Here is a 144,179-nt window from a genome sequence, read left to right on the forward strand (position 1 = left end):
CACCCACCAGACACACCAGTGGACGGCCTGAGTGGAATAGGGTCGCCCACGTGGGGGGTTGGTTAAGGGGAGGTCAGGAGTGTCAGAAGTCAGTCAGAGAAAGGGAGAGTGAGGCGTAGGAAGTGAAGGAGAGAGGAGGTCATGAGCCGGGCTCCTTGGAAAGCAACTAGGTGACAGACGGCGGTCTGAGCCTAGTAGGAGCTGGACCCCCGATCACAGGGGATCGTGGCAAGGGGCACGGAACTGTCGAGGAGGACAGCCGGCGGCCTTGCACCATCACCGGGCTGAGACCAGGGCACGACGGGGTACGTGGACCTCTGGTCAGGAAGTAGCTTCAGGCAACCTGACAATTTACTCGACGAGAACGGAGCATTCAAGATCCGCTCTCCACCCGCTGCAAAATCAGGTTACTAGCGAAACGAGGGGGATAGGACTTTCCACAAAAACGGTCCAGAAAATCCCAAGCGTGAACCCTGAGAGCAAGCTCCCACAGTTAGCCCTACTGGGGATCAGGACCCGACTAGTTTCAATCTATATGGGCCAACCACAAAGAGAACTAAGTGCCAGGGAAAAGGTCACAGATCATCAGGCAACACCATCGGGGATGGGACCCTATCCAGCTCCCCTCAGAGGCAGCAATGTCCAGAACTTTGGTTTACCAAGTTGTCGGTGTCAGCTTTTTGGACTGAGTGAATACGCAATTGACCCTTTCACCCCCAACGGTACTTCCCAACTCCACCACCGTGTTCCGGGGCATCCCCCCTACCCGTGGAGGGTCGCAGCACCTGGCTGCCCCTGTCATCACCCCGGGTACTCCCCAACAGCAGCAGTGGTACTCCACCTTACCACACACCACGGGTGGAATCAGGAAACTGTAAATACACAATCCCCTGTAAATACCCCCCTTTATTTGAGTGGCCGCATGAACCCCGGGTCCGGACGCCCCTCGGATCCGAGCAGCCCGGCTGCTGACGTGGAGGCGGCACATATATATATATCTATATATATAATTGCCTTATTCTGTCTGTCTGTCTGTCTGTCTTGCTCCAAAATTGTGTCACCGTGACAGTGTCACCGTGACAGTGTCGTTAGCGTGACAACTGTCGGATTGGCCGCTGGGCTCGGCCTGGCCCCGCCCCCCCACGGATTGGCCGCTCGCCTCAGCCTGGCTCCGCCCCCCTGCATGGATTAGCCGCTCGCCCCGGCCCTCCGCACGCATCGCCCGCTCCAGCGTACACCGGCTGGGGGGTGCGCAGCATGGGGGATGGAGCACGATGGGGAGTGCGCAGCATGGGGGATGGAGCATGATGGGGAGTGCGCAGCATGGGGGATGGAGCACGATGGGGAGTGCGCAGCATGGGGGATGGAGCATGATGGGAGTGCGCAGCATGGGGGATGGAGCACGATGGGGGGTGCGCAGCATGGGGGATGGAGCACGATGGGGGGTGCGCAACATGGGGGATGGAGCACGATGGGGGGTGCGCAGCATGGGGGATGGAGCACGATGGGAGTGCGCAGCATGGGGGATGGAGCACGATGGGAGTGCGCAGCATGGGGGATGGAACACGGGGGGTGCACAGCATGGGGGATGGAGCACGATGGGGGGTGCGCAGCATGGGGGATGGAGTACGATGGGGGTGCACAGCATGGGGGATGGAGCACGATGGGGGTGCGCAGCATGGGGGATGGAGCACGAAGGGGGGTGCGCAACATGGGGGATGGAGCACGATGGGGGGTGCGCAGCATGGGGGATGGAGCACGATGGGGGTGCACACCTCCCCCCAAAACACACACACATCACATCATTGAATGTTTAAGCCCTGTTGAAATACTTAAAAAATGCTTTATAAAAATACAAATAAAACTTTCAAGTACAAAAGTAAAAAATTCAAAAATGTTAAATATACTAACATAATTGGTATTACCGTGTCCATTATGAGTAGATCTCTTTTTGGTCCAGCTAAGCGATTGTTCAAAATTTTCTTTATTATTTTGTTTTGTTTCTTATTTCAGTATTATTTTTGATAGTTTGGTAATTGGACCAGAAATAAGGTGTGTCCTTTATGAATGAATTAGATAAATGAGATCACTATACCATTTGTGTGTTGTATGTTTGGTCTAAGGAATGGCATGTGTAGGCTAATAATATATTGTTTATATGCTAATAATATGTGTGTGCTAACATAGTGAGTGACTGGAACAGTTTTAACTTAACCAAATTAATGTTACTATTGGTAATTTTTGCTGGTTTCTTTAATGTTTGATACTTTATGGTGATTGTTTCTTTTTTTAATTATTATTATTATTATTATTATTATTATTATTATTATTATTATTATTATTATTATAGTGCTGTTTATGTTTTTCCAAATGTTATAATTTCTACAGTTTTATAACATTTATGCATTTTTACAAGTGTGCAATAAATAAAAAATAAATAAAAAAGTGTGATAAATCTGATAAAAGTTGGGAACAGCAGCCTCAATCAATTGTACATCACAGGAAGTTTCCAATAGAAGTAGAGTAGAGTAACAAGATTTGTGTTATTGGGCTCCAGTGCCCAGTCCATAAATAGGTAGGTGGAAATATTATTATTTTGGTGCATCACAATCAATATAGGCAACCAAGAGAAGGGCTTCCCAACACAGAAACTGTATAAATCTTTAGAATTAAATATTGAGGAGTTTGCCAGCAAGTTATGTAAAGTGCCAGCAACTTTTGATGTTCATGCCAATCATCTATGTCTGATCATGTTTTTGGTACTAATGAGAATGTTGTAACACTCCCTTAAAGCTGGAGCTACATGGTGACTTTGGCCGTAAGATAGGTCGCTTGCTACATCACTACATAATGCGAATAAATCATGATCCACAAGGTCTTATGACCGCAGCAAGCAAGTCGCAGTGTAACCTCAGCCTCAACATTGCACATTCCCTTCTGACTCTGTAGCCGTAACCCTCAAGCTTGTTGCTTCTTCTTGAGTAAAGTTACCACCAGTAAAGATACCACCAGTCACCAAGGGCCATTGCATCCTACAGTACAAAACGGTTACTATTATCCTAAAACAACTTACTTGCTGCCCGTTGCAGAGATAACTAGCATACATATCAGTGCTAGATATAAATTTAGGAATGATATAATCCTAATATATGGTGAAAGAAGTCAGGAGAAAAAGGACAACAACCACCACAGCGCTGCTGATGATCCAAAATTCTTATCACTCCAGACAAGGGGAGTGGATGACATGCGGTTTTTTTTGAGTCTACCCATTTCAAAACCCTCTGGTTTTGTCCTGATAAAAAAAAAACAAAGGGTTTTGAACCACATAGACTCAAATAACCAGCATGTCATCCACTCCTTGCCTGTTATGATACTAATTTTTGATCATCAGCAGCGCGGAACATGTTTTTTTTCTTGACATCTTTTGACTTACAATACATGACCCGCAGCAGCCGTTTTGATGCTTGCAAAGAAGTTGTGCCTACACAACCCTTCAAGGTGAGTGTATCTGTTCTTTTTCTTTCCTATATCCACATACAAAAAATTACAATAGAGTCTTTTCTATTTCCAGCTTTTCATATATATCATTAATCCTAATATAAACTGAATCTATTAATTATATTATTGATTAGGTGTCACAATGTGGTGGTAGGTTAGTGAGGGACAGGGGGCTCCTATACTGTCCTTCATGCTAGGAGACCCTAGGCTATCCCTAGCTTCCAGACTACCCCTGATTGTGGAGATGCCAGAGTCCCGTACCTGGCTATTCTCCTGACCAGAACTAAACTGTCATCCCCCCATACTAGGGAAGGAAGGAGCAGGAGTGTGATGGCAATACAGATAGGAAAAAAAACTCAGACACACTGTATACTTACAGGTACAAACAGTAAGAAGCTAAGGAGAAAAGAAAGAGAAGTAAGGTAGCAACAAAAAGACAAGGGTTAACACCAGAACCGCTCACAGCAACAAAGTACTACAACCAATAGTAAGTATGAATCACAATACTTCATCAGACTAGTATAGAGAAGCTATAGCTGGCATTAAAGGAAGCGTAGAAAAAGTGACTTGCTCCCACATTGCATGTGATCAAAGGAGAATAATAAGCCCAGCAGGGATTAACTCTTGCTAGCCTGCCTATGAGCTACAAGTCCGTGGGTAGATGCCTGAGTTTACTTGCGCTGATCACAAACATCAGAGATGTTAGCAGGCAGAGTGGCAGAATCTTAGATGAAGAAGATTGGAGTAATTACACATATGTATGATACAAAAAAGCTTTATTGGTACAAAATAACACACGTAAATCACCCAATTGTAGTTAAAAAAAACACCTAAAAGACGGAGTATTACAGCGTACGATGCACACAGATGGGGGAAAAGACACCAGGGGTTAAACCTCAACTTTGGTCTGAATTATATAAAATAAGGTGCAATGGTTGTCATGTCATAAGTAGAGAATGCCTTGAGATCAATAGATCAGTTCAACTAATATAATAAGGTCAGGCTAGTTTACTATACCCATGTTGGTATGTGGCAGGTGTCTCCTCCTATGCCCCTTTTGGGTATGGTAAACTATCCTGACCTTATTATATCAGTTGAACTGAGCTATTGATCTCAAGGCATTGTCTATATGTGTGTTGCACTTGATTGTCCAGGAGCATCTTTATACACTGCTTTAAATTTAGCATTTGAAAATCGACACAATTTGTGTCACTTTATTCTTGCCTGCTATATTGTTAATTAGAGATGAGCGAACCGGTCGCGGTTCGGCTCGAGGTCGGTTCGCCGAACGGGGGTCCTGTTCGAGTTCGGTTCGTCGAACGTTCGACGAACCGAACTCGAACCAATAGGCTATAATGGGAGGCAATCACAAACACATAAAAATGCATTATAAATGTACACAAACAGTTAATAAACATTGCCATAACACTTACCGGTCCTCGCGATCCCTTCTGCACTCTGTCTCCTGCCGCTATTCCATCCGATGATCGCTGAATCCTCCCGGTGACGGCACTGCCAGCAGAGATGCAGGACCTATCGTGACGTCAAAATAGCCATGTGACCAGTCACGTGGCTATTATCTCATTGGCTACAGACTGGTCACATGACTATGACGCGTCATGTAGGACCTGCGAGTGCATCTCTCCGGTACACGGTGCACATATGTGTATCGCCGTGTACCGGCGACATGCTCTAGCACACGGTCGACTCCTCATTCCGTTAGGGACCGGCTGACACAGCCGGTCATTAACGGAGATCACCGTTGCCATAGCAACGCAGTTAGCGGTGACGTCACCGCTAACCGCGGCTCCGAGAGCACCGTTGCTATGGTAACACGTCTGTCAGCAATACCGCTGTTACCGCTGACAGCCAGCACTGATCACTCACGGAGTGAAGGCTGCACGCTGCTTCCCGATTGTAGTGAGGATTGTAGTGAGGATGAGGTTCCCCAGCCCCAAGTGATGAGCTGGTGAACCTCATCCTTCCTCACTACAATCGTCACTACTACTACACTAGAAAGAAAGAAGACAGAAGAGCAGGATCGTGGAGGGCTGACAGGGGGTAATAAAGATGGAGTCTCTAATGTGTCTGTGTATTTATTTCTATTAAAGTATTTTTTCTCTGTGTGGTGTTTTTTTTAACCCTTTATTGGAGATTCTTAATGGCCGGGTCAAACGTGCCTGACATTAAGAATCTCTGGCTTAATACTGGCTAGTAAAACAAAGCCAGTATTAACTCATGATTACCCAACAAGCCACCCGGCTCCAGGGCTGTTGGAAGAGTTGGATACAGCGCCAGATGATGGCGCTTCTATGAGAGCGCCATTTTCTGGGACGGCTGCGGACTGAAATCTGCAGCAGAGGCGCCCAGAAACCTCGGGCTAACCTGTGCTGCGGATTCCAATCCCCAGCTGCCTAGTTGTACCCGGCTGGACACAAAAATGGGGCGAAGCCCACGTCATTTGTTTTTTAATTATTTCATGAAATAAGGGAAATAATTAAAAAAAACGGGCTTCCCTATATTTTTGGTTCCCAGCCGGGTACAAATAGGCAACTGGGGGTTGGAGGCAGCCCGTGGCTGCCTGCTGTACCTGGCTAGCATACAAAAATATGGCGAAGCCCATGTCATTTTTTTGGTGGGCAAAAAAATTCTGCATACAGTCCTGGATGGAGTATGCTGAGCCTTGTAGTTCTGCAGCTGCTGTCTGCTCTTCTCCATACAGACAAACAGCAGCTGCAGAACTACAAGGCTCAGCATACTCCATCCAGGACTGTATGCAGAAGTTTTTTGCCCCCTGAAAAAATGATGTGGGCTTCGCCATATTTTTGTATGCTAGCCAGGTACAGCAGGCAGGTACGGCTGCCCCCAACCCCCAGTTGCCTATTTGTACCCGGCTGGGAACCAAAAATAAAGGGAAGCCCTTTTTTTATTATTTCATGAATTTCATGAAATAATTAGAAAACAAATGATGTAGGCTTCGCCCCATTTTTGTGTCCAGCCAGGTACAACTAGGCAGCTGGGGATTGGAATCCGCAGCACAGGTTGGCCTGAGCTTTCTGGGCCCCACTGCTGCGAATTGCAGTCTGCAGCCGCCTCAGAAAATGGCATTTTCATAGAAGCGCCATCTTCTGGCGCTGTATCCAACTCTTCCAGCACCTGCCTGCTATACCTGGCTAGCATACAAAAATATGGCGAAGCTCACATCCTTTTTTTGTAGCTTTTTGGCAAAAAAAATAAAAAATGCTTCCCTGGATTTTCCATTGCCAGTGAAGGTAACACTAAGCAGTGGGGGTTAGCAGCCAGTAGCTGCTTGGATTACCCTTAGCTAGCAATACAAAAAATGCAGCGGGAGCCCACATAACAAAATGGGCTTCCCTGTATTTTGATTGCTGGACATCACAGTGCTGTAAAAATAAATCTTTAAAAAAATGACGTAGCGCTCCACGGTATTTTTGATTCTCAGCGCAGATAAAGCAGACAGCTATGGGTTGCCACCCCCATCTGCCTGCCGTTACCTTGGTTGGCAATCAAAATACAGGGAAGCCCATTAATTTTTTCTATTTAAAAAATAGTTAAAAAAAAAATGACGTTGGGTCCCCCCATTTTTGATAGCCAGCTAGGGTAAAGCAGACGGCTGTAGCCTGAAAACCACAGCTGGCAGCTTTACCGTGGTTGGGGATCCAATGTGGAGGTCCCCTCAGGCTCTTTTTTATAATTATTTTATAAATATTAATAATTACACAATAAAAGTAGGGTCCCCCCCAAATTGGATCACCAGCCAAGGTAAAGCGGACAGCTGTGGTCTGGTATTCTCAGGGTGGGAAGGTCCATAGTTATTGGGCCTTCACAGCCTAAAAATAGCAGGCCGCAGGCACCCCAGACGTGGCGCATCCACTAGATGCGCCAATCCTGGCGCTTCACCCCAGCTCATCCCGTGCCCTGGTGCAGTGGCAAACGGGGTAATAAATCGGGTTGATACTAGCTGTAAAGTAACCTGAGATCAAGCCCAGCAGTTTGTGATGTCATGGCGTCTATTAGATACTCAACATCATAAACTGTCAGTACTAACAAAAAAAAAAAATCGACAAAATAAATTTATTTGAAAAAACAGTCCCCAAAACATTTCCTCTTTCACCAATTTATTGTAAGAAAAAAAATAAAGGGGTCCCACGACGACTCTGGACCGTCTAGAATATGGGGGGGAGACACTCAGGGAACGTATCCCCCATTTTCTAGGAGTGCGGACCCTTCATGTGAGGAGTGTGGGTGCAATGAATCTGCACTCACTCTTCTCGGGTCCACAGCAGCAGAGTCCATGTCGTAATGGTTGCTACCAAAGCTGCAATGCCCTGCTCATGAGGTAAGGGCATGCCTAATCAGGAGATCTACTGTAGAGGAAGCTCTGCTCACTGGTATATAGGTGCTCAGAGGTAATAATAGATAAAATTAGTGAGTAACCTCGGCACTCTAAATCTCCCAGACTAAGTCAGTAAGTCACAACGGATAGTAATGCAAAATCACTCTTTATTGGTCCGTATTAAGAAAAAAAAAAGTTTCATAAGCATATATGTTTTTGTCCAAAACAAGTTACAAATGACGTTTCGGCCTGAGCCTTCGTCAGATTGGACTTATCTGCATGTAATCATGAAAAATGACAATAATCAGTATCACATAAGAGTGAGAGAACAATAACATAAACTCGAACAATGTAGAGGTACAATTGGGATGCAGCAAAAAAATTGCAACACAGCAAGAAATGAAACACATGATACAAATGTCATAATACAGTACAAGGACAATATAGTAATGACAAATATGGGGTCAGAGTAGACTTAGACAGCTCTGGTACGAAAGAGATGTCAATCATAAAGTAACATGTGCAGTAGGTGTAGAGCTACAGTATGCATGGCAGAGCTAATGGGTAGACCGACCATAGAAAAAGAATGGAGAAAAAGTGGAGAAAAAGTGGAGAAAAAATGGAGAAAGAAATGGAGAAAAAGTGGAGAAAAAGTGGAGAAAAAGTGGAGAATAAGTGGAGAAAAAGTGGAGAAAAAGTGGAGAAAAAGTGGAGAAAAAGTGGAGAAAAGGTGGAGAAAAAATGGAGAAAAAATGGAGAAAAAGTGGAGAAAAAGTGGAGAAAAAGTGGAGAAAAAAGTGGAGAAAAAATGGAGAAAAAGTGGAGAAAAAGTGAAGAAAAAGTGGAGAAAAAATGGAGAAAAAGTGGAGAAAAAGTGGAGAAAAAGTGGAGAAAAAGTGGAGAAAAAATGGAGAAAAAGTGGAGAAAAAGTGGAGAAAAAATGGAGAAAAAGTGGAGAAAAAGTGGAGAAAAAGTGGAGAAAAAGTGGAGAAAAAATGGAGAAAAAGTGGAGAAAAAGTGGAGAAAAAGTGGATAAAAAATGGAGAAAAAGTGGAGAAAAAGTGGAGAAAAAGTGGAGAAAAAATGGAGAAAAAGTGGAGAAAAAGTGGAGAAATAGTGGAGAAAAAGTGGAGAAAAAATGGAGAAAAAGTGGAGAAAAAGTGGAGAAAAAGTGGAGAAAAAGTGGAGAAAAAGTGGAGAAAAAGTGGAGAAAAAATGGAGAAAAAGTGGAGAAAAAGTGGAGAAATAGTGGAGAAAAAGTGGAGAAAAAATGGAGAAAAAGTGGAGAAAAAAATGGAGAAAAAGTGGAGAAAAAGTGGAGAAAAAGTGGAGAAAAAGTGGAGAAAAAAATGGAGAAAAAATGGAGAAAAAGATGGAGAAAAAGTGGAGAAAAAGTGGAGAAAAAGTGGAGAAAAAAATGGAGAAAAAGTGGAGAAAAAGTGGAGAAAAAGTGGAGAAAAAATGGAGAAAAAAATGGAGAAAAAATGGAGAAAAAAATGGAGAAAAAGTGGAGAAAAAGTGGAGAAAAAGTGGAGAAAAAAATGGAGAAAAAGTGGAGAAAAAATGGAGAAAAAGTGTAGAAAAAAAATGGAGAAAAAGTGGAGAAAAAGTGGAGAAAAAGTGGAGAAACAAATGGAGAAAAAGTGGAGAAAAAGTGGAGAAAAAGTGGAGAAAAAAATGGAGAAAAAGTGGAGCACCCTTTGGTGCCTTTCATGTGGCACTAAGGGGTGCTTAGCTTTGTATTTAGCCAAAAAAATGAAAAAAAAAATGACGTAGGGTTCCCCCTAGTTTTGTAGCCAGCTAGGGTAAAGCAGACGGCTGCAGCCTGCAGACCACAGCTGGCAACCTCACCTTGGCTGGTAATCCAAAACTGAGGGCACCCCACGCTGTTATTTTAAATGAAATAAATAATTAAAAAAAAAAAACACGTAGGGTGTTACGAACCGGCGGCGACATAGCCGCAAGCAGCCTGCTGCGGTTCCTGTTGCGCCGAGGCGCCAGCTGCCGTTCTTGGCCGTGCCTCGGGTCGTCCAGTTGGCTGTTCCTTCCACCACGTCTAAGTGTGGAGAGGCGGCTAGTGCGCATGCGTGCGCCGATTTACCCCAGCCAGAGTCTAAGCCCGGTGTTTTGCCTAGTGAGCATGCTCAGCCTGTTTGTGTTATGTCTGAGACTAAGTCCTCAGTTCAGGCTACTGAGCATGCTCCCACAATTAACCCTAACAGCCTCTTTGCACAGGTACTTGGACTTCGTGCTGTGTCTAAGTTCTGGGATGTGCCTACTGAGCATGCTCAAACTGATAGTCTGCTTTCTAAGCCTGTGGCTCAGGCTACTGAGCATGCTCAGGCACTTAGTGCATCAGAGGCTAGGTCTGGTAAGGACATCACTGAGCATGTCCGTGAGGTGGCAGGTCCTGATAGGGAAGAGGGTGTCAGGTGTCCTGATGACGTGGCAACTCCGGACTGGCTCGCAGAGGCCCGCCCCTATGATCTGGCACCTCAGTATTGGTCGTCAGACGATGACTGGTGAAGTGTTTGGGGCGTGGCTGCCATGAGGTCATCAATGACGTGGCGGTTCCGGATAGGTCGCATGTGACGTCACTGATGGCATGGCACTCTGCTATTGGACCTTGGTGGTTCCACCCTGGGTTTGAGGCGGGCCCAGGTTATAAAAGGGGCTGGAGACAACATGGAGGTACGCAGTCTTCACTTTTGCTCAGTCAGAGCACACCTCCATGTTAGAGCCTCATTGCGGCATAAGCCTATGTTGGGAAGCGGTAGGTAGGGTTAGGCGAACGGTGCCTGTCACGCCAAGATTCGTGGCTCGGCACATCAGGGTCAGGCGCCGTGCTTCCCTCCTGCCGTTCCAGTCTTGCTATAGCAGCCCAGTGGCGTTAACTGGGCTGCAGCTGCTGTGCTTCCTGTCCGATTGTGCCCCTTACGCACACGGACAACGCACCTGCTGCGCCACCTGTCTGATTGTGCCCCCTACGCACACGGACAAAGCACCTGCTGCGCCACCTGTCCGATTGTGCCCCTTATGCACACAGACAACGCACCTGCTGCGCCACCTGTCCGGTTGTGCCCCCTACGCGCACGGACAGCGTACTCCAGGACCCCTGTGGAGTTAACAGGGTGTTCCTTATTTTCCTCGGCTTCCCGGTCAACGCTACTGGTGTACCCATCTGGCCTGACGTGTCCTACACACACGTGGCCAGTCGAGAGGTGGCCAGAAACGCTAATCGGAGGACCGCTCGGCCTGACGTGTCCTACACACGTGGCAGACAGGGCGCTTTCGTGGCGGTCTTCCGGTCAACGCTACCTGGTTACCACCCGGCCTGACGTGTTTCCTGCACACGTGGTTGGTGTAGCGCTAGGTGCACCAAAACGCTAATCGGGTTGTCGTCCGGTCTGACGTGTCCCAACACACGTGACCGGTTCCCAGAGTTCCTGGGTTATCTCAGAGCCATCCAGCTCTATAGTCTCCGCCTAACCCTCAGGTGCCAGCAGCTCCATTGTCATCTGGAGCACGGTGGGCCCCGACTGGCGATTAGGATATATACCCCCTGGTCCTAATCTGCCGGTCCCCCCGTAACATAGGGGTCCCCCAAAATTGGATCACCAGCCAAGGTAAAGCAGACAGCTGGGGCCTGATATTCTCAGACTAGGGAGGTCCATGGTTATTGGACTCTCCCCAGCCTAAAAATAGCAGGCCGCAGCTGCCCCAGAAGTGGCGCATCCATTAGATGCGCCAATCCTGGTGCTTCGCCCCAGCTCATCCCGCGCCCTGGTGCGGTGGCAAACGGGGTAATATATGGGGTTAATACCAGATGTGTAATGTCACCTGGCATCAAGCCCTGGGGTTGGTGAGGTCAGGCGTCTATCAGATACCCGACATCACCAACCCAGTCAGTAATAAAAAAAAAATAGACGACAACCACATTTTTATTTGAAAAAACACTCCCCAATACATTCCCTCTTTAACCAATTTATTAGAATGAAAAACAAATCCAGGTCTGGTGTAATCCAAGGGGTTGCCATGACGATCCACACTGTCCCAGTCAATGAAGAGCAGGATGTTCCCCATTGGCTGGGAGAGCTGTGCAGTGACCTGAGCTAACATCAATGGGTCAGCCCAGGTCACTGCAGGGCATGACAAGTGCTGCTGTCAGCGAGGTACATTACCTGCGCTGATCTCCAGCACACTGACAGCCCCTGTCACTGAGTTCAATGACCGGCGCCTTCACACCAAGTATCGCGAGAGGCCCGGGCCGTGACGTCACCGCTAGTCAGTCTCCGGTCGGAAGCGAGAGGTGATGTGACAAGCGGCGGCCATGGAGGACAGTGACAGCGCTGAGGTCGGGATGGCGGGACTTCATCACCGCAGGTAAGCCGAGCGGGGCCATGTGTGCAGAGTGTGTGTGTGTGTGTGTACGTGTGTACAATACATGCCGCGGGCAGGAGGGGGTGGAGCGAGCTGAGCGGGGAAGTGTGGGCTTCCTGCACGTAACTAGGATAAACATCGGGTTACTAACCAAAGCGCTTTGGTTGGATACCCGATGTTTATCTTGGTTACCAGCTTCTGGCAGGCTGCCAGCGATGGCTCCTGCACACTGTAGCTGTAAAAAGCCCTGCTTTTTGCTGCTAGAACCGTTCTCGAACGTATCTAGAACTATCGAGCTTTTGCAAAAAGCTCGAGTTCTAGTTCGATCTCGAACAGCCCCCAAAATCACTCGAGCCTAGAACTGGAGAACCTCGAACCTAGAACCGCGCTCAACTCTATTGTTAATTGAATCACTGCTACATTGTTTACTGAGTTACTGCATTATGCCACTCTGTTTCAACATAGTTCATCTAGCCTCTTAATGCTTGTATACGATGTATAATTATTCAGCACGATTGAAACTGGAGTGTGCCACTTTCACACACTAATCCTGTTAGAATTGTAATTCAGTTACATTTAACAATTCCAAACGAGTGCTGTAGGTGATTTCCACCTGAATGAATATATAGATTGGACTCGGCACTGCCTTAGCATTTAACGTGTACTGACAGCTCACACGCATGCCAATATGTACAAATGAATTAATATTATATATACTTAAAGGCATCGCTAGTGTGTGATTTCATTCCTGATCACAGATCAATTCCCTCTTATATTAAGATTTATGACATGACAACCATTGCACCTTATTTTATATAATTCAGGCCAAAGTAGAGGTTTAACCCCTGGTGTCTTTTCCCCCATCTGTGTGCATCGTACGCTGTAATACTCCATCTTTTAGGTGTTTTTTAACTACACTTGGGTGATTTACGTGTGTTATTTTGTACCAATAAAGCTTTTTTTGTATCATACATATGTGTAATTACTCCAATCTTCTTCATCTAAGGTCTTCAATGGAGTTAGCATAAATATATATATATATATATATATATATATATATATTTATATATAAAAAAAATGAAAAACTGGATTTTTCTATGTTAGAGTGGCAGAATCTGTAGTCTCCACAGATCCTGATGCCGCCATGACAGTCAGCGATGTTTGTATAAATTTTCTTGCGATGTTAGGTGGGATTAATACTTCACAATAAGCCTCACGCAGCAGAAAAGGATAGGTAATCCTCAGTAATGAGTTAAAGCTTTGCTCTTTCTTGACTTCTGTTCTTGGCTGTACTATCATGATTTCTCATGCTTTTCTTTTAGTCATAGTTGTTTACAACACACCTTTCTACAAGTGTTAGCAACTTTCTGTTCCAAGATAGAGGCATCATGCCATGTAGCTGTGGTTATGTTCCCAGAACTTTCCTCATGTGCCCTTCGCTATGGGACAATTAGCGGCCCTTTCAAGCTTTTGGATTAATGGGCCACTTGTTAAGGTAATTAATTTCATTGGAGGATTATTCATAAAGCAAACAAGAGAAAAATCAATGTAGCTGCCCTGTAGGGCAGAAGTAAGGAGCAGTCACAGGCAGCTTGCAAGACGTTCAAGGCATAGCAGCATCAAGACGAGACTGGCACTGCAGGTGGGTAACTGGCATTGTGGGTTGTTTAATGTGGAGTTAGACGATAGATTCTTTAGATGACCTGGCGATTATATTATTTTAGTAAGTCTCTTTGTTAACGAAACGTATAAAGTGTGACTAGGAAGAAGAATAAATCTTTAAGTTTATATACATTATCAAATATCGTGATGTTTAAAAATCTAGATCACAAAGTAAAAATAAGATAAACAGAAAGGTGAGAAATGGCTGAACCTGTAGAAATGGTGCATACACTTATGATTTATGCAAGAATTTAGTTTAAAATGTTTATATTACCAGATTTATGCCTCATTTAGATGTCTGAATCACATACATGATGTCTGGTTATTATCACAGATAGAACACATACCTATATAAAATATACAATGCTATTCACATGTCCAGATTTTTACTTTGTGAAATGAGTCCGCAAAAAAACCCCACAGTGTTATGTCCGGTTTTGATGATGGATTAAAACCACCCATACATATTTATATAGGTTTAAAAAAAAAAAGATATAGGTCCATCTAGTTCCACCTTCCTCCACCAATTATACACTTTTTCACTAAATTATCTATAACCCACAATGTTGTGTGTAGTGAGGAAATCATCCAGCCCTTTTATAAAAGCTGTTAGAGTATCTGCAATTACTACCACTTGCGATAGGGTATTTCACAGTCTGACTGCTATAACTGTAAAGAACCTTTTCCTATTAAGCTGGCGGACAATTCTATGGAGTCATGAAAATCACAGCAAGCACTCAGATGGAATTCGTATGTTATGTGATTAATATTATAATTGATAGAAGTAGCTGTGCAGTTTATTTCATACTTGAAAAATCACTGATACAACACTGATTGTAAAAACTGACATTGGCCAAACACTGATGACATTCGGATCCAACACACTGTCTGTGTTTTTACATACAATAAAAATCATGGCTGTCCCAACGAGATCTAAACAGCCATTTAAAAAAAAAAAAAAAGATAGTTTTTGATTTTATTAGAAAAAAGTGGCAAAAACTAAAGCAAATTATCTAAATAAACCCAATTAGAAGTAGCTGTCAGATATGATCACACGTTCTCCCATACATATATTTTATCATGTATTACCCACATGCTATAAAATAACAAACATAACACGTGAACCCACAAACTGTTTCCAGTATGCTAGACTCACATACATAATGTGCTTTCTTGGAAAAGAACATACATTATATTTTGTAAAGGTTTTATTCCTTGAAGCAAAAAGTTACAAGTTGTGTTTTTTTATCTTTAATAGTTTGTCTTATTGACTTTTCTACATAGAAAATATGGCTGATCAGTAGTTAGGATTTATATCATTTTTGGTTTCACCATGTTTGCAAACCGACCAGGAAACTAGATGAAGACTACAATACAAATCCGATAATCTCTGATTTCTCATGCAGAATGCTCTGGCTTCCATCTTTTCAAATATCATGTGATATCTGAGTGGCTAAAAATCCGAAATATGCTCTAAAGTCTGTACTACATTTTTTTGTTGTTTTTTTTTACCATAGTGAATAGGGGTTTATAAATGCATGTTGCTGATATTTTCCTTTAGTAGCATATGATGGTTCATAGAATGAAATTAGTGGAGTATATTTTTCTGTTGGTGGTCCTATGCAGCTGAATGAGCCCTAATAAGGGATATTTATCGTACAAGACAATTTTTTGTTGTAGGTGATGTATTTCGATGAACGTGTGTTGCAGGGGCGAATATATCATTGTTGCAACCTATGCAACCGTACAAGGGCCCAATAGGTAAGGGGCCCCAGACCACCTCCAAAGCAGGTGGAATTGTGCATTATGATGAGATATTGCACTACAAAAGGCCCATATATTGTTCTTGTACACAAGCCCTCTTTTGTCTGTGTTTGCTAGTGGCGTGTTGGTATAAATTCCAAAGTCAAATAGCTTTGTTCACATCACAGTTTTTCACAATTTTATAGCTTTGTACCAATTGTTTTTTGCAAAATGTGTGAGGTGAGAGCACATCTTAACTGTCTGGGAAGTGGATGGTTACCACTGCTTTTAGAGGCAATCTGTAAGTAGGCTCAACCTTCCTAAGCCAGCTATATGGGCAAGTAGATCATAGTTAAATAACAGTGATACATTGATATCTGCAATCTGACGTCTTATCCCAGAGAAATGCACATTCTTATTAATATATAAATGAGCTTTTAAGATCTATGGGCTAGATACAGATCTCCCTGAGAATCTGCTGCCAGAGCTTATTTTAAATGAAAGATAGCATTACCTGTGTGACACGTCATCACTGACAGTTTGCTCTTCTGATATCACAATTATTCAGCTTCCATTTCTTTTAAATTTCATCTAACAGACAATCAGTGTGGAAGGATAGCACAGCAGAGCTGAACTTTGTCTCATTACAAACACATATGTGTTGTGAATACATTTTACAGTTTGGGGCTGCCTCTTGTGGTCAGTGCTGGCGGTGCAGTTGACTTGTGGAATGACAGCCACACACCTGTGGAGGACTGGCAATCAGGCCTTTCAGATTGGGACTATATAACTGAGTAGTTTTCTCCTGATAAGTTAGTCTTTGTACCTCTGCTTATTGTTTCCACTTTCTTGTTGTTTTTTCTGTTTTGATACTATTGCTTGATTCCCATTTTGCCTGTGTGGAGTTCCTGGTGGAATTGGATCATCTCCATGATTCTGCAATATATTGTGCTTTGTTATGCTTGGTATTAAATTCAGTCCTTCATCTATATTAGTGTTTTTGGATCCCAGTAACATCAGAGTACTGATAGAGTGGGGGGGAATCTGTGTGGGCTCAGAGTTTTTCCATATCAGGCGTGCTCAAATTTTTTAGGGTTTTTACGGCTGCAGAGAGTGCTCCTTCCTATCCTTTCCTATATAGATAGTTTGGGCCTCATCTTTGCTGAATCTGCTTTCTAGCTTTGTATTGTGTTTTCCTATATCACCGTAGTCTTTACAAGTGGGGGGCTATCTATATCTTTGGGGATTGCTCCGAGGCAGATTAACTTTTCTTATATTTTTATCTGTAAGAATATTTAGTTCTCCGGCTATGTCGAGACGAATAGGTCATCGTAGGTTCGTCCCACGGCTACTTCTAGTTGTGTCAGGATTAGGTCTGCAATCTATTAAGGATCCAGCCACTCTGGTTACTTTTTGGGTTTCCGCATTTAGTGCCTGGTTGTAAATTTCCTAAGGGACGGCTTTTCAATTTATCTGTACCTGAACATGTTGCTATGCGGAATTATATTAAGGAGTCTTTGGAGAAGGGTCACTTCAGACCATCATCTTCATCTTTGGGCGCCAGTTTTTTCTTTGTGGCCAAGAAGGATGGCTCATTGCAGCCTTGTATTGACTATCGTCTCCTTAATAAAATCACGGTTAAATATCAGTATCCATTGCCTCTGATTTCCAACCTGTTTTGTAGAGTGAAGGGTGAATAGAAGATGGCGTTTAATACTCCTGAGGGGCATTTTGAGTATTTAGTGATGCCCTTTGGGTTCACTAATGCCCCTTCCGTCTTTCAATCTTTCATAAATGATATTTTCCAGGACTTTGTTGACAAAATTTTGATTGTCTATTTGAATGACATTTTGATTTTTTCTGACGACTGGGATTCTCATGTTGAACAGGTTCGGACAGTGTTTCAGGTTCTCAGGGACAATGCGATATATGTCAAGGAATCGAAATGTGTTTGGCGTACAAAAGATCTGTTTTCTGGGGTTTATTTTGTTCCCATTTTCTATTGATATGGATCCGGTCAAGGTCCAGGCCATTCATGATTGGGTTCAGCGCACTTTTTTGAAAGGCCTTCAGAAGTTTTTGGGTTTTGCTAATTCTATCGTAAATTTATAGGCAATTTTTCCAGTATTGTCAAGCCATAGACTGATTTGACCAAGAAGGGAGCTGATGTTGTAAATTGGTCTTCTGAGGGAGTCTTGGCTTTTCAGGAGCTTAAAAGGAGTTTTACTTCTGCTCCAGTCTTGCGGCAGCCTGATGTGTCTATTCTTTTTTAGGTGGAGATCGATGCCTCGGAGATCAGAGCTGGGGCTGCCTTGTCTGAAAGAGACCCTGTGACTTCTAAACTTATGTGACGCCCTGGACTAGCCAGGTAGTCACAGGTAGGCCCTTGCATAACACCCTTCCCCCTAAAAAGGTAACAGCAGCCAACCATTTTAAAACCCTAGTCAACTCCCTCAGAGCGTGATGGTCACACCAGGGGGCGGAGCCAGGCAGTTGGCCACGCCCACCGAGGAGTCCAGAGGGCCTGAGGCAGGAAACTGTAGTTCAGTTGTTAGTTGTCAGTGAAGTGAAGTGGAGTAGAGAGGAGTGTGCAGCAGGCCTTTGGTGACAGGTCTGTAGCAAAAACTGACAGGTGCCAGGGTCGTAGCCCTGGTACCTTGGCTATGAGGCAGGCGGTGGCCTGGCCTGCAGGAGCCGGGAAGATGGCCAGGTGGAACTGTAAGGGACCGGAACAGGGTAGTGGCCCGCCGGTACCGAACCGGGGAACCGACTGGAAACCGGAGCACAAGGTGGTACTCAGACCCAGAACGAGGCCCAGAAGCCACTGGACTATGTCGAATTCACTGATTGAGGTCTGGACCTTAGGTCCTTTCCCATCCCAAGACCCGAAAGAAGGCAACAGCCCACCGAGGGGAATAGAAAGCCACCGCACAGGCAGAGAGATCCCACGGGCCAGCACCTGCGGCCAAACGGACTCCACCAGTGCATACACAGCCGGGTAGCGGACTCCCGCTGCTAAGGCACAGGCAGTTTACACAAACATAACAAGGTGCAGGAAGAAGGCCAGGACCACCAACCCGGGTGGGGGACAAGACGCAGCCGGCTGCGGGCACCGACCACCATCAACTTTGTTCATCAGAGACTTGTGTGTGTCAGTAATCGTGAGTACAACAGTGCCATCCGGCTGCGCACCACCATGCACCGCCCAATTGCCAATCTCCCCAAGCGGGTCCCGAGGCCACCATCCCTGCCCACGGAGGGGTTAACATCTTGATGCACTACCATCTCCCCCGGGTGCCCCGTAACTGCAGTGGTGGTGTCTACACTTTCACCACGTCCCGTGGGTGGCATCACGAACTCAAACACGGCTCCGGCCGTACACCTACCTAACCACCCCCATCGAGATCGCCAGCATCCCCTTGCAGAGCGACGTGACCCCTGGGCCCGGAGGCGCTTGAGCCACCCACCAAACGAGCCCAGACCCAAGCGACTTGGCTGCAGCCGAGCGCGGGGTGGTACACTTAGACCCTGTGCTTTCTTTTCCCGGAAATTTTCACCACCGGAGCGAAATTATGATATGGGGAATCAGGAATAATTGGCTATGAAGTGGGCTTTTGAAGAATGGCGGCATTGGCTGGAGGGGGCAAGACATCAAACTGTTGTACTCACCTTTCATAAGAATTTGATCTATCTTGAATCTGCCAGGAGGTTGAGCAAGGATGAGCACAATTCTAGTGGGCACAAGGATGAGCACAATACTACTGGGCACAAGGATAAAGAGAAACCAAGGAAAAAATTGTGAAAACATACCCTGCTGTAACTAAATAAAAGCATAGTGCATATAAACATAGGGTACTTAGTAAACACTGTTTTTGATCAAAAAAAGCATAAAGCTATCCCACCAAACGTCAAGGTGTACCCAGTTGGGATAGTACCTACACTCTCTAATATTAAAACCTTACCATGGGTCTAAAATAGGCCTCAATGTGGCTAAGGGCTGAGAGCGACCGGGTCCCAACAGGACACACACAGTCAGGGGGATTCACAGAATGAAATGTCCAGCTCGCTGAGAAGGGGGCCACTCCCTGTTTGTACTGAATACAAAAAAACTACATAAAAACAAAAAAGTGAGCCGGAGTATGAGATGGTATACATGGAACTTGTGAGACCATGTTCACACTGGCCATGAGACAGAGAGAAACCAAGGAAAAAATTGTGAAAACATACCCTGCTGTAACTAAATAAAAGCATAGTGCATATAAACATAGGGTACTTAGTAAACACTGTTTTTGATCAAAAAAAGCATAAAGCTATCCCACCAAACGTCAAGGTGTACCCAGTTGGGATCGTACCTACACTCTCTAATATTAAAACCTTACCATGGGTCTAAAATAGGCCTCAATGTGGCTAAGGGCTGAGAGCGACCGGGTCCCAACAGGACACACACAGTCAGGGGGATTCACAGAATGAAATGTCCAGCTCGCTGAGAAGGGGGCCACTCCCTGTTTGTACTGAATACAAAAAAACTACATAAAAACAAAAAAGTGAGCCGGAGTATGAGATGGTATACATGGAACTTGTGAGACCATGTTCACACTGGCCATGAGACATAGAGAAACCAAGGAAAAAATTGTGAAAACATACCCTGCTGTAACTAAATAAAAGCATAGTGCATATAAACATAGGGTACTTAGTAAACACTGTTTTTGATCAAAAAAAGCATAAAGCTATCCCACCAAACGTCAAGGTGTACCCAGTTGGGATAGTACCTACACTCTCTAATATTAAAACCTTACCATGGGTCTAAAATAGGCCTCAATGTGGCTAAGGGCTGAGAGCGACCGGGTCCCAACAGGACACACACAGTCAGGGGGATTCACAGAATGAAATGTCCAGCTCGCTGAGAAGGGGGCCACTCCCTGTTTGTACTGAATACAAAAAAACTACATAAAAACAAAAAAGTGAGCCGGAGTATGAGATGGTATACTTGGAACTTGTGAGACCATGTTCACACTGGCCATGAGACAAAGAGAAACCAAGGAAAAAATTGTGAAAACATACCCTGCTGTAACTAAATAAAAGCATAGTGCATATAAACATAGGGTACTTAGTAAACACTGTTTTTGATCAAAAAAAGCATAAAGCTATCCCACCAAACGTCAAGGTGTACCCAGTTGGGATAGTACCTACACTCTCTAATATTAAAACCTTACCATGGGTCTAAAATAGGCCTCAATGTGGCTAAGGGCTGAGAGCGACCGGGTCCCAACAGGACACACACAGTCAGGGGGATTCACAGAATGAAATGTCCAGCTCGCTGAGAAGGGGGCCACTCCCTGTTTGTACTGAATACAAAAAAAACTACATAAAAACAAAAAAGTGAGCCGGGGCACAAGGATAAGCACAGTACTACTTGGCACAAGGATGACTACAATACTACTGGGCACAAAAATGAGCACAATACTATAGGGCACAAGGATGAGCACAATACTACTGGGCACAAGGATGGGCACAATTCCCCATGGATGAGCACAATACTACAGGGCACAAGGATTAGCACAATACTACAGGGCACAAGTATGAGCACAATACTATAGGGCACAAGGATGAGCACAATACTACTGGGCACAAGGATAAGCACAGTACTACGTGGCACAAGGATGACTACAATACTACTGGGAACAAGGATGAGCACAATACTATAGGGCACAAGGATGAGCACAATACTACTGGGCACAAGGATGGGCACAATTCCCCATGGATGAGCACAATACTACAGGGCACAAGGATTAGCACAATACTACAGGGCACAAGTATGAGCACAATACTATAGGGCACAAGGATGAGCACAATACTACTGGGCACAAGGATAAGCACAGTACTACGTGGCACAAGGATGACTACAATACTACTGGGAACAAGGATGAGCACAATACTATAGGGCACAAGGATGAGCACAATACTACTGGGCACAAGGATGGGCACAATTCCCCATGGATGAGCACAATACTACAGGGCACAAGGATTAGCACAATACTACTGGGCACAAAAATGAGCACAATACTATAGGGCACAAGGATGAGCACAATACTACTGGGCACAAGGATGGGCACAATTCCCCATGGATGAGCACAATACTACAGGGCACAAGGATTAGCACAATACTACTGGGCACAAAAATGAGCACAATACTACTGGGCACAAGGATGGGCACAATTCCCCATGGATGAGCACAATACTACAGGGCACAAGGATGAGCACAATACTACAGGGCACAAGTATGAGCACAATACTACTGGGCACAAGGATGAGCACAATACTACTGGGCACAAGGATAAGCACAGTACTACTTGGCACAAGGATGACTACAATACTACTGGGCACAAAAATGAGCACAATACTATAGGGCACAAGGATGAGCACAATACTACTGGGCACAAGGATGGGCACAATTCCCCATGGATGAGCACAATACTACAGGGCACAAGGATTAGCACAATACTACAGGGCACAAGTATGAGCACAATACTATAGGGCACAAGGATGAGCACAATACTACTGGGCACAAGGATAAGCACAGTACTACGTGGCACAAGGATGACTACAATACTACTGGGAACAAGGATGAGCACAATACTATAGGGCACAAGGATGAGCACAATACTACTGGGCACAAGGATGACTACAATACTATAGGGCACAAGGATGAGCACAATACTATAGGGCACAAGGATGAGCACAATACTACTGGGCACAATTCCCCATGGATGAGCACAATACTACAGGGCACAAGGATTAGCACAATACTACAAGGATGAGCATATTACGACAGGGTAAACTGATGGGGACATTACTGCAGCATGGGGACATTACTACAAGATGTTAGCTAAGATTACTATATGATGCTGCTAATTGTACAACAATATTACATAAAGGTGATAAAATGTAAAAAAAAATCGAAATAAAGCATGAACTTCTTTGTCATTAAAATGCTTTTTTTATATATAAACTTAACTAAATTATTATAAATAAATTATTAGAAATGTCACTTTGTCCTGCAAGGAATGCGTCCCCTCTCAATTATTTTTTTCTATGTGCGGCCCATACACCCAGCTGAGTTTGAGACCCCTGCCTTACAATAAGCTCTGGGAACAGATTCTCTGGAAATAGATCTGCATTTGGCTCATAGATCATAACAAGTCATTTAAATATTAAGAAAATGCAGATTTCTCTGGAATAAGATATCGAATCACAGATATCAAAGTATAATTTTATTCAAATTTCTAGGACCTGCATACCTATATAGACAGCTTAGAAGGGTTGTACACTCTTGCACTATTTTTTAATTATTTTGCTGGTGGATTGCTCTTAGGCCCCTGTCACACGCACGTGTTTCCGGTACGTGTTAGGTCCGTTCCTGCACGTACCGGCGACACGGGCACACGTAGACCCATTAAAATGAATGGGTCTGCTCACACGTGCGTGTTTTGCCATGCAACGTGTGTATGTGTGGAGCATATGCGTGTCCGTGTGTTCCACACGTAGACATGTCCACGTTTTCTCCGGCATCACGGGTGTCACACGGCCCGCATACGGACCACACATATGTAGTGTGGATGCGGTCCCGTGTGACACGCGGCAGAGAAAACTCACGTGTCAGAGAAAAAAATAACAAACCTTTACTCACCTTCTCCAGCCCTCCTGTCTCTGCCGCTGCTGTCACTTGCTTCCAACCGCAGCTCATTATGCTCATTTAATATTCACTTCACTGCGGCCGGAAGCAGCAGCAGCGGGGAGTCGGCAGGGCTGGAGACCGAAGTTCAGCACCACGGACAGCGACGCCAGGGACAGGTGAGCAGAAACATCCCGTTCTCCGTGTGTTATCACGGATAACACACGGAGAACACACGTAGTGCCATAAACACGGCTCACGGAGGGGAAAACGCAAGTTTGACACGTTCGTGAATCACGTGCGTGATTTTCACGAACGTGTGAAGGGGACCTTACACTGTGTGCCGACTGTGTGTTTTTACAGAATTTTTGATGCTGCTTAATTTTGCTGTTTCAAAAATACAGCAACTTTCATTTCCAGCAACGTGGATGGGATTTATAGAAATCTCATGTCCATTGTGCTTCTTTGTTACTCAGCATAAACTGACTGTGGTGTGTGTTTCTGATCAGGAACATGTCAATTTATCTTGTGGGTACGTTGAATTTTGTGGGAAGAATTTTCTCAATGACTTGCATTAAATACGGAAAATCCAAAGGTAAAAAAACACATGTTTTTTTAGTGAGTCTCCACTGCGGAAATGCATAAAAAACGCATTTAATCTATACATAAGTATTCTAATAAAGTTCTGTCAAAGCCAAATACAAGGAAGTGTCAAAAAATGAAAAACAAACAGCTTTGTTTAAAAATATGGACAATATGGATATATCAACAAGAGACAAAAAACAGCATCAAAAACACGATAAAATGCAAGTAAAAAAATACACACAAACACATAATGAAAAAAAACACAAGTAATCTAATTTACATATTCTGCAACAACAAAAACTCACCAAAAGCTCATCATAGGAAAGTAGCCGTAAAGGCCCCGTCACACACAGAGATACTGTAAATCTGTGGTAGATCTGTGGTTGCAGTGAAATTGTGGACAATCAGTGCCAGGTTTGTGGCTGTGTACAAATGGAACAATATGTCCATGATTTCACTGCAACCACAGATCTGCCAAAGATGTATCTCTGTGTGTGACGGGGCCTTTAGGTTTACGTTCTCACAATCAATATTTGGGCCTTGTTGATTCTGCATATTTTGGACACAAAAAGGTTTCATCAAAGTGAGAGGTTTATATAGAGATTTCATGGACACCTTTATTTCTACATTGTGGAAACTGAACTGTGGTGCAATTTTGAAATCTGCCACGTCACTTTCTCTTGTAATAAACTTTTGCATTATTTGAAGATTTTCAACCACTTATTGCAGGGACTGTACTCGCACCCAGACACAGAACCGGGCTAGTTCTCGCTCCAGCCAGGCAGTGGTCCCTGGTACAGGACGGCTCGATTCCTGCTCTGTTGGCGTAGACATTTTGCCTCTCGGTGTCCAGGAACATTATGGCAGAGTCCTGGCGTCCCTGCTTCTCTTTCACTGTTACATGCCGTCACGCCCCCTCGGTTTTTGCTCAGCACTCTCTTCGATGCTGTGGCCCCCTGATAATTTCCGGTTCCGGACTGAGTTTGCAGAGGCAGGGCTTCTGTTTTCGCGCTTTTGTGGAGAAGACAGCGTTTTGGCGCCAAAAGATGGCGGAAATGGGAAACGGGATTTTTGACTTGCGGTTTCAACTTCTAAGGCGCACATCACCCAGGTAAGTGGGTCCTGCTCGAATCCTGTTCGTGACGCCAGGAATTTGAGGTGTGCCGCCCCCGTGCCAGCAGCCGAGCTACTCGGATCCGGGTTCTCAGTGGCTCGAGGGTGTCCGGAACCAGGGGTCATGCGGCCACTCAAATGAAGGGGGTTATTTACAAGGGCTTTTATAGAGTTTGTGACGTCACCTGTGGTATGTGGTAATTAGGACTACCACCACTGCAGTTGGGAGTACTCGGGGGGGATGGAATGGGGCAGCCAGATGTTAGAACCCTTCATGGGTAGGGGGGATTGGAAGGCAGGGAACTCACAGTTGGTAGTCGTGGTGCTGGATGAGGTTGGTGCTGTTTTGGAATGCCATTACACACACAGACTGTAGTTAAACCAAAAGTCCTGGAGTACCGCTGCCGCTCAGGAGGGGAGCCCGTCCAGGTGTCCGCTCCCAATGATATTGCTTTGCTGTGTTCCAGTCTAGTCCGACCTTCCGGGAGCTTCTACTCCTCAGCCCCTCACACAATGAGGGCTGCTGCTTCGCTGTCCTGGGAGCTCCAACTCCCCAGCTTTCTCTCCCCGTGAGAGCTACTACTTCACTCCACTCTCCTTGCTCCCCTGAAGCCGACTGCCCTGTCAGCTCCCACCAGTCTGCCTGACTCTTAGGTGGGCGGACCTTTCTCCACTAGACTTACCCAATGGTGTGTGTGTGACTGGGATTTGCATGCTGATGTTAGCAATATCATTAGGTGGCACCTGGAACCAAGGAGGGTGGGTTCTGCACTATAAGGACAGAAGTGCATTTCCCTATGACACCCTGACTAGTGCAGGGGCATCACATTCCCCCTTGGTTAAACGTAGCTCATCCCCAAGCTACAGGACATATCAGGTTTTATTTAAAATGGCTCCTGTAAGGAGGAAAAAGAGATAACATGTTGTAAACAGTTTTCCATCCCTCACAGGGGAGGCACATTTCTTAAACGTTGCAAAAGAAGAAAAAACTCACAGTCCACATCCCATTGTCCCGGATCCCTTTAACCCGCCACCCAAACAAACCTGACCCGCTGCATACCTACTTGGGTTCGTGACAGGGTTAAAGTCCCGACCTTAAAGGGGGACTCTAGCAGATAACACTTAGCAATCGCTGCCGTGGCAGCCTCCTCCTGCAGGTTTCCTTCCCACAACCCGCCAACCCAACCACCCGGATCCCCAGTGCCACCTTCACTGACGGTGCTGCAATGTCCAGAGTTCCCTGTGGTCGTCTATGGCAACGGGTGCAGCTGCCTTCACTCTTTCAGACTCTAACAGGGTAACCTTGTAACCGTTACCTACTGCACCATCCTCCACCAAGAGTCTCGGGTACCACCTCCTTGTGGCACACCGCTCCGGACCCTGATGGCCTTTTCATCTTTAACAGGCAGGGTGAAGAGGTTCAACAAGAATGGCGCTTCTTTAACTTTAACGTTCCTGCCACCCTCCCCCTGGGATCCAGATGGCCTCCTCCATGGAACACGAGGACGTTCAACAAGGGTGACAGTCCAAGCAGTCATTCATTTTTTTTCTTCAAACCTTTAACTAACTTGCGGGTAGCTATCCATGTTCAGCTACCACTGCTGCATAGGGTCTTGAGGCTCACTCAGCCCTTTAGGGCCAGCATTCCAGGAACAACTGCAGCACATGCCGGGAGTCGGGCTCACAAGAGGGAATGGAGGCGGTGTGGTCGGCGGTGCCGCAGCTTCAGGGAGCCAGGCTGGCTGGTGCTCCACAATCAGATTGAAGATGGGTTCCGGCTCCGAGCAGGTCAGTGAGGTTAAAGGGGTCTGCGTTCCCATCTCCCGAAGCTGCTCTGCGTGTACGGCCTGGTTCTCATGGGCCCACACCATTGCCACCATTTTCCGTACCTCCGCTTTCCAGTCCACCACTTCTTGCATGTACTATACTCGCAACCGGACACAGAACCGGGCTAGTTCTCGCTCCAGCCAGGCAGCGGTCCCTGGTAAAGGACGGCTCGATTCCTGCTCTGCTGGTGCAGACATTTTGCCTCTCGGTGTCCAAGAACATTATGGCAGAGTCCTGGCGTCCCTGCTTCTCTTCTGCTGCTACATGCCGTCACGCCCCCTCGGTTTTCGCTCAGCACTCTCTTCGATGCTGTGGCCCTCTGGGAATTTCCGGTTCCGGGCTGACTCTCAGGACGAGGGGCGGGGCTTCTGCTTCGTGCGCTTTTGTGGAGAAGACGGCGTTTTGGCGCCAAAAGATGGTGGAAATGGCGGGAAACGGGATTTTTGACTCGCGGTTTCAACTACTAAGGCGCACGTCACCCAGGTAAGTGGGTCCTGCCCGAATCCTGTTCGTGACGCCAGGAATTTGAGGTGTGCTGCCCCTGTGCCAGCAGCTGAGCTGCTCGGATCCGGGTTCTCAGTGGCTCGAGGGTCTCCGGACCCAGGGGTCGTGCAGCCACTCAAATGAAGGGGGTTATTTACAAGGGCTTTTATAGAGTTCATAACACCACCCATGCTATGTGGTAATTAGGAGTACCACCACTGCAGTTGGGAGTACCCAGGGGGATGGAATGGGGCAACCAGATGTTAGAACCCTTCACGGGTAGGGGGGAATGCCCCAGGACTCAGTGTGGGGTATGCCGTGGGATGTAGGTTTGGGAGGTTGGAAGGCAGGGAACAGGGAACTCACGGTTGGTAGTCGTGGTGAGGGATGAGGTTGGTGCTGTTTTGGAAGGCCATTACACACACAGACTGTAGTTAAACCAAAAGTCCTGGAGTACCGCTACCGCTCAGGAGGGGAGCCTGTCCAGGTGTCCGCTCCCAATGATATTGCTTTGCTGTGTTCCAGTCTAGTCCGACCTTCCGGGAGCTTCTACTCCTCAGCCCCTCACATAATGAGGGCTGCTGCTTCACTGTCCTGGGAGCTCCAACTCCCCAGCTTTCTCTCCCCCTGAGATTAGTCTGTGAGGTGTGATGTACCAGACTGTCTCTGGTGAAAGTTGTATTTAGCGGTGCTTTTTGGTTGGTGCGATTGTGGTGTGTACCTCTGTTGTTTTGTACTTCCTTCCTGCTCTTTTTTTCCTCCTAAATCTCTTATTGTCTTATCGTGTGTGTGTGTGTGTGTGTGTGTGTGTGTGTGTGTGTGCTGTGTGACAGTTTTGTTTTTTCCCTTGTCTGTCTTTTCCTGTGGTTTCAACACACTCCTGTCCCATACCTCCCTAGGGAGGGGGAATTAGATCAGGACTGGTCATAAGCAAGGCCAGGAAGGAGACTCAGGCATCTCCACTATTAGGAGTATCCCAGTTGCCCGCTATCCCAAAGTCATCATGACAATATCAAAAAAATACAAAAAATGCAGCTGAAAAAAACATGATAAAAACATGGAAAAAGAAACACACTCAAAAACACAATGGAAAAAATACAAGTAACTAAATTTAACAAATAGTAACAGAAATTCTGCAGAAAATCTTATATCAAAAACTCTACAAATATTAATTGTGCTAACTTAGCCTCAAAGATGAATGCTGCACCCAACCATATTTCATTGGCTCTATGTCAGATTGTCTAAGATATCAGAATGGGCAGACACTTGGCAAATGAGATTTAATGTGGATAAATGTAAAGTAATGCACCTAGGACGGAGTAATCCTATAGCTGCATATACATTCAATGGAAGTAAACTCAGGACTACAGAACAGGAGAAGGACTTGGGTATTCTCATTACAAATAAGCTGAGCAGCTTCACTCAATGTCAGGCAGCAGCTGTTAAAGCAAACAAGATTCTAGGGTGTATAAAAAGAGAGATTAGATCCTGTGATCCCAACGTATTGTTACCCCTCTATAAATCACTTGTGAGGCCACATCTGGAATATGGGATCCACTTTTGGGCTCCACATTTTAAAAAGGACATTGAGAAGTTAGAGTCAGTTCAAAGGCGGGCAACTAGACTACTATAAGGAATGGAAGGCCTCCCATATGATCACCGGTTGAAAAAGGTGAATCTGTTTAGCTTAGAAAAAAGACGTCTCAGAGGAGATCTCATTTATATGTATAAATACATGTGTTCTCAATATAAAGGACTGGCACATGACTTATTCCTTCCAAAGACAATACAAAGGTCCAGTGGGTATACACTGCGAGTGGAAGAAAAGTGATTCCGGTAGCTAAATAGGAAAGGGTTCTTTACAGTTAGAGCGGTCAGACTGTGGAATACCCTACTACAAGAAGTAGTAATGGCAGATACTATAACAGCCTTTGAAAAAGGAGATGGATGATTTCCTCAGTACACACAACATTGTTGGTTATAAGTAACTTAGGGACAAAATATATAATTGGAGGAAGGTTGAACTAGATGGACCTAGGTGTTTTTTCAGCCTATGTAACTATGTCCTTAGGATGGTCTGTCATGGACATTTTCAGGGAATCAGTATGAAAGTCAATTTCCATGTAGCATTGTCTAGGTGGCTACAAAACAGAGGTTTAATTTCAGACTTTCTACTCAAAATAAATGTGGCAGCCACACATGAGCAATTAGATGGGAGTCCTCGCTTTACCCGACTTTCTTACTTTATGACTATGAATGTGTGTTAATAAAAAGTGTTGTTAACATTCATAATCTCACGCAAGCATGATTGCAATTGAATCAAGACAGTAATTACAGGTAATCATGCAAAAATACAGACACAATGGTATAATATATAATTGTAGCGGGCTGATAAGTACATGGTCTATGCTTTTTATGAGTATTAGTAATAACGTGCCTAATAACATACTTAACAAAACGTCATGCCCATGCTGTATATTTATACACACCATATATTTAAGGGTCTATGAAGAAGTGGAATTACAGATGATAGGGGAGGTTTACCAAGAGTGGAGCATTGCTATATGGTATGTACCTAAATCTTTCAGGATACCTTATACTGTATCCTTATCATTATTATTACCCTAGATGACAAAGAAAGAACTTTCATGCAAGTGAATGGAGAGAGCCATGGATGCCTGGCCACCTCTCCGGTCACATAAGTCCTGGCACCGGTGGGACTCGGGGATCGGGAGATAAAGTCAACTAGAAAAAAAGTCAGCACACCGCCCTCTAGGATCAGGAGACACTTATTCCGGAGAGAGGTGTGGGACCTGCCTCTATCTGAAATTTATGGGATATCCTGAGGATATGTTATAAAATTCTGTCATGAGACATCTTAATTAAGATGCAAGTAACTATAGGTTTCTTTTGAAACATAAATCTAATAATGACTAAAAAATAAGATCTACACTAACGCATTTCAGCATAGCTTCATCAGCTCTTGGGCATGACTTTGGGGAAGATAAAATGTGTGTCTTTAGTCAATGAAATGCTAAATGTGAATAAAGCCTAATGCTAAGCCAAGATTATATTTGATATTCATATTGACCTTAACATTTGTCATTGAGGATACATTTGCATGTGTTTGGGTATGTGTTTTCTGCAATTGCTTACTACTAATTGCATCAATTGTCAAAGTCATGGCAATTAGCCATAAACCACGTATGGTGTTCCCTCAATGGCTAGAGGCAAGAAACACAGCAGCGAGGGCACAATTAAATTTTAACAAATTGCCTTTATCCTCTGCCTTGTAAAATTCTGCAATAAATCTGCCATGTATAGAGTGTTCTGTGGGCTTGAAATTCTCAGTGAAGAAAAAACAAAAAAGCTAGCACTAAATGTGCACTACAGCACTAAAAATTACAACTGTACTTATTATAAATATGAGATTTTTGGCAAAAAATTGCAATTTCTTGAGCCACCCCGCCACTTCACGGCAAATCTCTGTTGGGGCAGTCCTAACACTAAAATATTTTTATAAAATGTGCCAAACGGCCTCACATATGAATAGTAGAACTGCTCTTAGCAGCACTCACCTGGTCTATTTCAAACCCGTACCCATGACTGAGTCATGGCTGTGGGCGGGACAGGTCCAAGCAAATGCTGCATAAAGTAAATAGCCTGTGGACAAAGCCTGATGACTGAATGTGAACAGTCACCAATCGCCAAAATCTAGACAGGTGGAATACATCCCAGCACTCACCTGGTCTATTTCAATCCCGTACCCATGACTGAATCATGCCAAAAATCTCAAAATTTTTAGAATAAGTACAGTTTGGAATTTTTAGTGCTGAAGTGCACATGTAGTGCTGGCTTTTTGTTTTTTCTTCATTACAATTCTCAGTGTTTGTGTGAACGAAGTATCAGATACAAACAGACTTAAGTTTTGAGACAGACAAAAATTTTGGCTTTCACAAAGTTTGCTTCTCCAGTGTTTTTTGATCTTTTAGTCAGATGTTTCTATGGTTACTGAAGGAAAATTATAAGCATTTCATACTTTCATTGACAAATATATCAAGTTTATGCAAAGACTCAATAATTACAGTCTGGGCCCTTATTATTCAAGACTTCTGCAATTCTCCCTGGCATGCTGTATATCAGCTTCTGGACCAAATCCTGACTGATGGCAACACATTCTTGACTAATCAGTGCTTGGAGTTTATCACAAGGTCTGTATTTTTGTTTGTCCACCTGCTTTTGTAGGATTGTTCACGAGTTTTAAAAGGAATTGAGAACCATGCAGTTTCTAGCCATGGACCCTATGTCATTATACTGTTCACAGAGCCACAGTTATAATTTGTTCCTTGTGATGTACCGCCCCGTGTCAGTGGCCGAGCCGCTCGGATCCGGAACCGCAGTGGCTCGGGGGGTGTCCGGACCCGGAGGGGGGGTCGTGCGAACACTCGAATTAAAAGGGGGGATATGTACAGGGGGTTTGAAGTTTGTGACGCCACCCACGGTCCGTGGTACGATGGAGTACCACCGCTGCTGTTGGGAGCGCCCGGTGGCGGTGGTATGGCAGCAAGGTGTTTAACCCCTCCGTGGGTAGGGAGTTGGCCCTGGGGCCCGGTGATGGTAGTGAAGGGGGTGCCGTTGGGGAGGAAAGGGTTTTTCTGCGTACTCACTTAGTCCAAGAATACTGACACCGACAACTTGTAAACCAGAATTCTGAGCACCGCTGCAGCAGGGAGGGAGCATGCGTGGATCCGTGCCCCTTGATGTTGCTTGTTAGCCTGTGACCTTTTCCGTGGCACTTTCTTCACTATTTGAACTCTGTAGTGTGGAACTAGTTGGGTCCCGCTCACCCATATGGCTAACGGAGTGAGCTTGCTCTCAGGGTTCATGCTTGGGATTTTATGGACTATGTATTGGGAAAGTCCTATCCCCTCGTTGCGCTAGTACCCCGATTTTGGAGCGGGTGGAGGATGAATCTTGAAGACTTCACCCTTGTCGGGTAAATTACCAGGATGCGTGAAGCTACTTCCCGGCCTAGGGTCCACGTACCCCGTCGTGTCCTGGCCCCTGCCCGGAGATGGCTCAAGTCTGCCGGCTGCCCTCCTTGGCAGATCCGTGCCCCTTGACACGATCCCCTGAGACCGGGGTTCCAGCTCCTACCAGGCCCAGACCAACGTCTGCCACCTAGTTGCGGTCCTGCTTGTTATGTCTGCCGGTCCACAGCCACAAATCCAGAGGACCACCAGACATAACAAGCTGGACTACACCCCACATATCTGATACCTTTTGAATCACTTCCAGTGCAATCCTGCACTCATATCTTAGCTGGCTATTTTTCAAACAGTCAAGTGACCACACTAAAGAGACTTAACAGATCTCCACATGATCCTGTTATGCATTATTACATGCAAATTAGCGCTTAATTGTGACCAAGGTCCAGGAGGACCGAAATGTCAAAAAAGAATCTCAGTTATCGCTGCTGTAAATAAACTATTTGTTAATCTTGCATGAAAAAAATACTGTCTTTTGCAACTTTTTGCTAAATAGGGAGTGTGCAGTGTTATACTTATATATTTATATTCCAGGGATTCTCATGTCCCTATGGCGCCCCTGACTTGGTCAGGTGCCACTGAGTACTGCACCCATGCTAAGTCAGTACAACACAGGTAATCCCAGAGGCTGACTAGGGTGTGGACACACGGAACACTAGTAACCAGAGCACACACACAGCTAGAGGGGACCCCTGAGCAGACTCAGGGAGGGGGTGTAGCCTTCGCCTCCCAGCTAGTGGTGGGTGGTGTCACTGGAAACAAGGGAGTTGTGCAGAGGCAGCCGAAGGAGCAGGAGGTGTAGTCTCGTGTCTGGAGCAGGGCCCTGCCAGACACTGCACCGTTTGTGGATGCTGGCGGGGGAGAAGGGCTACTGTTCAGTGCTGCATGAAATCCACCTGACGCAGAGGTGGCTGAGTAAGGGGACTGTCAGTAAACCCAGCCCGCATGGGGAAACAGGTCCCCAGAGCAGGGGCCCATTCAGTTGGCCTGCCAAACCTGCTGGTGAGGGCACTTTATGCGCCTCACCAACCTGCACCGAGTCCGCAGCTACAGCAGCAACGAGAGGCCCATAAGTGACAGAAGGCAAGCAGCCAGAATTACTTGGTCCACGATGCCCGCAAATGGGCCAGAAAGGAGAGAACGGTGTATGCGACTTCCCTGTGTGATCCAGCAAAACTTCAGGTCGGGGTCACCTCAAAACAAGAAGGGCTAGGAAGGCGAGTCAGCAGTCACCCCTACATCAGCCGAAGGGATATCTGGTTCCACCTGGTCCACCATATCATCGCCCGGGTTAACTCACCCCTGCCACCTGAAAGTGAGTAAAAACCGTGAAAGACATTGCTGTTTTGTGTGTGAGTTCTTCTGCGACCTGTGGTACTACACACTTACACCGGGCCCTGGGGCCAGCCTCACTCTCGGGCGGCTACAACATCTGACTGCATCTAACATCAGCCCCAGATGTTCCCCTAAACTGCAGTGGCGGTCACCCCCTGACCGCAAATACCGAGAGTGGCGTCACGAATTCCCCATTGAAGTTAACCTACCTGTGACCAGAAGATTTCCAAGTCCGTGGAGACCCTGCGGCGACCTGCACCTGAAGGTAATGCGGGGCTCCACATCCCCACACTAGCACCTCTAAAAAAACATACAAAATTAGAGTGAGTGCACAACTATATGTATATTCTGATCATTTACCTAGTATTTACAGGGAGCCCTGCTCCTGACCTCCTCTCTCCTGCTCCTCACACCTCTCACTCTCCCCTACCAACCCCGCAAGTGGGTGGCCCTATTCCCTTCAGGCCCCCCCAATGGTGTGTCTGGTGGGTGTGGCGCTGAGTGAAATGAGCCGCACACATGAATGGTCTCAGGATGCTTTGCTGTTAGCATGAACACAGGACTTATATTACCAAACACATTTTCTTCTACGTACAATGATTCTACCACATGTTACAAATTTTTCGAAGGGGGCTTAATCAGAAAAAATTATTTTACCCCAGTCCAATCCCCTATACATTCCTGCAGAATGTCAATCTGTCCTTGAAGTTTTGTGTTGTGACTTTATAATCTACAGTTGAAACTTTACATACACTTTCTAAAAAGACACATCTGCATGGTTTTCTCACTATCTGACATGAAATCAAAATAAACATTTTCCGTTTTAGGACAATTAGTTTTACCAAAATTATTTAGATTTGCCAAATGCCAAATAATGAGAGAGTGAGAATTTCTTTGAAAGCATTTTTATTACTTTCTGCAAAGTCAAAAGTTTACATACACTAAGGGGTACTTTGCACGCTGCGACATCGCTAGCTGATTGTAGCGATGCCGAGCGCGATAGTCCCCGCCCCCGTCGCAGGTGCGATATCTTGTCATAGCTGCCGTAGCGAACATTATCGCTATGGCAGCTTCACACGCACTTACCTGCCCTGCGATATCGCTCTGGCCGGCGACCCGCCTCCTTCCTAAGGGGGCGGGTCGTGCGGCGTTATAGCGACATCACACAGCAGGCAGCCAATAGAAGCGGCGGGGCAGAGATAAGCTGGACGTAAACATCCCACCCACCTTCTTCCTTCCGCATTGCAGGCGGGACACAGGTAAGGAGATGTTCCTCGCTCCTGCGGCTTCATACACAGCGATGTGTGCTGCCGCAGGAACGAGGAACAACATCGTACCTGTCGCTGCAGCGAAATTATGGATATGACCGACACTACACAGATCACCGATTTTCGACGCTTTTGCGATTGTTTATTGGTGCTTCTAGGCTTTACATGTTGCGACGTCATTACCGGCGCCGGATGTGCGTCACTTTCCATTTGACCCCGACGAGATCGCAGTAGCGATGTCGCAACGTGCAAAGTACCCCTAAGAGTACTATGCCTTTAAACAATATGGGACAGACCATATGATGATGTCATGTCTTTGGAAGCTTCAAATAGGTTTATTGGCAACACCTGAGTTAATTAGAGACACACCTGTGGATGTATTTTAATGCTCACCTGAAACACACTGGTTCTTTGTGTAGCATCATGGGAAAGTCAAAAGAAATCAGCTAAGATCTCAGGAAGAGAATTGTGGACTTGCACAAGTCTGCTTCATCCTTGGGTGTAATTTACAGATAACTAAAGGTGCCTCGATCATCTGTACAAACAATTATACGCAAGTACAAACAAGATTATAATGTCTAGCCATCATACCGCTCAGGAAGTACCTGAGATAAACGTGCTTTGGTCAGACATGTGCATATCAACCCAAGAAGAAAAGCAAAAGACCTTGTGAAGATGCTGGTGGAAGCTTGTAAGGTTTTGTCATTATCCACAATGAAACGAGTACTGTATCAACAAGGGCTGAAAGTCCACTGTGCCAGGAAGAAGTCATTACTTAAAATAAACATAAAAAAGCCAGATCAATGGTTGCAAAAGCACACAGGAACAAAGACCTTAATTTTTGGAGACATGTCGTGTGGTCCGATGAAACAAAAATGTAACTGTTTGGTCATAATGAGCATCGTTACATTTGGAGGAAAAAGGGAGAAGCTTTGTAGACTAAGAACATAATCCCAACTGTGAAACACGGGGGTGGCAGCATCATGTTGTGGGGTTGTTTTGCTGCAGGAGGGACTGATGCACTTCACAAAATAGATGACAACATGAGAAAAGAAGATTATGTGGCAATACTGAGGTAACATTTCAAGACATCAGCCAGGATCTTAAAGCTTGGGCGGAAATGGCTTTGCGCATGATCCGGAGTCCTCAGCACGTCCGGTCATGAGCACTGTACCTCACTGAAGCCGGGAAGATTACACCCAGTATCAGTTTAGTGTGCATGATCAGAAGTCCCAGGTACTGAGGATCATGCGCAGAGCGCATCTATCATCCGCCGGCCACCATGAAAAGTGAGGTATATGCGCATCGCTAAGCATTCATTAGCATGTTAGTACGCCCACAGGTGCATGTTAGCATGCTATGGGGGCCAACTAGCTAAGGGAAAAACACCCTTGAGACTAGTCCCCTCACTCATTAGCATACGGTAAAAGATCTTTAGAAATACTTTTTGTAAATATCTCTTTATCTATGCTAGTATATACAGGGACGGTTAGGCAGGGATTAGCAATATGCACCCAGAACTGTTCGTGGTTCTGGGTGCATATTGCACCTGACAGATTCCCTTTCAGAGCAATGGTACCAAATACTAATGAAATGTATGTAAATATTTTACTTTGCCAAAAGTATTAAAAAACATTCTCTCTCATTATTCTGGCATTAGGCAACTATAAATAATTTTGGTTCCTAATTGACCTAGAAGGGAAAGGTTTATTCTAAGTTCATGTCAGATAGTGAGAAAAACATGCATATGTGTCTTTTTAGATAGTGTATGTAAACTTCTGGTTTCAACTGTATATTTCACATCAATCTAGGAGTAGATTCTGTATAAGTTCTTATGCAGCGTGTGAATGATTACACACTGAAAATCAGACACAAAATCTGCATCAAGTCTCTGAGCAGTGTCAAATACAAGTGCATCTCTATAAATTAGAATATCTTCAAAAAGTTAATTTATTTCGGTAATTCAATACAAAAAGGAAACATATATTATATAGTCATTACAAACAGAGTGATCTATTTCAAGTGTTTATTTCTGTTAATGTTGATGATTATGGCTAACAGCCAATAAAAACCCAAAAGACAATATCTCAAAAAATTAGAATAATTACAACAAAACATCTGCAAAGGCTTCCTAAGCATTGGAAATGGTCTGGTTTAGTAGGCTATTCAGTCTTGGGGAAGACTGCAGACTTGACAAATGTACAGAAAACAGTCACTGACACACTTCACAAGGAGGGTAAGCCACAAAAGGTCATTGCTAAAGAAGCTAACTGTTCACAGAGTGCTGTATTCAATCACAGAAAGTTGAGTGGAAGGAAAAAGTGTGGTAGCAAAAGGTGCACAATCAACTGGGACAACCGCTGTCTTTGATAGGATTGGTAAGAAAAGACCATTCAAAAATTTGGGGACAGATTCTCAAGAAGTGGAGTTGTGGCACCCTGGACTAGCCAGGTCGTCACAGGTAAGACACACACACACCCCCACCCCCCAGACAGTAACATTAGTCACACAAAAATCCTTGTTGCCTCCCTCCAGGGTCTGATGTCCACACCAGGTGGGGCGGAGCCTGTCGGTTGGCCCCGCCCACTGAGGAGTTCACAGGCCTGGAGGCGGGAAAGGCAGGCAGATGAGTTTAGGAGGTTGAAGTGGAGAGAACTGCAAGTGTCTGGGTGTGTGGCCCAGGCACTGACAGCAAGGTTGGCAGACGGTGGTGGCCATCTGCAGGAGTGGTGGATCAACGCGGAACCGTAGGACCGGGGTCGGGCGGTGGCCCGCCGGTACCGAACCGGGGAGCGAAGTGAAGCCAGCACACTCAGGCAGGGCCTTCGGACCCTGACCAGGCTTGGAGCCGCCGACAAAGGTCAAATCCAATAGTGACCGGAACCCTAGGGGTTTCCTAACAACCAAAGACCCGTTAGAAGGCAACCGTCCGCACCGTGAGGATATACAGCTACTGCCACAAGCTAGAGATCCAAGGGCCAGCGCCTGCGGGCAAAACGGGCTCCTCCGGCATCCATACACCGGGGAGCAGGCTACTGTTGGGAAGCCATCAGAGTCAACACGGTACACATAGGTGCAGGGAAAGACAGCCACCATCAGCTGTCCGGGGAGAGACACTGCAGCCAGCTGCGGGACCCGTCCATCCAGCCGTTTGGTTTACCGGAGACTTTGTGACTTTCTGTCTGAGTACCACCGTGCCATCCGGCGCCGCGCTGTCCCTGCAACCCTGCACCTCACTAACCTTGCCTCCCCGTTACACCACCGGGCCCCGGGACAACCAACCCCTTCCCACGGAGGGGTAAAACAACATCCCAGCTGCTCCCTACCATCGCTCCCGGGATCCCCGTTACCAGCAGCGTTGGTGCCCATCTTCACCACAACCCGTGGGTGGCGTCACTGACTAAATCCCCAAACAAACCACCCCCTTTTCACTCACGGGCGAGGAGCGCCGCTCGAGTCCCCGGATCCGGCCCACCGCTCGAGCCACCGAGCAGCAGTAGCAGCGCCGGACCCGAGCGTTAGCGAGCGCAGCGCCCCGCCGCCCGCGACAGAGTCAGTGCTTCAAGAGCCACCACACACAGACGTATCCAGGATATGGGCTACAGCTGTCGCATTCCACTGTCAAGTGTCAAGCCACTCATGACCAATAGACAATGCCAGAAGCATCTTACCTGGGCCAAGGAGAAAAAGAACTGGACTGTTGCTCAGTGGTCCAAGGTGTTGTTTTAAGATGAAAGTAAATTTTGCATTTCATTTGTAAATCAAGGTCCAGAGTCTGTAGGAAGAATGGAGAGGCCACAATCCAAGCTGATTCAGGTCTACTGTGAAGTTTCCACAATCAGTGATAGTTTGGGGAGCCATGTCATCTGCTGGTGTAGGTACACTGTGTCTTATCAAGACCAAAGTCAGTGTAGCCATCAACCAGTAAATTTTAGAGCACTTCATGTTTCCCTCTAGCGACAAGCTTTTTCAAGATGGAAATTTTGTTTTCCAGCAGGACTTGGCACCTGTCCACACTGCCAGAGTACCAATACCTGGTTTAATAACCACAGTATCACTGTGCTTGATTGGCCAGCAAACTCGCCAAACCTAAACCCCATAGAGAATCTATAAATTGTCAAGAGGAAGATGAGAGACACCAGACCCAACAATGCAGATGAGCTGAAGACTGCTATCAAAGCAACCTGGGCTTCCATAACACCTCAGCAGTGCCACAGGCTGATCACCTCCATGCCACACCGCATTGATGCAGTAATTCATATCAAAAGGAGCCCCGACCAAGTATTGAGTGCATTTACTGTACAGACTTTTTCAGGAGGCCACATTTCTGAGTTTAAAATCATGTTTTAGGTTGGTCTTATATAATATTTTAATTTTCTGAGATAATTACTTTTGGGTTTTCATTGGCTGTAAGCCATAATCCTCACCATTAACAGAAATAAACACTTGAAATAGATCACTCTTTTTGTAATGACTCTACAGTATGTAATATATGTGTTTCCCTTTTTGTATTGAATTACTGAAGTAAATTAACTTTTAGATGATATTCTAATGTATTGAGATGCACTTGTAGGTTTAGGCATTCCTTCTGGAAACCAGGATTAAACCTCCCCAATGTGATCTTGTGATATGCATCTATAAATATCAGCGCATCATTTTACTTCATCTCTCCTATAAGCAGTACCCTGTACTTTAATATCTTTCTATGATTTAATTAGTTTAGGGTGAGTCAGGACAAGCCCTAATACATATTTTGGCTGCCAAGGTGTATTAACAAGACAAGCAGAAACCGCCTTTCATTATTGAGCAATTCATCTTTTCTTAAGCACTCGATACACTTTTCCTTTAGCTAACACCAGCCAAAAATATACAATTCATCATAGATTTACTTCTTTGTTGGTTTACTTGTGGAGCAAGCTTATATTTTGATGAGTTATTTAGAAAATCCGGCTTTCTGAATACCACAGCGCTGACCCAATTGACCTCATCGGTGAGTAGCGAACAAAGAAAACAAATGATGAAATTCCATTTCTGACACTTTTGGTTATCTTGTATTTTTCTGCCACGATCATGGGGAAAATTCTGTATTGCGGCAGCACAATTAATGAGTTTTCATGAAATATCACTCACACGTTGAGTAGAATATTTGCTGTGTAAATTGTAAATTCTACAAAAGTAACAATGGATTTCATATTTTTGCAAAAAGTGAAAACTGTTCAAAGTGATGCAGCATTTCTGCAACAAAATCTGGAGTGTTTTTCATTCAGATTTTCTTCTACAGAAATCACATAGCAGATAAAGCACATGGGGGACTGACCCAAAACCTTATTCACACTCAATTAATTTGTATTTTTCCTCTTTTTTTTATCCAAAATTAGTAGTGAAAGCAAAAAAAAGTGAAGAACATCTGATTCTATTTTGTGTGTCAAAAAGATGGTTTTAACTGATCAAAAGCTAGATTTAAAGGAATTGTCCATCTAGAGGAAAAAAAGAACTCTAGATATGTTAAAAGGAAATCTATCTTTTATTAAATTTATTCATAAATCAGATTCATGCTGCCCAAATCACGGACAGAAGGAATCAGAGCCTGGCTACATAATGGCAGCCAGGTATAGTTTTCTCTGGAACCCTTCATGTGTCATAAATAACATAGTTTGAAGATCCGACCCGGTACTATAGAGAGAAAATGGACTAGTCAGATGCTGCCCTCACCCGTCTTCTCCCCGCACTGTTCTATTGATTAGCAGTAGTGATGAGCGAGCACTACCATGCTCGGATGCTTAGTACTCATAAGGAACAGTCGGATGCTCGGATGGGTGCGACTTGTGTACCTAGTATAATAGAAGTCAATGGGGAACTTGAGCATTTTCTGGAAGATCTTTCCATTGACTTCCATTATACTTTGTACACGGGTCAAGCCTGTCTGAGCATCCAACTGCTCGTTACGAGTACCGTGCACCCGAGCAAGGTAGTTCTTGCTCATCACTAATTACTAGGTTTCTTCCCTGTGTGTACATTGATAGAAAGCTTCCAAATCAACTAGAATAGCGAGGAGAGAAGGTAACTGGTGCTAGCACTGGACTAGTCCTGTGTATTCCAATGGTTCCTGGACGACTCTTCAAACTATGTTGTGCCTGAAATGCTGGAATGGTTCAGAGAAAAATATACCTGGCTGCAATGGTGTTGTATAATTCAAGCTGCCCGTGGTTTCGGCAGCATGAATCTAATGAGAGGATCCCTATTAAATTGGATTATACAGTTTACTAATATACTCCAATGATCAAAGCTCCACCAGAGCCAATTCGAGGTCCTGAAGCTCCAGCTTCACATTTGCTTTAACACAGCAGAGAGCTTCCTCCCTCTCATTATTTTAACGATCTATATAAAGGGGTTGACTGACTTTACTAGTGAATAGAGTTCTGACTTGCTTACTAGCAATGATATGATATGCAGATGCTTGATGTATGTTGTATAATGGATTTTAAATTTTCATGGTTATTAATCTTTTTTTAGACATGGAACTTAAAGAATCAAGCCAGCATACCACCAATGAAGGATTCACTATAAACTATGAGCATTCGTGGCTCCACCGACATTGTGTATCTATACCAATTCATCATCAGCGAGCACGATTATCTGGGCGACTTTTCTCCGGACTCCTGGCTATGAACGTGATATTCCTGGGTGCTGCACTGATCAGTAGTATGATTATCAGCTCAATGCCTCCTCAGAACTCTTACATCTTTCTGTCAGTCCTTATGCTCTCCAGCTCAGCCTGGGAAATCTACTATATATTGTGGACACGCAGACAAATACATGCAACAGTTCTTCAAGACCACCATGCTGGTGCACTATGGCTGAGAGGTCAGTAAAAGTGGATGCATAGAATTGGCTGATATCTATACTGGTGTTTTGTAAGCCACCTAGGTGCAGTTTTGTCAAGTCTACCAATTAGCTTATAGTAAATTCAATTTGCAACATTCATACCTATGTATTTATAGTCAGTATCAGGTCCATTAAACATCTTTTGGCCAAAGTGATGATCTATTTCCTCACAACACTGTAATGGAGAAACTCAATTGTTCTCTTATAGACAATTTTCTGTCGGGCTGTGGAACATGTCCCCTGGTGGGATGTAATCTGTCTCTAGTTGGTAGTCACAATGTGCTGCTCATACTGCTGTTTTAATATGGAAGACGGTGTATGATCTGTGCCTTGGGGTACTTTTATGTAATTGATATCAGTAGAAGAGTTGAGAAACACTATTCTAGACCAGAGCTGAATCCAGTGTGGCCATCACTACATGACTGGTCATGCTCACAACTTTGTCATCTTGACCAAAGTGAGCTTGACAAAGAGGACAACAAGCGAGCCTTTAGGACCAAAATGTCTGGTCATATACAACTGCATAACTATCTCCAAAAATGTTCCATTTTTTTCCCTCACTCTATGTAGATTTAGGGCACAAACAAACAACTGAAAAACTTGTCAAGCTCAAATTAGTACCAGTTGTGCCGTTGGCTTCCAACCATGTATGAGACATACTGCTGCTTGCCTGCAACTTGTGCCATCAACTGGTCACAGATTACATTTCCTTATGCCATCATAACAGCCAGGTAAAAATTAGACCAACCAAGAACACCTATGGAACAGTATTTGGAAGATATAACTTTTCTTTGTGGACTTTTTAGTGTAATGATTTTAAGAAAATGGGTGTTAAAATGACTCTTTATGAAGGAGTATTGCCCTTAAAGGGAATATTTCAATAGAACATGTTATTATTAACAACTATTTAATTCAAAATTTTATGTAAGCATATTTTAAAAAAAAAAATTGACTTTATTTTTAATTTCTTATGTCCTTATCAATATATTCAAAATTAATCTTGAACATAGCAGTTTTTACTGAGTCTCTTAATGGACTGACACTTCCTGTACAGATCAGTTTTCATCACTGATCACGTTATTATCACAGGCAAGCTTACCATGAAATGTTACACCTAGAAAATAGATAACCAAAGATCCAAAATCGATAATAGAAAATAGACATAATTCATCTACCTCCACCCTCTACTTCCCTCCACAAACACCTCTGCACAGGTCATAACAACTCTTTCTAATACAAGTCAATGGAAATTTCCGGAATACAGTTTTCTGAATTTGTGAATGCTACATTGCATATTTTATTGTGATTAACAGACCACAACAATGATGTCTACTGAATGGTGTATTTGGTTTAAATCATATTTCTAGTATTGTTTTCAAAGGTACGTCCTGGCAATCATGGGGACACAGGAGCTGTGCCCAGCACGATCGCCACTGGGGACTCGGCTTTCTTAACAGTCACTGCATTGTCCCTGGCTGTTTAACCCCTTAAATTCTGAGATCAATATCAATAGCAGTATTAGGGGATTGGGAGAGGGCTCACATTCCCTCTCCCTGCTGGTCGATGACTATGTGATGTAATCGTGAAGGCCCGTTCGTTGCCATGGTGCCCTCCGGGTCACCCAGCTATGAGAAGCCTCAGGGATCACACCAGGAGCATGATCCCTGATGCTTCTGACAGTGCAACTCTGACAGCTACACTGTATTGCAGTGATCGTGCATTGCAATAAAGTGTGGCTGTGATCCCAGCAGTGAAAGGTAATGTCCAATTTAGGGACTAAGCAATAAAGTTTAAAAAAAGTATAAAAAAATATAGAAAAAAAACCCACAAAATAAAGAACAAAAAAATAAAAGAAATTCCAATAAATAGTCATATTTATGTAAAAAATAAATAAATAAATAATACATATCTGGTATCACTGCATCCGTAACAACCTGATGAATAAAACTGCCCCTTTGGTGAACACCATAAAAAAAAATCCTGAATTGCAGCTTCTTCTTGATTCTGCCTCAGAAAAAGTGGACTAGAGAGCGATCAAAAAATATTATGTGGTCCAAAATGGTATATAAATCCATCTCACAGAAAACAAGCCCTGACATGACTTTGTCAGCTGAAAAATAAAAACACTATAGCCTTCAAAATTGAATGATGCAAAAAAAAGCATTTTGTAAAAAGTATTTTTTAGTGTGATAGTAGCCAAACCTAAAAAACCTATGTAAATCTGGTATCGCTGTAATCGTACTAATCAGAGAAACAAAGTCAACTAATCACTTAAATTGCAAGGTGAATGGCATAAAAAATAAATTAAAAAAGCCAATTCTTCAACTGCTGTTGCTTTGCTTATTCTGCCTCCCCAAGATCACAGTACAGAGTGGCTCATATGTATCCTGCGCTTTATGCTGAGCGCTTACACTGGGGACTGTTACATCTCGTGGCTCTCCTGAGGCAAAGACTGAGGCAGTCTCCCATTCCTTGCCTGCCACGAGCACTCCTGCTCAGCAGCGCCGAAGGTCTGCCAGACTGCGCAGTGTGCAGGAGATACCTGCTCAGAGAGGCAGCAGAAGGGTGACACCTAGTGGTTCTCCTGTTACAAGGAGTGAAGCGGTCTCCCATTCCTGGCCTGCCGCAGACTCTCCTGCTCAGCGGCCCCGAAGGTCTGCGAGGCTGCGCAATGTGCAGAGGTTTACTGCTCAGGGAAGCAGTGAGATTCCCGTTATCTCTCCACATTGTGAGACCGAGGATCCCGCCTCTATTTCCCAGAGGCAGGAGGGTGAGCATGTGCAATGCGTGGTGGGTCCTGATTCGCTCACTGACGTCACACGGCTTGATGACAAGGCTGGTGACGTGGTGAATCCTGACTGGCCAGGCTGGGACGTCGTGGACCCTGATTGGGTCAAGTCCGTCATCTCCGCCTCGCGCCCGCCCTCGGGTGGAGCTGCACCTCCTTAAAAGCTCCTCCTGCCATCATGGCGGCGCGCGACCGTCCTTCTATGTTTGGATGTCTGGCAGCGTGCTGCCACGCCACTGCTCAGGCATTACTGTCTCTTGTGGGCTTGGCCCTTGCTGCTCCGGCAGTACCTCGTTTGCAGGCCGTGTTCCTGCCTTGCTGCTCCGGCAGTACCCCCGTCAACAGGCCGTGTTCCTGTCCCAGGTGAGCTCCTCAAGTCTCCATTGGACTCACCTGGTTATTGAAAGCACACGTGCGTGGGCACCTCTGTGCTACCCTCGTGCCATATTCTCGTGACTTCCACAGGCACACGTGCGTGGGCACCTCTCTGCTTCCCCGTGCAACAGGTACACCGAGCCGTGAGATCTGTGCCATACAACCCTCACGGGTTAGGGCAGATCGGTGTACATAGATCGTCTGTGACATTCCAGACGATCGCTAGCAGCAACCCGCTCACTCTTCACCCACCATAGCGGCGGTCCCTTACACCGCACAGTGGACCTTGACCGGCGGAAGCAGTCCATTTCCCATCTTGGCACGCTTCCCCGGGTCCCCCTCGTAACAGGGGACCACATATAAAATTCTGAAAAACATGATTCAGACAAAATTCCAAATAGAAGATTTACTGTAATGAGGCAGAGAGAGTCACTTTGAACTCCTGTCTGGCCTGTGGCCCAGCTGTGTCTATCTTTTTATGCGTCTTTTTAGGTGTGCAAAAAAGTGTGATCATCAACAGTTTTGCTCACGGAGTTATTTGCAATTGTTGATTCTACAACATTCATTGATTCATTGCTTTTGACTACATGGGTGTTTCTCAAAGGCTAAATTGTCACTACACCCATAGCTGAATTCCCAATGTGGTCACTTGAGGGTTTTTTTGCTGTTCTGCCACTTAGCGGCTCTGCAAAAGGAGTCCGCAAACTGTTCTAGGAATATCTGTGCTCCAAAAGTTAAATGGCGCTCCTTCCTTCCAGAGCCCTGCCAGGTGGCCAAACAGTACTATGCAGTCACATGTGGGGTATTGCCACATTCAGGAGAAAATGTGTAGCATATTGTGGGGCCTTTTTTTTTACCCATTACCTTTGTGAAAATTGGAGATCTGGGGTTAAAACAACATTTTAGTGGTAAAAATATCATTATTTTTTCTTTGCCTCCAAATGTTATATAATTTTGTAATACACCTGTAGTGTTAATATGCTCACTGCACCCGTGGATGAAATCATTAGGCGTGTAGTTTGTAAAATGTTGTCACTTGTGGGGGGTTTCTGCTGTTCTGGTACCTCAGAGGCTCTGCCAATGTGACACGGCACCCGCAAACCATTCCAACTAAATCTGAACTCAAATATACTTCTTCACTTTATGTTGTGCCTCAAAAGTAGTTTTCGACCAGATATGGGGTATTGGCATACTCAGGAGGAATTGTATAACAAACTGTATGTCCATTAACTCCTGTTACTCTAGTGAATTTGAAAAATTTGAGGTTAAAGTAACATTTTTGTTGTTAAAATGGGGGGTTCAAAGTGCTCACCAAATATCTAGATAAATTCCTTGAGGGGTCTATTTTCCCAAGTGGGGTCACTTGTGGGGGAGCTCCACTGTTTAGGCACATCAGGGAGTCTCCAAACGCAACATGGCGCCCGCTAACGATTCCAGTCAATTTTGCATTCAAAAAGTTAAATAGCGCTCCTTCCATTCCAAGCCCTGCCGTGCTCCAAAACTGTAGGTTTCCACCACATATGGGGTATCGGCGTACTCAAGATAAATTTGCACAGCAAATTATATGGTGCACTTTTTTCTTATTATCCTTGTGAAAATTAAAAATTTGAGGCTAAAATAACATTTTTGTGGGGAAAAAGTAACATTTTCATTTTTTCCTTCCACATTGCTTTAGTTCCTGTGAAGCACCTAAAGGGTTAATAAACTTCTTGGATTTGATTTTGAGCAGTTTGAGGTCTGCAGTTTTTACAATGGTGTTACTTTAAGTTTTTTTGTGTCACCTAAGCTTCTCAAAGTCACTTCAAATGTGATGTGATTCCTAAAAAATGGTTTTGTGAATTTTGTTGGAAAAATTAGGAATTGTTGATGAACTTTGAACCATTCTAACTTTCTAACAAAAAAATTATGCTTCAAAAATTAGACATGTGGGAAATGTTATTTAGTAACTATTTAGTTTGACATAACTCTCTGGTTTAAGGGCATAAAAATTGAAAGTTTAAAAATTGCGAACTGTTCACCAAACTTCTGATAGCTTCACAAATAAACCAAATAAACACAAAAATATCTTCTTAAATTTATAACTATCATGAATTACAATATGTCTTGAAAAAACATTCTCAGAATCACCCAGATCCGATGAAGCGTTACAGAGCTATTACCAGTGACACTGGTCAGAATTGAAAAAATTGGCTTGGTCATGAAGATGAAAACAGGCTAGAGGAGAAGGGGTTAATATTGAAATAAAATAATTATAACTAATATGTTAATATTCATATTTAACAAAATTAATTTCAGCATATTGGTTTGGCCCTCCACACCAGTCACAGTATCTCATGTGACCCCTTAGGAAAATGAATTGCCCACCCCTATTTTAGGGTATAGCTTGAACTCGATGGATTATGTCTACCTTCAACCTAAAAAAACCTGTTAAACTTAATATCCAGCACTTTCCTAAAACCATTAATCTAATAATTCTAGACCATGAAAATGTTTAGATAGAAGTGTTATCCCATTGCTTTACAGTTATTATGTTTCTAGATAATTATTTCATTACGCATGAATGATCATAAATTTGTTTTCATTATTTTTTATTTACTAATCACCCACAACCCAATTAAAGTCTCTTCTTCATACTAAAACGACTTTTCCTTCCTTTTAGCCTCTCTTGTACTGTTTGGATTCTGCAGCCTTCTCGTGGCCATTTTTAAAATTGGCTATGATTCAAGTCTTTACACATGTAGGCAGCCGATTAGTATTGTCTTTTCCGCCATTGAAATCATCTTTATAATCATACAGGTAACACATTATCGGTTTATGCTATACTTTGCTCATGCATTAGATTTAATAATGTGTGCTTTTTGGTTTGTTTATTAGGCTTTTTTACATTTCATAAGTTGTAGTTTTGCAAAAAAGATAAGAAAAACTTTGTTCACTGACTTTGCTGATTGCTTCAGGAGAGGATACCAGATTAACCATGTACAGGGCCGGCCCTGGGCAAAAGAGTTCCAGTGGGTACCTTTAACACATACCACAATTCATGATTATAATATAGAGGTTGTATATATATATATATATATATATATATATATATATATATTATATGAATAATACAATCCACATAAATAAATTCCCCCCTCATGCGCTCTCTTCCCGTGCGCTCTCTCTTTTCCCCTTATGCACTCTCTCACCTCTGCTCTCTTCACCCCCTCTTCGATATCTCCTCTATGCGCCCTCTCTCTTTTCCCCGTGTGGTCTCTCCCCTGTGCTCTCACTTCTTTCCCTGTGCAGTCTCTTCCCTTGTGCAATCTCTTTCCAGTGCTCTCTATTCTTCCACTTTGCAGTCTCTCTCCTGTGCTCTCTCCCCTGTGCTCTCTCTTCTCCCCCTATGCAGTCTCTCCCCTGTGCTCTCTATTCTTCAACATTGCAGTCTCACCCTTGTGCTCTTTCTTCTCTCCCTGTGCAGCCTCTATCCCATGCTCTCTTTGCTCCCCCTGTACAGTCTATCTCCCATGCTTTCTCTTCTTCCCCTGTGCAGTCTCTCCCTCATGCTCTCTCTTTTCCTCCCTGCACTGTGTGATGAGCACAGCATCCTTACTGCTGAGTGGTGTCCCAGTGATGCAGGAGATCAATGCTGCTGACCGCAGGTGTCAGGTGACATCACTGGTCTCTGCTTCCAGCCTATTACCATTCATAAGCCAGTAGCAGTCAGGGTGCTGCACTTCCACTGTTTGTCCAGGGCCCCGGCACTTGCCCAAGTGCAAAGGGTTGGGGCGCCAGCCCTTACCATATACCTATTAATAAAATTAGATACCATGTTTTGATTCCATTACAAAACATTTACGCTGCATGTAGTTATGTATGATCTTGAATCAACTTTACATTTGTAGATATATGGCCAAGATATTAAGGCCATTTAAAGAGCTAAATAAATTATCACCTATCCACTGGATTCAAAGTTTACGTCTACATGCACTAACTAAGGTAGTGAGCATTTGGCAATCTTGATATCTTCATATACAGTAGTGACATAGTGACGTATACTTTGAATTGCGACAAACTGCACCACATAATTCTTACAGCCAGTTGAGAACCAGTGTAAAATGAGAATAGATAGCGATGTGATCCACTCCTAAATAGCAATTGATAAGAGAGCAATTGTAGGAAAATGTTAATATTTCTGTTAGTCGAAGGTCATCAAATACAAGTGTTGGTAACTATTTCAGCTCCTGATTTATAGACATACTGTATGGCCAACTTTACATGTTACATGGTGATCTTCAATCAATTATTTGTTTCACCATTGTATTCCCCTTTATGGCATGAAATTAGAAGATAATAATGTTTTTCTTTTGCAGACCTCTTTTCTGTGGATTTCATGCAGGGACTGCATCCAGGTGCAACACAATATAAGTAGGTGGGTATAGAAAAATAAAGTATTATTACATATATACATATATGAGCTGGATATTTAGAATAAAAACTGATATATTGTGGAATAAAATTAAAAAGATTACCCTGGACTTATAGGAAACCAACCAGCAGGTTTTTCAGATATAAAGTATAGGCACTGCCATACTGGCGCTAGGGTGCTCATTGAAATCATACCTTTAGTTTAGAGATTTGATACTTGATTGCTGAAAAATCCTTTATCAAACCTTCAGAAATGACATAATTGATGCACTGTCTTGAGCATCGGGGCGGGACTTTGTGGGTCGGGTTCTCAAGAATGCTTTCTCCTCCTGGCTTGCCTAATCTTCTTTATTTAAATTTTGCGCTGAGACCACCCTTGCCACTGCTGGGGCCGTGTGTTTTCTGAGCAGGCGCAAGTTTTTGCCCAGCTACGTGGATGACTCAGGAGGGCAGCGATCAGCGTCGAAAGTAAGAACAGGAGCTCTAACTGAGGACGCCCATCAGATTGGTCCCAAGGATTTACAGGGGGAGTCAGGGGATAATATGCATCTTTGTAGAATGCAGCACAGGCGCTGCTTAAGGTGCTAGTTTTGGTTTAGATTTAAAAAATCTGGAAACTGTAAGTAGGATCAACCCTCCCGAGCCATCTATATGGGAACACAGGTAATAGAAAGTTGAACAAAATGATACCTTAATATCTGTGATCCAATGTCTTATTCCAGAAAAATCCACATTCTTCTTAAAGGGAACCTGTCAGCAGAAATTTTGCAATAAACCTAAAAGATTCCCCTTCTGCAGCTCCTGGGCTGCATTCTAGCAAGTTTCCTGTTGTTATTGTGCCCCCTTTGAGACCAAAATAAATACTTTATAAAGTCTTACCTTTTTGTATGCTAATCTTTTTTTATGTACACGGGGGCGGGCTGTCTTGTGTACGTTAGTCGCCCTCCTGCCGCTTTACGCCGTCCCCCATCGCTCATTTCCATAACTGAGGATGCCGCCCAGTGCTCCAGAGGTCCCCACGCATGCCCAGTGCCACTCTTGCGGTAGTGAGCACTGTGCAGTGTGACCGCTGGTGACGTGATTGCGCAGGCGTGAGATTATGGCCGGCGCTGTGATTGTCATCAGCAAGTACCCGCCCATAATCTCGTGCCCGCGCTTTTCACTCTGCCTCCACCGTTATGCTGCTCCACTTCTCCCATCTATTTCCTGCTCCAGGGAAAGATGGGTAAGAGGTGAGGTGGGTTCATCTGGCCAGTGCTTGCACAGAACAGTGGAGGCAGAGGGGAAAGTGTGGGAACGAGGGGTACTTGCTGATGACAATCACAGCACTGCCCATAATCTCACGCCTGCGCAATCACGTCACCAGCGGTCACACTGTGCACAGTGCTCAGTCCCGTGAGAGTGGAACAGCGCATGCGCGAAACCTCAGGAGTACTGGGCGGCGTCCTCAGTTATGGAAATGAGAGATGGGGGACGGCGTAAAGCGGCAGGAGGCCGACTAACGGATGCAAGAGAGCCCGTCCCTGTGTACATACAGTCATATGAAAAAGTTTGGGCACCCCTATTAATGTTAACCTTTTTTCTTTAAAACAATTTGGGTTTTTGCAACAGCTATTTCAGTTTCATATATCTAATAACTGATGGACTGAGTAATATTTCTAGATTGAAATGAGGTTTATTGTACAGAAAATGTGCAATCCCCATTTAAACAAACTTTGACCAGTGCAAAAGTATGGGCACCTCAACATAAAAGTGACATTAATATTTTGTAGATCCTCCTTTTGCAAAAATCACAGCCTCTAGTCGCTTCCTGTAGCTTTTAATGAGTTCCTGGATCCTGGATGAAGGTATATTTGACCATTCCTGTTTACAAAACAATTCCAGTTCAGTTAAGTTTGATGGTCGCTGAGCATGGACAGCACGCTTCAAATCATCCCACAGATGTTCAATGATATTCAGGTCTGGGGACTGGGATGGCCATTCCAGAACATTGTAATTGTTCCTCTGCATGAATGCCTGAATAGATTTGGAGCGGTGTTTTGGATCATTGTCTTGCTGAAATATCCATCCCCTGCGTAACTTCAACTTCGTCACTGATTCTTGCACATTATTATCAAGAATCTGCTGATACTGAGTTGAATCCATGCGACCCTTAACTTTAACAAGGTTCCCGGTGCCGGCATTGGCCACACAGCCCCAAAGCATGATGGAACATCCACCAAATTTTACTGTGGGTAGCAAGTGCTTTTCTTGGAATGCCGTGTTTTTTTGCCTCCATGCATATCGCCTTTTTGTATGACCAAACAACTCAATCTTTGTTTCATCAGTCCACAGGACCTTCTTCCAAGATGTAACTGGCTTGTCCAAATGTGCTTTTGCATACCTCAGGCGACTCTGTTTGTGGCGTGCTTGCAGAAACAGCTTCTTTCGCATCACTCTCCCATACAGCTTCTCCTTGTGCAAAGTGCGCTGTATTGTAGACCGATGCACATTGACACCATCTGCAGCAAGATGATGCTGCAGGTCTTTGGAGGTGGTCTGTGGATTGTCCTTGACTGTTCTCACCATTCTTCTTCTCTGCCTTTCTGATAATTTTCTTGGCCTGCCACTTCTGGGCTTAACAAGAACTGTACCTGTGTTCTTCCATTTCCTTACTATGTTCCTCACAGTGGAAACTGACAGTTTAAATCTCTGAGACAATTTTTTGTATCCTTCCCTGAACAACTATGCTGAATAATCTTTGTTTTCAGATCATTAGAGAGTTGTTTTGAGGAGCCCATGATGCCACTCTTCATAGGAGATTCAAATAGGAGAACAACTTGCAAGTGGCCACCTTAAATACCTTTTCTCATGATTGGATACACCTACCTATGAAGTTCAAAGCTCAATGAGGTTACAAAACCAATTTAGTGGTTTAGTAAGTCAGTAAAAAGTAGTTAGGAGTGTTCAAATCAAGAAATTGATAAGGGTGCCCATACTTTTGCACCGGTCAAATTTTGTTTAAATGCGGATTGCACATTTTCTGTTAGTACAATAAAACTCATTTCAATTTAGAAATATTACTGAGTCCATCAGTTATTAGATACGTGAAACTGAAATAGCTGTATTAAAAACCCAAATTGCTGTAAAGAAAAAAGGTTAACATTAATAGGGGTGCCCAAACTTTTTCATATGACTATAAAAAAAGATTTGCATAGGAAAAGGTAAGGCTTTATAAAGTCTTTATTTTGGTCTCAAAGGGGGCACAATAGAAACAGGAACCTATCCAGAATGCAGCCCAGGAGCTGCAGAAGGGGAATCTTTTAGGTTTATTGCAAAATTTCTGATGACAGGTTCCCTTTGATATGTAAATGAGCTGTTAAAATCTATGGGCCGGAGACAGATCTCCTCAATAATTTGCCTTTGCAGTTTATTAAATGTAAGGGCGCATTACCAGCATGAGAGATGTGATGATTGACAGCTAAAATCATACTCAGCAGAACTGATCTTTATCTTATTTACTCCAAAACATACTAATAGGGAACCTAGATTGTGAGCCCCAATGGGGACAGTGTTGCCATTGTATGTAAAGCGCTGTGGAATTAACAGCGCTATATAAATGAATAAATATATTATTATTATTATTATTATTACTAGTGATGGGCGGACTCGCAGATAATCAGAACAGGCGGACTTAATTGGATTTTAAAAACAATCTGGTTCCGGTCTAGAATTGATCCTGGATATCTGGCCGAACACAGGTCTCCATATAACTCTATGGGGACCAGAATACAGCGATTAAAAATGGAGTAGAAGGGATAGGGGGATAGGAACAGGTGTGCCATACTTGCCAAGGTTCCGGTGCAGCGGCTGCCCATTCACTTCCGGCCTGCTCATTAGGCTCATGCATTTGTACTGCTTTACCCACCCACCGAAATCTGTGACTGGTTGTAGTCAGACGCGGCCCCACTCTGAGTGTCATCTTGTTAGCTGACTGCTTTTAATCACAGACCCTGTGTGCATCTATCGTGGTATAAAAATAAACAAATTAAAAATTGGCGTAGTGTTCCCCCATATTAATACCCAGCACAGATAAAGCCCACAACTACAAGTTGCAGCCCCCATCTGTACGCTTATCTTGGCTGTGTATTAGAATAAAAGGAACTGTATGCAGCTTTTTCATTTTTAAGGTATTGAAATAAATTTAAAAAAAGATGTGCGGTCCACCCCAATTTTGTAACCAGCCATGATAAAGCCCGACAGCTGGGGGCTGGTATTCTCAGGCTGTGGGGTATTCTCAGGCTCACATTATTGGGAGCTCCCAGTCTAAGAATAGCAGCCTGCAATCGCCCAGGATTGTCGCATCCATTAAATGCGACAATCCTAGCCCTTTACCTGACTCTAAAGGCCGCTTTACATGCTGCGATTTAGCGATGTCGTTGTGGTCACGGAATTCGTGACGCACATCCGACCGCGTTAGCGATGTTGTTGCGTGTGACACCTACGTGCGATGGAAAACCATTGCAAACACGTGCAAAATCTCTAATCATTGACATGCTCCCCTATTCCCAATTATCGTTGCTGCTGCAGGTACGATGTTGTTCGTCGTTCCTGCGGCAGCACACATCGCTATGTGTGACACCGCAGCAACAAGGAACCTCACCTTACCTGCGGCCACCGGCAATGAGGAAGGAAGGAGGTGGGCGGGATGTTCATCCCGCTCATCTCCGCCCCTCCGCTTCGATTGGGTGGCCGCTTAGTGACTTTGCTCTTTAGAAAGGAGGTGGTTACTCGGTCACAGCGACGTCGCTCGGCAGGTAATTAGTGTGACGGTTCCGCGCGATTTTGTGCGCCACGGGCACCGATTTGCCCGTGACGCACAAACGATGGGGGCAGGTATGCACGCTAGCGATCTCGTTAGCGAGATCGCAGCATGTAAAGCGGCCTTTACCGATTGCCTTGGTGCGGTAACAAATGGGGTAATAAGAGGTTAATTACAGCCCACAGCTGCCAATAAGCCCTAGATTAGTAGTGGCAGGTTTTTTTTGTGACCTCCCCATTACTAATCTGTAAGTGAAAGTAAATAAACACAAACACTGAAAAAATACTTTATTTGAAATAAAAGACAAAACCACAAACTCTTTCACCACTTTATTAACCCCCACAACATCCCTGCAGGTCCGACGTAATCCACACGAGGACCCATGACGATTTCAGCTCGGCTACGTTACTGAAGGCACAGCGTACGATCATGGAACATGACCGAACGCTGTGAGGTTCAGGCAGAGACTGAGGTGCGATGAGCTGTGACATCACTCAGGTTAGTTGCGGTCACAAATGGAGGTTGCCACGGACTTCCACCTATGATCGCAGATAACCTGACCCCAGGTGACCTCAATGAACTCTCACTGAGTTCACAGACCTGCATCTCCTGGTAGAAAACTTTGTTTTTTGCCAAGAGATGCAGATTTGATGCTGACATTTTTTTCACCATATTCATGCATCCAATCTACACCTCCCAGCAAAAAACGCCTCACTACCATATGCGGCCCATAGATCTAAACAGGACATTTACATATTAAGACAAACTTGCATTTCTCTGGAATAAAACATCAGATTGCAGAGTTTTGTCACTGGTAGATAGAACTTCTTCCCCTGCATGATGTTGAGTAATCATAAACAGGAGGCATCATGTAGGGGGAGAGAGGCGAGAGTTTAGAGCAAGCCTTCTCTGTGTGACACATGTAATGACTCATCATAGCCTACACTACTCCATAGTCTCTTCTCCTCCTATGAAGAGTACAGAGCTATGTGTCATTGCAAACACCTCTACCAGCTTTCATCTCATTGCAGTCAATGAGGTGAGAGTGGGTGTACAGCAAGGCTAACAGGGCCTTGAGATGCAATCTGCAAGAGGTGTTTATAACCATACAAAGTTCTGCTATATTCCTGCCTCTCCCAAAACTTAGTGCTAGGAGGTGAAAGCTGTTAGAAGTGTTTGCAATGACATATAGCTCTGCCGAACGCTACACAGTAGATGCAAAGACTACTGGAGGGAGTAAGCTGTGTGTCATGACATGTCTCACACAGAGAAAGTCTTTTAAGGTTTTCTGGAGGCAAAAATTATTTTTTTACATACCCCCAGAGACAAATCTTTGTTAACGCCCTTAGTGTAGCTTAGCATAAATTTAAATCTAATCTTTAATAACTAGTATATCTGCAACAGAAGTGATAAATTATAAAATACAAAAATAGATTCTCTTCAGCTCTGCAGCTATTCATTGATGTGGCCAATTTAACAATTTAAAGGTCTTCTTTAAATTAGTAAGATACAAGTTTTACTATCTATTGCATGATTAGAATGCTTTTTCAGCATGACAGGTCTCCTATAAATGGGTTGGGTTGCAGTAATAAAAGCAATGTATCCACCCCCCCATTCCCGTATATGATAATTGGTAAGTTGGGTGCGGTCCATGGTAGAATATGTAGGCCGACTCTTAAGTAACAATGGAAATAGTGTACAGATGAAAGTTTCCAGAATCAACAGTTGAAAAACTTTTAAAACTTTTAAAACTTAATTCAAAATTAAGATAAAGTATAAAGATTCATATTGAAGATAATATTATAGCAAAGATAAATAGATACAAAATTTAGAAATACATGTCCTATGAATTTACCAGCAAATCATATATTTATTAATCCTTTGTGGGTTCAAAACATTTAGACCATGTGTTTCTGAATTTATTTACCTTCATTTTGATTTTAAGTCCTTTGATAAAATGAAGTTTTAAAAGTTTTTCAACTTCGGATGCTGGAAACCTTTGTCTATCCTTTATGTGCTGTTGCTTGAGGTGTAGTACCATGCACAGTGAAGCTGGATCAGTGTTTCCTGTGAAGATCTGTTAAAACAAAAAGGTTTTGGTACCGTGTTAGCCAGCTGAAAAATGATTGATTGCTCTCAGTGAGAGGAACAAAATTAAAATTTTGTAGTTGTGATAGCCATTAAAAGGTAACTAAAATAAAAATGAAATATGATGTTATAAAGCAAGCTTTCGAGACATCTCAGGTCTCTTCCCCAGGCATGATCATACCATGCCTGAGGAAGAGACCTGAGATGTCTCGAAAGCTTGCTTTATAACATCATATTTCATTTTTATTTTAGTTAGCCATTAAAAGGTATCACAACTACAAAATTTTAATTTTGTTCCTCTCACTGAGAGCAATCAATCATACTGTGAAGATCTGGCATAGGTAATTCTTGGTATTATTATCAATAGGGATGAGCGGACCTGTGGATGTCCGGGATCGGACAAATTTTATTCCAAATATCAGTCTGGGTACCTGGACTTTACCCAAACTCGAACCCCAACCTGGACCCCTTAAAAGTCAATGGAGACCCAAATGTAAGTGCAGTAATATGGTCCTAGTAAGGGCTTGGTTAGTTGTAAAAGGATGCAAATGGGTGTAGGAGCAAGACAATTATACATACCATGTTTCACCAAAGACAAGACAACAGTCAGACTGCTGTACTAGACCGCTGTTTAAATAAAATGCATATTCACTACTTCCCCCACCCACCATCTGTGACATCAAATGTGATTGATTGCAGACTGCTGTACAGGCCCCCTGTTTAAACAAAATGTATATTCACAACTTCCCTCACCCACCCTGTGTGCGTCTGTGATTGGTTGTAGTCACTCTGCTGTATTCCTGCAATTCTCCCACTGACTGGCTTGTCTCCTAACCCAAGCGTGATAACTGCAAATGTACTGTAAAAATAAATAATTTTAAAAAATTATTTGAAGTACCCCCTATTTTGCTAACCAGCCAAGGTAAAGCAAACAGCTGGGAGCTGAAATCAGGCTTGGAATGGGCCAATATCCATGGCCCTTCCCTGCTTGGTAATATCATCCCTCAGCTGTCAGCTTTACCTTGGTTGTTTAGCAAAAATAGAGGGGACATGTCATGATCCAGGCCAGTATCTGCCACTGTGGTATCTCACAATTCCGGCCTGGTCATGTCAAGGATTAATTTCTCCCTGCCTTGCTCTGGTTCCGAGACGCTATATCTTGGTGCTGCACCTCTGGTTCAGCGCCAGTGATAGTCTATGTCTCCTAGTGTAGCTGGCTCTGTTTAGGTACCCAGTCTGTCCTGCTGTGCACCCTCTCCTGCCTAACCTGTGTCTGTCTATCATCTCCCAGCCCTGTCCTACTTGTCATACTTTTTGTTTGTAATTTGGACTTCCTGGTACTTGACTTACACTCCCGTCCCTGACATGGAGCTGTCTCTCCCTTCGGAATGTTCTATTACCATTAAGCTCCTGACACCTTTGCTTGCTTCTGACCCTGAGTTTGTTCAACCCTCGTACAATGTTTTGACATCATGTTGCTGACTCGGCTCTCTGACTACTCTGCTACCATTGTGGTGACTTTGCTGCAGTACTCCGGGTCACGTCTTAGTACAGCGTGACATTACTCTGCTGCCACCTTGTGGTGTCTCTACTGTACTACTCCAGGCCACGTCTTATTGCAGCGTGACATTATCACTGGCTGGCGAATTAGTACCGTTACCTATTCCGAATAGACCCTTTACTCATTTGTCTATGGATTTTATCACCGATGTACCTATTTCTAATGGCAAGACTGTTGTTTGGGTGGTGGTGGAGAGGTTCAGCAAACAGGTGCACTTTGTTCCCTTGGCAGGTCTACCTAATGCAGAAACACTGTCTAAATTTTTTATTGAACAAGTTGTGCTGTTGCATGGCGTTCCTATGTACATTGTGTTGGCCCGAGTGTTGCAGTATGTGTCTAAATTTTGGAGGGCATTTTGCAAAAGATTAGGTATCGACTTAACCGTCTCTTCCTCCTACCATCCCGAGACCAACGGGCAGATGGAGAGAATCAGTCATTGGAACAGATTTTACGGTGTCTGGCTTCATCTCAGCAGGATGATTGGTGTTCTTCGTTGCCCGTGGCCGAATTTGCTTTCAATAATCGAGTCAATCAGTCTACTGGCACCACCCCATTTTTCTGTAATTACGGTTACCACCCTCAGTTTGGTGAATTTTCTAGACTGGATTCTGGGTGTCCAGGGGCTGATTCGGCAGTTCAAAGGCTGGGGGAAGTTTGGAGGGAGGTACAGAAGAACATTGGGTTGGCCCAAGGCAGACAGAAGAGCTGTGCTGATAAGGGACAATCTGTAGGATCTAATTTTTAAGTGGGGCACAAAGTGTGGTTGACTACTAAAAACATCCGTCTAAGACTTCCCGCCGCTAAGTTGGGTCCCAAGTTTATTGGTCCGTACGAGATTGTCAAGGTTATCAACCCTGTGGCCTTTCGTGTGCGCTTACCACAGTCATTTTGCATCCCCAATGTGTTTCAAAAGTCTCATCTCAAATCGTTTGTCCCCTCCTCAGCTGAGGTTCCAATTCCTCCCCCTCCCATTTCTGTGGATGGTCAGACAGAATATGAAGTTGAGTGCATTGTCGACTCTCGGATTGTCCTTAGCTCGCTTCCGTACTTAGTACATTGGAAAGGTTACAAACCAGAGTATCCATCTTGGGTTCCGGTGTGATCAGTCCTTGCTAATCGACTGGTTCGTGCCTTCTATAGATGGTTTCCTGGGAACCCTGGGGCCCAGTGCCCCCCCCCTTGAGAGGGGGGGTGCTGTCATGATCCAGGCCAGATTCTGCCGCTGTGGTGTCTCCCAGCTCTGGCTTGGTCATGTCAGGGGTTAATTTCTCCCTGCCTCATTCTGGTTTCCGAGATGCTATATCTGGGTGATGCACCTCTGGTTCAGCGCCAGTGATAGTCTATGTCTCATAGTGTGTGTAGCTGGCTCTGTTGAGGTACCCGATCTGTCCTGCCATGCACCCTCTCCCACCTAACCTGTGTCTGTCTGTCTTCTCCCAGCCCCATCATACCTTTGTTTGTAGTTTGAACTTCTCGGTCCTTGACTTATACTCCTGTCCCTGACTTGGCTCTGTCTCTCCCTTCAACTTTCTCTATTACTGTTCGGCTCCTGATCCCTTTGCTTGCTTCTGACCCTGAGTTCGTTCACCCCTCGTACATTGATTTGACTTCCTGTTGCTGACTCGGCTCTCTGAGTACTCTGCTGCCATCTTGTGGTGACTTTGCTGTACTACTCCGGGTCACGCCTTAGTTCAGCAAGACAGGACGACACAATTTTAATAAATAAATATATTTTTATAACGTAACACAGACAACTGGGGGCTTGTATTATCAAGCTGGGAAGGCCCATGGTTATTTGGTTCCTCTTACAGCCTTAAAATAGTAGCCTGCATCCACCCCAGAAGTGGGCATCCCTTACTTGCACCAATTCTGACACTTTGCCCAGTTGTCTCCAATTGTCCTGGTGTGGTAACAATTCTTTGGGAGTTGATGTCAGCTGTGAATTGACAGCAGGATTCAAGTGTAAAGTTAAAAAAACACAGACACAGGAAAAAATAATTATTTTAAAAAACAGTCCCTGACTCCCTCATTAACCAATTTATTAAAAAAAAACCCATGAAGATCAGTCGTAATCCACGGAATCAGATGTAGTCCAATAATGGGAACCTGAAAGACATAAAAAGAGAGGTTAAATAAATAAAAACAATGCACAGTCTCTGTTGTACCACTTTTTTAAGTCCACCCCCCAAAAAAACCCTGGAGATTCGACATAATCCATTGTGAATAGTGATCCCATGACATCCGGCAAAAGCAGTGATGGTGTCAATAACCTTACATGACCTCACCCCTCTCGCAGGGTATCGCGGAGGGCAGTGACAGACCCAGATTTTACCACAGGTGCTGACAGCAGTGAGTTACTGCCATCACCGCTCATGACAAATGACTGTGGGTGACCTATGAAGCCTTGTTCACTTGAATCAGGCTCCATAGGATCCACAAAAGAAAAGCCGGACGTCATGGATCATTATTCGCAATGGATTACATTGAATCTCATTTTTGGGGGGGAGCTAATAAAGTAGTGAACGATGGACTTTGTCTTGTTTTTATTTATTTAACCTCTCTTTTTTTATGTCTTGCAGGATCCCATTATTGGACTACTTCTGATTCTGTGGATTACATCTGATCCTCATGGTTTGTTTGTTTTTTAATAAATTGGTGAACGAGGGAGTTGGGGAGTGTTTTTTAAAATAAAATATTTTTTCCTGTGCTCATGTACAGAAGATGGAAACCCTAGAGACCCAATGCTGGTCACTAAAAACAAATAGCTCGATTCACCATTGGCTATTTATTGAAGTCGCTTTTGTTTTATTCTATTGTGGTATTCACTTACTTTTTGGCAAAAAATTCTACAAAATAGTACATGCTCTTCATGAATTTGGCATAAAATTAAAAATGCGCTTTATTTTATGCATTTAACTGATTTTTGCAACTTTTCAGCACCAAAGGTTAAAAACCTTTTAAAAAGTTACAAAAATGCCCCAAATTGAAATCTCCTCCAAAAGGAAAAAATACTACATTGGGTATGAAATTGTCTAAAATTTCTGTATAAGCAAAGTTGAGAACTTAACACCTTCATGACAATACTATTGTCATTGGTTATGTCCCCCCGCTTACCGCGGGCTTCAGCAGTGAACCCGAGGTAATCCCAGAACATGTCTGCTGATCTGATCAGGAAACATATGCAACTAACATCCATCGATCCACCCACCCCTGTTAACCCCTTAAATTGAGCTGTCCAACACTGACTTTGCAATTTATAGGGTGACAGCAGGAATTGCATTATTACCCGCTGCCATCGGCAGGCCTTGTAATGTGAAAAAATTCGGAACACCAAAATTACGATATTTTTTTTTGGTCACCACAACATTGCATTAAAATGCAATAACAGGAGATCAAAATGTTACATCTATCCAAAAATGGTATAATTAAAAATGTCAGCTCAAGACGCAAAAAGCTGTCACTGAGCAGCAGATCCCGAAAAATGATAAACGCTATGGGTCTCAGAAAATGGCAACAAAAACGCAATTTTTGTTTTTCACAAATTTTTTAATTTTTTTCACCACTTAGATAAAAGTAAAACTATACATTTTTGGTATCTATGAACTCATACTGACCTGGGGAATCATACTGATACATCAGTTGTACTATATAGTAAACATGGTGAATAAAAAATCATTGTGGAATTTCACTTTTTTCACAATCTCTCCTCCTTTGGATTTTTTCCCCATTTTCCAGTACGCCATAAGGTAAAATGAATCATGTCATTCAAAACTACAACTCGTCCCACAAAAAATAAGCCATGATATGGCTATATTGGGGGAAAAAATAAAAAAGCTATGGCTCTGAGAAGAAGGAGAGGAAAAAACTAAAATAAAAAACAGAAAATCACCCGGAGGTAAAGGGGTTAAAAAGTAGCACAAAACATAGAGAATAAGGCGCAAATACTAAAGCCACCAAAAAGTAATAAATTACTCCAGAAAACTGTAGAAACATGTTGCCTGAGAGTTTGCCACAAAATTATACAATCTAGCAAATCATCTGTGAACTAAATAGTGTTTTATGTTAACACAATGCTAAAGATCTACGAATGGTTATGAAGCCATTTGACAACAATTTGTTGTCCATTCTACAGTGTGAAAGATTATTTACAAGTGGAACACGTTAAAGACAGTTAACAATCTTCCCAGTAGTGAATGCCCTAGAAAATTCATCTTTAAAGACCTCATACCAACTGTCAAACATGGTGGTAGAGGTTGATGATTTGGGCTTGTTTTGCTGCTACAGGACCTGGATACCTTGCAGACAATAAGTTGACCATGAACTCCTCAAGATTTCCAGTGTCAAATTTGAGGTCATCTATACAAGAGCTAAAGCTTGGCCAAAACTGAATCATGCAGCAGGACAATAATCCCAAGTACTCCAGCAAACCTTCATGAGAATTGTCTGAAACATAAAAGAATTAAGGTGTTGCAATGGTCTATGCAAAGTACAGACCTCAAACCAAATTAAATTCCTTTAAAATGACCTTTCACATCTTTTGGCATTATAAATTGTACATTACTACACATAGTAGCAGGAATGGAGATAAAAACATTTTTCTTGTTTTTATTTTTTCCAAGGAGCCGAAATTACTCGTGCCTAATTTGTTACATTTTTTATCATTTAAATTGCTAAAATATAACCTGTAATATAATGATTATAAACAGGGGATGTGAGACAAACAAAGCATATAAAACATATAAAACCCTTAAAAAGGGTCAGAAAACCAATGTCAGTGTGGATAGTGAAACTATGACAAAATGGATGCCTCTGTATGAATTTGGGTTAATGTAATAAATCCCCCCTATTACAAGGTATGTAAAGGTAGAAATGGAACAATCCCACCGGTATGAAGTCCTGGTCCGGTGTAGATATTCATAAGAGGATGCTGAATCTCCAAAAGGGAGCTAATATGTATAGCTACACCATACCCCTTAATTGCTGACCCGCAAGTGGCGTGCTCGAGAGTCTCCCTACGCGTTTCGTTTACAGACTCATCAGGGGAGCTTCATTTAGAACAGAGCACAATAGAAAAATGCCTCCTGAACAGAGGTAGACGCCAGCAAACTGGCGTAAACAAAACGCGTAGGGAGACTCTCGAGCATGCCACTTGCAGGTCAGCAATTAAGGGGTATGGTGTAGCTATACATATTAGCTCCCCCTGGAGATCCAGCATCCTCTTATGAATATCTACACCGGACCGGGACACCATACCGGTGAGATTGTTCCATTTCTACCTTTACATACCTTGTAATAAGTGGGGTTTATTACATTAATCCGAATTCATACAGAGGCATCCATTTTGTCATAGTGGATTTCACTATCCATACTGACATTGGTTTTCTGACCCTTTTTTAAGGGTATTATATGCTTTGTTTGTCTCACATCCCCTCGTTTTAATCTGTATATTAAAGGTTATATTTTAACATTACCAAGCTACCAACCTTCTCAAACACTGGGTAACTGCTCTTGATATATTGTCATTTAAATTGCTGTTTCATCTCTTCACCTCTGTGAACATGTACTTTCAAACCATTATGACACCCATTGAGCTGAAAGAAATTAAATAACCCGTTGAACAAAAAAAATGTAACACAGTAGGACCCAGTTTTTTTGGTGACTTGTATGTCCACAACAATCTCTGATGCCTGCACCTCCTCAGCACCCAGGTCAGGTTCACAGGTCTTGTTCACCACAAAAACATTATCATGATTATCCTTAATTGGGTAACAGTTTCTTCAGTGTGTTAATAGGTTTAAGCTCCTTGCCCTCCTACCTGATTTCCACCTCAAACTTTCCCTGGCTCAAATGGCTACTACTACTGCCAGTGCCCTTACCACCGCAGCTTACAGAATCAACGATAAAGCTAGGCATTAAAATCGTGTTCTCCATCTGCTCTGGACCCATGTCATCCAACAACAAAGTCTGGCTTAATTTATTTCACTAAATTAACTAAAAGAAGTTGTTCTGCTGTAGTATCTTCCTTAGAACTTGAGGTGCTTTGGTTTAATGAACTGTGGGTAAGTACAGAAACAGGTTTCATTGCCGAAATAGAAATTCCGCTCTGTACAACATTAAACGGGTTTTCCAAGACCAAAGAAACTTTTATCTAAATCCCTATCTTTATAGGTCCATAATTGAAACTAATTTCTAATTTGCTTTTATTAAAAACTAGAAGGTGGCCCGATTCTAGCGCACTGGGTATTCTAGAATTTATTGTGTAGTTAATGTATGATTTCTGTTATATATATAGATGTTGTTGTGTGTAGTTGCCAAGTGTTTGTGTAGGACGCTGTAAATGTTCTGGGTGTTGTCTGGGTGTGGGGGTGTGTGAGAGCGGTGTTGTTTGTGTGTTGCATTGTGTGTGTTGCGTTGTTTGTGGAGCGCTGTGTGTCTGCAGCATTGTGAGTGTGTGGTGCTGTGCGTGTTGCACGGTTTCTGTGGGTGTGTGGGTATGGGGTGCGTGTGTGTGTTTTGAGGGGAGGTATGTTTTGTGCAGTGTGTGTGTTGGAGGAGTAGTCCTGGGGAGAGAGGAGTATAATACGAGGAGTAGTCCTGGAGAGAGAAGGGGTATAATAGGAGGAGTAGTCCTGGGGGGAGAGGAGTATAATAGAAGGAGTAGTCCAGGGGGGAGAGGAGTATAATAGAATGAGTAGTCCTGGGGAGAGAGGAGTATAATAGGAGGAGGAGTCCTGGGGAGAGAGGAGGATAATAGTAGGAGTAGTCCTGGGGAGAGAGGAGGATAATAGGAGGAGTAGTCCTGGGGGGAGAGGAGTCTAATAGGAGTAGTAGTCCTGGGGGGGAGGTGTCTAATAGGTGGCGTAGTCCTGTGGGGGGAGGTGTCTAATAGGTGGAGTAGTCCTGGGGGGAGGTGTCTAATAGGTGGAGTAGTCCTGGGGGAGGTGTCTAATAGGTGGAGTAGTCCTGGGGGGAGGTGTATAGGTGCCCAATGTATGCGGGGGGCATGTCCGAGCGGGCAAAGTGTGTGGGGGGCTGTGGCCGAGCGGACAAAGTATGCGGGGGGCGTGGCCGAGCGGGCAAAGTGTGTGGGACATGGCCAAGTGGTCAAAGTGTGCGGGGGGCGTGGCCGAGCGGGCATAGTGTGCGGGGGATGCGACCGAGCGGGCAAAGTGTGCGGTGGGCGTGGCCGAGTGGGCAAAGTGTGCGGGGGGCAGGGCGGGTCGAGTTGAGCGGCCAATGCGACGGTTGTCACAGTAATGACGTCATTTTGGAGCAAGACAGACAGACAGAATAAGGCAATTATATATATATATAGATTCCCTAATTATATTATCTGACCGCTATTCTATTTTATTTACCTACTTCCTGTGTGCTGACGCTTCATTTAAAAATCCCAGTGCATGCTGGGATACTCAAACGAAGCATCATCAGGGGTCAGAGGTTGTACTCATTGGCACAGAAGGCCAGTGTGATATGCATTTGGAACAACTGCCTGGATGGCTACTGCCAGCAGTGGCGGTGGTATTGCTGTAGGGCTTTTTCCTATCATTCTACCACATACACTGCCCAAGCCACATTTTGGTTTAACATGCTTTTTTTTTTTTTACACAAGTATAATATTGAATTAGCATCCAAAATTTTGTTACCATACTTAGCCAAACCAGAAAAAATGTGGAATCATCCAAAAATTTTATGTAGGGTTCATGTGATGGACAGAAAAGGATAAATGAACAACAGTCTACATGTAATAACTGTGTGGTATGTATGTCTAATTTAACAATTTAAAGGAAAGTTGTCCACAGATTTTTCTTATTTAATCTGAAAACAACATTATTTAGGTCAGGAGAGCCTGAATCCAGTGATGTGTCACGTGTGTTGTAGTTTCTACGTTCCTGATGTGGTAGCCATGCGCGAGAGTTGCGTTTTCTGTGCCTTGACACACTATAGAACATAGTGTTGAGTGAGTGATAGTGCGAAGTTGTAGTATTAGTACCTCTGAGTCCAGTGCTTTCACCTCTGGAATTGCATACTGTGTGATACCGCCTTTTTTTCTTACCTGTAATAAAGAAAACAGTCCAAGGCTTAAGAAGAACGTCTCTTTTATATTCGGATAAAATCACACACCTGAAATAAGTTATACATTCTCCATTTTCCTCTTTACAATGAACCAGCTCTTCAGTGAGTTACAGATGGCACCTTATTCTCTTCAACAGAGGCTACAGGAAAGTAGGGGGAAGGCTGGATTATCCGCATCCTACAGATATAAAGCCACAGGGGTCCAGGTTTGCCGCTGTGGCCGCTACCCCAATTCCAATGTCCTTCAGCTGGGCATCCCTTCTTCACTAAGGTCTCCTGGCTTATATACAGTTTAACACTTAGCACTGCTACATCTCCATCAGAGAAGATAAGCAGTCTATGAAACATACACCAAGCAGCCCATTAAGCTATGCATGGATGGAATCAGGCTTTCTTTTCCTATGTTATGGTGCTATCACATAATATAGAAAAAAAATCTGCTGACAGATTCCCTTTAAACAAGTGTGCAGTTAAATACAGTATCTTGATTTACTGTAATAATTAGCAAATTTTGGGTTAAAGCGGAGTAATTACACATGGTCAAAAAGAACCGTATGAAATAAAATGTCAGGAGGAAGGAACACCACCTAAAAATGCTGTAACAAAATAGTTACCCTTTTCAAACCATTATTTATCCCTTAAAAAATAGGTTGCTACATAGGTATCTGACGCCCTGGCCTATCAGGTTGTCACAGGATATTGTGCAATCTGCCCTTCTGTGCAATATCCACCTCCTCCTTGGTAACGGGTCCCTAACCAATAGTGTTGCCAAAACCAGCTAATCAAAATCCTAGGAACACTCTGCACCACACCCACCAGACACACCAGTGGACGGTCTGAGGGGACTAGGGTCGCCCACTTGGGGTGTTGGTTAAGGGAAAATCAGGAGTGTCAGGCGTAGGCCAGTGTAGTGTTGGAGGTGAAGGAGAGAGGAGGTCAGGAGTTGGGCTCCTTGGAGTTACTAGGTGGCAGACGTTGGTCTGGGCCTAGGAGCTGGACCCCTGGTTACAGGGGATCATGACAAGGGGCACGGAATTGTCGTGGAGGAAAGCCGGCGGCCTTGTACCATCATGGGCTGGGGTCAGGACACGACGGGGTACGTGGACCCTAGGTCAGGCAGTAGCTTCAGGCAACCTGACAATTGACCCGACGAGAAGGGAGCCTTCAAGATTGGCTCTCCACCCGCTCTAAAATCGGGGTACTAGAGCAACAAGGCAGATAGGACTTTCCACTAAAACGGTCCAGCAAATTCCAAGCGTGAACCCTGAGAGCAAGCTCCCACAGTTAGCCACACTGGGGAGCGGGACCGACTAGTTTCAAGCTACCGGGGCCAACAAAGAAGCAGACTAAGTGCCAGGGAAAATGTCACAGATCATCAGGCAACACCATCAGGGACGGGACCCAAACTAGCTCCCCTAAGCGGCAGCGGTGTCCAGAACTTTAGTTTACCAAGTTGTTGGTGTCAGCTTCATGGACTGAGTGAGTACACAACTGACCCTTCCACCCCTCAACGGCACTTCTCAACCCCTTCACCGGGTCCCAGGGCATCCCCCCTACCCGTGGAGGGTCGCAACACCTGGCTACCCCTGTCATCACCCCGGGTACTCCCCAATGGCAGTGGTGGTACTCCAACCTTACCACACACCACGGGTGGCGTCACGAACTGCAAATTCACCATCCCCTGTAAATACCCCCTTAATTCGAGTGGCCGCACGACCCCCGGGTCCGGACGCCCCTTGAGCTAACGCGGATCCGGATCCGAGCAGCCCGGCTGCTGATTTGGGGGCGGCACACCTCGAAATTCCTGGTGTCACAAACAGGATACAAGCAAGACCCACTTACCTGGGTGATGTGCGCCTTGAAGACCGAAATCCGCGTGTCAAGATCCCGTTCCCGCCAATTCCGCCTTCTTTTCGCGCTAAAAACGCCATCTTCCCCGCGAAAGTGCATGAAGCAGAAGCCCCGCCCTTCGTCCTGCGTGTGAGGCTGGAGCCGGAAGTTCCCAGAGGGCCACAGCATCGAGAGGAGTACTGAGTGAAAACCGAGGGGGCGTGACGGAATGTAACTACAGCGGAAGAGAAGCAGGGACTCCAGGACTCTGCCATAACGTTCCTGGACAGCGCAGAGGCAAGATGGTGGAGCAGAGCTGGTCACCGGAACGTGCTGTTCCCGGGACCGCGACCTGGATCAAACAAGAAACGGAGCAGCTGTGTAGTAGAATGCGGATGCAGTTCCTGTTTATACTTGACCATTGGAGGGAGGAGATGAGGAGCCTGGCGATGGCGGTGCGAACCCGTGAGATTGACATCCCACGCGAGCAGGGGGTAAGCGGTTACCCAGTCCCTGTTGAATACCCTAATCCGGCCAATGCGGCTGTGGGATGTGGACCGCCCCCGCTCTCGGTGAGCACTCCACCGCCACCAACCCCGTCCTCGGCGGACGCCGAACTGCCTACTTCCACCCCGGCAGCGGAGCCTTCAGTGCCTTTGTGTGAAACTCCAGCTGCGGAAACCCCGGTTCCGTCCCTTGACCTGGTCACGACAGTGATCACCCCGACACCGGCCAGACCAGACTCGGCCGCATCACCGGGCCCGTCCTCAGAGGCGGAGCACCCGGACTCTGCAACCCCGTCTGCGGAGCAGTCAGTTCTTCTGCTAACCAAGGCGGAAGTGGAGCCTGGAGGGCTGCCAGTTCCACTGCCACGAGGCAACCCAACGGCTGTAGGGGCCGCAAGAGTGCATCTGAAGCCAGAGCCAGCTAGGAAGCCGAGGCCGGATGCCGACGCCCCCTACTGGGAATGACAACACCCAAGATTGAAACCAAAGATGACGACTCCAGATCAAAGACAGCGGGAAGCAGTTGCCCGTGCACAGAGGGAGAAAGAACACCTGAGGAAGGCCACTTTCCACGTCAGGGGGCCATGGCGCAGGCGCCTTGTAAGGCGGTTCAACCCTGAAAGAGGGTGAGGTTTCCTATGGGAAGCAGATCTCTCCGAGGAGGTGTTCGTTGCCCGAAGATATATAGAGCAACACCTCCCGAGAGACCACCCGGGCCATAATCTGGAGCCAGGAGAGGTAGCTGGATACACTCGGCATTGGAGTGAACGGGGCTGGTACGCCCTTGATATGAAACGGCTCGCTATGGTAAACGAGCAGGTTGTGCCAGCCGCCGCTGTCAATTACCAGCCTCCCAATGAGCGGTTCCAGTAGTTTAATGTTTTAGCAGAAAGTGTTAGGTATCTGTGCCTTCGTTTGTTGTTTTTCAAAGTTTATTATTTTTATTTTTCATATAGAAAATGTTAGTAGATAAACACCTAATCAACCGGGTCTAAATGAAAAGAGTGAAAATTACCTGATTTACGAGAAGATTTCTTATAGTTTTACCCCGGTACATAGACTGCGTTAAGTATATATAGTAAAAATGGACCACGGTCACAGGACTGGTTGTGACCAACACAAACTTGTGTTTTTGTAAATAGTTGCACCTCCTGTGCCCAACAGAGTCATCTATCACAACGCCCGGGACCTTAACCTGGTCACGGACCCACAATAGGTTTGCAGGGGGTCAGGTTGTTTGGGTGGCGGGTTAATGGGATCCGGGACATTGGGACTGGACTGTTGCAGGACGAGGCTGCAACGGAGAAGGTTGTGCCTCCGCTACTACTGAAACCGGTAGCGTTCCAATGTTGGAGAGATGAACTCATAAAGTTTCCTGTAACGTTTAAGTACTAACCTCCCTATGGTGGGATGAACCTGTCTAAATAAAAATGTTCTTTCTTTTTCTACTTTTCACAGTTTGAGAAAAAAAAAATAAACCTCTGATGTCCTGTAGCTTGGGGGCGAGTTACGTTTAACCAAGGGGGAATGTGACGCCCTGACCTATCAGGTCATCACAGGGTATTGTGCAATCTGCCCTTCTGTGCAAATCCACCTCCTCCTTGGTTACGGGTCCCTAAGCAATGGTGTTGCCAAAACCAGCTAATCAAAATCCTAGGAACACTCTGCACCACACTCACCAGACACTCCAGTGGACGGCCTGAGTGGAATAGGGTCGCCCACTTGGGGGGTTGGTTAAGTGGAGGACAGGAGTGTTAAGAGTAGGCCAGTGTAGTGTTGGAGGTGAAGGAGAGAGGAGGTCAGGAGCTGGACTCCATGGAGTTACTAGGTAGTAGACGTTGGTCTGGGCCTGGTAGGAGCTAGTCCCCTTGTACCATCACCGGGCTGGGGCCAGGGCATGACGGGGTACGTGGACCTTAGGTCAGGGAGTAGCTTCAGGCAACCTTACAATTGACCCGACGAGAACGGAGCCTTCAAGATCCACTCTCCACCCACTCCAAAATCGGAGTACTAGCACAACGAGCGGGATAGGACTTTCCACTAAAACGGTCCAGGAAATCCCAAGCGTGAACCCTGAGAGCAAGCTCCCACAGTTAGCCACACTGGGGAGCGGGACCCAACTAGTTTCAAGCTACCGGGGCCAACTAAGAAGCAGACTAAGTGCCAGGGAAAAGGTCACAGATCATCAGGCAACACCATCAGGGACGGGACCCAAACTAGCTCCCCTCAGTGGCAGCGGTGTCCAGAACTTTGGTTTACCAAGTTGTCAGTGTCAGCTTCATGGACTGAGTGAGCACACAACTGACCCTTCCACCCCTCAACGGCATTTCTCAACCTCTTCACCGAGTCCCAGGGCATCCCCCCTACCTGTGGAGGGTCGCAACACTTGGCTGCCCCTGTCATCACCCCGGATACTCCCCAACAGCAGCGGTGGTACTTCAACCTTACCACACACCACGGGTGGCGTCACGAACTGTAAATTCACCATCCCCTGTAAATACTCCCTTAATTCGAGTGGCCGCACGACCCCCGGGTCCGGACACCCCTCGACCCACCGCAGATCCGGATCTGAGCAGCCCGGCTGCTGACACGGGGGCGACACAGGTACATGCATGGAAATTAATTTGCGGTGACAGCCAGCATCATTGTTGTGGATCCTATGATTTTTAAATTCAACTATTAGAACCTTTGAAAAACCTTCCTTTGATATTTTTTTTTATAATAATTGGGTTTTTTTTATATTTTAGTTCAAATTAAGGTTTATTTCAAAACGTCAGCATAGAACAACAAAAATATTATACAACCATTGCAACAAAGATAACATTTCATTTTAAGACATAAGGCATACAATTATAAGGCCAAAGCTGTTTTTTAAGTGACAAAAATAAATATAAAGTATAGAATTCCGCTAAGGATGTGTGGAAAACTAAATAAGAGAAGGAAAGAAAGGAAAGGACTAGTCGAAGAAAAAAGGGAGGGAAAGTAGACGAGGACATGAGAGGGACGTTCTTGGGGGAACAATAGATTTACACAAATAGGGGAAAAACAAAATGAAAGGCAGAAGGAAAACACATGTCACACACGAGAGGCCACCCCTCCAGGTGCAGGAGGATTGTCCCTGCCCGTCCTCAGTCACCTCCAGCTAATCAAGAATCTCAGTCAGGGGATTCACTGAATAAAATCCAGTGTGTCCACGAATTGAGGACTCTACAGTCCCTGATAAAAGTTCTGTCGCTTAACCATGTTAGGTAAATAAAAGCTTATAACCTGACTTTAAATTCATCCATTGGTTTCATAAATTACTCTTTTGAAAGCTGAAACCCTCCCAAATTTGGTGTAGTTTATGAAAATAAAGTTGCTGCAAAGCTGAAATATTGATCATTTAATGAACACAGAAAGGTCAGATTTTAGCAAGACAAAAGTTTTGTCGCCAACAGAAAGTAATGTGAAATTCAAACAAATAATTAACTTCTAATACATAGATATGTTGCATAACATTGGTGAATGAAGTTGTGGCGCTATTAGAGCCATATTTAATATTTTGTGTGACTTCCATGAGGTTGAAGGACTGCATCCATGCGGTTCAACAATGATTCATACAATGTATTGATGAAGTCATCAGGAATAGCAAAGAATGCAGTCTTCCATGCCTCCCAGAGTTCATCTAGATTCTTTGGTTTTGTCTTCCAAGCTTCCTTTTTCATCCTACCCCAAACATGCTCAATGATGTTCATGTCTGGTGACTGGGCTCGCCAGTCCTTGAGCACCTTGATCTTCGTTGCCAGGAGGAACTTTGTTGTAGAGATGGATGTATGTGATGGAACCCCATCCTACTGCAGAATTTGACCCCTTTTATGATTGGGAATGTAAGAGGTAGCTAATAATTCTTGATATTTTAGGCTATTGATATTGTCTTCCACCTTGCAAATGTTTTGCACACCCCCATACTGAATGTAACCCCAGACCATGATCTTTCCACCACCAAGCGTAACTGTTTTCTGGATGTGTTTTGGATCCATACGGGCTCCAGTAGGTCTCCTGCTGTATTTGCGGCGGCTGTGTTGTAATTTAACAGAAGATTCAACAGAGAAATCCACCTTCTGCCACTTTTCCAGCAGCCATCTGTTTTGCAGGCTGTGGGACTTGACAAATGCCATACTTTTTTTTTAATTGCCTTTTGTTTAGTGCTGGCTTCTGGGCACTGATTCAACCATGGAGGCCATTTTGAGACAGAATTCTTCAAACTGTTCTAGTTGTCAGAGGGACTTGAGGTGACCAGGCCTTTTGGAGCTCTGCTGCAGTGGAAGAGGGGCTGGCTTTGGATTTTCTAACCAACAAACGTTCCTCCTGAGCAGTTGTCTTGTGAGGTCTGCTGGACCTGGGCTTGTCAAAAACATCTCCAGTCTCTTCAAATCTTTTTTTAATTCTTTGTACTTGACGCTGAGACACATTAAAGGTGCCAGCCACCTCTGCAGTGGATCTGGTCTTCAGACTGTTGATAATCAAGGCTTTGGTCGCAGGGTGGATTTTTGGCATGTTGTCAGAGGTCAAGTTGCAGTTCAACTGAAGGTCTGGCGTGCTGTTTTTTTTTTTATACACAGCCACTAATTAACTGATCATTTAGTGAGCACAGGTGAGGATGAAAACTAGAATTGGGTGCATTATATGACAAGGCGACAAAACTTATATCTTGCAAAAATCTGACCTTTCTGTGTTAATTAAATTATCAATATTTCAACTTTGCAGTAACTTTATTTTCATAACCTCAACCAAATTTTGGAGGGTTTCAGCTTTCAAAAGAGTAATTTATGAAACCAAGAGATGAATTTAAAGTTAGGTTATAAGCTTTTATTTACATAACATGGATAAGTGACAGAACGTTTGTCAGGGACTGTAGCCAAGGTGTCTGTGGCCTGGGCCACCAATTCCTCCATTCTGAATAGATCATTCATATCTGCTAACAGATCTGTCCGAGAGGGGATCTGAGTCTGCTTCCAGAATCTGGGTATCAGTCGACGCGCCGCAGCTTGGACATGTCGGAGCAGGCTTTTTTTTTAACTAAGATATTGAGAAATTGTAAAGCAACAGGAGAGCAAGGTTCAGGAGAGGGATTCCTTTTACGTGTTGAGAGCAGATTAATAAGGTCAAACGCTGCCTTCCAAAAGCCTTTAATGGACTCACATGACCACCAGATGTGTATATACAAACCTCTGTCTTGCAGACATCTCCAGCAGGTGTCCAGGGTCAAAGGGAACATTGCATGCACAGTCGAGGGGCATCTGTACCACTGATACAAGATCTTATACCCCCTCTCCTGGGTCAGAAAGCTTAGAGAAGCCCTCTGTGTAGCAAGAGATTAGACCTGTCCTCCTCAGACAGGGACTTGCTTAAGTCGACCTCGCACTTGGAGAAAAAAATCGGAGGATCCACCTGTGAAATCCAGCCATCTAAGAAGGTTTTGTACAACAGTGAAATGGTATGTTCTTGAGGGTCCTTAATTAAGTAGAGTAGTTCAAAGGGCATAAGTGACCTAAAAAAAAACGTTTTCCTGAGGGGACAATGATCTCATGTAGCTTTGCAATTGTTTGCATAAAAACCACGCATATGAAGAGGTTCAGGAGTTCTGAAAAAGGTCGATGATGAGTATAATTGTGGACGGGGAACAAAAATCAAATATTATAGGGCAATCAGTTTGACGTTTATGTAGGAAAGTAGTTCTGTTAAGCCCCACTGGGAAAAACGAGTTGTCGTAAATAGGGATGAGAGGACTTGGAACCGAAGAGAGAGATAAGAGCCTAGAACCCTGTCTAATGAAACAGGCCAGATTTTTGATAAGTAAGGAGGGTGTTATGTAAGAAACTGGTATAGCAGGCTGAGACCATATAAGGACCAGAGGACTGTATCTGAGTATGTCATATTCTATGTCCACCCATCTCTTCTCGCCTCTGAGATGGAATAGGTCGAGTATACATATTCCCATAGAGACCATACTATGCAGGCAGAATTCGAGGAGTCCGACTTCTCCCGCGTTCCGAGGACTACTGAGTAGCTGGAGGAACAGTTGCGACTGTTAGATGCCCAGATAAATTTATTAATCGCATTATTGATGCAAGAAAAGAAGGATGCCGGGAGGCAGATGGGGAGGGTTTGGAAGACATATAGTAAACGTGGCAAGAGGTCCATTTTAATCGCACCCATCCTTCCAAACCAAGTAAAGTGAAGTTTACTCCACTTTTCAAGGTCTCGCTCAGCAGAATGTAGAGCAGTAACAAAGATTCAGAGAATAGAGGCTTGCGACATCTACTGAGATTTTGACTCCCAAATATTTTAGGGACTTTGGTTGCCATTTAAAGGGAAAAGATGTTAGTTTTTTTATTGTTTATTCTAATTTTATTAATTTCATAAAAATGCCACGTAAGTTACATATCCCTAGAATGCTAAGTTGAGAAGTAGCTACAAGTATGTTCACGACCGCAAATGATAATGCACATCATGAAATGCGGTTGTGGGGTGTAAAATTGTCCGATTGATAAATTGGACAAAGAAAAAATATCTTTAAAAACTAAACTGTGAACTTTTGTTAAAAGATTTTAAAAAAAATACAACAAAACCCAGCAGCCACTTTACAAAAAAATGCAAGACAAGAAAAGATTTTTTTTTATCCCTCAGTGGAATTTCCTATTCCTATGTCAAATGAGATGTGCGCTCTGACCTCCTATCTCTACACAGTATAAGCATCAAATGGCACTTCTTGGTCAGCCTTCATCTTTTATAGTAGCTGTGATACTTCTTCCTGATTGGCTGTGCTAGATGTGATAGCTGTAGGGCATTATACTAGATGTGATGCACTTAGAAAATTGTTGACCTGTTCAACACTTTTTTCACCTGCTTAACGTCCATTTTTTTCTGGTATCATTGATGAAAATTGAAACATTTTTATTTTATAACAAAATTTACAAAGCCTATTTTTTTAGGGACCAATTCATTTTTGAAGTGACATTGAGGGGACTATGGCCTTGATCAATTTGTTAACATTTCATAAGTAACATGTCCTATGGTATTTTTTGCCATTTTTGCACTAAATATTTCAAAATAGAACACGTGTTTTATAAATTTTGTGCAAGGTAAACATTTTTTTTTTAAATATAAGCGCAGCACTTTTGTTTTTGCTCACATATTTCATGAGCTGAACAGTACAGTATACAGTACAATGGCAGCGCGACAAGCGCCAGTCACGTGCTGTCATTTGCCCGGAGCATGTGACCCAGAAGTTGAGGCGCTGCCATTGTACTGTATACACTGTACTGGTGTGCGCCGAATCCGGCAATCCGGCGAAAAGCTGGATGTGGGAAACTGGCCTTAGGCTGACACAATAAATGCCCACTCTAAAATTGTACATAGGAGGCTGTGGGGCCATAAAACGGTTGAGCTATGGAGCCTTAAAACTGCTATGGACCATAAAACTGTTGAGTGATGAGCTTGAAAATACCAGTCCCCAGTGTCATGATCCAGGCCAGCTTTTCCCTGCTGCTGGTTACACCCAGCTCTGGCCTGGTCATGTCAGGGGTTAACTCCCCTTGCCTCCTTCTGGATCCCAGGATGCTATATATTGCCTCTCTACCTATGGCTCAGTGCCAGTGATATTTCTGTCTTGCAGCTTGTATACTGGCTCTGGTGAGTGTTCCTGATTTGTCCTGCCTCCCTGCTACTGTGCCCTGACTTGTAGCCTTCCCCGTTCGTCTGCCTGTCCCAGTCCCTGACTTCCCGCTCCTGTCTGTTGTTTGTGTTTCCCTCTGCATACCTGATCTCCCGACTTCCGACTCGGTTCTGTTTTCTGACTTGATATTGATCCTCCCTTTTGCAGTGACTCGACTTTCCTGGCTAGACCCTGACTGTTTGACTACTCTATTGCCCCCTGGTGGCTTGCCTGTTAACTGCCTGCTGAAGTTACTCTGCTGTACTTCAGCTGCCTTTCTGTTAGGCCTCTGCCACACTCACGTGAAAATCACGCACGTGCCGCGAGACACATATTTTCCCAGCGTGTTGCGTTTGGTAAGTACGTGTCTCCGGTACGTGCGAGCCACGTGTGTTCTCCGTGTGCTATCCGCGATAACACACGGAGAACCGGTAATTTACATACTCACGTGGTCCTTGCTGCTGTCCAGGGTACTGATCTTCAGTCTCCAGCCCTGCCGACTCCCCGCTGCTGAGTGAAGTGAATATTAAATGAGCATAATGAGCGGCAGTCGGCAGCAAGTGACAGCAGCGGCAGAGACTGCAGGGCTGGAGAAGGTGAGTAGAGATCTGTTATTTTTTACTCTGACACGTGAGTTTTCTCCGGTGCGGGTACACGGGACCACATCCACACTACATCTGTGTGGTACAGGTGCGGGCTGAGTGACACCGTGATGCCGGAGAAAAACGGACATGTCAGCGTGAGGAACACACGGACACACGTAAGTACGGAACGGACACACGTTCCGTTCCAAAATACTTACGTGTGTCCAAACCATTAGGAATACCTAGGTCCACGTGTGTACGTGTCTCCGGTACGTGAGAAAACTGTCAAACACGTACCAGAGGCACGAACGTGTGACAGAGGCCTTAGGGGTATACCGCACATCATTTGCTACCTGCGGTATACCCCCGGTATTTCGCGATTACATTACAGTGAATGGAGTGAAATACCGGGGGTATATCGCAGGTACCTGCGGAAAAGAAGTGACATGCACATTTTCTCAAGAAATTTTCTCAAGAAAATCTTCACAAAGAATTTTCTTGAGAAAAAAACGCAGTGTGCGCACAGCTATTTTTTTTCCCATAGGTTTTGCTGGGAAATGTCTGCAGAAAGATTTCAAACATTTCTCAAGAAATTTCCGCAGCAAAACCGCGGGTAAAACGGCCTAGTGCGCACATAGCCTTACAGTGTTTCTTTGTCTCCCCTTCACTACTCTGCTGCCACCTAGTGGGAAATACGCTGTACTACGTCTTACTAGCCTTTGTACAGCGTTACACCCAGCTGTTGGCTTTATTTTGGCTGAGTACCAAAACTCTGGGAGACCGCATGTCATTCTTTTAAATTATTTATTGAAATAATAAAAAAAGGTGCACACGGGCCCTCATTTTTTAAAATTATTTATTTAAATAATTTTAAAAAAGCCACATGATGTTCCACGTATTTTAATACACAGCCAAGATAACATGGACAGCTAAGGACTGCAGCCTGAAGCAGTCTGCTTTATCTGCACTGGATATCAATTTAAGGGGGACCCTATGTCATTTTTCCTATTTATTTTTATATTCCATTAGGGGACCCAGAAAGCCTTTGTGAGGGGAATTAGAGATGACGGCATGCTGGCAGTCTGACTGTAACCAATCACAGGTGCTGTCACAAATTGTGGGTGGGGGGGAAGTTAATATGTATGAGATGTAATGGTCGGACCTGGAAGCAGTGTGATAGCCGCACGCGTGGAGACTGGTAAGTAATCCCCTTCCTCATCAAACACCTCCACTACCGCTCATAATACAGCACCACTATCCTAGCCAAAATCATAATAAGATAGAAGAAAAGCATTGGTGCAAACGTGAATAGTTAACGAACAAAGACCAAATTTTGCCAATTTTGAAAAAAGTGTTCTGGAGTCTGAATCCGAATGGACAAGGCAGGGTGCTAAATTTGAAATATCCAAACTTTTTCAAACAATTTTGCTCATTTCTACTAATGGGGACATCATACTTTGCGGCTGCGCCATCAAACCTTAGTGTGGTAATGCTGGGGTCATCATACTGTTCTTGTGTGCTGGAATTCATTGTGGAAGTATCATACCTTGTGTAAAAGCATTTGGGGGATCATCATGAGAGGGGTATCCTAATCCTTGGATAGGTCATTGAGATTGGTTTAGTATGGTCCAACACCAACACCCAATATCCTACCAATCAGGCATGAGTGATCAAGTGACAACTGATCAAACTGGCAAGCAGAGCTGAACCCTAACTTTGGGTATCTTATGGGAATACTTTAAGACACAAAGCCTGATAGAAAAAAGGCCTGGTCTAAAATCCCCTTTAAGAATAGTGCATTGGTTTTATGTAGATGAAAGTTGGACACTCAGAATCAAGTCCTCTGATGGACTCAATGTTCCTTAGTCTAACACTGTGCATAGATCAGGTTTTCAACAGGTATTACTTGCTCAGAGGTGTCCTTTCTTATTTCTATTTTGTAATTTACTCTGCACTTTTTTTTGCAACCTTGCTTTACTTGCAGTTTAGCAGACTTTACCAGGACTTGTTGCCCTAGTACGATAAGGGCACCTTTTTTTCCCAATAAGGTATTGGGGTCCTGCTCTTCCTTATTTCCAATTACTAGAGCCTTTAATGCTACCTCTTGAAACTGAATCAATGTGGAAATCTGGCCTGCACCTCATGATGGCACGTAAGCGTTATACAGTGCCTTCTGTATGATGTCCACAACTAGACTTTAATTCTATAGTATGGACCTATAAAGACTTGATCAGAGAGTATTTTCTCCCATGTTTTTGTTGTTCCCCAGAACACAGTCTGGGTTGGGGATATGTGTAGTGGTACCTCATGCAGTGATGGCAGTGCTGCCAGTTCCATAAATTCTGGTCAAAATAAGGACCTCCCTCATCTTTATACGTGACCGCCAGCAGTTTGTTACTACTTTTGGTTCTGTTCTCTCCCTTTCTGAACATTTGCCTACTTAGCGATCTAGCGAGGCCATTGTGGTTTTGTTTTTTGCTCACAGGACTGTAACTTACACTAGCTCTGACAAGAGAGAAGCTGGTGTAGAAGTTATCTATGGTACTTAGAGGTGGCAACCTTGATTCAGTAATGGAAACACAAATTCCAACCCAGTTTTCATACTTGCTTCCATGAAAAGGGGCCATTCAGAGAGTTCAGTCCAGGTATCTCTACATTCATAAACCCTAAATCTGTTGGTTGACTCTGAGATACTCTCACACAGTTATTCATTTTGATTCTATATATTGTCTTCTTACTCTGCAAGTATTGTTGGAATTTAAGTATCTCCTTAAAGTTGATTAGGCACTCCTCTACACAAAAATTCCTTTTGTTGGCCCCCTTAAAAATAGTCTTGGTGAAATGGTGGAAGGGGATGAGGGTAAAGCCAACCTGCTGAATGACTTTTTTTCTACGGTTTTTATACAAGAAAATGCCATGGCAGATGACATGACCAGTGATACCATAAATTCACCCTTGAATATTACCTGCTTAACCCAGCAGGAAGTACGCCGCCGCCTCGAAATCACTAAGGTTGACAAATCTCCGGGCCCGGATGGCATACACCCCAGAGTACTACAGGAATTGAGTTCTGTGATAGATAGACCATTATTTTTAATCTTCTCAGATTCCTTAATAACAGGGTCGGTACCGCAGGACTGGCGCATAGCAAATGTGGTGCCAATATTCAAAAAGGGGACAAAAACTGAGCCGGGAAATTATAGGCCGGTAAGTTTAACCTCTACGGTTGGTAAAATCCTTGAGGGTTTCTTGAGAGATGCTATACTGGAGTATCTCAAGAAAAATAACTTTATGACAGAGTATCAACATGGGTTTATGAGGGATCGATCCTGTCAAACTAATTTGATCAGCTTCTATGAAGAGGTAAGTTCAAGCCTGGACCAGGGAAATGCAGTGGATGTTGTGTATATGGACTTTTCAAAAGCTTTTGATACGGTGCCACACAAAAGGTTGGTACATAAAATGAGAATAATGGGGATAGGGGAAAATATGTGTAACTGGGTTAAAAACTGGCTCAGTGATAGGAAACAAAGGGTGGTTATTAATGGTACGTACTCGGACTGGGTCTCAGTTCATAGTGGGGTACCACAGGGGTCAGTATTGGGCCCGCTTCTTTTCAACATATTTATAAATGACCTTGTTGGGGGCATGCGGAGTAGAATTTCAATATTTGCAGATGATACTAAACTCTGCAGGGTAATCAATACAGAGGAGGATAATTTTATATTACAGGGAGATTTATGTAAATTGGAGGATTGGGCTGAGAAGTGGCAATTGAAGTTTAATGTAGATAAATGTAAGGTCATGCACTTGCGTAGAGGAAATAACATTTATGATTATGTACTTAATTGTAGAACACTGGGTAAAACAGACACAGAAAAAGACTTGGGTGTATGGGTGTATGGTAAACTTCACTTTAGTGGACAGTGTCAGGCAGCTGCTGCCAGGGCTAATAAAATAATGGGATGTATTAAAAGAGGTATAAGTGTTCATGAAAAAAATATAGTTCTACCTCTGTACAAGTCACTAGTGCGACCGCACTTAGAATACTGTGTACAATTCTGGTCACCGATATATAAGAAGGACATAGCTGAACTGGAGAGGGTGCAGAGAAGAGCCACCAAGATTATTAGAGGAATGGGTGGGCTGCAATACCAAGACAGGTTATTAAACTTGGGGTTATTTAGTTTGGAAAAACGAAGGCTTAGGGGGGATCTAATCACAATGTATAAATATATGAGGGGACAGTACAGAGACCTTTCCAAAGATCTTTTTACACCTAGGCCTGCGACTGGAACACGGGGGCATCCGCTACGTCTTGAGGAAAGAAGGTTTAATCATAATCATAGACTAGGATTCTTTATTGTACGAGCAGTGAGACTGTGGAACTCTCTGCCGCATGGTGTTGTAATGAGTGATTCACTACTAACATTTAAGCAGAGCCTGGATGCCTTTCTTGAAAAATTTAATATTACCAGTTATGTATATTAGATTTTATGACAGGGTGTTGATCCAGGGAACTAGTCTGATTGCCGGATGTGGAGTCAGGAAGGAAATTTTTTCCCCATTGGAACTTGTTTGCCACATTGGGGTTTTTTTTGCCTTCCTCTGGATCAACATGTTAGGCTACGGGTTGAACTAGATGGACTTAGAGTCTCCCTTCAACCTTAAAAACTATGATACTATGATACTATGAATGTACACTTCTGCAATTTGTTGCTGAAGTGATCAATGACCAGCTTACTTTTGAGTAATGGTTGTCTCTGAGTGCACACTGTACATTATCATCATAAACCAAAAACTTGACAATGACCTCTAAGTATGTCCGGGACATAGTCATACGGAAAACTGTAGTATTATATAAAATATCCACATTGCAAACATCCCGGGAGTCTGGTCCACAACCGGGGAAGGAAGCGGTGTTGCTGGCGATGGTATGGCCTCGGGAATCCGGGCTGGCTGATGCTACTCGACCGAATAGGAGATGGGTCCCGCCTCCGGGTGGGTCAGTAATGTTAAGAGGGTCTGCGTTCCCACTTCCCGGCGCTGCTCTGCATGCACGACCCGATTCTCGTGGGCCCACACTGCTGTCACCATTCTCCGCACCTCTTCTTTCAAGTTCACAACCTGTTGAAGGGACTGTACCTGCACCCGGATGCAAAACCAGGCTAATTCTCCTTCCAGCCAGGCAGCGGTTCCCGGTACAGGACGGCTGGACTCCCGATCCTCTGGAGCAGCCTTCCTGTTTTTCCTAATGTCCAGAAACTTTGTTGCAGAGTTCTGGCGTCCCTGCACCAGCGTCCGCTCTCACATCCTGGGCACTCCGCTTGGTGTTCCTCACCACTCTTTCACGAGACTCGAGCACCAGGTCAGGTTACTGCCTTTTTCCGCCCGCGCTTACAGTCGTCGTGGGCGGGGTTTCTCTTTGCACCTTTCGGTCTCCTGTGGCACAGTTATTTTTCAAAGCAAAATGGCGGTGGTTTTTCAAACAATAAAGTTCAGTCCATATAACACAGTTTTTAAGGCACACGCCACCCGGTTTGACCAGGTCCAGTTCAATCCTGTTCACAGTGCCAGGAAAAATGGTTGTAGCACTCAGGGATATGGGGTACCCGGTTCCGGGCAGTGTCTCTCTTGGGAATGTCACGATAGTGGCCGTTTCCCGGTTCCGTGCCCTGGGCCCTTTCTGTAATGGGGATATTTACAGAGGAGTATTGAATAAAGTTTATACGTGACACCATTTGCGGTGTTGCAGCTAAGTGTAGGGAGCCGCTTCTGAATATCTCTACTGGGGCTGATGGTATTGGCAGCTAGTATGGTAGTCCCTCCGCAAGTAGGGTTTTGCCCCAGCGGGTGTATGGTCCAGTGGGTGTCAGAAGAAGGTAGTCCACACAGGTATTCAGTGCAACTGGTTTACTCCCTGCTGGTAAATGTTGTCTGGTTGCCCGAAGCTGGCTAGTTTCGCCTCCAGGTCCCCTTCGTCCCAGTGCCAGTCTGGTTTCTTTGGTACCTTCTTCCCCTGCACCTGTCTCTGGTAAGTGGGTCCCCGTGGTATAGACAACTGGGGGTCCCCGGTCTGTGATTTTTCTACTTCTGTCCACTTGACAGTAGCGTGAACCCTGTGGAGTTGGAGTCTCTGGTCCTGTCCCCGCTTCTCCCTTTGCTACTGAGTCTTCGGACTCTTTAGGGTCAGCAAGGTCCTTGATGGTCCCCTTTGGTTTGCAGGTGTTAACAGGTCGGCTTGAAGCCCTTTCCTGTCCTCGAGTCCTGTACCCCATCAGTGCATATTTCCGGGGTACTCCACCGTACCCCACCGTCAACCACTTCTCCTGGGTACCAGGTCACCGTTAACCCGAGTCAGGGTGTCACTTCGCTTGCACCTTCAAACTCCTGCTGTCTGATGTGTTCAACAGTCTCTGCAGTCACTTCTGTTCTGACTACTGTCTTCCTGACTACTCTCAACAGTCTGCTCCTCCCACCTGGTCAACTAGTGGACTGGAGTGGCTCCACCTCTAGGCATCCATCCATTGGTCCCACCCTAGCTGGGTACCATTGTATGGGGAATTTGTTGGAGAAAACTGGGATTACCTGGGTTTTTGGTGTTACCGGCACTGGGGTTCTGGGTCCCTAAGAGGGTAGGCTCTGCATCCTTGTAGGGATGCAGAACCTTGTAGCACCCTGAGGGGTTCAGGGGAGCTACATGTACGCTGTGTGTACCTGTCGTCTGTGTATATGTGTGTGTATACGGCTGTATGCTGTGTGTAGGTGGTGCCTGTGTATATGTGTGTGTATAAGACTGTACGCTGTGTGTAGGTGGCGTCTGTGTGTGTATCTATGTGTGTATATGGCTGTACGCTGTATGTAGGCAGCGTCTGTGTATATGAGTGTATATGGCTGTATGCTGTGTGTACGTGTCGTGTATGTACATGTGTGTGTATATGTATGTATATATAACTGTTCGCTGTGTGTAGGTAGCGTCTGTGTATATGTGTGTGTATATAAGGCTGTACATTTTGTGTAGGTGGCATCTGTGTATATGTGTGTGTATATGGCTGTACGCTGTGTGTAGGTGGCGTCTGTGTGTATATGTCTATACGCTGCATGTAGGTAGCGTCTGTGTGTTTATATGTGTGTGTGTATGGCTGTACGCTGTGCGTAGGTGGCGTCTGTGTATATGTGTGTATATATGGCTGTACACTGCGTGTAGGTGGCGTCTGTGTGTGTAGACAGTGTGTGTGTGTATTCTCTCCCTTCCCCGCCCCCCGGAGAAAACATGTGTCTTTAATTACCTCTCTCCAGCGATGCTGTCTCCGGCTCTGCTGTCACCCGCTCCTGACCACCGCTCATTATACTCACTGAATATTCATTGCACTGTGGAGCTGTAAGCCAGAGCAGCACTGTTGGCTTCAGTGCCGGGGACCGCATCGCTGGGAACAGATGAGTATCCAGGTGTGTGTGTTCAGTGTATACATGTATGTGTGCTATGTGTGCATATGTGCTCGGTGCAGAATCGGACTGGTTACCGGAGGATGCTCTGTGGCATGTGTGTTGTGTGTTGTGTGTTTGTGTGTGTGTGTTTGTGTGTAGTGAGGACCTGGAAGCCAGAGCATTGTGGCCACAACATCGGGGACTCACCGGAAGCTGCGGTACCGTGCATGTCACTGCGCCTGCGCAACTGACAGCAGCGCGGTGCATGCTGGAATAGGGTTACAGAAACTGGAGATTATCTATGTAGATGGTAGGGCAGCTCCGGATGGGCGCCCCTGAGCACGGGTCTCGGGGCGGCCGCACCCTCTGCCCCACCCTCCCGCTAGCTATACTATGCTACTGGTGTTGCCTCATCTACAGTCCTAGGGTTCATTCTTCCTAGAGGGGGTGGAAGAGGAAGAAAAACAGAAGGTATCGGTATTGGTATCGAAGACAAAGAAGACATTTTTGGGAAGAATGGGCAGTTTTATTTAATTTATTTTTAACGAGAGAGTGTCTGTGTGTGTGTGTCTGTAGTGTTTTCACATGTATTGTGTAACCAAATTTTATTCAGATAGTTGGTATATACTCTACAGTATTTATTGGATTAGAGTAGAAAAAAAAAATAAAAAGAACATAGAAGAATAGAAAAAGTATAAAATAAAAGAATGGAATAGAAAAATGAAAATAGAAAAACAAAACATAAAATAGGAGAATAGGAATACTAATCAGTAAAGACAATTTACTAAACTCTCACAACTAAAGGTCACGTCTCACTAAGCAACATTGCTAGCAACATCGCTGCAGAGGCACGACTTTTGTGACGTAGCAGCGATGTTGCTAGCGATGTTGCTGTGTGTGACATCCAGCAACAACCTGGCCCCTGCTGTGAGGTCGCTGGTTGTTGCTGAATGTCCTGTGCCATTTTTTAGTTGCTCTCCCACTGTGAAGTGCACATCGCTGTGTGTGACAGCGAGAGAGCAACAACTGAATGTGCAGGGAAACAAAGGAGGACAAAGGAGTTTTAAAGGTGAAAAAAGTTAAAAGGTAATTTTTATTGAGACAAATATATTTAAAAATGGAATTTTACATTTTCATTATGACACAACAATAATGTAGTTATAAATAGAAAATGGATCCAGTAAAAAGAGGTAGTACAGTGGGTGAACAGGCAAAAGTGACCTGATATGCGCCCTATATCAGGTGACCTAGAAATAATCACCGGATGAACGGCTTACAATGAAGGTCAGAAGTAATACCTTAGGCGCCTGGTACACAAAGCCTGCGGGTGGAAGCGCTCCACGTGGAGGACCCGACGTACGTTTCGCAAAGGATTATGGTCGCTTATTCATGAATAAGCGACCATAATCCTTTGCGAAACAAACGTCGGGTCCTCCACGCGGAGCGCTTCCATCCGTAGGCTTTGTGCACCGGCGTCCCAGGTATTACCGCTGACCCTCTGTTAGCCGCTCACCCGGCGATTACTTCCAGGCCTCCAGGTACAGGGCGTACATCCGGTTATCACCGCTTGCCTACCCATCGCTTCCACCCGCAGGCTTTGTGTACCAGGCGCCTAAGGTATTACTTCTGACCTTCATTGTAAGTCGTTCATCCGGTGATTATTTCTAGGTCACCTGATATAGGGCGCATATCAAGTCACTTTTGCCTGTTCACCCACTGTACTACCTCTTTTTACTGGATCCATTTTCTATTTATAACTACATTATTGTTGTGTCATATGGAAAAAGTAAAATTCCATTTTTAAATATATTTGTCTCAATAAAAATTACCTTTTAACTTTTTTCACCTTTAAAACTCCTTTGTCCTCCTTTGTTTCCATGATTATTGGAGTGGTATGGGTTCAACACCTTTCATTGTATTGTGGTTGACCCTGTCTTGCTACTTAATGTGCCGCAGGTTTCTTTGCTTAGTATGAATGTGCAGGGAGCAGGGAGCCGGCTTCTGCGGACGCTGGTAACCAATGTAAATATCGGGTAACCAAGAAGCCCTTTCCTTCGTTACCCGATATTTACCTTCGTTACCAGCGTCCGCCGCTCTCACGCTGTCAGTGCCGGCTCCCTGCTCTCTGCACACATAGCCAGACTACACATTGGGTAATTACCTTAGTTACCAAGCGCAGCATCGCTTCCACGCGTCGCTGCTGGCTGGGGGCTGTTCACTGGTTGCTGGTGAGATCTGCCTGTTTGACAGCTCACCAGCAACCCGTGTAGCGACGCTCCAGCGATCCCTGCCAGGTCAGGTTGCTGGTGGGATCACTGGAGCGTTGCTAGTGTGACGGTACCTTAAAGGAGTTGTCCGACATTAGCTTATCATTAGCTTATCAAAAAATGTTGAGTTTATCTGTGCTGTATTGTCATATAAAACACCCCTACATTGTTATTTTTTGTTTTCTAACTTTTGTTCCTCTTGAATTATCCCTTTATTCTCTGCAGCTCTTTGTTTACATTCATCTCCAACAAACTGACCACTTCCTGTGCAAAACCTCACAGTCAGAGCTGGCACCGCCCGGCCTCACTGTCCAGCTCCGCCCCAGTGTCCAGCCCCGCCCCAGTGTCCAGCCCCGCCCTCTGCACACACATTCCCTGTCAGTATTCTGCCCAAGCACCTGACCTGTTATCACTCTAGCAATGGAAAAAACAGCCCCACATCGGGCTCTGCACACACACACACACACACACACACACACACACACACACACACACACACAGGGCTCTGCACCCCACACCACATCAGGCTCTGCAACCCTCCACCCACACACACACACACACACACACATCGGGCTCTGTGCCCCACATCACATCAGGCTCTGCAACCCTCCCCACACCCACACACACAAACATACACACGGCGCTCTGTACCGACCCCCCCCTCACCATCGTTCTGTACTGACCCCTACCCCCATAGGGAACACATGTGGGCTACATTCACATGACCTATCCGTTTTTGCGGTCCGCAAAAAACGGTCTATTTTTTCACAGATGCATCCGTATGTCATCCATGTGCTTTCCGTTTTTTTTGCGGACCGCAAAAAACGGAAGCAGCAAGAAAGATAAATAGATGAGTAGATATAGAGATGAATAGATAGATATAGAGACAGAGATAGAGGGATGAATGAATGAATGAATGAATAGAGGGATAGATAGATAGATAGATAGACAGATAGATAGATGGATAATGGATAGATGATTAGATAGATGAATAGATAGATAGATAGATGAGAAAGACATATATAATGTCCTACCCCCCTGCATATTCTAAGCTGGCACCCTTTTGTGACTTTCATGGGGCAATAAAGAGTGCTTACCTCTTAGGCTTGTATTTAGCCAAAAAATAAATAAGTAATTAAAAAAAAAAACGACGTGGGGTCCCCCCTATCTTTTGTAGCCAGCTAGGGTAAAGCAGATGGCTGCAGCCTGCAAACCACAGCTGGCAGCTTCACCTTGGCTGATAATCCAAAACAGAGGGCACCCCTCGCTGTTATTTTAAATTAAATAAATAATTTAAAACAAAAAAAATGGGGTCCCCCCGCAAATTTAATCACCAGCCGAGGTAAAGCGGACAGCTGTGGTCTGGTATTCTCAGACTAGGGAGGTCCACTGTTATTGGACACTCCTCAGCCTAAAAATAGCAGGGCGCAGCCACCCCAGAAGTGGCGCATCCCTTAGATGTGCCAATCCTGGCGTTTTTCCCCAACTCATCCCATTGCCCTGGTGCGGTGGCAAACGGAGTAATATATGGGGTTGATGCCAGATGTGTAATGTCACCTGGCATCAAGCCCTGGGGTTAGTGATGTCACACGTCTATCAGATACCCGACATCACCAACCCAGTCAGTAATAAAAAAAAATAGACAACAAAAAAAGTTTTATTTGAAAAAACACTTCCCAAAACATTCCCTTTGTCACCAATTTATTGAAAAGAACAATCAAATCCAGGTCCGGCGTAATCCAATAAGGGGGACACATGACTATCCATACCATAGTCAATGTCCCAGTCAATGAAGAACAGAATGTTCCCCATTGGCTGGGAGAGCAATGCAGTGACCTGAGTTAACATCAATAGCCCAGGTCACTGCAGGTCATGACGAGCTCTGCTGCCAGGAGGCAGATGAGATCATTACCTGCTGTGACTTGGGCCCTTTCCTCTTATAATGTTCTCCATTCTGCCTCTTTTTTTACTAACACATTTTAAACAATAAACGATTCTTCTTACCTTGTCACTGCTCCTGTGACACGTGATGTTACCTTCTATAGCCATCACAGAAGCAGGCAGCTGACTTTGAGATGCCTGCTTCAGGTGGGGCATAACGTCACTGCAATGTTCCCTCCGTGATGGGCATCAGCGGAGTGTATTGCAGTGCAGGGAGTCGGCAGATCTCTGCATCGCAATACATTCAGCTACATGTGCATTCAGCTGAAATAGTTGCTGTCGTCGACGGGCCCCCTTCCCGCATGGGCCTGATAACAACCTCTGAGACTGCAATTATTATGCCCCTGACTTTCCTTTCAGGTTATAGTGAGGCATAATTAGGACCAGTGCTGTCATAGACAGAACCAATCATGTCTGACCACCAATTTAATGGACCTTTTGATTTGAGTTTAATGAAAAAATCGTTGCAATTCGTCATATTTGACCAATTAATCACGATTGCCATTGTGGGGGGCTGCCAAAATCCTTTTGGATATTGAGGGAAGAAGGTCTGCTGTCATGGACCCATGTTTTTTGCCACATTGACAATTTCTCTGCAATATGTACAAGTAAGTTTATTTGTGGGAACTACGTTCAAAATAGGGTGCACCGGTACGTCCATTGTTAGGAAGGGGTGCACAGGACGTTGTCAGCACAAAATGACTTTTCCAACCAAGTACAGGCAATCAGTGCATCATGGCATAGCCAAACATTTAAGTGCCACTTCCCACCTACTTGTTTTCCCTCTATCTCCACCCTTCCTCTTCCTTGGGTGACAGCTCCAGCTTCATAGAATAAAAGGGTGGAGACAGATGGTAAACAAGCAGTTTCAACGCAAGCAGACTCAGTCATTGACCTGTGCTGATTCATAGCCAGGCTAGTAAGAGTTAACTACTGCTAGTCTGTTTGTTAGTCTCATTTCATCACGTGTTGTGGTTAAGCCAATCCCATTCTATGTATGCTGGCTGAATCCTTCTAAATATTCCAACTATAGTTTATCTTAGTTGGTCTACTGATGTGTAGTGTTCCTAACTATCTTAGCTTATTGCTTTGTATAATTGTAGAGTTTACCTCTGTTGTCTTGTGTTTTCCTCCTTTATCTCTTATTGCCTAATCCTATGTGTGTACAGTGTGTCAGGGTTTTGGTTTTCAGTTGTTTGTTTTTATCTTTGGTTAACATCACACTACTGCCCCATCCTTCCCTGGTGGAGGATATCAGAGTATCCTAGTCAGGAGCAAGACCAGGAATGGGACTCAGGAGTCTCCACCATTAGGAGTACCCTTAGGTTAGGGATAACATAGGGCTATCAGCGTAAGGGACAGTCAAGGGGCCCCTATCCCTCGTTATCCAACAGTCACTTTGTGACTACATCTGAAACTGTTATTATAACCCATATTGAGAGCCATTCAGAGACATTAAGCGGCTCCCAATGGGCAGAGCACTGAGTATACCTGAGCAACCCAATGCTCGATCGAGTGGTTAGCATATGTACATCACCCAAACTCTGAACTTGAACACTGATTTTTTTTTTTTTTTTTAAAGGGAACCTGTCAGGTCCAACACGCACCCAAAACCACGGTCAGGTCTGAGTACATATTGCTAATCCCTGCCTAACCGCCCCTGTATCTTGTAGCATAAATAAAGAGATATTTAGAAAAATATTTGTAAAGATGTTTTATCGTATGCTAATGAGCACGGGGACTAGTCCCCTGGGTGTTAGTTCCCCTGGCTAGTCAGCTCCATTAACATATTAGTACGTCCCTGTGGGCATGCTAATATGCTAATGAATTTGCAGCATCAGAGGATGATCTCACTCACCTCTCACTATGCTACTAGGTGCAAGGACAGTTAGGCAGGGATTAGCAATATGCACCCAGAACTGCTCGTGGTTCTGGGTGCATATTGGACTTGAAAGGTTCCCTTTAAAGTCCGTGTTTGGTACGAACCCTGAACTTTACAATTCGGGTTTGGGACACGCCCGTACCGGGGCTGTGGGGTGACTCGTTACCGGGCAGCGGTTCTGGCTCTGGGGCGCCAAGATGGCGTGGCCCGGCTCCATGACCCTGGCGGTGTCATTTAATAAAAAGGAAGGGGATGATGACAGTTTATTTGTGACACCATCTGTGGTATGTGTGTGGCGCCCTGGCCTAGCCAGGTCGTCACAAATAACACACAACCACCCCCACCCCATTAGACAGGGACACCAGCCAAACAAAAACCCTTGTTGCCTCCCTCCAGTGTCTGATGTTCACACCAGGTGGGGCGGAGCCAAGCGGTTTGCCCCACCCACCGAGGAGTTCACAGGCCTGGAGGCGTGAAAAGTGACAGTTGTTTAGTGTTGGAGTTTGAGGAGTGAGGAGCAAACACTTGGGTGTCTGGGTTTGTGGCACTGACCGCAAGGTTGGCAGACGGTGGTGGCCGTGTGCAGGAATGGTGGAGCAACGCGGAACCGTAGGATCGGGGTCGGGCGACGGCCCGCCGGTACCGACCGGGGAGCGAAGTGAAGCCAGCACACAGGCAGGGCCATCGGACCCCGACCAAGCTTGGAGCCGCTGTCAATAGTCAGATCCGAATGTGACTGGAACCCCAGGGGTTTCACAACAGCAAAAGTCCCGATTGAAGGCAACAGCCCACACCGTGAGGGTATACAGCTACCGCCTAAGGCTAGAGACCCAAGGGCCAGCGCCTGCGGGAAAACGGGCTCCTCCGGTACCCATACACCGGGGAGCGGACTACCGTTGGGAATCCATAGTAGTCAGAAGGAGAACATCAAGGTGCAGGGAAAGACAGCCGCCATCACCTGTCCGGGGAGAAACACTGCAGCCGGCTGTGGGACCCGTCCATCCAGCCGTTTGGTTTACCGAGGACTTTATACCTTTCTTGCTGAGTGAGTACACCCATGCCATCCGGCACCACGCCGCGCTGTCCCTGCAACCCTGCACCTCGCCAACCCTGCCTCCCCGTCACATCGTCGGGCCACGGGACCAACGACCCCTACCCACGGAGGGGGAAAACAACATCCCAGCTGCTCCCTACCATCGCTCCCGGGATCCCCGTCACCAGCAGCGGTGGTGCCTATCTTCACCATGACCCGTGGGTGGCGTCACGGACTAAATCCCCCAAACCAACCACCCCTTTCACTCACGGGCGAGGAGCGCCGCTCGAGTCCCCGGATCCTGCCCACCGCTCGAGCCACCGAGCAGCAGCAGCAGCCGCAGCAGCGCCGGACCCGATCGTTAGCGAGAGCGCAGCAGCGGCGGCGTCCTCCCCGCCCACGACATATGTAGCACCCAGGGATATGGGGTACTCTGTTCCGGGTAGTGTACGACCTGGGGATGTCACAATGGTGGCCGTTACCTTAACCGTTACCGATTCCTTGCCCTGGGCCCATTTTGTAATGGGGATATTTATAGGGGATTTGTGAATAAAGTTATTCGTGATGCCATTTGCAGTGTTGCGGCTAAATAAAAGGGGTCACTGCTGCAGTGTCTCTACTGGGGCTGATGGTATTGCAGCTAGTATGGTAGTCCCTCCGCAAGTAGGGTATTGCCCCAGCGGGTGTATGGTGCGGTAGACGTCAGAAGAAGGAGTCCAGACAGGTATTCAGTGCACAACTGGTTTACTCACTTTTTGGGTGTTAACTGGTTTCCCGCCCACGGCTGGCTTCGCCTCCAGGTCCCCTTCCTCCCAGTGCCAGTCTGGTTCTCTGGTACCTTCTTCCCCTGCACCTGTCTCTGGTATGTGGGTCCCCGTGGTATGGAACACTGGGGGTCCCTGGTTTGTGGTTTGTCCACTTCTGTCCATCTTATGGTAGCATGAACCCTGTGGGGTTGGAGTCTCTGATCCAGTCCCCGACTTTCCCTTTGCTACTGAGTCTTCGGATTCTTTAGGGTCAGCAAGATCCTTGATGGTCCCCATTGCTGTGCAGGTGTTAACAGGTCGTCTTGAAGCTCTTTCCCGTCCTAGGGTCCTGTACCCCGTCAGTGCGTAGTTCTGCGAGTATTCCACCGTACTCCAGGGGCAACCACCTCTCCTGGGTACCAGGTCACCATCAACCCTAGTCAGGATGTTGCTCATTCACCTTCACACTTTCACTGTCAACACTAGACTGACTACCCTCCACAGTCTGCTCCTCCCACCTGGTCAACTAGTGGACTGGAGTGGTTCCACCTCTAGGCGGCCATCCATGGTCCCACCCTAGCTAAGTACCATTGTATTGTTGGGGAAAACTGGGATTACCTGGGTTTTTGTTGGCACCGGCACTGGGGTTCTGGGTACCTAAGGGCGTAGGCCCTGCATCCTTGTGGGGATGCAGAACCTTGTAGCACCCTGAGGGGTTCAGGGGCACTACATATGCGGCAAGTGAAGTGCCGCCGCTGCGGAATGGGGCTCTCTGGGGCAGATGGTGATGCAGCTTAGATGGTGTAGCTCTCCACAGGTAGAGCTGTGCCACAGGGCAGATGGGGGTGGTAGTAGTAGTCTATGATTGCAGGCGAAAGTGAATAACGGAGCGACACAGGGATGCACAGGGACACAGGAAAAATAGCCAAAGGAAATGAATAGCATAAAAATATTATCAGCCCACATATAGAAACCACTTTAAGTTGTCTAAAGGTTTACAAGACAAAAGTTGCAATTTGACTTTTGTACCATGTGAACACTCATTCCAGTTTAATTTTTAGGTGGTGCATTATGCTAACTGTGGCAACTGATTTACTGCTTTGGCTCCTGGCTGTGATAAATGACTCTGTGCATAGTGAGATGGAGAGCTTACAACCAAACAGCACATCAGGCAAGTAATTAAGACCCAGTGACTATAGTACCTTTACCATTCTGAATGCTTGTCATTTTTTGTACTAATTCTACATTAATATTACCTCTATCCCTAGCTGGAAATGGCACTTCTGGATGCTTGTGCCCTAAATACTCAACTTGTTGGACCTTTCAGCGGGGTTATGTAACTTTATATCCATTCAATCTTGAATACTGTCTGATTTGTGCCTCCATGCTTTTCATAATGTGGAGGAACGTTGGCAGAAGAGAACTTCACCATCCCAGATCAACCCACCCCAGCTGTCGTCTGAAAGGGGTCATTTATGGACCAATTTTAGGCATTACTGCGTTACTAGTTGGAATTTGCATCTTCATCCAGTACCAAGTTCAAGCGTCAAGCGGAACTCTCACTACCTCCTCCTTCATTATATATTTTATGTACTGTATCATTCTACTCTCAATAATGGTTATACCCTGCTTAATAGGAATCATTGCCCAAACCTTTAGAGATAAGAGACACATGAAGCATACAAGACAGGATAATGAAAATGGTGAAGATCCTGATAAACAAGACAGAAAAAAGAGGCAAATAGAAACAAAAAAATGTAGGCACAGGAACATGGAGAAGAATAAGGACCATGGGCAGTCAGAAGAAGAGGAGCACAGAGAGTCAAGTGAAGTACAGAACTTTGAGGATTTAGAACACATTGGGTATCAAATAATAGAGGAGGAAAAATCAGAGGACAATGAAAAGCAAGCAGAGAGTGAAATGCACAATGGATATAATGAAATGCAGAACATGAACAAAGAACATTTGGACAGCACCAATCCTCAGACAAAGCGAAACTTCCGCACAGAGATAAACACACATCACAAGGAGAAGACCAATAGTCATAGAGGGCCATCTAAAAACTACACTCGCAGTCTGGAAATTATTCTCCTGCTTGGAGCGGCCCTTGGTCAGTTTTCAATATCCTACTATTCTATGGTTGCTATTATAGCCACTGGTTCATGGAATCTGCTCAACACCTTGAACCTGATATACTCCATCCTTATGATCTTACAACATATTTTTCAAAATATTTTCATAGTAGAGGGCATGAGAAAAGAGCACAAGGAACATTATAGTGTTCATTCCAACAAGGAGAACAAAGGGGACCATGATGAAGCTCCTCGAAGGCTGTCCATGGTTGAGATCCGCAGGGCATCTGTGGCTTATTTACAAAAAGTTGGACATCTCAGTGTCAGCCGCAGACTGGTGAAAGAGATTTCGCTTTTTCTCGTTCTCTGTAATTTAACCGTAAGTTATATTCTTTCTAACAAAGTTTTATAGTGCTAAAAATGTTGAAAAACAATGTCATTCAGTGTAGGTTTATAAGCTATGTTACAGACTTATTTATTTCAAGGCAGAGCAGGAGATGATTAAGGAACTGCATGTGCATTAAAAATGTGATTTATTTGTTTTATTTACACCTAAAGGGAATATGGAAATAGAATAAACCCTAAGGCTATGTGCGCACTGGGAAATGAAATTTCCTTGCGTAAATTCCGCAGGCTCTCAAAGATGTTATCACCTGCGGAAAAAATCCGCACCAAATTTCGCACCAAAATCCGCATGCGGATTGTCGCGTTTTGTTGCGGATTTGGTGCGGAATTGGTGCGGATTTGGTGCGGTTTTTCCGCAAGCTGTTCCCTGCGTGATTTTTACATTAGATTAGGGAAAACCCGCAGCTACCTGCGGAAAAGAAGTGACATGCACTTGTTTTTGCTGCGGGATTTCCGCAGCAAAACATGCAGCTATCAAATTCTGCCTAGTGCGCACAGGATTTTTTTTCTCCATAGGATTTGCTGGTGATTCACTGCAGAGATGTTATGAACATTTTCTGCAGCGAAACAAGCAGCAAATCCGCAGAAAATCCGCGGCAAAATCCGGTAAGTGCGCACATAGCCTTATAAGACATCATTATGGGCATACCTTATATAAATATAAAAGATGGCTGCAGGAAGATTCCTTGCCAGTGTCTTGGTCCGGCCAAGCGCAGTTGAGAGTTGATCTCAGTGCCAATGTGTTAGTGGGAGGCTCTTATGGAGTGCCTGATTGACTGGTTCAATTACAGTCTATAGGACATTCCTTTTCTCCTATGATGAAAGACAGAGCGGCACTGTATAAAATACATTACATTGACTGCTACTGCTGAGCAAATTTCTGGCCACACACAGCTTTCCCCAGTGATAATGTCTGACTGTCAAGAATATAAAGAAGCCCTCCCATGAATTGAAGTTTTTTTTTTAAATAAATTGTGTGTATTTGTGCATGTAGTGTAGTGTGTCTGTGTTAATATACTAACCACTTCCTTCTCTAGGATACAACACCGTACTGCTCCTCTTCTCATTGACGCCACTGGTCTTCAGACTCTCTGGTTCACACTTGTGATGCTACCACCAGTGGGAGCCGGTACTCAGGCACGATGTAGTGCTTGTAAGTGTAGTTAGGCGCAAGCCCACTAGAGGTCACTAGCATCCGTGGAAGGATGCAATAGAATGGTCGATCAAGCCGAAGGTCAGTGCTGGGAAGTCACGTGGGTACAGAGGGGTAAGTGGAGTCGGAGTCAAGTGAGAGCCGAGGGTCAGAAAGCCAGGAGGAATCGTCATGAGCTGGAGGGTAGCAGAACCGTAGTTAGATAGCAAGCCGGGGTTGGAAACCAAGAGAACAAGTAAGTATAGAGGAAGAAGCAGAGACGGGATAACAAAGCAGAGAGCGGGTAAGGGAGACAGGTAGGTAAGACGAGACGTGAAGGAAGGACGTCAGGGACAGGAGTACTAGGTAGCGGGCAGAATCAGAACAGACTCATAGGAACCAAAAGTGCACACTGCAGAGCAGGAACTATCACTGGAGTTGTACCGAGGAAAACAGTTTCAAGACAAGGCAGAGTGACCCCTGAAATGAGGCACGACAGAATAGGCTCCTCCAATCGGACCTAACCCCAAAGAATGCAGACATCAGGAAAACAAACACATACAATGGCTCTGCACAAGCAGAGTCATACGTGAATCATGACAACACTGTTCTCTGCATGACTTGGTAGTGGCTTTTACGATATAAGCCCAAGGACAGTCAGAATGAGTCTCCGTAGACCTACATTGTAACAGAGACTTTTGGGTCACACACAGAGTGATAATGATAGTCTGAAGAGCAGTGGCATCACTAAGAAGAGGAGCAGAACAGTGCTGGATCCCAGAGAAGGCGGTGGTACGTGTGTATATTAACACATACACACTACATTACATACACATATACACAGATTTATTTAAAAAATATCTTCAATGTAGTGCTTCTTTAAAAAGTCAGACTAACAATGAGAAACTGATCACTTCAGTGCCTTCCATTTGAAAATAACTGAATTCTTTAAACCAGTGTTTCCAATTTCCAGTCTTCCAGACCCTCCCACCAGGTCAGGAGTGTGGATATCCGATGGAGAACCTGTGGCAATTTCTGATGCCTTGCTAATAATTCCATCACTTGTGCTGGTGCCGCATTTGAGTCATTGCATTAAACAACCCATTACAGGAAAAAAAAGTACCTCACTATAATTAAAAACTCTGCTATAAAAAAGGGGTGCAAAAAGACCCCAAAAAGTTACAAAGTCTCTAGTTCTAATTCAGAATTAGAATAAATAGTAGATTTTCAATCCTGATATTCCTTTTTCCTGTCTCACTAAGGTACCTAAGGCCCACCAAATGTAATTATGAGGAACTTACCCCCTTTATCTCATGCACCAAATACATACAAGTGCATCTCAATAAATTAGAATATCATCAAAAAGTTAATTTATTTCACTAATTCAATACAAAAAGGGAAACGCATATATTATATAGAGTCATTACAGAGTGATCTATTTTTGTATTGAATGACTGAAATAAATTAACTTTTTGATGATGTTCTAATTTAATGAGCTGCACTTGTATGATGGATTGATCGCCTGTTATTATCATGTCTTCTGTTGTGGCGGCAGCTGTCAAACTGAAGTTCTGGGCTTTTGATTTTGTGTACCTATTGGATTAATTTATTTTAGATTTTGAGAGATTTTACGAACACAGCAATGCCAATATGTGTATCTTTTTTCTTTTTTTTTCATTTCATAATTTTTAATGTTGTAAAAGGGGGGGATTTGAACTTTTACATTTTTTTGCCTTTTAGATTTTTTTAAACATTTGGTTTTTACTTTGTACTACATTTAATAGTTCCATTAGGGGACTTGAATCTGCAATTTAGTGTCATTTGCCTGATCCTGATGAGGATCACTTTAAAGAACTAATAATACATTAAATAGTAGTTAAAATATAACAAATCATTCCTAATGTTTACGCCTTCTCAACACCTTGTTCCTTTACAAAGGATACACACATTTTCTTTAATAATTGCCAAGTGGCTGCATATGCATTTTTAAATGTCATCAAAATAAAAAATATCTTTGTGTATCCATGTTTCTACACAAAATGTCTTAAGGCTACTTTACACACTGCGATATCGGTCCCGATATCGTTAGTGTGGGTACCCGCCCCCATCTGTTGCGCGACACGGGCATATCGCTGCCCGTGCCGCACAACATCGCCCAGACCCGTCACACATACTTACCTGTCCGGCGACGTCGCTGTGACCGGCGAACCGCCTCCTTTCTAAGGGGGCGGTCTGTGTGGCGTCACAGCGACGTCACTGAAGCGTCACTGAACCGCCGCCCAATAGCAGCGGAGGGGCGGAGATGAGCGGGACGTAACATCCCGCCCACCTCCTTCCTTCTGCATAGCAGCCGGGAGGCAGGTAAGGGGAACTTCCTCGTTCACGGAGCGATGTGTGCTGCCGCAGGAACGAGGAACAACTTCGTTACTGCTGCAGTAACGATTTTTAAGAATGGACCCCCATGTCGCCGATTAGCGATTTTGCACGTTTTTGCAACGATGCAAAATCGCTTATCGGTGTCACACGCAACGGCATCGCTAATGCGGCCGGATGTGCGTCACAAATTCCGTGACCCCAACGACTCCGCATTAGCGATGTCGCAGCGTGTAAAGCCCCCTTTAGGCTATGTGCGCACACGTGCGCTTCAAATCGCTGCAGAAAATGTCCGTAGTGAAAAAAAAAAAGCCGATTCCATGCGCTCTGCCTGCAGCTCCTCCCATAGACATAGCAGGGGCTGCAGGCAAAGCGCACGGAAGAAGTGACATGTCACTTCTTAGAACGCGCGCTTCGGGCAGCAGCTGAAGCGCTGCGCTCTAAAACGCCACGTGCGCACGGCTCCTGCATAATCTTCATAGATTATGCAGGGGACGCAGGACGCATGCAGTTACGCTGCGCTACAAAGCGCAGCGTAACTGCATGTAATTACGCAACGTGCGCACATAGCCTTACTGCTCCTGACTAAGGGCTCATGCGCACGTACCTGCTGATTATTCTGCAGCGAGTTGACAGCACATGTGCGTGTCAAATCGCTGCAAAAAGACTGCATAATGGATGCAGTTTTTTGTTAGACAGAGTGGGAGCTGCATCCAGAACGCACAAATAATTGACATGCTCATTTTATGAACGGATTTGGGTAAAAATTTTAGCACCCAAATCACTGCATTCATAAAGGCAACGTGCGCACGTATCATGCACAATCTTCATAGATTGTGCAGGGGACGCAGAACGCATGCATTTACGCTGCAGTGCTATACGCAGTGTAAATGCATGTAATTACGCAACGTGCCCATGAGCCCTTAGGGCGCATTCAGACTTTTGTGCAAACTGGTTCTAGCATGGACCACAATACATATACTTGACATTCCGGCTAAAGGCCTTCTGAGCCGAGAGTTACAGCCTCAAGTATCTCTATGAGGTTGTGACACTTGATTTCGGAGAGCCACAGGCAGTCCATGTACTGCGGTCCATGGTCCGAACAATTTACACAGATGCCTGAATGCACTCTTAAGGGTGCTTTACACGCTGCGACATCGCTAACGATATATCGTCGGGGTCACGGTGTTTATGACGCACATCCGGCGTCGTTAGCGACATCGCAGCGTGTGAACGCTAGGAGTGACGATCAATGATCGCAAAAACATCAGAAATCGTTGATCGTTGACACGTCGCTCCTTTTCATAATATCATTGGTGGTGCATCCCGCTGGTTGTTCATCATTCCTGCGGCATCACACATCGCTATGTGTGACACCGCAGGAACGACGACCATCTCCTTACCTGCTTCCACCGGCAATGAGGAAGGAAGGAGGTGGGCGGCATGTTCCGGCCGCTCATCTCCGCCCCTCCTCTTCTATTGGGCGGCCGTTTTGTGACGCCGCTGTGACGCCGAACGCACCTCCCCCTTGAAGGCGGGATTGTTCGGCAGCAACAGCGACGTTGCTCAACAGGTATGTGCGTATGACGCTGCCATAGCAATATTATTCGCTACGGCAGCGATCACCACATATCGCACAAACAACGGGAGCGGGTGCTATCCCTCGCGACATCGCTAGCAATCGCTAGTGATGTCGCAGCGTGTAATGCACCCTTTAGGCTATGTGGGCACGTTGCGTAGTGTCCATGCTGAAAAATCTGCAGCGATTTGGCAGCTCGTGTGCGCTTCAAATCGCTGTAGAAACACTGCGTAATGGATGCAGTCTGTCTGCAGAATAGATGCCGATTTCATGCACTCTGGATGCTGCCTCTCCCATAGACAGAGTGGGAGCTGCATCCAAAGCGTATGAAAGAAGTGACGTTACTTTTTTGAGCGCAGCGATTTGGATCAAAATTTCAGCATGCAAATCACTGCGCTCTCAAATGCAATGTGCGGATGGATTATGCATAATCTTCATAGATTGTGCTGGGGACACAGGACGCATGCATTTACATTGCAGTGCAATACGCAGCGTAAACATATGAAATTACACAACGTGCACACATAGCCTTATTTTTGTTTTTTTGCAATGACTTAAGCAAGCTTTACACGCTGCAACATCGCTAGCGATGTCGTGAGCGATAGCACCCGCCCCCATCGGTTGTGCGTCAAGGGCAAGTTGCTGCCCGTGGTGCACAATCTCGTTAGGACCCGTCACACATACTTACCTGCCTAGCGACGTCGCTGTGGCCGGCGAACCGCCTCCTTTCTAAGGGGGAGGTTTGTTCGGCGTCACAGCGGCATCACTAAGCGGCCGACCAATAGAAGTGGAGGGGCAGAGATGAGCGGTCGGAACATCCCGCCCACCTCCTTCCTTCCTCATTGTGGGCGGCCGTAGGTAAGGTGATGTCCCTTGTTCCAGCGGTGTCACACATAGCGATGTGTGCTGCAGCAGGAACGACGAACAACCTGCTTCCACAACTAGCAACGATAATCGGGATAAGAACGACCAGACAACGATTAACCATTTTTCTCTATTTTGCGCTTGTTAGCGGTCGGTCATAGGTTTCACACACTACGACGTCGCTAACGATGCCAGATGTCCGTCACAAATTTCATGACCCCAACAACATCTCGTTAGCAATGTCGTAGCGTGTAAAGCCCGTTTTAGAAATGCTCAATACTAGACTATATTTTAAATAAAATATGAATTTATGATATTTAAAGAGTGGCATTTTGAGAATTATTCTAGAAAAATAACTAAGAATGTAATCTTTCCCATCAAGCAGTAATAAAAAAGAGAAAAGGCTAGGCACTGCAAGCCCAGGTGTGTACTCACGAGGCTGTAGTTTTTCCTTGGATCACAGATCTCCAGCCGATCCCTGTGGTGCTCAGCCGAGGTATAGAAATCCAATATGAGCTTCAAATGAGAAGGAATGGCGGCAACTCACTGGTGAACATTAACGGCAATTTTTATTGCACAATCTGCGGCATTGTTACAATGTAACCAGGGAGGGGGGAGTGCAGGGGCGCCGGACAACGGCCGTTTCGCACCGTAGCAGGTTTCGGACCTGTGGAAGCACCTGCTACGGTGTGAAACGGCCGTCGTCCGGCGCCCCTGCACTCCCCCCTCCCTGGTTACATTGTAACAATGCCGCAGATTGTGCAATAAAAATTGCCGTTAATGTTCACCAGTGAGTTGCCGCCATTCCTTCTCATTTGAAGCTCGTAATCTTTCCCATACTATTCAGTAAGCTGTGAATTTAACAAAATGTTATTGGCATAATCTAAATACCCTATTTCTCATTTTATAAGACGCACCGGATTATAAGATGCATCTCAAATTTAGAAGAGGAAAATAGGAAAAAATAATTTTTAATGTTAAAATGAAGGTCTGTTTTATAAACCTAGCAAGTCTCAATCCTAATGCTCACAGAAGGGGGGGGCGCGACGGTGGTGGAGCGGTTCCAGGAGGCAGGGTAGGCAATGCTGCGGGCTCAGATGAGGGTGTGTTACTGCTCAGGAGGGTCAGCAATACTGTGAGCTGGGGGGTGTCACGGCGGGAGGTGCCATTGATCTGCCAGCGGTCTGCAGGGGTGGCGCTGCAGTGGAGCCACTTATTAGGGTCACAGGACGGAGGGTCTCGGTATTGGGTGCCATTGATCTGACTGTGGGCTCCGTTGAATTGCCCACAGTTGACGAAATGAACTTCAAGAAAATGGCCACGGAGGTGGCGCTTGCGCAGATAGCACACCGTGGTCATTTTCTTAAAGTCCATCGCCTCAATCTGCGCACGTGCCACCTCCGTGTTCATGTGCTCGAAGTCCATCTTATCAACCATGGGGTGATTCAATGGAGTCCGTAGTCAGTTCAATGCACTTGCCGCCGCGACACCCTCCCAGCCCGCCCACAGATCAATAGGCCTGCCGGGACACCCCCAAGGCCATCCTGTGACCCTACCTCCTATGATCTCGCTCCGCCACCGCCGCCCCAGTAAGCCATATGCGTTTTGTGAGATGCACACCCATTTCACCCACAGTTTTGAGGGAAAAAAATCAGGAAAATACTGTACTTTTTTTTTTACTGACACTACATTGTGTCACTACGAGCAAGTTCATCAGTGTAGCACATGTGACATCCAACTAGATTAACTACTAAAAATATGTAGTTCTCCCATAAAGCTATGTACAGATTAGTGAAGGCGAGAAAGAGCTTTGACTCCATCCAAGCATTTAGCTTTAGTTTGAAGATAAAAGGTGTCATTGAAACAAGAGATATTTCACTACAGCAAATAATCTTTGCACATTAACTTTAGCCTCGTCACCCCCCCAGCCTATTTTCACCTTCCTAACCTGGCCGAATTTTACAATTCTGACCAGTGTCACTTTATGAGGTTATAACTGTGGAACGCCTCAACGGATCCCAGTGATTTTGAAATTGTTTTTTGTAACACATTGTACTTTATGATCGTGGTAAACGTAGGATGATGTTTATAGCATTTATTTGTGAAAATATCAGACTTTTGGGGAAAATGTAGCAATTTTCATATTTTTAAGTTAAACTAGTTACAGTAGATCAAACTGAATAACCAGTGCTTTTTTTGTAAAAAAAAATATTTGCTGGTACGCATCTCTGAGACGAGGAGCGGGGAGGGGGTGCTGTTAGGCGCCGGCAGCCAAGATTAAGGAGGGGGGGGTGAGGAGGTCAGCCGGCGGCCTAGTTTGAGGAGTGGAAGTGAGTGCTGCCGTTGCTGTCGTGCTGCCGGGAGATCCTGTGCACGGTTTACTACATACTACATACGGTACTGTATGCTGGATAGAGAGGCAGGGGGTGCAGAACTACAAGGCTCAGCATACTCCATCCACTAGTGTATGCAGTAGAGGCAGGGGGAGCAGAACTACAAGGCTGAGCATACTCCATCCACTAGTGTATGCAGGAGAGAGAGAGGCAGGGGGAGCAGAACTACAAGGCTCAGCATACTCCATCCACTAGTGTATGCAGGAGAGCAGACAGCAGCTGCAGAACTCCAAGGCTCAGCATCCTTCAGTCAAGACTATAAGCAGGAGTTTTTTGCCCAAAAACGTAAAATGTAAAAAAAAAAAAATGACGTGGGCTTTGCCATATTTTTGTATGCTAGCCAGGTACAGCAGGCAGGTATGGGCTGCCCCCAACCCCCAACTGCCTATTTGTACCCGGCTGAGAACCAAAAATATAGGGAAGTCCTTTTTTTAATTATTTCATGAATTTCATGAAATAATTTAAGAAAACAAATGACGTGGGCTTTGCACAAATTTGGTGTCCAGCCAGGTACAACTAAGCAGCTGGGGATTGGAATCCTCAGCGCAGAGTGCCCAAGCTTTCTGGGCACCCCTGCTGTGAATTGCAGTCCACAGCCTCCCCAGAAAATGGCGCTTTCATAGAAGCGCCATCTTCTGGCGCTGTATCTAACTCTTCCAGCAGCCCTGGAGCTGGGTGGCTCGCTGGGTAATAAGGGGTTAGGACCAGCTGTATATTATCAACAGGCCCTAAGCCTGAAATTCATGGTGTCACGCCAATATTAGACATGGCCACCATGAATTTCTTGTAAAGATAAAAAAAAAACACAAGACAGAGAAAATATTTTTATTAGAAATAAAACACAACACAATTAGTGACTCCATCTTTATTGAAATAAAGAACCCCCCTCCGCAGTAATCCTGGGTCAAGGGTCCCGCGCTGTCCAATCCGGATCCAATATCATCTGATTGGTTTGCTGGAAGGCAAAGCGATCAGATGATGTCAGGTTAAAGGACATGAATCACATCATACAGCAGCTGATTGTATAAACGGTTTTTATACAATCAGCTGATGCATCAGTGCAAAAAAAAAAACTACTCACCTGTCTGAAAAATCCTGGGACACGACTGATCGGTCCAGGAGCCGCCGGTAATCAGCTGCTGCAATCACCTCAGAGCATCACCTGATCGCTTAAACCAGCTGGGCAGTAAAAAGCCGGCCCCACCGCTGGACTTAGACTGTCAGCTGATGCCGTAGCGTGACTGCACCAGCTGATTACCGGCAGGTCCTGAAGCCGATCACACGTGTCCCGGGTGGCTGCAGACCGGTAAGTGTGAGATTTTTTTTTCTAGAGTTCCCGCTTAGCAGCTGGGAGCGGACATGGCGCCGGTGGTAGCAGGGGGAAGCATGGGAAAGCAGGGAGGGGGAGGGTCGTTGGCGAGCACTGGGGGCCGAGGGGGGGCGAGCACTGGGGGACCCAATCGCCGGCGGCAGGAGCAGCACAGTGATTACAGGGCAGGTGGGAGGGAGCGAAGGTCGGTGGGGGGGGTTGAATCGGACGACGGGGGGCAGCAAAGATCGAGGGAGGGAGTGGAAAACAGCACAGGGGAGCAAATACCTTACCGGATGGCAGCAGATCGGGGTGACCGGCGGTGACCTTGATCTTCAGCGTCCATGAACATCTTGAAGAGGGCGGGCACCCACCGCCCCTCCACATCTGATTGGAGGGATAGCGTCACATGGATGCTAGCTCCAATCAGAACGGAGGGGGCAGGGGAGACACAGAGGTCACCCTGCTCCAGCCAATGGCTGATGATATAGCAAATTTACAAATTAGCCATGTGGGCAGAGCCAGAGGTGCTTATCCTCAGCGTTTTTCAGATTTTCCAGTACGCCGTACCGGCACGTACCACCGCAAAAAAAGCACTGTGAATAACTAATAGATAACATTTCCCACATTTCTTCTCTACATCACCATCATTTTTGAAACATACTTTATTTTTTTTAGGAAGTTAGTAGGGTAAAAAGTCAGCTGCATCTCATTATTCCAACAAAATTTACAAAACCATTTTTTTTCAAGGACCACATTACATTTGGAGTGGCTATGTGACAGAAAAGAAACAAAATTGATTGACACCATTTTAAAAACCGCACCCCACAAAGTGCTCAGAACCACACTCGAGAAGTTTAGTGCTTCAAAGAAAGTAAAGCAAGATGGAAGGAAAAAGTAAAAATTTTACTTTTTCCCACAGAAATGTTGCTTTAGCACCAAATTGTTCATTTTCATAAGGGTAATGGAAAAATGGACTGTAAAATTGTTGTGCAATTTCTTCTGAGTACACCGATGCCCCATATTTAGTGGACAACTACTGTTTGGGCACACGACAGGGCTCAGAAGAGAAGGCCTTTTGGAGTGCAAAATCTGATGGAATAGATAGCGGTCACCATGTCTTGTATACTGATGTGCCTAAACAGTGGAAGCCCCCCAATAAGTAACCCCATTTTGGAAACTCTACCCCTCAGGAAATGTATTTAGAGGTGTGGTGAACACCTTGAACCCACAGGTGCTTCACAGAATTTTATAACATTGAGCCATTAAAATAAAAAAATCTAATTTTTCTCGCAAAACTATTGATTTACCCCCAAATTTTTCATTTTTACATGGATAACATGCAGAAGAAAACTACTGTTTAGGCCTAAAGCAACATTTTTGTGGGAAAAAGTCAACTGGTGCCACTTCCGTACAGAGCCCTGCCTTGCACCCAAATTGTTCATTTTCACAAGGATAACAGGAGAAAGTGGTCTGTACAATTTGTTATTCAATTTCTCCTGAGTACATCAATTCACCTATATGTGTTGGAAAACAATTGTTTGGGTTCACGGCAGGGCTTGGAAGTGAAAGAGCGCAATTTAAGGGCAGATTTGGCAGGAAAAGAGTACTGGCGGTGCCATGTCTCATTTGAGGAGCCACTATGGTGCCAAAACAGTAGAAACCACCCACATGTGACACCATTTTGTAAATACACCTCTTGAGGAATTTGTTTACAGGTGTAGTGAGCATTTTAAATGCACAGATGATTCACATAATTGTGTAACATTGGGCTACGAAAATGAAAAATTATTTTTTTTTCCACTAAAATGTTGTTTTAGCCCCAAGTTTTTAATTTTCAAAAGGGCTATTATGAGGAAATGGACCGCATAATTTGTTACACAGTTTCTCCCTAGTTTACCAATATCCTATACGTGATTGGAAACTAATTTTCAGGCACAGTGCAAAAATCAGAAGGGAAAAGAGAGCCATATTGTGATGCAGATTTTTGCTGGAATGGCCATGTCACATTGGCAGAGCCCCCGAGGGCCAGAACAGTGACCCCATTTTACAAACTGCACCCTTTAGTGAATACGTCTAGTGATGCAGTGAGGATATTGACACCATATGTGTGTCATAGAATTTTATATCATTCTGTTGGGAAGAACTAATAATTTTATTTTTATCCCTAAAATAGTTTTAGGCCCAGATTTTTTATTTTCACAAGGGGAAAAGGCCCCATAATTTGACATACAATTTCTGCTGAATGTGGCAATACCACTAATAAGGCTGTACAGTACTGTTTAGCCACACAACAGGGCTCGAGAGGGAAGGAGCAATTTCACTTCTGCTGCTCACATTTTTATAAATTAATAATTTGCAGACGCCGTTTACAGAGCCCCCAATGTGCCTAAACAGTGGAAACCCCCTCAAGTGACTCCTTATTAGAATTTACACCCCTCTGGGAATTCATCTATTTGTGTAGTGACTATTTTACGCTATGGGCGTTTTCCAGAAACAAGGGAAAGAAAAAAGCAGATGTGCATAAAATGATCCCATTAAAATGATCCCAGATAAAGTCAAATAAACAGCCTTTATTACAATGATACTAGTGATTCAAACAAGATAAGACAACAATCTGAGTGTGCAAAATACACAACATTGTGTGTACTGTCATACAACACCAACTTGCCTCCCATATAAAATAAAGAAACTTGCAAAAGACTGGTGCATGGTAATTGGATAGGCTATATATACAAGTGTGAAAAGAGAATATCAGACAGCAACACAAACACAACATAGAATGAATTGTCTAGCTGGATACACAATATAGGATAAATGCAAAGAGATATACAGTAAGTACAAGCGACCAAAAATATGAGCACAGAGAACCAGCTGAGCAAGTACAGTTATATGAAAAAGTTTGGGCACCCCTATTAATGTTAACCTTTTTCCTTTATAATAATTTGGGTTTTTGCAACAGCTATTTCAGTTTCATATATCTAATAAGTGATGGACTGAGTAATATTTCTGGATTTAAATGAGGTTTATTGTACTAACAGAAAATGTGCAATCCGCATTTAAACAAAATTTGACCGGTGCAAAAGTATGATAACCCTTATCAATTTCTTGATTTGAACTCTCCTAACTACTTTTTACTGGCTTATTGAAGCACTAAATTGGTTTTGTAACCTCATTGAGCTTTGAACTTCATAGGCAGGTGTATCCAATCATGAGAAAAGGTATTTAAGGTGGCCACTTGCAAGTTGTTCTCCTATTTGAATCTCCTATGAAGAGTGGCATCATGGGCTTCTCAAAACAAGAGATTTAAACTGTCAGTTTCCAAAGGAAATGGAAGAACACAGGTACAGTTCTTGTTATGCCCAGAAGTGGCAGGCCAAGAAAAATATCAGAAAGGCAGAGAAGAAGAATGGTGAGAACAGTCAAGGACAATCCACAGACCACCTCCAAAGACCTGCAGCATCATCTTGCTGCAGATGGTTGTCACTGTGCATCGGTCAACAATACAGCGCACATTGCACAAGAAGAAGCTGTATGGGAGAGTGATACGAAAGATGCCGTTTCTCCAAGCACGCCACAAACAGAGTCACCTGAGGTATGCAAAAGCACATTTGGATAAACCAGTTACATTTTGGAAGAAGGTCCTGTGGACTGATGAAACAAAGATTGAGTTGTTTGGTCATACAAAAAGGCGTTATGCATGGAGGCAAAAAAACACAGCATTCCAAGAAAATCACTTGCTACCCACAGTAAAATTTGGTGGAGGTTCCATCATGCTTTGGGGCTGTGTGGCCAATGCCGGGACCGGGAATCTTGTTAAAGTTGAGGGTCACATGGATTCAACTCAGTATCAGCAGATTCTTGAAAATAATGTGCAAGTTTCAGTGACGAAGTTGAAGTTACACAGGGGATGGATATTTCAGCAAGACAATGATCCAAAACACCGCTCCAAATCTACTCAGGCATTCATGCAGGGGAACAATTACAATGTTCTGGAATGGCCATCCCAGTCCCCAGACCTGAATATCATTGAACATCTGTGGGATGATTTGAAACGTGTTGTCCATGCTTGGCGACCATCAAACTTAACAGAACAGGAATTGTTTTGTAAACAGGAATGGTCAAATATACCTTCATCCAGGATCCAGGAACTCATTAAAAGCTAGAGGAAGCGACTAGAGGCTGCTATTTTTGCAAAAGGAGGATCTACAAAATATTAATGTTACTTTTATGTTGAGGTGCCCATACTTTTTGTTAGTACAATAGACCTCATTTCTATCCAGAAATATTACTGAGTCCATCAGTTATTAGATATATGAAACTGAAATAGCTGTTGCAAAAACCCAAATTGTTATAAAGAAAAAAGGTTAACATTAATAGGGGTGCCAAAACTTTTTCATATGACTGTATACTGTATACACATGTGGTCAAAATTGTTGGTACCCCTCGCTTAATGAAAGAAAAACCCACAATAGACACAGAAATAACTTGAATCTGACAAAAATAATAATGAGTAAAAAATCAATGAAAATGACCAAATGAACGTTAAACATTGCTTTTCTGCTTCCACAGATTACAAAAAAAAAACAAAAAACGAATGAAATCGGCCTGTACAGAAATGATGGCGCCCTCCTCCTTAACTTAATATTTTGTTGCACAACCTTTTGAGGCAATCACTGCAACCAAACGATTCCTGTAACTGTCAATGAGACTTCTGCACCTCTCGACAGGTATTTTGGCCACTCCTCAAGAGCAAACTGCTCCAGTTGCCTCCTGTTTGAAGGTTGCCTTTTCCAGATGGCATGTTTCAGCTCTTTCCAAAGATGCTCAATAGGATTTAGGTCAGTGCTCATGGAAGGCCACTTCAGAATAGTCCAATGTTTTCCTCTTAAGGCCCTGTCACACACAGAGAGAAATCTGCGACAGATCTGTGGTTGCAGTGAAATTGTGGACAATCAGTGCCAGGTTTGTGGCTGTGTACAAATGGAACAATATGTCCATGATTTCACTGCAACCACAGATCTGCCAAAGATTTATCTCTATGTGTGACGGGGCCTTTAGCCATTCTTGGGTGTTTTTAGCTGTGTGTTTTGGGTCATTATCCTTTTGCAAGACCCATGACCTGTGATTGACACCAAGCTTTCTGACACTGGGCAGTACATTTCTCTCTAGAATGCCTTGATAGTCTTGAGATTTCAGTGTACCCTGTACACATTCAAGACACCCTGTGCCAGATGCAGCAAAGAAGCCACAGAACATAACAGAACCTCCTCCATGTTTCACAGTAGGGACCGTTTTCTTTTCTTGATATGCTTCATTTTTCCATCTGGGAACATAAGGCTGATGTGCCTTGCCAAAAAGTTACATTTTTTGTCTCATCTATCCATAGGACATCCTGCCAGAAGCTTTGTGGCTTGTCAACATGTAATTTGGCAAATTCCAGTCTGGCTTTTTTATGAGTTTTTTTCAACAATGGTGTCCTTGGTCATCTCCATTTAAGTCCACTTTGGCTCAAACGACAGATGGTGTGATCTGATACGGATGTTCCTTGAGCTTGAAGTTCACCTTTAACCTTTTTAGAATTTTTTTCTGTTACCATTCGTATTATCCGTCTCTTTAATTTGTCATCAAGTCTCCTCCTGCTGCCACCACGTCCAGGGAGATTGGCTACAGTCCCATGGATCTTAAATTTCTGAATAATATATGTAACTGTAGTCACAGGAACATCAAGCTGCTTGGAGATGGTCTTATAACCTTTACCTTTAACATGCTTGTCTATAATTTTCTTTCTAATCTCCTGAGACAACTCTTTCCTTTGCTTCCTCTGGTCCATGTTGAGTGTGGTACACACCATGTCACCAAACAGCACAGTGAGTATCTGTAGCCCTATATACTGGTCCACTGACTGATTACAAGATTGTAGTCACCTGTGATGCTAATTAGTAGACATACCTTCATTTAACATGTCCCTTTAGTCACATTATTTTCAGGGGTGCCATCATTTCTGTCGATTCCTGTTTCATGATGTTTTGTTTTTTTTTTTTAAATTCTGTGGAAGCATGGTTGAAAAGCAATGTCTGACTTTCATTTGGTCATTTTCATAGATTTTTTATTCATTATTACTTTTGGCAGATTCAAGTTATTTCTGTAACCATTCTGGGTTTTTCCTTCATTAAACGAGGGGTACCAACAATTTTGACCACGTCTGTATGTATATACCACAACCATACAAACTTAGAAGAATGCAAGCTAGTGATCAAGGCTGGGCCCATTCTATGCAGACCCACATTTCCCTTGAGGAAATCACCTGTGCGTAGCGATACGCATGGGGCCTTTCCGCATGCACACGTTGAGTATTTGGTGAGTTTTTACGTCAGTATTTATAAGCCAAAACCAGGAGTGGAACAGAGGAAAAGTATAAAAGAAACACGAAGCACCAATTCTGGGTTTGGCTTAAAAAACAAAATACTGACTGACCACCAAATAAACGTGAACAGGTGCAAGCTGCTATTACTACACGAAACACAAACAAAAGAATACAGCAGCACTTTGTAAGCGCTGTATATATATATATATATATATATATATATATATATATATATATATATATATATATACAGTAGTTGAAAGCAGAAGTTTACATCCACTATCTATAAAGACACATCTGCATGTTTTTCTCACTATCTGACATAAAATCAGAATAAACCTTTCCCATTGTAGGTCAATTAGGAACCAAAATTATTTATATTTGTCATATGCCAGAATAATGGGAGAGAATATTTTAAGTATTTATGATGTTTTTCTTTTCTACATTGTATCCTTTTATGCTTTCCTTTTGTTTTTCAGCTCTGGTTCATGTCAGCTTTTGGAGAGCATCCTCAGTATGCAAACGGTCTGGAACGTGAATACTACGGCTTTTCAGTTTGGTTTTCCATTCTCAACTTTGGGCTCCCTCTATCAGTCTTTTATAGGATGCACAGTGTCGGCGGATTACTGGAAGTCTACGTTACGGCTTAGAGTCCTGCATGGCAGTATGTTAGCAGAATAACAGACAGTTCTACAATCCACATGTGCAGTACTGAGAATTCGCAAACTGAAGACCCTAATATGGAGAATCTTCTATTGATAATGGATATCAGGTTGTCTGCCTTAAAGGAATGGTCTGGTCTAAAATGAGAAGTCTGAGAACTCTATGTGACTGCAGACTTGTGAATCTTCACATCATAAGCAGTGTGCGCTGTGAGGATTCTCCGGTGTCAGATCTGGTAATAGCGGTCACGTGGCCACAAGAATGAGATATGCAGACTCCCGGCCATATTCCAACTAGATGGGTGCAGCATGTCTCAATGACAGTGAACTAAGCAAGGCCATGCTCAACTAGTTGGAATGTGACCGGGAGTAGTAAGAATATCGCATACTTGCTGTCACGTAACTGCCGTTTCCGGCTGTGACAGTGGAGAATCTTCACCACAAACAGTGTGTGCGATGTGAGGATTCACAATCCTTAAGTCACATAGAGCGACACACAGAGTGACTGCAGACTTGTCATTTTAAACAGAGTAACCCCTTTAGGTCCTAAAGCAAAATCATGGAGTTCTACTGATATCAAAGTGAGCGGACGCTAGTCTTGCAAGCCTGCTAGTAGGAGTTAAACCTACAAGACTCCGTCAAAGATGTTAAAAACCTAGAGATCGGCTGCTTAGTGATAGATTTATGTATATGTAATAAATTATCCAGCAGGTTTGCAGTGGTATATCTGCACAAAACACCATGTGATTGTAAAGTCCAAAACTTATAACCCACCATTGATCCAAACGGGTCAGTTATATGATTTCAATCATTCATTGATCAATACAGGTAGCTGTATTATAGTGCCCAGATATGACATACGCAGGATTGCCTCTTTTTTTTGTTCTTTGAAGACAGGGCACCTTTATTATGATCCATATGCATGTCTATAATTAGTGGCATCACTTGGAGCTCCTGGAAAATCTGTAGCAGGGACCCCCAACTATTGTGTGCCCTTAAACTACTGGTTTCCTCGTATGGGGAAGAGGGAGCTTTTGGATTCTGTCACGCACCATTGCCTGGCACCCCTTATAGCTACAAATCTATTCATATATGGCTGATTATTACTTCAGGAATATAAATAAAAACTGCCAGGGAACAACAAAGCCCTTCATCAGTACTAGTATGTTATGTTTGTTAGTTTTCCGTATTTTATATTATATTTTTAAAATCCTTAAACCACCCCTGTAAAAATGTTGTTTTCTTTTGTTGTTTTGTTTTTTAAGGGGTTGTCCATGGCAGCCAACAGCCAGAAGGATAAAAATAAAAAAAAAATGCATATTCTCCCTAATGTTCTGAGTTGTCTCTGCCAACCTAGGAGTGGGGACGTCAACAACCACAAATGACCCGATTGCTGCGAATGTCGATTGGATGCTTCTGAACCTGCGGCCAGTTAGTGGATAGAGTGGTCAAGTCACTGGTAGTGAGTGATCTCATGGCTACCGGTCTGGCATATACCATCAAAGCAGCATCAGGAAGCAATTAGCATGGGTGAATATGTATTCTTTTATTATTTTAATCACCTGGCTGTCCATTAAAAATGTAATTGTGATTGGAAAACACATTAAAGGGGTTGTCCACTATGTGGACAACCCCTTCTCATTGAGCATATTTTCCACGGTTAAAATAATATTTGTACTCACCTCCGGAGACAGTAACTTTCAACCAGTGTTGGCACTCGCTCTCCCAGTGCTCACGTGACATCACGCGAGCCCTGTGCCCAATCAGCGCTCGCTTCACTGTCCCCACCTCAGATGTATCAAACATCAAGATCAAGTAAACAGAGGTTGCAGCTGTGATTTCCTCTTAATATTCATTGGACTGAAGCTGGGGACAGGGAAGCTGTCACTATTTATCACAGGATCCCTATGCCCAATGTCATGTGAGCCCCAGGAGAGTGCTGACATCATTGCAATGCCACAGGCACTGAAGACGAGAATCATTGTTATTTTAATGGGGGCAAACATGCTGATTGAGAAGTTGTCCGAGTATTTATATGCAAATTAAATTGAAATCAATTTAAATGTATTTACACCATGTTTCAAATTATTATGCAAATTGGATTTAAGTGTCATAAAAATAAACATTTTTGGTTTTCCCATAACCTTCATGGATGGTATTGTGTCTGAGGGCTCTTTTGTTCACTGAAATCAAATCTCAAACACCTGTGATAATTAGTTTGCCAGGTTAGCCCAATTAAATGAAAACTACTTAAGGAGGACATTCCACAATATTATGCAGGCCACAGGTTTCAAGTAATATGGGAAAGAAAAAAGGATCTTTCTACTGCCGAAAAGCATCAAATAATGCAATGCCTTGGACAAGGTATAAAACATTAGACATTTCAAAAAACTGTGTGATCATTGTACTGTGAAGATATTTGCGGCTGTTACACAGCATAGACGGGTTAATGCAGCTAAAGGCATAATACGGAAGGTTTCTGTTGGACAAATTCATTGGATTAAGAGAGCAGTTTCTAAAATACCATTACAAAGCAGCAAACAAATATTTGAAGCTGTGGTGCTTTTGGAGTCCCATGATCCTCAATTTGGAGAGATAATACATGAGGACTAATTTTAAACCAGTCTGTACTGATGAGTGCCATGCAACCCTGGATGGCCCACATGGATGGAGTAGTGAAGGCTTCCATGTCCCAACAAGGCGACACTTTTGGAAAGGAGGTGGTTGTGTCATGTTTTGGGCTGGTATCATGGCGAGAGAGCTTGTAGGACTCTTAAGGTTATCTGAAGGTGTGAAAATTACCTCGGCAAAGTATATATTGTTTCTGATTGACCACTTTCTTCAACGGTACAAAAAGAACCATACCATCTGTAGCAAAATCATCTTCCTTCATGACAATTCACCATCTCATGCTGCAAATTCCTCCGAGTCATTGACTGCTATGGGCTTAAAAGGAAAGAAACTCATGCTGTGGATCCCTTCATCCTATTGGACACTAACTGGGAGTCTCCAATTGTAGGAGTACGTTGGACATGTACATCAATCAGCCATGAAAGTGATAACTGATTATCTTGTGACAATGACATCTGTCAATTGGGATACATTAGCCAGCAAGTGAATACCCAGGTATTGTAGTTGTTGTGCTGACAGCAGAAAAAATGAGTAAGAATTTGAGCGACTTTGACAAGGACCAAGTTGCGATGACTAAACAAAGGTCAGGTGATTTCCAAAATGGCAGATCCAATGGGAGGTTTCTGGTATGTAATGGTTGTTATCTAGCAACATTGGTGCAAGGCAAAACAGTGTACATTGGTGACGGGGTCGTGGATCCAAAGCCTTTTTGAGGAGTTGGGGGGGGGAGCTAACCTCTCTGGTCCAATCCCATTTGAGGAATCAAAAGGTTTTCCCATAACTGTACTTTCCATTGTATATTAAACAGAAACTCTCAGCTCAAAATCACTGTTCAAACCAAGCACAGGCTCATGGTGCACCCTTGGCATAGCCAAGCAGTTCACTCTCACCTGGTCACCATAAAACCAGTGTAAGCACAGCAGAGGGGTCGAAGATGGATGAAAATCACGTAGGCGGGAAAGTGCACTGAGCTGATTGGCCACACCAAGGGTCCATCTATGCTTGGTTTCAACAGTCATTTTGTGCTGCCAGATTTCCTATAAAAGCCCATCACTCCCAAAATAGCATTCTTTTTTCAGTCCTTCTCTACAGTGCAGTAAAAGTCATCCCCTTTCCAAAAATATTATAGGCTTGTTACTACCAATCTACATCCATTGCTCCGGTTCTTTACATAAAAATGACGGTTGCATCAGCACCTGTATGACATAACAACACAGGATCTCCCCGGCTTTCATGCATGCTTATTTCTTTCAAGCATATTATCACATAAGAGGACTAAGCTATGCTGCAATGTCTGAAAGATTTCTGGCTATTTTATCCTATAAGTAGAAGTTTAAAGGGAAAGTTGAATGAAAGGTTGGATGATCATGTCTAATGTTCAAGTTTTGGTCTTGAAAAGTTGGGGCTGTTTTAGTGGCACCTATGCAGGTAACTTTTACTGTTATGGAAGCACAGTATATATTTGTGCATCTGTCACTTATAGTCTCATGTCTATATTAGAGGGGACATGCGGCATAATCATTATTGAAATAGTGGTCATGGTGGAGAGTATAGAATAGATCACATTGTGCATCAGGATCTTATCATCGCACTAGAAGCCAGTATAGTATAATGCACAACCGAGCACCAAACTGGAAAGCTCATTGTAATCTTTGCTCCCTCTCTTCTATGTAACCTTAATCCTATTTAATTCACTGGAAATTAGGACTTGTACCCCCATATTAAAAACCCTCACTAACACATAGGGGCATATTTATCTTTGCGTTTGTGCAATGATTTTTTCACAAATTGCAAAACTGCTTTATAGTAATGCCCAGGCCAAATTTATCAATGTTTTATGTCAGTACCTACATTAAAACTTAAAAATGACAGGAAAAGAGGACAAGGTAAAGCCTTTTGGCATGGGGGGCGTGTCCTCGACATGGCGGCATGAGGACACTTGTTTCCAGAGCTCCTGCGCCCACAGCCGAATTTTCACATATCCCGCGGACCTCACTTACCCAGGATGGCCCCAAAGAAGAGACCGGGTGTCGCGCCTGCTCCTGCCTCCCCGGTGACAAGCCAGAGACCACACGGGAGCCTGACAAAGTTCCTGATGGCGTCGGGGCCTGAGCCTCCGCTGGCGATCCAGAGCAAGATGGCGCCGGCAGGCCTGCGGCATCCTCCAGCGGGGGATTCCCCAGGTGCAGCTCAGCACCCTCCCACAGCTTGTGATGCAGCCCAGGAGAACAGCGCTGGAGAGAAGCGGGGGACAGAGTCGTCGGTGACACCAGAGGGAGCAGGCCCAGATATGGAGGGCTGGAGGAGGGGGAAAGCTGCTCAGCCTGCCTCACAGCACACTGCTGTGGATGGAGCGGAAGCCCCAGTCCTTGGGGGATCACCTGACCCGGGTATACCTGCCATACTCTGCACGCAGGGGACACCTCCACCCCCGGGGCACACAGAGCCCCTGTCTTTGTTAAACACCCTGCCCTCTGGCCCTCCACAGGGGGACATACAAGTCCTGAGAGAGCTCATCCTGGCCCTCCCCAGCAAGAAAGATCTGGAGGATGTCGTGGCTAGAATTGAATCCTCCCAACAGATGGCGCTGTCCACCCTGAGGGAGGAAATGGTGCTGCTGGAGGACAGAATTGAGGCTACAGAGCAGGCACAGGAGTCCCTGGAGAGTAGAATGGAGAGGATTGAAAGAGACTGTGAGTCATCCAACGCCCGCATCAGAGATCTTGCCCTGCTTCTGGACGACCAGGAGAACAGGAGCAGGAGAAATAACATCAGGCTGAAGGGTTTCCTGGAGGAATCGCCCCAGGATCTCCTGGGCACTAAAGTCTTAACTATTTTCAATCTGGTCACTGATCGCCCCCCTGAGGCTACCTACCTCTTGGACAGAATTCACAGAGTAGCAAGGCCTGGCCCCAGATCTGTTTCCTCCTCTAGAGATGTATTATGTCGCTTGCATTATTATGGAGACAGAGAAAGGATCCTACAGGGAGCTTGGGCATTGGGCTCTGTGGAAATGGATGGGGCCATGATGAAGTTATTTCCAGATGTCTCCATTCGCACACTGTACGAGACGCCTGATTCATCCTCTTCTGCTCAACATCAAAGAAGCGAATGCCTCATATAGATGGGGCCATCCCTTCCACTTGATAGTACGCAAGGGGACTCTGTGTTCTTATTGAGGAGGCACTCGGAGCTTCCGAATCTTTTTGCCTTCCTGGGAATGCCAGACTGTTCAATTCCGGATTGGATGGAGTGGGAACCCCAGGCATCCACGGGGCAATGGAGGAGGAGGGGAGGCGTCCGTCCTACCCAAAGTGGTGAACTTTGAGGGGCATGGCATTTATCGGGTGCTGTCAGGATGCAGGTGTGTCCCAAGATGAGGCGTTGTCGAAGTGAGACGGAGTCAAGATGCTTAGAGTTTGGAGGTTCTCTCACGTCTCTACGTCCTCAAAGCAAGAGTCACGGCCATACGGCTAGTTCTTCTGGACACAGTGTATTGAATTAAGTCTTTGCAAATTCTATTCCCATGGCAATAGATCGTTCAGGATGGGGGGGGAATGTTTGGTTTTTTCTCATGTTCATCTTGGGTGGTGGGGTTTGTTGGAGGTTAATTGACAGACCCTGCCTCGTCGGCGGGGAGAAGGGTCATTTAGTATTAATAAGAGGGACGCGGGTGAGTGCTCTGGCCGCATGTCAGTTCTTGTCCCTACCTTTTCCTAAGTAGTCCCTGGGCTGGCCCCTGGCACTGCGAGTGGCAGTTTTGCTGCTTTTCCACTGTCTTGGTCTCTTTTCTGAACTTCTTCCCTTTCTCTCTCTCCCCTGCTAAAGGGTCTCTGCTTCCCCCCCTTGCCAACACCCCTTCTTCCCTCTCTCTCTACCAACTCCCCTCCTTTTTTTTTTTTCTCTCCTTTTCCCTGTTTGTTTCTCCAGGGTCTCGCGACAGAGAATGGTGAAACAGAGGCAGGCCGAACTACGGGTGGGCTCACTGAATGTCAAGGGCCTTCATAGTCCGGAGAAACGGTCTATTCTTTTGAACTTTGGAAAAATCGAATCCAGGTCGCCTTCCTCCAAGAAGCACACTACTGTGAAGCTAAATCCTTCAGACTGTCTGACAGAAGGAACCCTGTAGTGCACCACTCACCCTCCCCTGATTCTAGATCAAGGGGCACGAGCATCCTAATGTCCAGCACGCTCCCTTGGGAATTGTTGGACTCTCGGACAGACGACCAGGGAAGGCTTCTGATGCTCAAGGAACGCATTGCAACTCAGACTTTTACTTTTGTGGCAGTTTACTTGCCTAATACGGGCCAATGCCACACTTTAAAAACAAAAAAGTGAGCCGGAGTATGAGATGGTATACATGGAACTTGTGAGACCATGTTCACACTGGCCATGAAACAAAGAGAAACCAAGGAAAAAATTGTGAAAACATACCCTGCTGTAACTAAATAAAAGCATAGTGCATATAAACATAGGGTACTTAGTAAACACTGTTTTTGATCAAAAAAAGCATAAAGCTATCCCACCAAACGTCAAGGTGTACCCAGTTGGGATAGTACCAACACTCTCTAATATTAAAACCTTACCATGGGTCTAAAATAGGCCTCAATGTGGCTAAGGGCCGAGAGCTACCGGGTCCCAACAGGACACACACAGTCAGGGGGATTCACAGAATGAAATGTCCAGCTCGCTTTCACAAAATTTCACAATTTTTTCCTTGGTTCCATGTATACCATCTCATACTCCGGCTCACTTTTTTGTTTTTATGTAGTTTTTTTTTGTATTCAGTACAAACAGGGAGTGGCCCCCTTCTCAGCGAGCTGGACATTTCATTCTGTGAATCTGACTCGCCCACCCCAGGGCTATGGGACACCCGGTGCCGGGCCGGACTAGTCCGGTGGTAGTCAGTGGTGGCTGGGCCCGGCTCCGTGGCCCTGGTGGGTGTCAGTATACTATGTGGCTAATAAATTAAAGTTTGTGTTCGTGACGCCTCCTGTGGTATGCGGCTAATAAGCCGCCGCTGCTGTATGAGGCCTCCGGGGGATGATATGGCAGCAATGGTGGTACTACTCCCCACAGGTACAGCAGTGCCCCGGGGCACAGTTGGTGCTTATGAGTGTCTATGCAGATGGAATAACAGAGGCAACTTCAAGGGTGCAGTTTCAAGTTCTTTACTCACAGTTCTTGTCAAGGCCGGCAGGAACCCTTGGACTGCTGGGACCACTGTCAGGGACCTCCGCCGTTTCTGGGTGATTCTTGGAGCAAAACCCGGTACCCTTCTCTTAAGTGTCTCTGTCTTCAGCTGTCTTCCTTAGCCTTGCCTTTGTTAGGATAAACCTGGCTTGGCCTCCACTACAGCCTCCAGGCTGGGGGGTCACCTGTTGGCTGATTACCCCTGTTCTGGAAGTTCTGCTATGGGTTCTGGCCCGGGGAGTTTACGACATTCCCTGGGCCTCAGTTTTTACCGTTTGGAGATGATCTTTGCACTCCTCCAGTCTCTAGGGACCGTCCCCTGTTGCAGCTTGATCCCTCCACCGATGTTCTTGTGGACCAGGCCACCGCAGCTCTAAACTGCCCTGGACAGCTATACAGACTACCCGTGGCCCTGCGACTGCTTCTGTCTTCTACGTGGTGTCACCTGGACCCTCCGAGTCCCAGGATCTTCACCAGGAAGCGTCTCCTTCTGTTTCTCTGCTCCTGTCTGACTTGGAGCTTTCTTTCTTTCTTTCTTTCTTTTCTCCTCCTTGCCTGCCTCCAGCAGGCCTCCTCCTCCCTCCTTTCTCTCGTTCTTCTTCTCCAATTACATGCTCACTCTCTCACTCCCTGAGGTAGACTAACTAAACTTGACCCTCCTCTCTGTGTCTGCTCTCAGATGGCTCCTCCCACCTCCCCAGTTGCTAAGCTGTACCCTATAGGAGCAGGGATGGGTCTTACGGCCCCTCCCAGCATGCAGCATGGGGGGGTAACTGCCACTTTCCCTGGTCCCAGTATGTACCTAACAATGGGTGTAGTGTGGATTTACCAGGGGACCGGAGTTCACTCTCTTCCTCTCCCAGAATGGGGCATCACACCGCTGGGTGGGGTGCAATGACCTGTGGCGACGGAAGCCTCAGGGGCGCCACACTCCCCCACAGCAAATCCCAGCACGACCTCGGGCTGAAAAACAACAAAAACATGTGGAAGAACTGCAAAACATTTTTGTATGAATAACATAAAACAATAAAACATTTCTTCCCTTTATGGGAGGCACATATAAGTAAACGTTGCAAACTTCTTATAAAGAAAACTATGTGTGCATTTCCAGTTCATTGCACGGTTCGGGCACATCCCCCATAATTCTGGTAGGGGGCACAACGGGTGCAACTATATACATTTCTTGGCTACAACAAGTCCAGTAGCCTGGCAGTTCGTTCAGCTTCATTTTAAACGTAAGACACATAAACAACATACCAGCCACTAAGTCCAGTGGCCTGGTAAGACATGACACAAAAACATTCACCGGGGACCACATTCCAGTTCCGTGGCCCGGTACATATAAACATGGGGGGTGACATCTTCGAAAAGCATGAGGGGCAGTACAGCAGGAAAGGGTGTCATCTTCGAAAAGAACATTAGGGCAGAACACAAGGGACATCTTCAAAAAGAATGAGGGGCAGACAGGGGCTATATACAGTTCAGCATCTTCTTACTTCTTTACATGTAGGGATTCTTCTCCGGCTCCCCACCTGGCAGCAGGTAGACAGCGGTCAGCACAGTCTGCGTCTGCTGGTCTTGGCGGGCCGCGCCTGGCATGGCGGAGGCCTGTATTGGAGTCGCTGCTGTGACTGATTCTTGACGGGCCGCACCTGGCGTGGCTGCGGCCTGGGCTTGGCGGGCCGCATCTGCGGCGTGGATTAACGTCGCTGCTGCGGCGGGATCTTGCTTGTCCGAGCGGGGTATCGCTGCTGGGGCCTGAGCTGGACGGGCCGGGCTTGGCGTCGCTGCTGCGGTGTGGATGGGCGCCGCTCCGGCGGCGAAATCTTGGCGGGCCGCACCTGGCGTGGCTGCGGCCTGGATCGGCGTCGCCGTGCCGGGCTTCTCTCCAGGGACCGCGGGAATGGCAGCGGGGATTGGGGCACTCGCGCCGGCAGGGGCATTAAATGACTCACCCCTCAGTAGCATGTCCGGTGTTCTGGCGGTCGCTGCTCCGCGCGTCGCTTGCCGGATCTGCTGCATTACCTCTGCCTGCAGCCTTTCACACCACTGGTCCATCTCCCAGCCCCACCAGTCAGCGGAGTCTAGCTCTGGATCGCTGCGTGTGGACGCCATTCTCTCTGCGTCTCCTTCTGCACGATCTCCCAGCAGCAGGCTCGTCGCTTCTTCTAGTAGCAGACTTTTGATGTTGCTCAGCAGCAGGCTGGTCACTTCCCGCTCCTTCATCCTGTCAGCCATCCTCCCGACCTCAGCCTTCAGCTCAGCGGCGGTCACAGGCCTGATCCAGGTGAGCTCTTCCTGGCCTCCGCTTACAGGAGGCATTTTCTCTCTCTGCTGGTCTGGCATTTTGACTTGTTCTGCCAGCCGGCCAGCTTTTCTAGGCGCCATTTCTTCTTCTTCCGCCTTCCATGGCGGGCACCGCTTCGCGCTCTTTTCTTGGACAAGGGGGCGGGGCTTCTCTTCGCGCCCTTTCTTCTTGCACGCCCCCCTTCTTCCTGCGCTCAGTGTCTTCAATAGCGGCAGTTTCTCACAGTAAAACACAGGCTATTTCACGATTCTTCAGGCGCACAGTACCCGGTGTGACCGGGCACGAAATCCTGTTCGTGACGCCAAAAGTTGACTCGCCCACCCCAGGGCTATGGGACACCCGGTGCCGGGCCGGACTAGTCCGGTGGTAGTCAGTGGTGGCTGGGCCCGGCTCCATGGCCCTGGTGGGTGTCAGTATACTATGTGGCTAATAAATTAAAGTTTGTGTTCGTGACGCCACCTGTGGTATGCGGCTAATAAGCCGCCGCTGCTGTATGAGGCCTCCGGGGGATGATATGGCAGCAATGGTGGTACTACTCCCCACAGGTGGAGCAGTGCCCCGGGGCACAGTTGGTGCTTATGAGTGTCTATGCAGATGGAATAACAGAGGCAACTTCAAGGGTGCAGTTTCAAGTTCTTTACTCACAGTTCTTGTCAAGGCCGGCAGGAACCCTTGGACTGCTGGGACCACTGTCAGGGACCTCCGCCGTTTCTGGGTGATTCTTGGAGCAAAACCCGGTACCCTTCTCTTAAGTGTCTCTGTCTTCAGCTGTCTTCCTTAGCCTTGCCTTTGTTAGGATAAACCTGGCTTGGCCTCCACTACAGCCTCCAGGCTGGGGGGTCACCTGTCGGCTGATTTCCCCTGTTCTGGAAGTTCTGCTATGGGTTCTGGCCCGGGGAGTTTACGACATTCCCTGGGCCTCAGTTTTTACCGTTTGGAGATGATCTTTGTACTCCTCCAGTCTCTAGGGACCGTCCCCTGTTGCAGCTTGATCCCTCCACCGATGTTCTTGTGGACCAGGCCACCGCAGCTCTAAACTGCCCTGGACAGCTATACAGACTACCCGTGGCCCTGCGACTCCTTCTGTCTTCTACGTGGTGTCACCTGGACCCTCCGAGTCCCAGGATCTTCACCAGGAAGCGTCTCCTTCTGTTTCTCTGCTCCTGTCTGACTTGGAGCGTTCTTTCTTTCTTTCTTTCTTTCTTTTCTCCTCCTTGCCTGCCTCCAGCAGGCCTCCTCCTCCCTCCTTTCTCTCGTTCTTCTTCTCCAACTACATGCTCACTCTCTCACTCCCTGAGGTAGACTAACTAAACTTGACCCTCCTCTCTGTGTCTGCTCTCAGATGGCTCCTCCCACCTCCCCAGTTGCTAAGCTGTACCCTATAGGAGCAGGGATGGGTCTTACGGCCCCTCCCAGCATGCAGCATGGGGGGGTAACTGCCACTTTCCCTGGTTCCAGTATGTACCTAACAATGGGTGTAGTGTGGATTTACCAGGGGACCGGAGTTCACTCTCTTCCTCTCCCAGAATGGGGCATCACACCGCTGGGTGGGGTGCAATGACCTGTGGCGACGGAAGCCTCAGGGGCGCCACAAATCCCCCTGACTGTGTGTGTCCTGTTGGAACCCGGTAGCTCTCAGCCCTTAGGCACATTGAGGCCTATTTTAGACCCATGGTAAGGTTTTAATATTAGAGAGTGTAGGTACTATCCCAACTGGGTACAGCTTGACGTTTGGTGGGATAGCTTTATACTTTTTTTGATCAAAAACAGTGTTTACTAAGTACCCTATGTTTATACTCAATGCCACACTTTGCTGCGTTACCTTGTGAGAGGAATTCAATAAGGGCACTCTGGTTCTCGGGGGTGACTTTAATGTTGTGTTGGAGCCGTCGAGGGATAGTTCAAAAGGGCTGTCCAGCCTGCCACATATGGCACTGCGCCGGATGAGACGGTGATTACATGACCACCAACTGATAGACACTTGGCAATTAATGCACCCATCAGACACAGACTTCTCATTTTATTCTGCAGTGCACGACTGCTATTCTAGGTTGGACCTCTTTTTTCTTAAACATGGGGACCTACACTCTCTGGTGGCTTCTTCAATCGAGTGCATATCCTTCTCTGATCACGCCCTGATTACAGTCACTCTATCCCTTGGGTGTCCCATCGGGAGGCAGGGTCAGTGGATACTAAACACCTCGCTACTTAATGAGCCTTTGACAATGCAGGAAATGAGGGAGGACTTGACGGAATACTTTGACTGTAGTGGGAGGGAGGAGGTGTCCCCCAACATTGTGTGGGAAGCTCACAAATGTGTTGTGAGGGGATTGTTCATCAAACACGGGGCTCGTCTGAAAAGGGAACGGGAAGCTGAGGTAACATTTCTCCTAGCGGACATAAGGGAGTTGGAAGCAGTACACAAGGGGTCTCTGGGAGGGGACGTGGGTGCCAGCCTAGTCAGGAAGAGGGAGGAACTACAGTCCCTGCTATATCATAAAGCTAAGGGAGTGCTAACTAAGTGTAGGCGGCTTTTCTATGAATTTGGCAATAAGAGTGGCAGGGCCCTACCTAGAGCCCTGCGGACTCAGAGAGCGAGGGGCTACGTTCCTAGATTGCACATTTCTGGGGACAGGTGGGCCACTTTACCGAAAGACATTGCTTCCGCCTTTAAAGATTTCTACTCCTCTCTCTACTCAATAGACGGGGTGCAGTCTGAGAGGGCCAGGACGGAGTTGCGTCAGCGTATCCAGAAGAACATTTCGGACTCCGGCCTGAAACACCTCAAACCTGAGGATGCGGCCGCCCTTGAAAGACCCATCTCCTCGGAGGAGTATTGGGCCGCAATTAAAAATTCAACCACTGGTAAGGCCCGTAGTCCAGATGGTTTCCCATTGCTTTATTACAAAAAGATGGGCTTCATACTGCTCTACCAATTTCTCTCAGCCTTCAACAATATCCCACTCTCCGAAAAAGCCCCCCTACCAAGGGACTCCCTTGCCGCTAATATAGTAGTCATCCCTAAAGAGGGTAAAGACTAGAGTTGAGCGAGGTTTGAGGTTCGCCAGTTCGCGGTTCGAGTGATTTTGGGGGGTGTTCTAGATCGAACTAGAACTCGAGCTTTTTGCTAAAAGCTCGACAGTTCGAGTTACGTTCGAGAACGGTTCTAGCAGCAAACGCAGGGCTTTTTACAGCTACAGTGTGCAGGGCGCAATCGCTGGCAGCCTGCGGTAAGCTGGTAACCAAGATAAACATCGGGTATCCAAGCAAAGCGCTTTGGTTAGTAACCCGATATTTACCCTGGTTACGTGTGCAGGGAGCCAACACTTCCCCGCTCAGCTCGCTCCGCTCCCTCCTGAACTCAGCATGTACACACACACACTCACACACACACACTCACACTCACCTGTCCCCAGCCATGCAGTCCCCGGCACTGATGTCTTCAGCGCCACATGGCCCCGCTAGGCTCCACCCACTTCGCACTCCGCTGCCCGCACACATGGCCCAGCTAGGCTCTGCCCACCTCGCACCCATTACCCCGCTAGGCTCCGCCCACCTCGCACTGCACACATGGCCCCGCTTGGCTCCTCCCACCTCGCACCTGCACACATTACCCTGCTAGGCTCCGCCCACCTCGCACACGCACACATTACCCCGCTAGGCTCCGCCCACCTCGCACCGAACACATAGCCCCGCTAGGCTCCGCCCACCTTGCACCGCACACATTACTCCGCTAGGCTCCGCCCACCTCGCACCGCACACATTACACCGCTAGGCTCCGCCCACCTTGCACCGCACACATGGTCCCGCTAGAATCCGCCCACCTCGCACCGCACACATTACCCCGCTAGGCTCCGCCCACCTCGCACCGCACACATAACCCCGCTAGGCTCCGCCCACCTCGCACCGCACACATAGCCCCGCTAGGCTCCGCCCACCTCGCACCGCACACATTACCCCGCTAGGCTTTGCCCACCTCGCACCCGCACACATTACCTCGCTAGGCTCCGCCCACCTCGCACCCGCACACATTACCTCGCTAGGCTCCGCCCACCTCGCACTGCACACATGGCCCCGCTCGGCTTACCTGCGGTGATGAAGTCCTGCCCTCTCGACCTCAGCGCTGACATTGTCCTCCATGGCTGCCGCTTCACATCTGTCACTGTGGCCCGAGACTGTCACTAGCGGTGACGTCACGAGCCGCTCGCGATACTTGGCTGTGAAGGTGATTGAAGTCAGTGTGCAGTATCAGCAGTGAAGGAGATCAGCGCAGGTAATGTACCTCGCTCCTGACAGCAGCACTTGCCATGCCCTGCAGTGACCTGGGCTGACCTTCTGATGTTAGCTCAGGTCACTGCATTGCTCTCCCAGCCAATGGGGAACATTCTGTTCTTCATTGACTGGGACAGTGTGGATCGTCATGGGAACCGCTTGGATTACAGCAGACCTGGATTTGTTTTTCTTTCTAATAAATTGGTGAAAGAGGCAATGTATTGGGCAGTGTTTTTTCAAATAAAAATCTGTTTGTCGTCTATTTTTTTTTTTTATTACTCACGGGGTTGGTGATGTCGGGTATCTGATAGACGCCTGACTTCACCAACCCCAGGGCTTGATGCCAGGTGACATTACACATCTGGTATTAACCCCATATATTACCCCGTTTGCCACCGCACCAGGATACGGGATGAGCTGGGGCGAAGCTCCAGCATTGGCGCATCTAATGGATGCGCCACTTCTGGGGCAGCTGCGGCCTGCTATTTTTAGGCTAGGGAGTGTCCAATAACAGTGGACCTCCCTAGTCTGAGAATATCAGACCCCAGCTGTCTGCTTTACCTTGGCTGGTGGTCCAATTTTGGGGGGACCCCTACGGGTTTTTTTTTAAACTATTTATTTAATTTAAAAAAACAGGTGGGGTGCCCTCAGTTTTGGATTACCAGTCAAGATGAAGCTGCCAGCTGTGGTCTGCAGGCTGCAGCCGTCTGCTTTACCCTAGCTGGCTACAAAAATAGGGGGAATCCCACGTCATTTTTTATTTAAATTTATTTATTTATTTTGGTAAATACAAGGCTAAGCACCCCTTAGTGCCACATGAAAGGCACCAAAGGGTGCAAAATTACAAAATGCAGGAGAGTGGGACATTATGTGTCTTTCTGCCATTATAATGACAGAAAAGACTGATATGAAGTGTACAAGCACAAGAAAATCACCAGAGCGCTCTACGCTGTGAAAAGCAGTAGAAAATGGCACTGGAGTGAACATGTGACCGCCTCATGTAGGATGAAGTTATGGATCCTGAGTAAATTTATGTATTTTCCCTCCTTCAGTTTTTTTGCAGTACGCCAAAAAAACGGAAGGCACACGGATGACAAACAGATGACATACGGACCGTATACGTATCACGCTCCCGATGCCTCGGCACCGCTCCTTACCCACTGATCCGGTTGCACCATCCCGGCACCACTCCTTACCCACTGATCCGGTCACACCTGCACGGCACCGCTCCTTACCCACTGATCCGGTCCACGTGTCCACCGGTCACGGCTGCCGCTCCCGCTCGTGCTTTCCTGTGTCCTGTCCCCAGTCTCATGTGTCTGACTCATGCTTCGGTATAGGGTCGGGCCGCGCCCACTCACCTGGTCTTATGGGCCCAGCACTGCTGCAGCAGAATATGACATGAGGCTGTGCTGGGTATATAAGACTGGCCTTGCCATGTGGGCGGGGCCTGATCAACATGTCTTGTAAGTCTTGTCTTGAAAGCTAGGTGCTCAGGTCCCCCTTGTGCCGTGTCCTGTGATCAATACTATTGCCTGACATTCCTACCCGGCACCTGTGCCGGATTCCTGCACTGCCTCCAGGAACTCTGAAGCCCCAGTGACTGTTCTACCCGTCCCCTGTGGGACGCAGTCCCTGCCATGCTAGTGCTCTGGCTACCGTGTGTGTCGCCCTGGGCAAGCCAGGGGACACGGGTCACAACACCACCACACCCCACACTCCAGGTAGGCACACCTGCTAACCAGAAATCCTTGTTGCCTTCCTCCAGAGGTTGATGATGCACACCAGGGGGTGGGCCAGGCGGTTGGCTCCGCCCACCAAGGAGCTCACAACACTGGAGGCAGGAAGTAACCAGGCAGTTAGCTCAGGGACGAGCTTGAGTGAACAACAGAGTCTAGTCAGGGAGGAGGAAGTGAAAGGAGTGAGGAGTAGCCCAGGCAGGGGCTAGAGTAAACAACCAAGAAGTGAAAGTGGAGGAAAGAAAAGGAGTAAAGGAGGAAAGCAAGAAGTGGTGACAGCGCAGAGAGTGTGCAAAGCCTGAGAGCCCAGCTGTGTGTAGGGCTAGAACAGCAAGGTCAGCGACGGCGGTGACTGTTTGGAGGGGGACCGTTTGGAAATTCCTGGAAGGACCCCGTTGGCTGTGTGCCCGGTGGTCTGGAGCAGTGTTCCGAAGGACAGTCAGCACCAGGGCAGGGGCCTCTCGGACCCCGGCAAGGCTAGGAGTCGCCAGATTTGCCAAATCCGTCAGTGACGGGGACGCAGATCCCCCAGCAACCAAGTCCCGATTGACGGCAACAGCCCGACCATTACCGGGGAGACACCGCCACCGCCAAGGCACAAGTTTCCCCAGGGCCAGCGCCTGCGGGCAAAGTGTAGAGCTCCTCCGGCCCAGATTGCAGTCGGGGAGCGGGTAACCGGAGGGAATCCACCGCTACCATCAGACAACATAGGTGCAAGGAAGAGAAACGTCACCGTTACCTACCGGGAGTGCAGGTGCAGCCGTCTGTGGGACCGTCCTACCAGCCGTTGGTTTACCGTATAAACTGTGTCCGTGTGTCAGGCTGAGTGAGTACCATAGTGCCGCAAGGCACAGCGCTGCCCCCGCGCCCCTGCGCCCTCCAGGCCCTACACTTCACATCTCATCACCGGGCCCCGGGATCACCAACCCCTACCCACGGAGGGGCAACACAACACCTGGCTGTTCCGCATCACCATCCCCGGGACCCCCACACTGAGCAGCGGTGGTGCAATCACCACAACCGTGGGTGGCGTCACGAACTATAACAATCCCCACACCCAACAAACAACCCCCTTTCACTCACGGGCGAGTAGTGTCGCTCGAGACACCCCGGGATCCGGCCCACGGCTCGAGCCACCAGGAGCAACTGCCGGACCCGAGCAGAAGGGGTGAGCGCGGTGTGCTGACACCCTCCTCCCCGCCCGCGACAACTTGGCGTCACGAACAGGATCTTACCGCTCTGCCGTCAGGTAGAGGTGCGCCTTGTTACCGCCGGAGGCATCCGGCAGAAAAATTTCAGAAGCCGCCATCTTTGGCGCGAAAAGTTCCCGCTCGAGCGTCTTCTCGAGCAGTAGAGGCGCGAAGGCCAAAACCCCGCCCCGAGAGAGGAGGGGCCGGAAAGAGCTAAGGGGGACGAAATGGCGGCTGGCCGCATGTAAGCGCGGCTATGGAAGCAGGGATGCCAGGACCCTGCGGCCATTTACTGGTTCCTGGAAGAGGCCGCTGCTAAAGATGCTGAGTCCGACCAACAACACCGTGGTCCCCGCGCCTGGCATGGCGGCGTGGGTGGAAGTCCGGACCGTCCAGCTAAGCAGCCGTCTGCAGGTCCACAGGCAGCTCCTCCTGGAGGAGCGGGAGGCCGACATGGCGGACGTGGTGGCTGCTATGCGGAGATGCGAGGTGGAGGAAGATTTGGAGGAATGGGTAAGAGACCCACGTCCCTGTATTCCCGAGGGATCGGCCGCTGCGGCTGAGGGGCCCGGCCTACCCCCGTTCACCCTGCTGCCTCCCCCGCTACCCGCGTTAGCTGCTGCTGCCCCGCTACTAGGCCCGCTACCACCACCACCGGTAGCGGTACCCTGCCAATCCGCCCCGGCGGACCGACCTGCAGCAGAAGTTCATGACCACCCTGAACCGCTTCTATGGAAGAAGCCAAAGGCTGAGCCCGTCAGCAAAGATGCACCGGAGGCACGGCGGGGATGCAGCTGCCAGGAGGCAGAGGAGGCCATGTCACAGCGGGGTCCCTCATTACTGAAGGTGCCGGTCGTAGCCGACACAGAGGGACTCTGGCTGGGTCCGTCCCCCGCACACGCTGAACCGGAGCAAACAGAAAGTACTCCCGGCTGGGAGCGGCGGAAACAGCAGCTGCGCAGGGAGATCGATGCCCGAGAGGGGCATAGAGCGGATGTGCATGCCCGCATGAATATGGAAGAAGATCGCCTGCAGCTAGCTACCATCGGGGTCCAGAGCGGTGCACCATGTGAAGGTGGCACTAGAGCCCCACGAGTGAGAATGGACTGTTGAGCCGAAAAAGGTAGCGGAGTGCCGCTGCACAGTCCCCGTTGGGACCACCAGTCAGCATGTTTACAAGTTTGTTTGTTAAGTTTGAAAGTTTGAAATGATGAAAATGAAAATGACCGAGTACTTCACCTGATTCACCGTGTGATTTGCAACCGGCTGGAGCCGGCACCGTTGTCCCCGTAGGGACCGTTTAAGTTTATTTGCATGGGAACTATCCATGGACAAGCCCGTGAACTCTGCAGGGCAACCACAAACGTTAAGTGGCTTGTAAATATGTTGGGTACCGTTACCGTTTCCGCAATGCCGCCTCCGGAGAGGCAGGTTGGAGGGAGGGCCCTGAGCAGAGCAGGCCAGGGCCCAGCCACCAAAGGAACCGGTGGCCACCCTCTGGAGGGGAAGGACAGATCCCGCTCGGGTGACTTGTGCTGGACTGTGGGTCAAGGGGTGCTGCCTGGGCTTTAGGGGCAGCATCAGGGCCAGGTTGCTTGGGTGGGAGAGAGCGGAAACCGTGACCGTATACCGTTGCAACGTTTAAGTAAATGTGCCTCCCGTCTTGGGAAGAGTTTATGATCAAAAATGTTAATTATGTTTTTGCTTAACCCTGTTATCCCCTTTTACAGAAAAATAAAACCGGTGTAGGACAGCAGCCCGCGGACGGTCTGCATTTTGCTAAGGGGGAATGTGTCGCCCTGGGCAAGCCAGGGGACACGGGTCACAACACCACCACACCCCACACTCCAGGTAGGCACACCTGCTAACCAGAAATCCTTGTTGCCTTCCTCCAGAGGTTGATGATGCACACCAGGGGGTGGGCCAGGCGGTTGGCTCCGCCCACCAAGGAGCTCACAACACTGGAGGCAGGAAGTAACCAGGCAGTTAGCTCAGGGACGAGCTTGAGTGAACAACAGAGTCTAGTCAGGGAGGAGGAAGTGAAAGGAGTGAGGAGTAGCCCAGGCAGGGGCTAGAGTAAACAACCAAGAAGTGAAAGTGGAGGAAAGAAAAGGAGTAAAGGAGGAAAGCAAGAAGTGGTGACAGCGCAGAGAGTGTGCAAAGCCTGAGAGCCCAGCTGTGTGTAGGGCTAGAACAGCAAGGTCAGCGACGGCGGTGACTGTTTGGAGGGGGACCGTTTGGAAGTTCCTGGAAGGACCCCATTGGCTGTGTGCCCGGTGGTCTGGAGCAGTGTTCCGAAGGACAGTCAGCACCAGGGCAGGGGCCTCTCGGACCCCGGCAAGGCTAGGAGTCGCCAGATTTGCCAAATCCGTCAGTGACGGGGACGCAGATCCCCCAGCAACCAAGTCCCGATTGACGGCAACAGCCCGACCATTACCGGGGAGACACCGCCACCGCCAAGGCACAAGTTTCCCCAGGGCCAGCGCCTGCGGGCAAAGTGTAGAGCTCCTCCGGCCCAGATTGCAGTCGGGGAGCGGGTAACCGGAGGGAATCCACCGCTACCATCAGACAACATAGGTGCAAGGAAGAGAAACGTCACCGTTACCTACCGGGAGTGCAGGTGCAGCCGTCTGTGGGACCGTCCTACCAGCCGTTGGTTTACCGTATAAACTGTGTCCGTGTGTCAGGCTGAGTGAGTACCATAGTGCCGCAAGGCACAGCGCTGCCCCCGCGCCCCTGCGCCCTCCAGGCCCTACACTTCACATCTCATCACCGGGCCCCGGGATCACCAACCCCTACCCACGGAGGGGCAACACAACACCTGGCTGCTCCGCATCACCATCCCCGGGACCCCCACACTGAGCAGCGGTGGTGCAATCACCACAACCGTGGGTGGCGTCACGAACTATAACAATCCCCACACCCAACAAACAACCCGCTTTCACTCACGGGCGAGGAGTGTCGCTCGAGACACCCCAGGATCCGGCCCACGGCTCGAGCCACCAGGAGCAACTGCCGGACCCGAGCAGAAGGGGTGAGCGCGGTGTGCTGACACCCTCCTCCCCGCCCGCGACACGTGCACCCAGGCCTCCGGTGGGGTGCACGGCCCAGTGGATCCACCACCCGGACATAACAATACGGAACGGAAACGGATGCCACACGGATGCACCCGTGAAAAAAACAGACCGTTTTTTGCAAACCGCAAAAACGGATTGGTTGTGTGAATGTAGCCTTATTCTGATCTGCCGTTTATAAACAGCAGGCAGAAATAAGTGAATAGCGCCCCCCAGCGTCAGAAAATCTCCAGGGTTTCAGGGGTAGCTGAGACCCTGGAGATCATGATTCAGGTCGGTTTGTCCAGTCCCCGCTCACGTGATCACCGCTATACACCGTATACCGGTGATCACGTTACAGTAAATTGTAAGGGGTGGGCGGACCCCTAGTGTGGAGAAGACGTTTTTCCCCCCCTGAAGACGCCACAGGAGTATGGTGGCACATTGTACAATGTTGTGTGTTATGTACGGTTCTCCCCCCTAGGTGCCAGTGTAGTGAGTGGTTCCCCTGGTAACAGTGACAGGGAAGGAAGGGGCAGGGCAGCCTAGGAGGGAAGAGAAGGGGGGTTGGGCTCTGAATGCAGGGCAGTGTGCTGTGAGATGTAACAGGAGAGTGAGCTGAGGAGAAGTGCCGGGGCAGAGTGCAGGAGTGGGTGCTGTGGCAGTGGAGCGGAGAAGTTGGAGCTAATCCGGAGCCGGTAGTGAGTACTGGAGCCGTCCCCTAGTTCAATACAAATTCCTGGGAAAGGGCTGGACTAAAATCGGGATAGGAGTACCACTGCTAGGGGGATAACAATTGGCCCCTGCAGGCAAAGGAAAGTGCCCGTAGAGAAAAAGGAAACCGTTTTCGTAGAAAAGGACTTGTAACTTGTAACGTACTAAAGTAAGCCTGCTGCAAACAGAAAGATGGAAGCTTTGTTTAATAAAACAGTATTTGGTTTATCCGCTGCCTGCAATTGTCTCTTTCCTGCAAGTGAAGAAGGAGCTGGAGAGCACAGAAAGAACGCTGTCATGAATGGGCCCCATGCATCCACACTCTGCCCCAACAACACACCTGTTTTGCAAGTAACGGCCGGGCCGGGGTTCGGCCTGCGGCCCACAAGGCGAGGGGACTCGACTACACCCCCTGAGGCGCCCCCTGCCCCCGTTACATTTTGGCGTAGTCGGCAGGATCGGGCTCGCATGCGAGAGACCCCGACCAGAAACTGTGAAGATGACCAAGTGGTGCCTGATGTGCTGTACGGGCCACAAAATGGCGGCAAGATGGCGGCCGTCTTCATGGGTTTACTTAAGGCGCGAAAATTTGGCGCCAAACGAAAAGTGCTGGGCTGGCCTGGGCGGAGGAAGAAGCCCAGAGTGAGCGGAGTGCACCGCCCAAAGAGGGGAGGTACCGGCCCCAAGAAGCTGCAGAGGTCCGGAGATGTAGGCGGCGCTGCAAGAAACAGAAGGCATCGCCAGCACAGCATGGACCCAGTGAGTGAAGCCGGGGGCGGAGTTTGGGCCGAATCGGAGAAAGAAGTACCGGAGCCACAGCCATGTTACGAGCCGTTCCACAGGCTACCCCGCTTACCTGGACAGTCCCTCTCCGAATCTGTGAGGGCCCAGCGGGCTGAATGGCTGCGTGCGTACCACCCAGCGTGAGGGTTAATCATCCGGAAGAAAAAGATCTGTTTGTTGTCGAAAGCCGGTACTGTTGGAAGCCGGTGAGTGTTTATGGTTAAAGCTACGTTAAAAGAACTGAACCCGCGAATAGAAGAATGCAGGGACTATGCATGGACTTCTCCCGCGACTGTTAAGTAAAGAACCCTTTTGTTTCTGTTGGTCGCGGCTCGTCTAAGACCGGGAGCGCTTGAAGAGAGCCTCCGGGCAGAAGATCAGCCAAGACCGGGAGCTCCCCTGGAGGGATACCGGGCACCGGACTTGTGTGCCAATCTGGTGTGCTTTGATACGTTAGTTTTAAAATGTTTTTTTTTTTATTGATAAGAAAGAAAAAGAATACTGCTGAAGAAACGTGTGTGTGTTTTCTATATGCGTTGTCTTGCAGGTGCGGAACCTCGCCAGGAGGCTGAGGTTAAAGAGGGGAGGAATGTAAGGGGTGGGCGGACCCCTAGTGTGGAGAAGACGTTTTTCCCCCCCTGAAGACGCCACAGGAGTATGGTGGCACATTGTACAATGTTGTGTGTTATGTACGGTTCTCACCCCTAGGTGCCAGTGTAGTGAGTGGTTCCCTTGGTAACAGTGACAGGGAAGGAAGGGGCAGGGCAGCCTAGGAGGGAAGAGAAGGGGGGTTGGGCTCTGAATGCAGGGCAGTGTGCTGTGAGATGTAACAGGAGAGTGAGCTGAGGAGAAGTGCTGGGGCAGAGTGCAGGAGTGGGTGCTGTGGCAGTGGAGCGGAGAAGTTGGAGCTAATCCGGAGCCGGTAGTGAGTACTGGAGCCGTCCCCTAGTTCAATACAAATCCCTGGGAAAGGGCTGGACTAAAATCGGGATAGGAGTACCACTGCTAGGGGGATAACAATTGGCCCCTGCAGGCAAAGGAAAGTGCCCGTAGAGAAAAAGGAAACCGTTTTCGTAGAAAAGGACTTGTAACTTGTAACGTACTAAAGTAAGCCTGCTGCAAACAGAAAGATGGAAGCTTTGTTTAATAAAACAGTGTTTGGTTTATCCGCTGCCTGCAATTGTCTCTTTTCTGAAAGTGAAGAAGGAGCTGGAGAGCACAGAAAGAACGCTGTCATGAATGGGCCCCATGCATCCACACTCTGCCCCAACTGACTCGCCCACCCCAGGGCTGTGGGACACCCGGTGCCGGGCCGGACTAGTCCGGTGGTAGTCAGTGGTGGCTGGGCCCGGCTCCGTGGCCCTGGTGGGTGTCAGTAAAATATGTGGCTAGATGAATAAAGTTTGTGTTCGTGACGCCACCTGTGGTCTGCGGCTATTAAGCCGCCGCTGCTGTGTGAGGCCTCCGGGGTGATGTTATGGCAGCAATGGTGGTACTGCTCCCCACAGGTGGAGCGGAGCCCCGGGGATACTGTTAATGCTCGTGGAAGTCTATGAGGTGGTGTGGCTAACACGGTGCAGGGCCGACAGGCGATGAAAGAACCAGGCATAAACAACAGTCTCTTTACCTTTTCCTCTTTACTTTGGAAACAGTCCAGTCCTGGGAGACCGTTACAGGTGGTGATGGGGATCCGGTCGGCCTGGAAGTACTTGGGGAGATCTTTCTGGCCAGCTGAGTATGAGGCCTACTCCTGTACTTTGCTTTGTTACGATAGGACCCTGCTTCTCTGAATCCAGCAATGGCCCTCTGTGCTGCTGGGACTGTTGGTGCGTCCCTTTCCCTCTGTAGCAGGCTGTGCAGTCTCCCTCTCTGGTGCTTCTCTGCTGTAATCCACACCGGCCTTGATGCTGCAGCTGTACTTTTGGGATGTTTTTGGGCCAGGTGCTTGCAGCTCTCCTGTCCTTCGGATTCGGCTACCAGGGAGTATTTTAAGCCCTGGTGGCCACAGACTCCGATGTCCGAGTCTCTCCGCTGCCTCTCAGCTACTCCTGCTTCTCTGGGCCAAGCTACTCTAGCTCCAGGCCCCAGATTCACAGGACAGCTCACTCTGCGTCTGTTCACTTCTACTGCTCTCTACAGACTGAACACTACTTCCTCTCTCAGACCAGGCTTAAGGGGATGCTCCCTGGAATCCCAGGTTCAGAGCTCCCCCTGCTGGTCGGAGGGAGAACTGCGTTGGGTGTTAAACTTGCTGGAAAATGGATCTCCCAATTACCTCCAGGCTCAGCATTAACCCTTTGGGAGGACAATGCTGTTGTGGCGACCAGGTCCTGGGGCGCCACACTCCCCCTTAGTTAAATTCAGTACTCCCGGACTGTGGAAACAAACATAACATGTTACAACATTTCATCCCATTATGGGAGGCGCATTACTTAAACGTTACAAACTTAAACACTACTATAAGAGTCCAGTGTAGCTCCCCGCCGGGTGTCCATTACACTGCTCCATGGGGGACCCGCCGCGATCAAACCCCCAACGTAGGCTCTGGGCGTGCGTCAGAGCATTGATGACCCCACTCTATGCACGCCGGACGGGTTTTTCTTCAGGGGTGTTGAGCACACTGGTGCTAACTATGAACAATTTAGGTGTTGGCCACCCATAGTCCAGTGGCCCAATTGTCCATTTACTTAATCACCTAAGACAAAAAGCATTTTATACACAACATTACAGACATTTCACATAACTATTTACATTCTGTTAGGTATTTTACTTTCTATATTCTATACCTTGGAGGGGGCTGTCCCCGAGTGCTATGTTGGGACCGGCGTAGCTCTGGGGTTTGTCCCTGACTACTTAGAGTGTCTGCCCCCCCCCGTGTGATTGGTAGGCCTAACCCTGACAGGGATACATGTCGGTTGCCTACGGGATCTCAGATTCGCCAAGGGTACGGCAGGTTCACCACTGGCAGGGGGTTGAACCTCCTGTTCCACTGCTGCCATGTCACCTCGTGTTGGAGCGGCCGGTTCTTTAGGTGGATCTGGAACCTCTTCTGTTTCTGGCTCGACCAACTGCGGGAACGTCAAGACTGGTACCACTATGGCATTGTTTATTCGGGTCCAAGTTTTGGGGAATTTTCCAAGGATGGTTTGGATCATCTCTTCCTCTTTTTCTTGACTTTGGGGACTTTCTTGTACTTCTTCTACTTCTTTTTGGGTTCTGCACCGTTCAGGGCACGCTTTCAGGCGGTCTCGAGAAATTGCTTGATAGGTCTTGCCTTCATCCTTGCTTATGAGGCATACCTTACTATTGTCAAAGTTGGAGGGGATAATGGTGTAGGGCTCGTTTTCCCACTGATCATCCAATTTATGCGTCCTCCGCTTCTTCTTGAGGACTTGTTCTCCAGGTGCTAAGGGAGTTGCTGGGGCTGTTTGATTGTAATGCTGCTCTTGTCTCGTTCTTGCTTGAGACAGGCTCCTCTCTACGCATTCCTGGACCTTACGGTACCGCTGCTGCCGCTCTGTATCCCAATCCTCTATTTCCTGAACCGCCTCAGGTGACACAGTCCCCATCTCAAAGTCTACAGGTAACTTGCCAGGTCTGGCTCGCATCAGGTAAGCAGGGCTGCAGTTGGTCGAATTTACCGGGATATGGTTGTACAAGTCTACCAGATCTGGTAACTTTTCTGGCCATTGGTTTCTTTCTTCCAAAGGTAGAGTCTTGAGCATATCAATAACCACATGGTTCATCTTCTCGCACAATCCATTGGTTTGGGGGTGGTACGGTGTGGTTCTGATTTTCTTACAACCGTACATGTTACAGAACTCTTGGAACACTTCTGCCTCGAATGCAGGACCTTGATCAGTCAGTACCCTTTCAGGGTAACCGTGAGGTCGACAAAAGTAGGCCTGAAACGCTCTCGCTGCTGTTCTGGCTGTCTGGTCCTTCACGGGCACTACTACCAGGAAACGCGAGTAATGGTCCACAATGGTGAGGGCGTACACATAGCCTGACCGGCTTGGTGTTAACTTCACGTGGTCCAGGGCCACCAACTCCAGGGGCTGCTTCGTGACAATTGGCTGTAGGGGAGACCTCTGGCTGGCATCATCTTTCCGCCTCAGATTACACGGACCACAGTCTCGGCACCACTTCTCGACTGTCTTTCTCATGTGCACCCAGTAGAACCGATCACGGAGTAGGGTCTCCAACTTCTTCCACCCGAAGTGTCCTGCGTTATCATGATAAGCTGCTAGGACCATTGGAGCATCCCTCTGTGGGACCACTATCTGCAAGACAAGTTCATTCGTTCGCCGGTTGACATATCTCTTGCAGAGCTTGCCTTGGTAGGTGAACAGTCGTCCCCTCTCCTTCCACAACTGCTGGGCTTCTTCTGGAGCATCTGGGCCAAGATGAGTCTCAGCTTGTGCTAGCTTTTCTTTGACCAATCGCACAGCCGGGTCACCGTTCTGTGTCTCTTCCCAATTATGGTGGAGTAATGGGTTGACCGAGACCTCATGCTGGCTCGAGCGCTTCACTCCCACAGCATGTTCACACTGGGATACACCCTGATGATGGAAAGCCGGTAACTCTATCTCTTCGAGTTCATCCAGCTCTTCTCCAGATTCGGGTAAGTGAGGCATTCTGGACAGCGCATCAGCATTGTTATTCTTCTTGCCAGCCCGATACTTGATGGTGAAGTCAAAGTTAGACAGCCGGGCCATCCATCGCTGTTCCAACGCACCTAACTTGGCTGTTGCCAGGTGTGTCAACGGATTGTTGTCCGTGAAGATGGTGAACTTGGCCGACGCCAGATAGTGCTTGAAGCGTTCAGTCACTGCCCAAACAATAGCGAGGAACTCCAGCTTGAAGGAACTGTAGTTTTCTGGATTCCTTTCTGTGGGCCGAAGCTTCCTACTAGCGTAAGCTATCACCCTCTCTCTGCCTCCCTGAACCTGGGACAGAACTGCTCCCAGTCCCACGTTGCTGGCGTCTTTATACAGTACAAACGGCTGGCTGTAGTCAGGGTAGGCCAGAATTTCTTCTCCCGTGAGAGCCCCTTTCAGCCGGACAAAGGTTGTTTCTAGTTGGCTGCTCCATTCAAATGGAGGGCTCTGCTTCTTAGCCTGCTTTGGCTGGCCCACCAGGAGATCTTGAAGGGGCGCTGCTATCTTGGTGAAACCATCAATGAACCTTCGGTAGTAGCCCACCAGCCCAAGGAACTGCCGCACCTCCTTTACCGTGGTGGGTCTTGGCCAGTCCTTGATTACGGTGACTTTCTCCGGATCAGGTGCCACACCTTCTGCGCTGACCACATGACCCAGGTACTGTACCTTTGGCTTCAAGAGGTGACATTTGGACGGCTTTATCTTCAGGCCATATTTCGACAAGGACTCAAACACTTCTGCTAAGTGCCTCAGGTGGTCTTCATAAGTCTTGGAGAAGACTATGACGTCATCCAGGTACAACAGCACGGTTTCAAAGTTGTGGTGGCCCAAGCAGCACTCCATCAACCTTTGGAATGTCCCTGGGGCATTGCAGAGCCCGAATGGCATACAGTTGAACTCACAGAGGCCCATTGGTGTCGTGAATGCAGTCTTCTCCTTGTCCGCCTCTGCCACGGGAACCTGCCAATACTCACTGGTGAGATCCAAGGTGGAGAAATAGTTAGCTGACTTTAAGGCTGTTAGTGACTACTCTATTCTGGGCAGTGCATAAGCATCTTTATGTATAATGTGGTTAATTTGCCTGTAATCTACACACATTCTCATTGTACCATCTTTTTTCTTTACGAGCACTAGTGGAGCTGCCCAGGGGCTACAACTATCTCTGATAACCCCAGCCTCCTTCATTTCCCGTAACATTTCTTTGGCACGCTGATACTGTGCGGGGGGTACAGGGCGGTATCTCTCTTTAATGGGATGATGATCACCCGTGGGGATTTGATGTTTAACCCCTTTCACCTGCCCAAAATCTAGGGGGTGTTTGCTGAAGACCCGCTCGTACTCCTGTACCACCCGGTAAACCCCATGCTTTTGGTGTGAGGGGGTGGAGTCGGTGCCCACATGTAATTTTTGGCACCAGTCTTCCAGCTGCCCCTTGGAGCCATTGTCTTCCGCCTGGTCGGACGGGATCAAGGGTTCCACTGCTTTGATGGTATTGTTGCTGACAGTGTACAGTTTTGCTACAGTGGCGTACCGGGGCAATTTGGCTTCCTCCTCCCCACAATTCAGGACACGGGCGGGCACTCTCCCCTTGCGGACATCTGCTACCCCTCTGGCTATCAGGACTCCAGGCCTACTGTCTGAATACACTGGTTCTACCAAGGCATGGTAGTCCTGACCCTTGAGGCCTATTGCTGCCCGACACCATATCAACATTTCACTTCTTGGGGGTATTGCAATGGGGAGGGGGTCACTTACCCTCACACTGCCAATTTCTCCTCCGGCCAGCTCTACCTGCTGCCTCCTCATCAGGGCTCGGATCTCCCTCTGTAGGGCACGCTGCTGCCCGGAGCTGGCAGTTTCAGACGCCTGTTGCAACAAAATTATCACTTCGGCAATACAATTTTCTATCACATTTGTACCAATGGTTAGAAGTGGGTCAGATTCTTTGCGATCAATATCTACAATTATCATCCCCTGACATGGCAATTCTACCCGCCCCACTTTAATGGTTACTTCTTTGTACCCAATTTGAGGTAAGGGCTGACCATTACTGGCCAAATTGTTACATCATCATCTGGGCCATGGTCAATGTCTGAATCAGCCCAATATCTTTTGTACAGTTTATAGGGGATGGTTGTTACCTGGGACCCCGTATCCAGGAGAGCATTCAAAGGGATCCCATCCAGCACAATAGGAAGGACCGGTCGTCCTCCCACATACTTGCTGCGGCTGGGGGTTGAGCCGGGCTTCCTTACACCTGGGGGTCGGCTCCTGGCCCCAGGCTCGGCCCATTTAAAGGACAGTGTCGTGCAATGTGGCCCGCCTGGCTGCAGCGGCGGCAGATCGGTTGTCCCGTTGAATCATACCGGTCTGTGTCTCTGCCTCGGGTCGGCGGAATCCTCCTCTGTCGCATCCATGGGACGTCATCTGGGCTGGAGGCCAACTCGATTCTTGCAGGTGATGGGGTCACTTGTAGAGACTGCACGGTCTTGGCAAGGGCAGCTACAGTTTTGGTCAGCTCCCGGACCTGCTGTCTGAGCTCTGCAGTGGGATCCTTTTCCAGGTACTGCGCCTCGGCCCCTGCAGCAGCTGGTGTTGCAGGCACCACCCCAGGGTACGTGATAGCAAGAGGCCGGAGGGATACTGGGTCATTCGGTGTAGATTCTCTCAGTACCCGGATGGCCTGATCCTTAAACTTTGCAAAGTCCAGAGCAGGGTTCTGCAGGACCATGATACACAGCTGGGTCCTGTGGGCGTCTGACAGGAGCCCCTCTATGTACTGCTCAGTTAGGAGTTTGTCTTCTTCACGTACACTCTCTGGGTCCACCTGTTTAACTGCTTTCAGGGCCTCCTGCAAGTTTAAGGCATAGTCCCTTATGCTGTCTGTGGCCCATTGTTTGCACCCAAAGAATCTCATCTTTATTTCTGCTGCGGTGCGGGTGTCAAAAGTACTCTTTAACTTGGCCAGTATCTGGGTTGCTGTCCCTTTATCTGTATCAGGCCAGGACTTCACTTCACGCTGGGCCGCGCTGGCTAGCTGCCCCATTAATATGCCCACCTTCTGGCTCTCAGTCAGAGGATACACCCGGAACAAGCTGTGCAGACTTTCTCTGAAGTCGCTCAAGGTATGGGACTCCCCGGAGTACTGCGGCAGCCACTCCGCTCCCGGGATGTACGGCATCGTGATCGGCATTACCGGCGCTACAGCGGGGGCTGGGGCGACGGCGACTGGGATTGCTTCGGCTGGTGCTGCGGCGTCTCGGGCTATGGCAGCCACCTGCCCTCCCTCCGAGTCGGACATCTTCCTCCCCCTTAGTGAACCTTACCAGGCTCCGTTCACTTTTCAAATTCCCTTCTGGGTCGCGCGGGGTTAACAGCGCTCTGCTCTGATGGCGCGCTCCCTTCGCGCTCTTTGTCAGGCACGCCCCCCTTCTTCCTGCGCTCAGCGGGGCTAATGGCGGCGGCAGTTTTCAAACAGTGAAACATGCAGTAACACAGTCTTTTAAGCGCAATTCTTCAGGCGCACAGTACCCGGTGGGACCGGGCACGAAATCCTGTTCGTGACGCCAAAGTTGACGCGCCCACCCCAGGGCTGTGGGACACCCGGTGCCGGGCCGGACTAGTCCGGTGGTAGTCAGTGGTGGCTGGGCCCGGCTCCGTGGCCCTGGTGGGTGTCAGTAAAATATGTGGCTAGATGAATAAAGTTTGTGTTCGTGACGCCACCTGTGGTCTGCGGCTATTAAGCCACCTCTGCTGTGTGAGGCCTCCGGGGTGATGTTATGGCAGCAATGGTGGTACTGCTCCCCACAGGTGGAGCGGAGCCCCGGGGATACTGTTAATGCTCGTGGAAGTCTATGAGGTGGTGTGGCTAACACGGTGCAGGGCCGACAGGCGATGAAAGAACCAGGCATAAACAACAGTCTCTTTACCTTTTCCTCTTTACTTTGGAAACAGTCCAGTCCTGGGAGACCGTTACAGGTGGTGATGGGGATCCGGTCGGCCTGGAAGTACTTGGGGAGATCTTTCTGGCCAGCTGAGTATGAGGCCTACTCCTGTACTTTGCTTTGTTACGATAGGACCCTGCTTCTCTGAATCCAGCAATGGCCCTCTGTGCTGCTGGGACTGTTGGAGCGTCCCTTTCCCTCTGTAGCAGGCTGCGCAGGCTCCCTCTCTGGTGCTTCTCTGCTGTAATCCACACCGGCCTTGATGCTGCAGCTGTACTTTTGGGATGTTTTTGGGCCAGGTGCTTGCAGCTCTCCTGCCCTTCGGATTCGGCTACCAGGGAGTATTTTAAGCCCTGGTGGCCACAGACTCCGATGTCCGAGTCTCTCCGCTGCCTCTCAGCTACTCCTGCTTCTCTGGGCCAAGCTACTCTAGCTCCAGGCCCCAGATTCACAGGACAGCTCTCTCTGCGTCTGTTCACTTCTACTGCTCTCTACAGACTGAACACTACTTCCTCTCTCAGACCAGGCTTAAGGGGATGCTCCCTGGAATCCCAGGTTCAGAGCTCCCCCTGCTGGCCGGAGGGAGAACTGCGTTGGGTGTTAAACTTGCTGGCCAATGGATCTCCCAATTACCTCCAGGCTCAGCATTAACCCTTTGGGAGGGCAATGCTGTTGTGGCGACCAGGTCCTGGGGCGCCACACAACAACACACCTGTTTTGCAAGTAACGGCCGGGCCGGGGTTCGGCCTGCGGCCCACAAGGCGAGGGGACTCGACTACACCCCCTGAGGCGCCCCCTGCCCCCGTTACAAAATGACAGCGCCGGTAAAAGATTATTTATCTCCCATCTGGCATGAACAAACATGTCAGATGGGAGATAAATCTCCTCCCCGGTCCCCCGGTGTCGCCAAAGTGCCCCCCCCCCCCGACCCTCTCCCGGAAAATCCAAGATGGCCGCGCGCACAGCAGCGCGCCGGCCGCATTCGCCCTACTCCTCTGATTTCTGTCGCATGTGCCATGACACATGCGACAGAGAACTCCTCCCCAGGCCCTGCCAGGTCACCCCCTATAACTCCACCGGTGTTCCCCGGTGTCCCACGGTACCTGTGCAGCGTTGATCCCCCGCGGCCCCCTCCTTCACAATAGACGCTGCCGCATGCACAGAGCGGCTGTCAGCTAAAGTTCCTGTGTTCAGACACAGTGAGTGGTGGTAACCATGCATCTGTAAGCTACTGCAATGCCCTGCTCATGAGGTAAGGAACATAGTTAATCAGGAGAGCTATACTACATTTCCAAATGGAGGGATTTGCTTTTATAGTTGCCCTGCTGAATGACTACCAAACGTGAGAGTCCGTTATACGTCACAAGAAAACACATTAAATAGCGAGCTCTGTTGTTTAGTATTCATTCAGCTTAATAACTGGACTTAAAGGGGTATTCCATCTCCAAGATCCTATCCCCAATATATAGTAGGTGGAATAGCAATAATATCAGCAAATACCAATATTTGGAAATGTAGAATAGTTCTCCTGATTAGGCATTGCAGCTTTGGTAGCAACAGTTACGACATGGACTCTGCTACTATGGACCCGGGGAGAGTGGGTGCAGATTCATTGCACCCACACTTCTCACATGGAGGGTCTGCACTCCTAGAAAATGGGGGATACGTTCCCTGAGCATGTTCCCCCATATTCTAGACAGTCCAGAGTCATCGTAATACCCCTTTATTTTCTTTCCTTACAATAAATTGGTGAAAGAGGGAATGTTTTGGGGAGTGTTTTTTCAAATACATTTTTTTTCGTCTATTTGTTTTGTTAGTACTGACAGTTTGTGATGTCGGGCATGTCGGGTGATAGACGCCATGACATCACAAACTGCTGGGCTTGATGTCAGTGACTTTACAGCTAGTATCAACCCCATTTATTACCCCGTTTGCCACCGCACCAGGGCACGGGATGAGCTGGGGTGAAGCGCCAGGATTGGTGCATCTAGTGGATGCGCCAATTCTGGGGCGCCTGCGGCCTGCTATTTTTAGGCTGTGAAGGGCCAATAACTTTGGACCTTCCCACCCTGAGAATACCAGACCACAGCTGTCCGCTTTACCTTGGCTGGTGATCCAATTTGGGGGGGCCCTACTTTTTTTTTGTAATTATTATTATTCATAAAATAATTATAAAAAAGAGCCTGGGGTAACCTCCACATTGGATCCCCAACCACGGTAAAGCTGCCAGCTGTGGTTTTCAGGCTACAGCCGTCTGCTTTACCCTAGCTGGCTATCAAAAATGGGGGGACCCAACATCATTTTTTTTTAACTATTTTTTAAATAGAAAAAATTAATGGGCTTCCCTGTATTTTGATTGCCAGCCAAGGTAACGCCAGGCAGATGGGGGTGGCAACCCATAGCTGTCTGCCTTATCTGCACTGAGAATCAAAAATACCGCAGAGTGCTACGTCATTTTTTTTAAAGATTTATTTTTACAGCACTGTCATGTCAGGCAATCAAAATACAGGGAAGCCCTTTTTGTTTTTAGTTATTTAAATAAATAATTAAAAAAAATATATATGGGCTCCCGCTGCATTTTTTGTATTGCTAGCTAAGGGTAATCCAAGCAGCTACTGGCTGCTAACCCCCACTGCTTGGTGTTACCTTCACTGGCAATGGAAAAT

General features: G+C 46.4%; 1 protein-coding gene across 2 annotated transcripts; it reads left to right on the top strand.

The window, feature by feature from the left end:
- The first annotated feature begins 13,761 nt into the window (after positions 1 to 13,761).
- LOC142311318 (proton channel OTOP3-like) lies at positions 13,762 to 113,142 on the top strand. 2 transcript variants are annotated; one of them, XM_075349630.1, is made up of 7 exons: positions 13,762 to 13,877; positions 41,485 to 41,835; positions 47,679 to 47,815; positions 49,375 to 49,433; positions 92,930 to 93,039; positions 93,137 to 94,320; positions 110,843 to 113,142. In XM_075349630.1, exons 2-7 carry the CDS (start codon positions 41,487 to 41,489, stop codon positions 111,011 to 111,013), a joined length of 2,010 nt encoding a protein of 669 aa, XP_075205745.1. In that variant the 5' UTR covers positions 13,762 to 13,877; positions 41,485 to 41,486; the 3' UTR covers positions 111,014 to 113,142. The 2 variants fall into 2 exon arrangements, with proteins under 2 accessions (XP_075205745.1, XP_075205744.1); XM_075349629.1 differs by lacking the exon at positions 13,762 to 13,877 and adding an exon at positions 39,787 to 39,961.
- The last annotated feature ends 31,037 nt before the right edge of the window (positions 113,143 to 144,179 follow it).

This window comes from Anomaloglossus baeobatrachus, chromosome 5, assembly GCF_048569485.1.
Source record: "Anomaloglossus baeobatrachus isolate aAnoBae1 chromosome 5, aAnoBae1.hap1, whole genome shotgun sequence".
Lineage (NCBI taxonomy): Eukaryota > Metazoa > Chordata > Amphibia > Anura > Aromobatidae > Anomaloglossus > Anomaloglossus baeobatrachus.

What these genes read in the sequence shown, in the direction of transcription:
- LOC142311318 (XM_075349630.1), top strand. Translation starts at nt 41,487, where the DNA reads ATGGAACTTAAAGAATCAAGCCAGCATACCACCAATGAAGGATTCACT. An exon ending in TCATCTTTATAATCATACAG is followed by an intron (nt 47,816 to 49,374) that starts GTAACACATTAT and finishes TTTCTTTTGCAG; the next exon opens with ACCTCTTTTCTGTGGATTTC. An exon ending in TCGTTCTCTGTAATTTAACC is followed by an intron (nt 94,321 to 110,842) that starts GTAAGTTATATT and finishes TTTGTTTTTCAG; the next exon opens with CTCTGGTTCATGTCAGCTTT.